At 46.4% G+C, this 143,889-nt stretch overlaps 2 protein-coding genes across 2 annotated transcripts; one reads left to right on the forward strand and one right to left on the reverse strand.

Annotated features, from left to right (window-relative positions):
- Positions 1-44,786: 44,786 nt before the first annotated feature.
- SRD5A1 (steroid 5 alpha-reductase 1) lies at positions 44,787-67,137 on the reverse strand. The gene is made up of 5 exons (XM_046671102.1): positions 66,710-67,137; positions 60,037-60,203; positions 56,661-56,762; positions 54,100-54,250; positions 44,787-46,736 (listed from the first exon to the last, which is right to left on the reverse strand). The coding sequence occupies exons 1-5, from the start codon at positions 66,988-66,990 to the stop codon at positions 46,670-46,672; spliced, it is 768 nt and encodes a 255-aa protein (XP_046527058.1). The 5' UTR covers positions 66,991-67,137; the 3' UTR covers positions 44,787-46,669.
- Positions 67,138-67,333: 196 nt separating this feature from the next.
- NSUN2 (NOP2/Sun RNA methyltransferase 2) lies at positions 67,334-96,621 on the forward strand. The gene is made up of 19 exons (XM_046671101.1): positions 67,334-67,705; positions 67,825-67,982; positions 69,167-69,271; positions 73,375-73,480; positions 76,231-76,302; positions 77,379-77,463; positions 78,736-78,928; positions 80,748-80,822; positions 81,651-81,781; positions 84,331-84,404; positions 84,951-85,081; positions 85,451-85,547; positions 88,259-88,443; positions 88,791-88,883; positions 89,704-89,839; positions 90,663-90,743; positions 91,121-91,259; positions 92,724-92,763; positions 95,661-96,621. The coding sequence occupies exons 1-19, from the start codon at positions 67,610-67,612 to the stop codon at positions 95,941-95,943; spliced, it is 2,280 nt and encodes a 759-aa protein (XP_046527057.1). The 5' UTR covers positions 67,334-67,609; the 3' UTR covers positions 95,944-96,621.
- Positions 96,622-143,889: the final 47,268 nt, after the last annotated feature.

Raw genomic sequence — 143,889 nt, forward strand, 5'->3', positions numbered from 1 at the left:
TTGTGCCATGCAAGTCTAGACTGCGTGACCAGACACCGGGGCCCCCACCCATCCTGGTCCCAGCCCAACAAATGCACTCCCTAGCCAGGCAACTTCAAGGAACCCGAGCCAGGGCCCTGAAGCTGTTTGCCTGGCTTCTGCAGCGCCTGGGCTGGATTCCTGTTAAACACAACAGGGCCTTTTCAACCGGGTATTTTAAAAGCTCTCTTCCTGGTCTGTATCACATTTCAGCACATTACTAAGCACTTGATATCTCTCACATATCTACCCATATAAAGATTCATGTGTTGCATACTAAGGCTTTTTGGCAAATGGTTTTTCTTAATAAAAATGAGTTTTTCTGTTTAGACGTTTTTCAGTACCTGTATACTGTACGTGTGGAAATTATGACCAAAGATTAGAATATGTGCAATAAGTAAAATATGGAAAATCCCTCACAAACAAGTCAAATAGTCGTTATTTTGGATGGAACTCTTTGCTTCTAGTGACTCAGGCCAAAATCCTTGGAGTCATCCCAGCCTCCTCTCGCTATAACCAACGGATCTTCTTGGCTCCACCTGCGAGAAACAACTGCTACCCTTCCCTCCATCCCTCCACCTACTTCCCCCTTCAAGCCAGCACAATTTCTAGCCTATTTTAAAACAGTCCTCCTAGCTGGGTTCCTACATTCCATTCTTGCCCTTTGGCATCTTCTCCACACAGCAGTTTGAGTGATCCTTTAAAAAAAAACCGTTACTCTTTTTAAAAAATCAGATCATGCCACTCTTCTGCTCAAAACCCTCCAGTAGCTTTCTTTCTCACTCAGCCTTACTATGACCTGCAAGGCTCTACACTGGCCCTTCTCTTTCTTCCCCCATCTCATCTCCCACCTCTCCCACTAACCCAGCCTGCTGCAGCCACGAGCACAGTAGACAGTCTCCTGCCTCAGGGCCTTTGCACTTGCTGTTCCAGCTGTCTGGAATGCTCTTCCCCTAAATATCCACATGCCTGCCTCCCTCCCCACTCTCAGGTCTTAGCGGGGACTTCCAAGTGCCTCTATCTAAACTACAGACCTAACCCTCGGCACTCCCTACTTCCATTCCCTGCTTTATTTTTCTCTTAAGCGCTTATCTCCTTTGGTTTCCTAGGACCACGTAACAAAATGCCACAAACTGTGTGGCTTAAAACAACAGAAATTTATTCTCTCACAGTTCTCGAGGCCAAAAGTCCCAGATGAAGGTGTTGGCAGGGCCGTGCTCTTTCCTAGGGCTCTAGCTGAGAACCTGCTCCATGGCTTTCTCTTAGCTTCTAGTGTTGCCGGCAATTCTTGGTATTCCGTGGCTCATAGGTGCATCACTCCAATCTCTGCCTCCATCATTGCAAGGAGGTCCCCCATATCTGTGTCTCTTCTATTGTTGCAAGGATACCATTCGTACTGGACTAGGACTTACACTGATGGCCTCCTCTTAACTTTGTTAAACCTGCAAAGACCCTATTTCCAAATAAGGTTTCATTCTACTGGCACCCAGGGTTAGGACTTGAACATATTTTGGGGGCACACAATTTGACCCACTACACCATCTAATATAAATTTTGTTTATCACCTGTGTCCCCTCACCCCATTAGAATGTAAGTTCCACCAGGAGAGGAGTTTTTATCTGTGCTTCTTCCTGCTGTGTGCCAACTCGAGGTCTGTGTCTGGCACGTTGTGGGTCCTCAGTGAACATTGGTGGAACAACCAGTGGTCAGTTGATAGACCCAACGGGAATGAAAGCAGGCAGGCGCCTTTCCTAGCTTCTGGGATCTGCTGCAAGGCTATCATGTTTACTTCTTTTCAACGTCACGTTATTTTCTTCCCTGTGGCCTCCTGCTCTGTCTTTGCAGCTGGGCTCCAGCTAATCCCCCTCCTTTGGTTCATCAGCTTCCAGTCAACTTCCTATGAGTAGATTGGGGTTTTGTTGTTCACCTATTTGGTCATAAATCTTTTTATGTAAATTAGAAGCAATATATTTCTTTATGTAAATCAAGAAACAATACTAAGAGTAAAATCCAGTCCCTGTGACTCTGAACAGGGAGGTCTTTCTCGTTGCTTATCAGTTTTCACAGATCAGCCCAGCATTTTCCCTCCTTGGCCAAAACCCACTCTTTTCTCTTGCTCTCTCTCCTGTTATTAGAGGAAGGGTAATATTAGAGATTACATTATGGTTTTAGTGATTTGTTCTCGTGAACAAATGGCTTCCAGAGTATGGACTACCATGGATTATCTGTGCCAGGATCAGATGTGCAGGTTAAAATGCAGGCATCTGGGGCTCACCTGATCTACTGAAACTTTCTAGGAGTGAGGCTCAGGAATCCATATTTTAGGTAAATTCTCTGGGAAAGTCTTAAGCACAGTAAAGTTTGAAAATCTCTGCCTAATCCAGGGTTCCCAAGCTCAATTGCTCACAGGAACTGAATAGGTAATGTATGTAACTGAAAAAAAATCAGAATGTGTGTATATTAGTCAGCTACTGCTAGGTAACAAAACATCCCCAAACTCAGTGGCTTAAAATAAGTGTTTAGTATCGCTTACAAGTCTACAGTTCAACTGAGTTATTCTGCTGATCTGGGTCAGACAAGCTGATCTTGGCTTAGAGATCACTTACATGCTGGCAGGTGAGCTGAAGTGTGGCTGCTCTGGAGTGGCTGCACTCAACATGGCTGGCAATTGGGTGGCTGCAGCTGGGGCACCAGGGTTGACTTGCCTACATGTCTCTCATTATCCATCAGGCTAGCCCCAGCTTGTTCTCAGGGTGGCTGAACAGGATTTCAAGAAAATGAGCAGGCACACATGAGGTCAGAACCAGCATGCCTTCACTTCTTCACCAAGCAAGTGGTGAGGCCTTGACAAGATTCAAGGGGTAGGGAAATAGCCTCCAACTTTTGATGGGAGGAGCTGCAGTCATATTGCAAGGGTGTGGCATGCTGGGAGAGGAATAACTGGGGTCACAGTGTGATGTGAAGGAGGAGTGGCAGGGACTGAAGAACACCTGCCTGGCATAAAGGGGTCAAAGCCACTCCTGTCCAGCCGGCAGGAATGCAGGACCCATCCACCATGCCAGAGTCACCCTTTTCCATGAGAAACTAGAAATGCACGTGGGAGCCTGAAATCTCCTGTTCTGAAATGTCAACCCCTAGGCAGATTCTGCTGGTTGCCCACCCAAGTTCTTTGGCCCTGCCGCCCCTCTCTGCTCTAGCTGGCAGAACCCCGATTCTGCCCAGGTGTCTGCATGGTGAGGTACATAGGAAGGAGCCTCCTTCCTTGGACCAGAGGGCGAATCATGATGAGTCTGTGTCGCTCCTGGAGATCTCATTCCCCCTGTGAGTGATGACGTAAGCACAGAATGTAACTCCATCCTGGAGGACAAGACCTTCAGGAAAGGCTGACCGGACACTCCTGGGAAGGCCCACCAGGTGAATAAGAAGAGCCATACAAGACAAAGCTCCCTTCCTCACCACCAGACACAGTTATATCTGCGTAGGCTGCCTGGCACTGCTGCAGCCATCCTGAGGCCACAGAAGAGATGTGACCAAGGCCCCGGGGCCGGATGATGTGAACAAGATACCTTCAATTACCTCACGCAGCAGCAGAATTAGCCACACCATAGCCCCCCTCTCCAGACCCTTGGCATCTGAGGTGATAACCTCCCTTACTAGCTGAGGCACTTTCTGGACGGGTCACACTCTCATTTGCTGAGAAAGCACCTTGATGCAGCAACTAATTCAGAAAATGCTAACATACCGTGAGAACCAGACTAGAACAGTCCAGGGGTTGCATCCAGCTTGTGGGTAATCTCTGGTCATGAGAAAGCAAATAATATGATGGGGGAAAAAGAGAAGGGAGGAGAGAGAGATCCACCTGCGCTGTGCCCTAGAGAGTCTATGGTCGTGAAGAGAGGTTTGCTTCAAAGTGATTATGTTCCTGCGAAGGTGGGTGCCGAACTTTGTGAGTACCAAGCAGTGGAGTCACTCATCAAAGGAAGTCTTGGAAGTGCGTTTTTCTGTAAAATGAATGATCTTCCTTTTATCTTTAATTATGGCCAGTGTCAAACTTGTGTCGGGCAAGAGAACATATATAAAATGAGCCCCTGTATACCCATTACCAGCTTCAATAAGTATCAACTCATGGTCAGAAGTGTTCACCAATATCCTTACCCACTTTCTACTTCTCCAATTATTTTTAAGCAAGTCCCAGATAATATATCACCCATAAATATTTCAGCATGTATTTCTCAGTTATAAGCACTCTGTTTTAAAACATAATTATGGCATTATTTTCACATCAAAGTATTAATAATGATTTCTTGCTTAATATTATCACATATTGGATCCATAATAAATATCTTTGATTATCTTATAAAATTTTTAATTGGTTGTTTTTTTTAAAAAGATCTATATATTGCAATTGGCTGATTTGTATCTTCTAAAGCTTTTATTCTATGGTTTATCCCTCATCTTTTTTCTGTCTTTTTTTGGCAGTCTGTGTCAAAGAACACAGATGTGGTTTGTGTGTCCCTCAGTCTGGATTTTGCCAGTGATGTCTCCCTGTGGTGTCATTTAACATGTTCCCTGTCCCTTCTATTTCCTGTAAGTTTGTCTTTGGACATAGAGTCCTGACAGAATTCATGTTCAGTCTTTTTTTTGGCAAGAAAACTGCAGAGGTGGTGCCGTCTCCCACTGGCGGCACACAGGGTCTGGTGCTCTCTCTTGTGGTGACTCTTGTTAATGCCCTTGATGAGCATTGCCCAAAACCCTAGGTCAGTTGTTCCGTCTGGGCTAATTCCATTTACACCGCACAGCAATGCCAAGACTGCCCCTTCTCCTGTCATTTGAGAAGCAGGAGACGGACTGCAGATCATCGAGTCCACCTGTTACTTCCAGGTGAGGATTCTGAGGCTTGCCTGAAACTAGAACCCCGTCAGGATGACTGGAGAAGGGGGCTCAGGAAAGCAAGTCCTGATAACTAGACCTCATAGAAATCAACTTCGTTATGTCCCATGGAATGGGGCCTGGTGGAATATAGAAGGAATATTCCCATGGAGGGAATGTGTGACAGAATTGGGGAAGTGGTCTGTAGGGAATCTAGAAATGGGGAGCCCCCCAGTTATGCTTTGACTCTGTTTGTCCAAGAATGCCCACCCTGACCCCGGCAGGCAGACATGGTCCTTCACCAGGAGGCGAGCTCTGTGGAAGAGGAAGATTTTCAAAACGCTCCTCAAAAGAAAGGTAACTATGTGAGGAGCTGGGTATGTTAATTAGCTTGACTGTAGTAATCGTGTCACTGCATATGGGTATATCAAATCACCATGTTGTACACCTTAAATATATGCAATTTTTATTAAAATAATAAAATAAAGAAATGAGATTTAATTTTTAAAAATTCATGCATGAGTCAAAGCATGTTGAAGAAAAATTTTGGCTTTGAGAAAGCAGAAAATATATATTTCAAAAGCCCTCAAAATTGATATGAAATAGATATAGTGTAGAAAATATTAGAAGAAAGTTTGTGAACATAAAAAAAATGTAAGCTTCAGTTTTTTGTAATATTTATGTGGAAAGTCTTATTAGGAAATTCCTCACAATGCAACATAAATGAAGTGTTACGCATGTTGTTCTCCATTTTAAATGTCTCTATGATAAATAATAGATAAATTAGTGGCAAATATTTGGAGCCAAATTTAAAAAAAAAAGCAAGAGCTCTACCTAGACTTAGAAGAAATGGGCTTCATTTCCCACCAGAGCAAACTTCCGCTGGCTCCCCTCCTTCCTCATCCTCAGAGGGGCTCCTGGGAATGAGAACCCCCAGTGTGAGTCCTAACATGGCCCTGGGTTTATGAGTGCGTGCATCAGTTAAGAATAGTCTCATCTAAAGTGACTGCGAACCTCACTAACACTGGCTGTATTCGTTTCCCAGGGCTGCCTGTAACAAGTCACCGCAAACTTCATAGCTTAAAACAACAGAAATCTCCTCTCTCACAGTTCTGGAGGCCAGAAGCCCAAGATCAAGTTGTCAGCAGGGCGGCTCTCCCTCCAGAGTGCCTGGAGGATCCTTCCTGCCTCCTCCTGCTCCCGGGGTCCCTTGGCTTAGTGGCCGCATTATTCCCATCTCTACCTCTATCTTCAAGTGGCTTTCTCCCCATGGTCTCTCTGTGTCCTCTCCTCTTCTTATAAGGACAGCACTCATTGGATTTAGGGCCCATCCTAAATGCAGGATGACTTCATCTTAAGATCCTCAACCAATTACATCTGCAAAGACTTGATTTCCAAATAAGGTCATATTCTGAGGTTCTAGGTGGATGTGAATTTTTGCAGGACACTCTTCAACCCACTAGAGGGCCTTAAACAAAAGCAGTGAGTTATTTTTCTCCCATAAGAAGAAATCAGAAGATAGAGGGCCCTTGGCATGGTGGTGCGGTGGTGCGACTCCAGGATGCCTGAGCTGACCGTCTGTGACTCCCCTGGCCTTTGCTCCATGGCTGCCCCAGCCCTAGCTGTCTTGTCTACAGTCAAGGATAGAGGGATGTAGGGGGAGGGGAGTGTCTGCTGTTTGTGACCCTTTTCAGCAGAAAAGTGGAAATTTCTGAGAAACCCTCACACTGGATTTCCCCTTGTATCTTGTTGACTAGAACTGTTATAGGGCCACCCCTAACTGCATGACACGCTGGGATACTGAGGCACAGAATGATGGAGAATGGCCTAACTAATCTCAAGACATTGCTTAGGCTGGGCACATGGCCATGTTGGAAAACACTGGGGGCTGTGGGCAAAGAAGTAGCAGGAGGTGGGTATTGTGTAGGCCTGATGTCTGCCACCCCCAATCTCTTCTGAATTTAGTTCCAATGAGACTCCTTCTGAGAGCCTATTTTGACAAATCCAGTTTCAGGTCAACATTTACTGGGAGGACCCCACCAAGACCACGTGCCCTCTGATTTCTTGTCAGGGTTAGCAGATGGTCCCTTCTCCCACATGACTCTAGAGCAGGGCTCCTCAAGCTGGGCCGATTTTGTCTCCCAGGGGACATTTGGCAATATCTGGAGACATTTTGATTGTTGCAACTGAGGGGAAGCTGTTGAACCCCTGTTGTGTGTCAGGTGCACAAGGATGACCAACACAGTCTCTGTCCTAAGTGCTTGCAACATAGAAAACACAGTGACATGCTGGTGTGCAGGTTACTAAGAAGAATACAGGAGAAGGGGACCTGCAGGAGGTGTTGCCAGACTGGTCCTACAAGATGCAGAGAAGTTAAGCCAATAGAGGGAGGTAGAGGGTAAGCAGATGGAAGGATGTTCCAGGAAGAGGCATGACAAGAGAAATAGCCCGGAGGACAGAAATGCCCAGGGCTCCCTGTGGCCAGGTCCCCTCGATGACAACAGAAATCCAATATGAGGCTGGCCCCATAGACAAAAGCCAGGCCTGAAAAGAACATATGTAACCTTATAGCACTTTGGAGGCACCATTAAAGGATTTACACTGAGGAGTGGTATGGTCTTGCTGGTGTTTTAAGAGGCTTTCCCTTAGCAGAGGAAATTGTGATGGACATGGTTGCAGGTGGAGATAGAGGTGGGGAGGACATGGCCTGTTGAGAGAAGTAGAAAGTCGGTCATGGGCACATGTTGGGTTTGGAAAGGATTATTTAGAAGAAGATAAATTAGTTGGAGTAAGCACTCCACATGGAGGAAGCGAAGAGGGGGGATCCAGAGAGCTCCCAGGCTTCCAGCGAGGAGCTTGGGGCGGGACGCCTTAGACAGTGGACGCAGGACCCACTGCCTCAGCAAGTAAGACAATGGGTCTATTTTAAAAGCACCACAGAACACTTAACGTTTACTACCTGTTTGTGCAAAACAAGAAAATTCTCATTTTTCGGTATTTCATTCTTATCTAGTAAAGCCCACTTCACTTCATTATTTCTCCTTGTTCCCTGGCTTTAAACTTTACAACAAAGAGTGCTTACTGAGTGTTTACCTTACACGCTGGATCCTCTGCTGGCACGGCCATCCCTGACACTTGCTGAGGCTGGAGTCGTCCCCAGGCTGCTGTACCCATCTCTGACTGAGGTCACTGGCAGCCCAGGACAAACCTTGTTGCCATGATCTAAGGCATTAGTAAGTTATGACTCTGCACACGGAAGTAAACCCAGACTGCTCGTCTCATGGAGTGTGCTGAAATTTCCCTCTGTTTTAGGACTTTAATTGGGGCATACAGCCCATCCTCAAACTCAGATCTGCTTCTTTGGTGAAGAATAGGGGCTGTGGAGCCAGTTTACTTTGCAATGGCTCTGCCGTTTCCTGACTGTGAGACCTTGAGCAAGCTGATTAACCTCAATGGCCTCTGCTTCCTCATCTACAGAATGGGGACAAGAGTTGTAAGAGTTATGCATAAGATTGTGTGTGGATTAAAAGAATGAGTACACGTAAGGTGCTTACCAGAGTGACTGGCACGTAGCACCTGACCCACATGTATATTCGTGATGTTATTTCTCTGAGGTTCTTAAAGAAGCTGGAATTTTCTTTGCATCTTTAGTTTACTCCTTATTTCCTGCTCTCACTGAGGGGAAGATGCAGTTGAGGGCACTGCTCCCTGCTTTCTGCTCTTGGTCAGGCTCCATCTTCCCCATTGATAGAAGAGAATAACTTTCTGCTCCCCAGGTCTGAGGAACTAATTAATTTTTCCATTTCTGTAACTGTTCTCCATTACCAGTGTGAATGAAACGGGACCCCGTTCCCTGATCTAACAGGCAAATCTAGCAGCGAGCTGCATAGGCTTAAAGTCGCTACAATAAAAATCCATGCTGTGCTGTGACGCACACGGCACCTCTCTCCTCTCTCGCGTGGGTCCCCTACAGAATTCCTGATCTAAAACTAAGCGAGTGGAAATGGGTAAACTTTTGACATAATTTGCAAATATAATGGCCATTCTGGGGAACCTCTGTTTCAGATAAGTCCACCTTAAGGGTCACCTGTAAAAGAAAAGATTCAAAACTTTTCACAGTGGAATGCAGTCTTTGATTAATATGCAGAAGCTTCCAAAAGACAAAATGACTTCAAAAACAGCTCTAGAAAGGATCCTTACAGCAAGAAAAAAATAATCTTTAGTAAAAAATCTTTGGCCATCTGAGCAAGTCCTTCTGCCAGAAAGACAATTTGGATGCAACTATTCTGTTGAGTTTTGTACCTGAGACCTGGTTGAAATTTTTAAAGATCTCTGTTTGTGTCTATCTGTGTGTCTACGCATGTAAGTCCCTCTATATATCTTTCCACCTCTGGATAATTTAATTTCTAAAAGAGTTCTATTTAATTGGCTTAAAGTAAGCACTTATATAAATTATTTCTAAGTGTAATAGAAACTAACCCGAATGTCTTTCAAGTTAACATGATATAAAATAATCTCCAGTAAATGAAAGCTTATTGAAGTTTGTTGGTTCGATTAAAATAAACATGTTTCCAGAGTTAGCTGCATTGACTACGATACAGACATGTTATCTCTGTCATAAAGTTTGTCAACAAAAAATAACAACTTGGAATAATAGTTGATTTCATCTAGTGTCTCATGAAGTTTTGTAGGTAATCTAAATATAATTATTGGGAAACTAAATAGATGTGATAGGATAAAAGTTTTTGGGTGAACTTTGAAACAACAATTATGAGTTATGGTATATGTACTTAAAATAACTTAGAACCTCTCAATAACTTAAAACCTTAGAGTTTTGCTAAGTTAAGTTAAATGATAAAAATTTATTGAGTATGTAAGTCATTTCCACATAAGATACGTGTTAGACTTAATTACGCAACATAGATTTATCTACCTTTGGCTTCTTATTTCAGAGAAACTGGCAAAACAAGTTTATTAATAAACATGTTTTGTGTCATGCCGAGAAACTTTCTATGAGAAAGCACATATTTCTATACACCCTGTATACAAGGAAAGTAAAATGTATGTTTTCAGTAAAGAAGGTATAAGGAATGGAAATATTTTTGTTGTTTTGTTAAAAAAGATAAATTTATCCTCAAGTATAAGAAAGAAAGAAGAGAAAACACAGGACAAATTCTGAATGTAAAAAGAAAGCGATAGACAGTTTGTGGAAATAAAACCCTGAGGAAAGAGTTTTGTGCATGGTCAAGTTGACTAAGATTAAAATATATTTAATTAAGTGAACACATTTTAACATCAAAAGGAAGCTAGTATAAAAATTAGAATTTGGTTTTCTTTCTCTTAAAAGGATAATTTTCTTGAACTTTTAGTCTACTCCTGATAAATAGATTATAAAAGGTTTTTCTTCACCTTTGATTTCAAGAGAATGTATGAACCAACTTTGCTCAAAGGAGATATCCTGCACGGTTGTCAAGGTCTTGTTAAGACACTAAAAAGAAATGAAAAATTGGTAGCAGATTCTTTTCACAGTGAGCTCCCAGGAAACAAAGACCTTAAAGATCAGGAACTACAACATGGAGGTTTTGCTCATTAAAAGAGACACCAAATTGAAGACTCTTTGCAGCCTTGTTGGAAAGGACCATACCAGGTACTCTTAACCAATCTGTGCGCTGCAAAATTAGAAACATAAATTCATGGATTCACATTGCTCATTTTAAGAAAAAGCTCATTCTCCTGAGTAGACTTCAAATTCTGTTACTCACACCCAGCTTCGACTGACTAAGACTAGTGCTACCAAACCTGGGTAGAAAGAAGCCAACATCTGACGTAGTCAACTCTCCCAAGTCCGGACCAGGCCAGTAATTAAGGGACAATATATCTTACTTTTTTTTTTTACTGGACTCACCTACTCTTGTTGCAGCATTTGTCTTCCCAAGCCACTCCAATTCTAAGACTCTAACTATTGGTCTTAGGGAAGGTTACCACTTTGAGTCCAAGAAACAGTGAGCCCATAAGTCAAATACTCACGTATAACTTTCAAACCTAGCATTGAAGATCTATCTTCCCCGAACCTGTTCTAAATCTTCCTATTAATTCTGACTTCACAGGATGCATCTACTATGCAGGGCATGCCCTGAGAAAAGCCACCAGGGAAATTCTGCCAGAAAACATTTTTGGGAAAGAAATTATAAAAACTGTATTCACAATTATAATTTTGATTGTATAAATTATCATGTTATTCTGATGGCATGCTAGGTGTTGAAAGAGGCAACAACAGGACAAAGCACAGATCATGTTAGCTGGGAAGGAGAAGTGATCCAGATGCATTTTTAATAAATGACTTGTAGGATAAGTGAAAAAATGAGAGAGACCCCACCATGTGGGAAAAAAACAAAGGAATACCTCATTGGTTATAAATACAACCGTGGGTTGATGACGACCAAAAGGTGGGGGGTTGTGAATGAAACTGAGACCCCTCTCCCTGGTCTAACAGGCAAATCCAACAAGTGAGCTGCATAGACATAAGTTCAGTACAACAAAGATCTATGCTGTGCTGTGACACAGCTATGCAGGCCTCATAAGCCTGCGTCTAAATGACCTTGAAACCCCTCAGTTCATGACTGAGCACACCAGCAGGATGAATCAGCAACAGCAAGAGTAACAGAAACCTCACTCTCACATTTCCCGATGACATTTCTGATTGAGGGAAAAAAGGGACAACCCTGGTCCTTGCCTTCCTCCACACATAGATAACACCAACATTACAAGCCCTGTTTCATGAATAACCAAAAAGCTCTTGATATGCTTGAAGTAGATGACTCCTAGATGTGTAAGCCCTTTCCTGCACAGACGCTGCTTTGTTAAAAGGTATGTGAACTATACTCAGACCCATGGACCTCAGAGCAGTTCCTCAGAATACTCTGTCGGACTGTTTTCTGGGATTCAAATACCTCACTTTGGTTACTGAATAAGCTCCTTTAATTAACTTTTACTCAGATTCTTTATTTCAGTGAACACTAGCCAAACCCTCTGGGTGTCTGTTTTGTTCCTTTGTGCAAACTGACACTGGTGGGGGTAGACTGGAGGCATCTCTATTTCTGATCATTGCTAAACCAGCACTTGAGTCATGAGCTTCTGTACCTGATGTTTAACAAGAGACAAGTGTGGCCTCAAGACCCACAGACATGCCTATCCTTCATCACAGGCCAGGGCAAGAGGTGGTGAACTGTAGGATGCTGAGCTGAGCAATCAAGATGGAATTTACATTCTCCAGCAGATCACTCCACGTGCTCTGTGAAAGGTTACTGGGCGGGGGGAGAATTGAGGTGGGGAACCAGTTAGGAGCCATGGCAGTTCCATGGGAAGAGGTATGGGTGCTGGTACCGCGGTGGTCGGGGCTGAGGGGACCAGGAGGCAGATTCAGCCTAGAGTTTGAAGGTAGAGTGATCAGGGTAGACTGGGGAGGAAGGCAAAGGAAAGAACACAGTGTCCATCCTAGGTTGATGGCCTGAGCAATTGACAGAAGTCTTCCTCTCCCCAGATGGAGCACATTGTGGGAGAGCATGGAGCATTCCCTTTTGGAAACATCGGGTTTGAGACGTTCCTTGACATCCCAGGGGAGACGTTGAGGAGGCAGTTGGACACGCAATTCCTGCATTTAGAAGAGGAGTCGGTCTGGAAACGCACGTCTGGGAGCAAACACTTCGGTGCTGGCGTCGCCCGGGGTCGGGGTGGACACAAGGGGAGGAGCAGGGCTGGAACCAGCCTGAGAGCTCAGGGTGCAGAGGCTTGTCATTTGTCTTTGTGAATTAACTGCATGGCATTTTAAACCTGTTTAAATTTCTCGGTAGATTTAAGATGTGTGTTGGCGTTTTCTGAAGCCCTATTCAATAAAATATTTGGGTAATTACGACACTCGGGAAACTGGCCCAAGTCCACCAAGGCCTAAAAATAGCTAGTTTACAGACCTGTGGATTCTTTTCTCATGACAGCGAGGCCTCGCAGGCCCCGCCAGGCAGCCCGGGAGGTGCAGGCCCCCCTTAGAGGCTCAGACGGGGGCTGGACCTGGACACTTGCTGGCAGAGACCTTTCCAGTGAATTCCGTGCCGCCAGGAAGACAGACGTAGACAATGACTGAGCTTGATTAGTCGCCCAATCAGCTGTCTGTTGAGAAAAAGTGCTTGCCATACTATGGCCTACCTTCTGAATTCAAGCAGACAGGACAGTAGCCAGAGCGCCCATCATGAGGGGTGGCCACAGCAGGACGGGGGGAGAAGCACAGGATGACCACATTCTGTAAAACACTGGGCGGCACCCTGAGATGAGTGCGTGATCGAGGAAATCCATTTCTGAGATTTCAGATCAGTAAATGATGCTACAGTGCTTCCCTAATAGACCACTAGTTGCGAAAAAGGCATGTATTTCACCCCCAGCAAAGAAATGATGACAAGCACCGTTGTTTAAGAAAAAAATGCAGGACAGGATCCTATTCACTGCTGTTGTTCATTCGCTGACCGGGGGCACGCCATGCTGTATAATCTGTCCTCGCACAGACACTTCAAGGGAGGGCAACACCATAAGGTGGTGGGGGAAGGAGCCCATCCAGCACCGCAGGAGGTCCCATTAGCCTACCTGGAGGAGGGGAGGGTGGTCATCATGTTGGAAAGAATACACTGGTCCAACACAGGCTTTGTTTGACCTACACTATGTTGTTTAACATTTTAAAATATAAATCCCGTTACTAGCTAGCTTTTGCTCATTTATGCTGTGGTGACAAACACCCCTCAGATGTCACTGGCCTACAGGACTGTCACGGTACACATCAACAGCTCCTCTCCCTGGCATTATTCCACATCATACCTTCTTCATTTGGGGACCCCAGCTGGAGGAGCAGCTGTATCTCAGTCACGTGGCCAGGGAGAAGAGAGGCAGAGACAAGCCACACATGGCTCTCAAGATTCTGCTGGGATCTGGTGATGTCACATCATGTCACATCAAATCACATCTCACTGGCTGAAGCCATGCCAGAAAGACACTTCCAACCCAAGGGGGAGGGCTGGATGGGTCATCCTCTGACAGAGGGGACAGAGAACAGTTGGGATAATGGGAAGCTCCAGTATCATCTCCAACGATACCTCCAGACAAAGGATGCCACCTCACATGCACCATGCCCTGTGACTCTCCACATCTCACCACTGGCCCACCCTTCTCGTAGACAGCACCTCTGTGGTCTGAGTTGGCACTTGAGTGTGCAGCCAAGGCTAATAAATGGAGGGCTATTTGTTGCCTTGGTCTAGCTAACTTTAAAAACAGCCATTAACAAGTCCACTTTTTTTTGTCATAAAAATATTTAAGACTAGTGGATGTTCTGATCTCACAATGTCGAGAAACACTGTCAAAGTTTTGCTTCGTCATGTGGCTGAGTCTTTCTCGGTTCTTCCATGGATGCATTCATGCACTAATGTGTTAACTAGGCGATTATTGAACAAATCTACATGGAGTCCTTCTTCCCAGGTGATGAGTGCAGGATGGGCAGCAGGGAACATGGCAGGGATCCAGCCAGGGTGGTGCCTCCCACCAGAAGATCAGAATGAGGACTTGGGGCACACAGTTGGGAGTCAGACACCTACCTCAGTCCCCAAGGAAGCTCCCTCCCCCTCGAGCAAAAGGCAAATCCTTTGGAGCAGGTGCTAAATGTTCTGGGTATAAAACCTCGGTGTGACCAACCATGTGCACAATGGATGGAATATGAGCCATCACAGACGGACGTGAACTTGGTATTCTCCGCCAATCATCCTGATGTAAAAGAGTTTCAAAGGAATAGAAACAGGAAAAGAGATGCCCCATTGGCACGCATTGGCATTTGCGTTGTGCCAATGTGCTATTTCACATTTTGGATGTTGGGTCCTTGTATATTTACTCACTTATTTTCCTATATAAACTGCCCCCAGCTGGGGACAGGGATAGTGCCAACCCTGTCCACTCTTGTATGGCAGAGCACAGCAAAAAGCCTGGCTGAGAGCCATGTCCCACACACACTTGTTGACTGAGTAAAAGAACTGACCCTCAAGATCCTCCCCAGTCAGACCTCAATCTCCAGACCAGCCTTAATTCCAACCACTCTCTGACTTGCTGCAGTCTTGGAATTCTTTGCTCGCAACCCCTGAGCAAGCCACAGGCTTTCTTGTCTCTGACCTGCAGTTCAGGGTGCACCAATTTTCTGGAAGCTTCTCTCAATGTCTTCTCTACCTCTCCCAATGCAACCTGTGGCTTCCAGACCCAGGTCCAACTGAAACCTTTGTAAGGCTTTCCTGGTCATGTCAACTTAAAGTGATAAGAGTTAGGAGGTAGAAATTAACAGTCATTGTGAAAATGACTGGAGTGATTTTGAAAATGAATGATGGGCTTCTCTCATTGCCTTGAATTAGGTAACAATTGAACTATTTGGTTTTTCACTCTTTTGCTCAGTGTCCCAAGAGGACCATAAGCTTCGACACAGCAGAAGTCTTACTTCCTGAGAATCTGAGCCCTTCGCTGGCCCCAGCCTGGCCTGCAGGCAGGAGGCGCTCAGTATACGTGGGTGTGACTCAGATCTACCTGTGAGCCTCTCTGTTCCTTGTAGCTTGTGGACAGGGCAAGGATTGTCCCAAGAATGCACCAGACAACACCAGCATGGCCTGGGAAGAAACATTCCTAATAGCAATTGGGTAGAGATCTTTTCAAAGAGCAATAGAAGTTCCAAACTAACATGAGACAAACAAGTGCTCCAGAAAACAAAAAGAGGAGTCTGAGGACAGAAACACATTCGGATCTGTAAATATTTAAGGAGTAATCACTCCGTGCAAAGGGCACCAGGCTCTGAGCCAGGCACTGTCCAGAAGACCTCAATTTAGGGGATGAGAGAGACAGAAATGCTTTTCACCCTGGTTTGAAAATGTAAGCACTTATTAAGTAAAAACTAAAAGATTGAAATGGGTTGCTTAACTAGTCAAGTAGTATTCACAAATTCAACCCAGGTACTGACACGTTGGATTACCTGGGTGCTAAAACTTTCAAAGAAAATGTCACTTAGATAAAAGGAGATATTCAACTTATTTTGTCTTTATCTTTGGCTCAATCAAATAATATTTCTAAAATTCACTTCTATGCCTTTTGAAACAGAATGTGTGCTTGTTCATTGGAACACTTACATTTTGTCTTAGAGAAAGTGATCTTGGCTAAGTTGTTTTCTCAGAGAAGCTGACTATTTTCAGGACAATACACTCTTCATATTTTAGAGACACGGATCACAGCACATCTTCCACAAAGCACGCAGATATTGGAGGCAGATAGAAGAAACTTTCTCCTTGTTCTTTCACCACTAATTTCTAAGAACAAGTTTGTGAAATTTGAAACGTCACAGGAAATATCTGCATAAATGCTGTAATTATGTTATTAACCAAGAAAGGCTTGAGGAGTGAGACAGATGAATCCATTTCATGTCTAAACAATAAAATGACAAACCATGAGGGTGTTTCTCAGATTATTTCAGAGGGAGATAAAGAGTTCTGTTCCAAAAACATCTTATTTGTAAAATGCCTAAAGCAAAGAAAGCAAGCTGCCAAGGCAAAGGCATTTCTAGAATTCACCATTTTTAAATAGCTGTGAACAATTATTGCCAAAATGGCACATTATTTGTAGCCTGCTAGTGAAAGTTTTTAAAAGCTGGACAAGTTTAAAATCAAACGGCAATTGCTTAAGACCTAGAATCCTGATGTCTAAAATGTGAAATATAATTTCATGGGAAAAAATATTTATGGTAAATTTAAGCCCAGTGCTGGAAAATATCTTCTATGCTTGTGAACTTTTTATGAGAGAAACACCTATACTGCTTTTAACGGGTGGATCATGAAACACAAAATAACAGTTTGATGGGTTAGTACAGTATTTTTAGAATAATGACCAACCAAAATGAAGGGAAGAACTATTCATAGAATGCTTTTTCTGTCTGTGAGTCATGCTTAGAATTCCTTCACCCAACCAAATACGTATATTTATTTCCACCATCTGCATTCATACTTTACATCTAACACTTGAATGCATTTTGAATTGATTTTCGTATAAAGTATGAGGTAGGAAGTCTAATTAATTTTTCCAAATAATTAGTCATTCAGTCCAATATACTATTTCTCTGGTTATTGAGATTATGACACACTAAATTCTTACAAACCCTCGAGTATGTTTCTAAAGTTTCTTTCTGTTCTGATAATTAGTCTGTCCATTCCTCAACCAGGAAAATCCTGTTTTAATTATTAGATTGTAAGCTGATATGTTTGGTGTCTGGTAAGAAGGGGTTCCTCTCCTCCAAAATTGGATCTTATTTTATAAGAAACGAATTATCTTGTATATTCCAGTAAATATATTGTTCCAGGTAAACCTTAGAATAACTTAGTCAAGTTCAAAAAAAAAAAAAACCATTGGTATTGTATAAATTTAAATGTATTAAATTGTTACCTTTTCAGATTATGTAAAATTATTCTATTAAATTGTATTAAATATATAAAAGAATTAATGTCAGTCTTCCTACCCAGAAGAATGTCTCTTCACTTATTCAAGAATTTTACATCTTGAGGTAAAGTGTTATTAATGACTTGACAGTGACTCTGCACATTCTTTTTAAGCTTCTTGCTAGTATCTTTATTTTTTTTACTGAAAAGTATGTAGATGGTTTTTTCTAACTGTACTGGTTATTGCTGCAACGTCAGAAAGATATTGATTTCTGGGTATTGGATTGCTAACCAACTACTCCATTCAAGTGTGTTATTAATTAAAGTAGTTTTAACAAGTTGATTCCCTTGCGCTTTTCAGGTAGGCAATCAAATTGCCTGCAAAGACAGATAATATTGTCTCCGACTTCGCGGTATGCTGCTTCATGTTTTTCTCATCTTATTTCATTGTCTAAAATTTTCAAATCAATGATGAACCATACGAGTGATTGTAGGCATTTTTCTTGTTCTTTACTTTAATGGGAGTGCCTATATTTTTCATTGCTAAATATACTTTAATTGCTGGCCTCCAATAGGGTATTAGATTATTAAGAAAATGGCATTCTATTCCTAGTTATAGAAGCTTCTTTTTTAAATTCAGCAATGAATATTATTAAACACCTTTTTTATACTTAATCAAAAAATCATGTAGCCTTTCTCCCTTCACCTACTTATTCACTCAAGCATTATAGAACAGATTCGTTTAGGTTAAATCATCCTTACATTCCAGCAAAAAATACACTTAGACATGGCAGATTATTACTAGATCAGACTACTAGACAATATACATCAATATTTTATTAAAGTTTTTGCATCTGTGAGACTCTTACATAGTTTAAATAATGGCATTTTTTCCTCAAAGATTTCATGATAATGATTATTGAAGACATTTTTGATAACTTTTAAAATTTCAAGAGCTCTTTCCTGGTTTTCTATTTCTTATCAAATCCATTTGAGTTATGTGCATCTTTCCAGCAAAACATCAATGCTTTCAAGTTTATAAAGCATGAAGTTGTGTTTCTATCCATTTCTTTTTTGTATTTCTGAATAATTTTTGCCTTTTTTAAAAGCACTGTTGGCTGGTAACTGAAGATTCATTACAGTTATATATTTGTTCTGAACTGTACAATTTAACCACATGAAATGACCTCCTGCGCTCCGTGCGGTCCTCTTTGTCTCGTACGTCAGTCAGCATTCTGTCAGAGAAACAGAGCCGCTGTTAGAGTTGTGAGAATAAGGCATTCATCCTAGGAGTTAGGGCTTCCAGGCGTGGGAGGAGCTCCAGGAGTGAAGCTCTGTAAAGGGAGGTGAAGATCAGAGAAGCAGCCGCTCACCAGCTCACCTGAAGCACCAGAGGTAGTGGACATGTGGGAACCTGCAGGTCCAGCTCCCAAGTGGGACCGCAAAGAGCGAGCCCGTGGCGAGGTCTAGGGAAACCCCCACCTCGGAGGAGAGGCTGTCTCTGAATAACTGCCGCTTGGGCAGGTCCACAACCAAGGGCCTGGTGGTGGCCTGCGGACATGGCTGGTCAGCAGGGTCAGCAGTCAGGAGGATAAGCTGGACCCGGAGCAGAGGAAAGCAAAGACAAGCTGGGGTATATCAGTTGTCTCTGCATTTGTCTGTCGTTATATCCGACCATGATTAGTGACTTCTGTTTCTTTTCTTTTCTTTTCTTTTCTTTTCTTTTTTGAGGAAGATTAGCCTGGAGCTAACATCTACCGCCAATCCTCCTCTTTTTGCTGAGGAAGACTGATCCTGTGCCAACATCCATGCCCATCTTCCTCTCCTTTATATGTGGGACACCTGCCATGGCATGGCTTGAGGAGCGGTGCGTAGGTCTGCAGTGGGGATCTGAACCAGGGAACTCCGGGCTGCTGAAGCGGAATGTGCGCACTTAACCACTGCACCACCAGGGAAGCCCCTATGACTTCTGTTTCTAAGGTTAATGATTTCTGCCTTCCAAATTTTGTGCATTTCTCCTTTGCTCTACTCTAATTAGAACCATACAGAGAAGGGGGTTCTCAGTCTTCACCAAGCTCATAGAACATAAACGAACACACATTGAGTTATATTTTGTCTGGCATTAATTTGTAATTGCTGCTTTGCTCACATCCCCAGGACCCACTGCAGGGCCGACCCCAGCAGGCATTCAATGAATACGAAAGATGGAATAAATCCACTGTGAAAGGAAGGGTAACACAGATGAGGGTTCTGAGGGCAGGAATCTGCCATCGTGTTAGCGCCCCTCCAGTCCAGCCCCAGGCACATGGCAGCAGGCAGAACCCCAGGAAAGCCTGTGTGACTGACAGTGGCTCCCGGGACTGTGGGGCGAAGGCAGCGGCGCAGGTGCAGGCCCTGTGCCTCCGGCTCTTCCCTCTGCTGGAGGAAGCGGGTTGGCCTCCCCGGCCGCCTCCAACAGCCCTTCACTCAGCCTCTGCATAATTCCCGAGGCCTCCACCTGCCCAGGAATGTTTTAGATCCTTCTTATGAATTACTCCCAATTAAAGCTGCGTAAATTTTTTTGCATCCATGGTGATGTTTTCAAGATCTGGATTTCCTGAAGGGAGCAGGACACTTGCTGGTAAAAGTTACTGTGATGGTTAATTTTATGTGTCGACTTGGCTAGACCACGGCCCATGTGTTTGGTCAAACACCTATCTAGGTGGCGGTCTGTGGCCATCGTGGAGAGTGGCTCTACATTTGCTGGAGGGAAGCAAAGAGAGCACAGACGCTCACACTTGCCACAAACACACAAGCACCTCAAGGCCCGCGCAAGTCCAGTCCTGCTGACTGGTCCTCTCCCTTCACCGTTTTGAAACAAATTGCCTGTAATATTTCACCAGGTTAAAAATGTTCCCCTACGTACTCACCACCTTTGTTGGAAATTACAGCTGCCAGATCCAGCACAGTAAATTCAGACAAGGACACAGACATTTAAAGAAATTCAAAAGCAATTTCTCCTGAAAAGCAAAGAATTATTTATTCCTTGAGAACCATCACTGCTTAATTTATTGTGGGTGTCCAAATATTAGGTTATCTTATAATAAAATATATCTTGAGAGTACTTTTAAATCCTTTTAGAAATGAAGAGTAAGTTTAAGATTTCCCTTTGAATGCAGGCGTGAAATAATTCACAGCAAATGGAGGCCTCAGGCAAGTTAGCGAGTCCCGAAGTGGTTTAATATTCTCTGAGAGGTTATAGAGGGTCTTTGCTGTGATACCACACATACATACACACACACACACACCACATCCATACCACACACATACACACACACACATATACACATAACCCCCACCGTTTCCCCACAAGCAGACACACAAACACACACATACATACACATCACACACACCACATTCATACACACCACACACAAGAAAACACACACATATCACACACACATAGACCATACACACCACACACAAGCACATATAATTTTCACATATGTAGACACATATACATGCAGTTGACCTTCATTATTCATGGATCCCATATTTGTGATTTCACCTCCCTGCTAAAATTTATATTTCACCCCAGATCAATACTTGCAGCACTTCTGTGGTCATTCGTGGACATGTGTAGAGCGATGAAAACATTGAGTCACCCAAGTCACACCTTTCCAGCTGAAGGCGAGCAAAGCACACTCTGCCCTCTCACTTCAGCTCTCACCCTACAAACGAGGGTCCTGTTCTCAGTCTATTTCATACTCCATTTTTCTCATTTCTGTGCCTTTTGTTGATTTCACTGTTTAAGGTGCCCCCCAAGCGTAGTGCCAACATGTGTCTAGTGATTCTAAGGGCAGGAAGGCTGGAAATGGGGCCTGTAGAGAAGAGGCAGGTGTTAGAGAAGCTTCGTGCAGGCACGAGTTATAGTACCATTGACGTTACACAGTACAGCCAACGTTAACTGATCAACAGGACGTATTAAACAACGCGTCCTTAATAATCAATTAACAATAAAACGAGATTATGTGAGGACTGGTTGATGAAAATGTTATGACCAGAAGCTCGCAGGAACCTATCCCTGCGTTTCCCAGAGGGGAGCAGCCATCCAGGACCTGCCCATTTGGGGTTTGCAGCAGCTTCTAGAACAAACCAACGTGAATGACAAGACCAACTGTACACAAGGATGTAGAACTCTGACGTGTATCACGTCACAGACACAGTCCGGTGTGGTAGCCCTTCCCTGATGCTAATGAAGGCGATTCCACAGCGTGCCCTGCTCACCTGAATCCCCAGCCTCGGTCTTTGGAGCCCAGAGTGGAGACATTCATACCCTCATCCTTTTCTCTCTTATCTGTTTGTCCTGGTTGTCGGCAGGGTGAGGCACATGTCAGGTCTCTAACAACTGGTTTTGTTCTGTTTAATTTTCTTTTTATAATTTACAAGTGTCCCAAGGCCCAGGTGAAGCCCAAGGACATGTACCATTTGGCCTGTGCAGTGTTTTTGAAATTTTTGAATTAGTTGCTCACATTTAAAAATCCAAAGGTTTTACGTGAAATCCTGAGAGGCTCGAGCACACACCTCTCCCTCACCCTTCCCCTTGTTGCCGCCTTCCAATCCCACACCTTATCATTCTCTGAGCTTCCACACGAGTCAGTAGCTGCCACCCACGAATGAGTGTAGATCTTTCCTTCTGGTCATTCTCAATCTAGACAAAGTGATGAGAAAATGAGCTCCTTGACATTCCGCCCTTTGGAAGCTTTCCCTCCAGCGCAGTCTTCCTGGGACTTCCCTGATTGGATTGGTGTGCTGGAGCAGGCCACTTCCCATCAGGTTCTCCAGGGTGTGTGGAACCAACTATCAAGCAAGCATGAGGGCTTTTGCTTCCCGGTCAACTGTAAGGAAAAGAAGGCAACACAGCAGGGCCAGGTGTCAGAGTCTGGGCCGTGTGCTTATGCAGCTTGCTCGAGCCTTCTGTACCCGGCAGAGCCCAATTACACAGACACGTCATCCATTCGATAATGAAGGGCTGCTGCACTCGCCCAAGCTTGGTAGGTCAGAGAGCACCTGGTGCAAGATGGGAAGTTTGCGTCTCGTGGACACTGATCCCATGATCAGAAGTTCAGTATTTTCCAGGGCCTAGTCCCAAGCCAGGGTCTTTTATTCAAAAAGCAGAATATTGCTCTGCAAAAGAGAAGTCTTGCTCCAAAACTCTATGGCTGTCCTAAGATTCTCTTGTTGGGCTTGTCAGAGACGCCACCTGCTTGGAGCATCATTTGATCTGCTGGGTCAGGAGGCTCAGGTGGCAGTGCCTTTGGATTGCAACCTAGAACTGCTACAGAATCTTCTCTTGCTCCGAAACCCCACCGAAAACTGGCAGTCTTTCAGGTTGTTCAGTAAATGGGCTGGAGTAGCTCACTAAATGTGGTACACGTTGTCTCCAAAACCCAGAGCCCCCTACGTATTGAACATCGTTTTAGTTGTAGGAGGAACAACCTGCAGCAACTTTTCTTTATCCTTGAGAAGAACATCCTGACGTGCTCCAGACCACTAGATGCCCAGGAACTTTATCAAGGTAGTGGGCCCATGAATTTCCCTGGCATTTCTCTCTCACCCTCTGGTAGTCATGGATCTTAGTAAGGCAGCTGTTATGGACCGAATCATTTCCCCTTCAAATTCAGATGTTGAAGCCCAACCCCCAATATGATTGTATTTGGATAGAGGGCCTTTAGAGAGGTAGTTAAGGTTAAATGAGGTCATAAAGTGGGGGCCTAATTCTCTAGGACTGATGTCCCTATCAGAAGAGGAAGATGCATCAGAGCTCACTCTCTCTCCCCAGGTGTGTACAAAGGAAAGGCCACAGGAGAACACAGGGAGAAGGCAGCCACCTGCAAGCCAGGAAGGGAGGTCTCGCCAGAAACCAAACCTTGACCTTACGCTTCCAGCCTCCAGAACTGTGAGAAAACAAATATCTGCTGTTTAAGCCGCTCAGTATGGTATTTCGTTACCGCAGCCTCAGCTGACGAAGACAGAATCTAAAGTACTTGTTACTTCCTGATGATCGGATCCAAACTGCATATTTCCAGCAATGTGTGTGATATTTCATAGGCTATCAAAATAATCGAGTTCCCTACAAACTAGATTACGGCAGAGAAGGAAAGTGGACACAACTCTGAAGCAAGGCTGTGGAGGCATATTGCTGACCCTGCCAGGTAAGAGCAAACTTCTTCTGGTACTTGCAAGTTAGAAATACAGATGTATGAAAGCATTTGTCAGATCAATAGCCATATATCAAATTCCAGGAGCTGTGTTGATATTTTCCAGGAAAGGTGCCACTGTTTGGAACAGCAGCTGCTATTGGAGTTACCATGTAATTAGTTAATGATCATCCAAAGTGCAGTTACTTTCCCAAAAGGCCCAACATATAAATTAAATAGAGATGTAGTAATAGTACTCAAAATGTAATACTCAAAAAGAGTAACCTGGTCAAAGTTTACTGCAGAAATACTACCATTATCCCTACCCCTGTGTCTTTCAAGTCTTTGATGATCATACTAATCTCAGCAATCCACTCAGAGACATGACATATACATGTATATATATTTATATTTTTTTGGTTTACTGTCCTAGAAGGAAGGAAGAGTTCAAGGGACTTCCACCTGTTGCTTCCTACCACACAAGCATCAGGGACCGGAGGTGCATAGCCTTCTAGTTGTTGATTGTATTCCAACTAGTACTGTCAGGCACTCGGAAAATAACAGGAAAGTGAGTCCATGAGCCAACTGGACCCATGGTGAGACTTGGGCCAAACCCCATTTATTATTTTATCAACATAAGCCTTTCCTTTGACTAGGGAAACACAGTAGCATTATTAATCCTACAAATTAGCATCAGTTCAGAGCCAGTGTCCATCGTGCTACAAAAGTTTCTCCCACTTTTCCCATTGTACTTCCATCCTATTAAATGGATGCTGGTCCTTTTGGGGAAGACTTGCAGAGATATTTACAGAATATGCTTGTAGCAATGTCGCAGAGTCCTCGGTTGTGTGATTGTTTAATTACTCTACTCCCGTTGGACTCCAAGGTCCATAAACACAGAAGCCATGTTTGCTGGCTCACCCTCACGTTCCCAGAACCTAGCAGAGTGCCTGACACAGAGGGGGCACATGAATCTTTTCTGGATGAATGAAGCAGGGAAGGGCTGTGGGAAAGGCACACACTCAGGGCTGGACCAACCTCACACAGAGATTTGGAACCAAAAGCCCTAAAGAGTTGTCATAAAGAGTGCCCTGTATCTAAGCTTGTGCATCTGTCTTCCTGAGGCTCCTTGTTGGTGACAGCTCAGCAGGACCAGATCCAGTGTTCAGAGTACTGGATCTTGGCCATCTCTCAACTCTTTTTGGCCATAGACAGATTGTTTTCCCCCTACTTTACCTCACAGGTCTCCACCTCCAGGTTTCCCAAGTCTCAACTCCAAGGATGAATCTTGGTTGAACACAAAAAGGATTGAAGAAGTGACAGCCCAATTTCTGAGGTTGAGTATCAAGTCACCCTTGACATCTATTTGAGTCTGGACTCCTGCCCCATACATGTTCGTGGGCATCTGGTGCCCCAGAGTCTGAGGCCTTGACTTTGTAACCTGTGTGGTCATTTGATGGCTAGGATTCTACTTGCCTCCTCCGTCTACCTCACTCATCTTACCAGCACCCCCCAACCCCTTGCCAGAGGCCCTTCGACAAAATTCCCTGATACCTGCTCAGAGGTTCACTCTGATACCATACCCTCCAACATATTTCTAATTCATTTGCTTTTGTTTTGTAATATGTTTAGTTGATCGCAGAAAAGTTGAACAATAGTAGAGACTTCCCATAAACTCTTCGTGCAACTATCAAATCAGGAAATTGCCACTGGTAGAGCACTCTTGACTAGACTGTAGATCTTGTTGAAATGTCACCAGTTTTTCTATGAATGTCCCTTTACTGCCCCAGGATGCAACCCAGGACCCACATCGTGTTTAGTTGTATTGTCTCCAGTCTATGACAGTTCCTCAATCTTTTCTTGTGTTTCATGACCTTGACATCTTTGAAGAATATCAGTAAGGTATAACAGAACTTCTCTCCATTTACATCCTGTAAAATATTTTAAAAGGTAATATTAGGGGGCTGGCCCCAGTGACCTAGCGGTTAAGTTCAGCGTGTTCCGCTTTGGCAACTGGGGTTCAGTTCCCAGGCGTGGACCTACACCATGCTGCAGCAGTGACCCACATACAAATTAGAGGAAGACTGGCAATGGATGTTAGCTCAGGGCCAATCTTCCTCAGGAAAAAAAAAAAAGGTAATATTACATCATATTATTTCTGGCTTAAAAATCCTGTTTCCATATCACTTACAGAAGAACGTCTTAAGCTTCCCATATGGACATATGGACTCTTTATCATCTGCTCCTGCTGTCATTTCATCACTTTTCCCATAAGGCCCCAGCATCACCCAATTCTGCAGCCATCCTGAACCCCTTCTAACAAACATGTTCCAGCATCTTTGTCCTCACCACACCTGAAAGGCTTTTTTTCCTTCCCTTTATCTACCATGCCAACTCCTAATCATTATTCAAGACAATGTTATTCAGGTAACTAATGCTAGAAGCTACAATGACCCCTAAGTCTTAGTGGCCCACCATAATAACAGTTCACTTCTCATTCACTCAAGGTCTCACGTGGATGCGCCTGGTTGGGTGGCTATCCTGGGAAACTCCCCTCCAAGTGGAGGAAACATCTTGGGACACTGTCATGCCCAAAACATACCTCCTAGGATCACCACTGAAGGTGGGAAAAAGGAGAAGTACATGTGGAAGTTTTTGTTTTGTTTTTTCTATAGTACAAGCTAATATAGGCTCACATCATTTCTGCCCGTATTACATTGATCAAATGGTCCCACCCATGCGCAAGAGAACATGGAAATGTAGTTTCCTGGATCCCAGGAGGAAAATGAAGCAGCTTAATAAAGTTATAGCATGGTCTCTGCTCCTGGCCACCCTTCTGTTTATCAAATTCCTTTATTTTTCTTCCCACATAATACAACTTGCTCACCCTCTTCCCAAGAGAGAGAACTTGAACACCCCTCCAGTTACAGCATCCAACTCAGAGCCCAGGATCTCTGAATGGATCAGGCCTCTCCACGAAGAACAGGGGCAGCTCCTTTTGGTCTGGTCTCCTGTGATCTGAGAAATAAGTTTTCTGCCACACTGCTTCCCAGATTTCCAGTCTATAGTGGTGGATCAGGACAGGAGAACTGCACAAACCCTTCCATCTGAGAAAGCAAGGATGGAAGCCTCGCATCCATCCCTGGCCCATCCTTCAGTCCTGCAGGACAGGTGTGGTGATGTTTCCCTGCTTTGGATGCTGGGGAAATTCTAATTAGACCCTGCGTTCGCTCTCCGAAAACCCATGGTTATGTCCCCAGACTTCACTCACACACTGGGAGCTCCTCGTTGCTCATTGTTATTCACAGCCACATAAGAATAGACTTTGGGTAGGAGGTCCTCCTTGGGGCAGTACAGTTTTGGGAGCTCACTTCCTGTTTTGGAAAGACTGAGGACTCAAAGATTGTTTTAAAATTCCAAAAAACCAAAGGATTTTTTGGTCTAGACTCATGGTATTCTTGGCAGTGCAATTGTCGCAAAAATTTAGTGACTTCTGATTCATTTGCCTCCTGTCGATTCCATGTACCGATAACCACACCGAAGACCTTTCCTGGACATCATTCTGGAATCTCCTTTGTTCCTCTGCCTCCTTACTCCTGTGATATTCTCTCTGAACGTCACGCAGCCTCTTTGAGGTCATTGAGCTTGGGTAGGAAGTCTACATGCTTACTCACACCTTTGCCCTGAGTCACTCTATTTCACTCAGAAAGTTCACCAGAACTTTGTCAGCTGAAATTATTCTTTATTCCCATATTTTACTGTTTGGGGACTAGAAGCAGTTACTTTTTACAACCCTACCAAGGCCCTGAATTTCTGCACTCTCTGTTACCTTTTATTTTTTGCTTATGAACTAGCCAGTTATTTCCTGAGCTCATCTCTTTCTTTTATTGCCTTCCCAAACAGAGCCAATTCCAATTAAAACACATTTCTAACTTTCCATTTTCCAACAACTCTCCCTACCAGCCCAGAGTAATGGGGTCTGCCTTCCAAGTCTCTGCAGGTGACCATTTTGCCAGATACTTCATCACCACATGACATAGATGTCCAGCCACCTAACATGCTATGTTTCTTCCCCACCTCTTGCCCAACTGATAAGAAAACGGCCATATATATGTTGTTAGAGCACAACCCACTGCAAGATACCAATTTCCATGTTATTAAATAAATCATGCTAGTTGTTGTAGACAACTTCCAAATTTCAGTGGCTCAACAAAATAAAAGTTTATTGAGGATTTTCCAGTTAGGGCACCGTCCTGCAGGCAGTGACTCAGCGACCCAGGCTCCTTCCATCCTGGAATGCTGCCATCTCCAACATGTGCCTCCAAATTTGCCACAGGAGAAGGAAAGAAAGGATCAGGTGTGCAAGGTATTTTACGGACTAACCTGGAAGTGTCGTCCATCACATCTCCCCATATTCTCTTGGTTGGAATTAGTTTCATGGCCCCACTCAGGATACAATGGGGCTGGTAAATGTCATCATCTTGGGTACTCAGAAGGGAATTAAATGGTTGACAATAATTAGAATTATTTCTGCCACAAAGATCAATCTGAAATGTCACCTCATGTCTTTGCAGAATCAGGCATTTCTCCCTCCACTTAACATATGTCTTGTACATATCTGTATTATGGTACTTACCACATTGTACTAAAAATTATTTTATTGACGAGTCAGGTAACGAGTGCGTCAAGGTTAAGAGCTGTCCTCTATTCATCTCCATAGCACCGCAGCCTGGCACTCTGCCCGGCACACAGCAAGAGCTGAATGAGCGCTTGCTGAGGGGATGTTGAGATGGAAAAGAGGCGGAGCTAAGAGTGGACATTGAGAGTCTGTCCTCTCTGCAGGGTCGGATGGGGTTTCTCTGTTAGGAAGAGAACAATTGGGGATTATTATGAGAAACGTTTTCTAATAAAAATGAAAGTAACATTATACTCTTTTTCCTTTATTCATATGGGAAAATTGTCCCCGCCCCGCCAACCTCAGCATTCACTTTGTGGTTTTGTATTTCCCAATGGGTTATTCTCAACACAATGCAAGTTCTCAGTAGAGGTTATTATTCATATTTCTTTGAATAACATCTCCTGTCCTGAATTAAACTGTTACTTATAATAGAAAAAAAATGGTTTATGAAATATGGGCATTGGACATTTTGAGGACCCCATTCAGAACTGGGAGGGTGACGTGCAGGGAGTCTGTCCCCTGAAGATTTAGGACTGTGGCCCAAGGCTTCTCTATTCAAGGAGCCCAGGATAGAAAACCTTCCTATTCAGGCTGAATCATGTCCAATTAACTGATGGAAATATATAGAAAAGCGGAACAATAGCCCATTGTTTACTCTCAATCCAAGAAACAAAGGGCTCCTGATGAGGAGAAGGGATTCTGAACATCATCTGAGATGCCATCTGGCTCCTAGGCTGGGCATGTGAGTGCGGAGAAGGAAGCTGCTCAGAGTCCTGGGGACAGAGGGAGTCTGCCACCAGGAAGGATGTGCCAGGACCAGATAGGTGGTGGTGGGGGGGGGGCGCACTACATCTAGGGGACGGCATCAGAGGCGTGGACAGCATAGGTTTATATTTATCTAGATGGTTTTCTAGCAGGTGGAGGTGTTTTGTTGTAAAATAATTAGAACATTGTGAGAATTTTCTGACAGGTAGACATGAAGTGTCTTGAAGAAGGGTACCTTTTTATAGCTTGCCCCAAAGCACCACCTGAGCTAGTTGCAGCCACAAGGAGGCAACCCCCTGCCCCTAACCAGTCCAGGGCCAGGCTTGGAGAGGGGTCAGCTGTGTGAACGGTGACACATGTGTCCTGGAATCCGACTCCTGGGAAGGTGACCCTTGGCTGGAGTTGATGCACCTGCCTTTGAGAAATCCATTCACCACAATGATCTGCTCTGTGAAGCAGATGGTGAAGTTAAATGCCCATTTTCCCAGGCCATCTTTGACAGGAGGGCAGTGGAACACAGCCCCCTAAAATCAGAACCTCAGAAACATCCTGCGGGAAACCCTCATGGGGCGGGGGAGGGGCGGGGACGCTCTCAACTGAAGCAAATGTATGTCCCAGGCTGACTCCCATCACAGGGATGAACAAACACTGTCAGAGAGCAAAACGTCCTCTCGTTCCACTCAGCTGTTTTTTTCTTTAATTAATAGATTTTACTTTTCAGAGTTTTTTTTTCTTAAGATTTTATTTTTCCTTTTTCTCCCCAAAGCCCCCCGGTACATAGTTGTGTATTTTTAGTTGCAGGTCCTTCCAGTTGTGGCATGTGGGATGCTGCCTCAGCATGGCCTGATGAGCACAGCCATGTCCGCGCCCAGGATCCAAACCGGTGAAACCCTGGGCCGCCAAAGTGGAGTGCGAGAACTTAACCACTCGGCCACGGGGCCGGTCCCTAGAGCAGTTTTATGTTCACAGAAAAGCTAAGTGGAGAGTACAAAGATCCCACATAGCTTCTCTCCCCACACAGTTTCCCCTATTGTTAACATCTTCCATTAGTGTGGTGCATTTGCTACAGCTGATGTTATAATTAATAATAGAATAATAATAGTTAAAGTAAAATCTAAGTAGCGTTTAAACTTAATAATTAAAATAAAATAATACAAAATTTATAAAATAAAATAGTACAAAAATTTAATAATAAAATTTAAATAATGAATAAATTAAATACATTATTATGAATTAATAATATAATACTAACACATTATTATTAACTAAAGTCCGAAGTTTACATTAGGGTTTGCATTCCTTGGGTTTGGACAAACATACAATGACATGTATCCATCATTATGTATCATACAGAATAGTTTCACTGCCCTAAAAATCCTCTGTGCTCCACCTGTTCATCCATCCTCCTCAACCCTTGGCAACCACTGATTTTTTACTGTCTCCATAGTTTTGCCTTTTCCAGAATGTCACATAGTTGGAATTGTACAGTATGTAGCTTCTTCAGATGGGCTTCTTTCACTTAGCAATACGCATTACAGGTTCTTCATTGTCTTTTTCTGGTTTGATAACTTTTTTTTTTTGCTGAAGAGGATTTGTCCAGAGCTAACATCTGTACCAATCCTCCTCTATTTCATACGTGAGACACCTCCACAGCATGGCTGCCAACAAGTGGCGTAGGTCTGCGCCCAGGAACCCCCGCTGCTGAAGCAGAACACACCGAACCTAAAAACTAGGCCATGGGGCCAGTCCCTGATAGCTCATTTTTTAAAATCTCTGAGTAATAGTCCATTGTCTGGATGTACCACAATTCCTTCATCTGTTCATCTATTGAAAGGCATGGTGGTTGCTTCTAAGTCTTGGCAATTACAAGTGAAGCTGCTATAAACCTTTGTGTGTAGGTTTTTGCACGGGCATAAATTTTCAACTCATTTTAACTAGGTAGGTAAACATCTAGGGGCATGATTGATGGATGGAAGGGCAGGTATGTTTAGTTCTGTAAGAAACCACTAAACTGTCTTCTCAAGTGGCTGCACCCTTCTGCATTCCCACCAGCAATGAATGAGCGTTCTTGTTGCTCCACATCCTTGTCAGCAATTGGAGTTGTCAGTGTTTTGGATTTTGGCCATTCTAATAGACATGTAGTGGTATCTCACTGTTGTTTTAATTGGCAATTTCCTGATGACATATGAGATTGAGCATTTTTTCATATGCCTGTCACTCAGTTTTTCTAATAGGCTTAATTTCTTAGTCAAAGCAGAAAGAATTGGCTTGTCGTTATGGGAGAAATATGTTTCTAGACTGATTGGGTTAAACATTCCCTTAACACATCTTTCAAAAGTGATGGGCAATGATACTAAGGCCAAGTAACATTTCTTTTCTAGACACTTGCTAATTAGATAGCTAGATCACTGCTAACACAACGGGGAATAACTGATATCTGCCCCAAGGAGCCTGTTGGGAGTGGAGTTGTCTCAGCCATGTGAGCCTTTGAGAACAGATTTTGCTACTTTGCCATGAGGAGAAGCAACCAATCCAGACTGTTGAATACTTTGCAAAGAGCTAGACACTAATTTGAGATATTTCTATAATCCTGCCTCCCACGTGTATATTTTAGACCAGACCAGCCAGATAAGAGAGAAAGGAAATTGTTGCCTCACTGAGAGAACCAGCTTGTTTTTAATTCTATCAAACGGAAGAGGTTAAATTTAGTGCTTGCTCCAGCAAATTCTCCACATGCTAATATTTATTAAGGCATTGACACGTATCTATTAAGGACTAGCGTGTCAGCCACGGCGAGAGATGCAAACAGCAGTGGCTCACTCCTCCCCGTGATGGGAAGACAGGATTAATGTGCAGCCCACGGCAGGGATAGCAAACATCCACAAATAAGAATGGAACGGCCAGGAGTTTCAGTGTCTGCTTGACAGTGACGCTTGAGCTGTTTCAGTCTCTAGTTTGACTTTGACAATTAGAACTGTCTGCTCTGAGCTGCACCACCCAAAGAAGGAACTGCTAATATGGGACTGTGTGACAGACTGGTGACTGTTGGTGTGAGATCCTCAACAGGAGCCTGCAGTGCTCAGGGTGCGCAGATGGTTCCTGGAGGTCCCCTGACTCACAGCTTCAGTTATTTTCCTCCTTAAGCATTAGAGAATAATGAAACTCCAGTGCTCTGAAATGTCTCTTTAAGTCAATATTTTCAGGAATCCGGGCCAGACTCTTCCGAAGTTCACCCAGACCTGTAAAGCTTTGTTGCTCTTCATCCTCATGCTGGCCAAGCTCTGCTGAGCATCACTCCACGAGGTGAGATGGGAAGGGAATTGTCTTTGCGTTGTCTGAGGCTTGTCTCTGGCTCAAGGATCCTTTATTTACTATGGTTTTCACTCACCTCTGAGTATTACATAAAGCTTTTCCAAATATTTTCTCTAAAACATAGAGTTTTAACAATCACAGTCATTCTTTCTTAACCAGCTTATTTGTAGATATTGAAGAGCTGTTTCTTCCAGTGTAAGCCATAAAGCACCCTGGTTTCCAGCATCTTCCTAGAGGAAATGTAAAGTTAGGGAGGTAGTCTGCAAAAGGACGCTGGTGGGCAGGTTTCTTCTTTGACCAGGAGGGCTGCATACACAAACCTTTAAGAGATCTAGAATGTCACCTCCCCTTTTCCATCTGGGGCAGAAACAATGCTTCAGTGTGGGACGAGCTGCATGAATGATACAACCCCTTAGCCCTCAGCTTAATGCTAAGACCCTCCTTCAACTCTCCATGCCCCAGTCCCACTGCACCCATCTTGCCTCATCTCTGGTGGCGTAGAGGCCCACTATCCTTCTGGAAAGCAGGTGCTTGGTGTTTAAGACTTCATGTTCTGTTCTGCAGACACACACCAGTCCATTTGCCAACAGGTGTTCTGACGGACCACAAAAGGCTGAGGAATTTTTACATTGCTCCATTAGATATATATGCACTTTATGTAAAACTGATTGCTTCAAGAGAACCAGGAATTGAAGAAGTAACAACATAGTTCATTTGTATTGTATTTGACAGAGATGAGGTTTTCATAAATGAAAGGTGAACATTGTGAAATATTACCTTTGAATTCCGTTAGTCAGCGGTAACATATATATATGACTTTCCAGCCCCATTTTCTTCAGGGAAAAGTGGAGAATGTCATTAAAAAATAAAACCTGGGCAAGTGGTCTGCTTTCAACAGTTTCTAAACTGGGTCACAGTTGATTGATAGTGTTAATTAGATCCCGTCACTTGAAGTCCTTGCAGTTCAGGAAAACTATTTTGCTGACTTAGCAGTGCCGTTTATTTTCTTCTGACAAATTGGGTTTTGAAATGACCTAAGGTAGCTAGGACAATGGGACCAGAGCATCCCACTGCCGCTGGGGTTAGAACACGAAACAGACAAAAGGCGGTCTTGTAATAAAAATGGTCTGGTTCTTTGCTAGCCAAAACTGATGTCCTGGATATTTGTCTTTACTGTTTTGAAAACTTTCCCGCCCCTGGTTAATCGTGGTTTTCAAAGAGAGCAAGCTGTCATACTCTTTATAATTGTGTTAATTATCTATTGCTGCATAACGACAGCACCATGAATTTAGAGGGGTAGAACAACACAGGTTTATGACTGCAGAGTTCTGAGGGTGGGGAGTCTGAGCGCAGTTTGGTGGGGTCCTCTCTGCAGGGTCTCCCCAGGCTGCGGTCAAGATGTCAGCTGAACCGGGGTCTCATCAGAGACCTACTGGGGAGGGATCTGCTTCCAAGCTCCTGTGGTCATTGGCGGCTTTCAGTTCCTGCGTGTGGGGCTGAGGGCATCGGCTTCTTCCTGGGAGTCTGCTGGGGGCCACTCTCAGCTCCTTGCCACGTGGCCCTCTCCACAGGGCAGCTTCCAACATGGCAGCTGGCTCCTTCAAAGCCAGCTAGGGAGTATCTCTCCACAGATGAGTGTTAACAATCTTACGTGTCGTAATCACATACACGTATTCACACTCCTCCTGCCACCTTTGCCCTGAGGAGGGGAAATGGTTCTTTTCATGTGTTAACTTGACTGGGACGTGGGGTTCCCAGATATTTGTCTAAACATTATTCTGGGTGTGTCTGTGAGAGTGTCTGGATGAGACAGTATTTGATTCCGCAGATTGAGTAAAGCAGATGGCCCTCCCGAGTGTGGCTGAGCCTTGTACAATTAGTTGGAGGCCTGAACAGAACAAAAGGCTGAGTAAGAAAGGATTCTCTCTCACTGCCTGACTGTCTTCCGGCTGAGATGTAGGTCTCCTGCCCACAGACTGGAATTTTGCTGTTGGCTCTCCTGGTGTGCAGGTCTTCGGACTCAGACTGGAACTACATCGCCCACTTTCCCTGAGTCTCAGCTTACCAAGGGCAGACAGCGGGGCTTCTCAGCCTCTATGATTATGTGAGCTGATTCCCTATGGTAAGTTATATATATGACTCTAATGTATATCTCCTATTGGATTGGTTCTGTTTCTCTGGAGAACCCTGACTAATACAGGGGAGGATCACACAAGAGTGTGAACGCTGGGAGGTGAGGATCATGGGGGCCAATGTAAATTCAGTCTGCTACAATAACACATCTTGTGAAGTTATTAAATCTTCTACTTATGTGCAGAAAAATGTCACTTTAAGAGCACAAGACAAGGAAGTGAAGGTGCTCATGGACTTAAAAAGGAATCAGTGAGCTAAGACCATGGGGCAGCGGAGTATCTTTCTCGTAAGTGGAGGATTTCAATAGTATTTGTGTGCAGAGTTGAATGCACCATATTGATACCCCTCAATAACACAAATAGAATCTTTTAACATCTGTTAAGCACATCCATGTGCCAGACAGCATCTGAGAACTTTCCAAATCTTATTTCATTTACTGCTCACAACTGCGCCAGGTGGCCAATTCTATTATTAACCTTGTTTGGCAGATGAGGAAACTGAGGCAAGGAATTTAGGCGACTTGTTCAAGGTCATGTGAGTAAGGAAACAGTGGAGCCAGGATTCAGCCCAGTGCTGCTAACTGCTCTGCGTGTCCCAACAGCCCACTAAATCAGGGCTGGTTAATTTTAATGAATGGTCAATTCACGTCCCCTGAAACTCAGAATTTCTGGGCAGGTCGGGACACAATGGAAGATCAAGGCAGTGATGGGCAGGAGGAGAGGCATCACATCGGGCTGGGACAGAGGCAGAGGAGCCCCAGCGAGGAAAAGCACAGGGAGGTGCAACCAGGACTAGAAGCCAAGATGGCAGCACACCAGGTGCCCCAGGACATCTGGAGATGGAGCGACCCAGTTAGAATGAGAGGTCTGTGCTGCCCATGTGACAAAAGGGCCCCCATCAGAGTGAGGGTCCGTGGCAGCAGCAGCGGAGACTCACAGAATGAAAGCTCCAGGGTGGCCAGGGGCAGACCGCAGGGCGTCATTCCCGGTGATGCATGTGGCTAAAGGCACCTAGAGGTGTAGCCTCAGAGGGCCAGCACACCTGAATCCTCAAAACAGCCCCCAAATATCTCCAGAAAAAAGCAAGATGTGAGTTCCTCTCTTATGAATTCTGCCTTTCATCTACATCAAATCTGATGGCTTCTGTTTTCCCTCGGTTGTTCTAAAATATAATTGGATTTCTAAACTATGGATTCAAATCTAAAGTTTGTAAAAAGTTGATTCAAATGAGTTTTTTAGAACTAAAAGTCTTTTCTCAGGCTGCCAACAGTAACTGCAAATCTCAGAGCGCCAGTTGCAAGTGTGCACTGGAGGTGGGGTTGGTCCACAGGAGCCCCCACCGGCTCCTGGCTGGCCAGGGGAGGGTGAGGCTGCCCGTGGGGGATGGCTTCGTCTCATGAGCTGACCCGTCGGGTATCCAGTCACTCTGGCATTTCTCTTCTCTGAGTTGTAATGTCAAGAGGGTACTACCCAACAGGACAGGGGGTCCTTGAGATGGCATCAGTGGGACAGAGTAGTCCAACCTGCAGTGCCTTGGAACCCAGAAGAGAAATCCCCCCTGGACCCAGCAGAGAGGGAAGTCTCCGGAGGAGATTGAGAAGAACTGCACCAACATGACGCCTGTGCTTCTCCAAATGGACAAGAGGGCAGAGGAGTGGAGGCAACTCCTTCAGTGCGTCCCCAGAAGGCTGATGGTGGGCGAGGACCTGGAGCAGACTGATCAGCATCTGGACAAAGGTGGACCGGGATTGGTCACCGCAGTGGCCTGGGTGGAGGTTGAGACACCGCAGAGGGTTGTCATCCCCTCACTCGGCCTTGTGTTTATTTTTGTCACGTTTTCCTACCGGCGGCTATTTTAGGTACTTATTTATTTCTTGCCCGTCACCACGCCTGGGCAAGAACTGCTTTACTCGCCCGTCTGCCCCAGTGCCTCTGACTGCAGTGCTCAGTGAGGAGTATGGAATGCACTCCTGGCCTGGAGAAGCATCTTTTGAGGATGGCATGGGTACAACAAGTTCTCTGCGTTGCTGGATTTCAGTTTGGCCAGGACAGCCAGTGGGCGTGGTTTTTCCACAGGTAGCAGCCGATTGAGTGGACAGCAGAGAGCGGGGGACGGAGGCCGCACCCGGTGGCCCCTCTGAGGGAGGATCCTGGACGCAGGTGGTCTGGGTGAGAAGCAGGTGTGAGGTAGGGAGAGAAGTCTCTGCCAGATAGCGTGCCGGATGCTACCAAGCCGGGAGCCGGGGGCCTGCTGAAGGGGATTCTGAGTCAATGAAGGAAAGGGACGGACGAGCTGATGGGAAATCACTTGAGGTTAAAGCAAATAAGGTAGTGGGCAATTGTAAGAAGATTGCAATTTTGGGAACGCGGCCTGACTTCAGCCCTGCATGCTAAGTCAGTCCCTCCCTCTGTCCCGCACCCTGGGGAACACCAAGGCGTAACCACAAGGTTGAGGTTGGAAGGAAGGCCCAGTGAGGCAAGAGTGGACAAGCTCGAGAAGCCCGCCCCTCGAACCTGGGGGCAGTGAGAGGAGGAAGGAGACGGTCTTCAGACCCTGGGCCAAGGAGGGGAGAGGGTCAGACAGGCCAGGAAAGCACTGTGGGAAAGGTTTTTGTCTCTGCCCCAGCCCCAGGGTAGCCACAGCAGAGTAATTTGGGCAGAGGGAGGCAAGGTGTGGGCAAGTGGGAGGCTCCCAGGAGCCTGCAGATGCCAAGAGGCGGCTCCAAAGGAAGCAGAGCTGTGGGTGGGGTGGCCAGCGCCTCACCAGGCCATGGGAAGAGCTGTGGGCTGGGTGCCTGGACGCACCTGGTTCCCTGAGGATCCCAAACCATGAGGGACGGTTGTGGATGGGCAGAGCGAGCCAGGGGGCACTGGCCCTCACCAGCGAGAGAGGGTCTGGCACACAGGTTCCCTGAGGAGAGGCTGAAGCCCCCAGCGGGCGGTTTCCCTGAAGAGCAGCCTCTGTCTTGGACTGGCGGACAGCGCCAGGGGCCAAATCGAATCCCAGCTATGAGCTCGTCACGGTGGGGGTGGGACACATGTTCAGATGGAAAAACAAAGACAGTGGGCCCTCCCCAGGGGGGCAGAAGAAGTTGAAGGGACCAGGAAACACTGAATCACTCTTAAGCTGCAGGTTCTAAAGTCACAATTTGTATGGCAATCCTGAACCTCCTCACGGCCCAAAGATGCCCCCAAATCTCAACCTTGGTGAAGCCGGTCAGGGCTGGGGCAGCACTTTGAGAACAAGTAACAGAGTGGAGGGGCGGATGTGGGGGTTCCAAACTGGCTCACGGAGGGGCTTTAGCTTCTGGGAGTTACTTCTGCCCAAGAGGGCCCCCCGAGGGGACACCCAAACAGGTTGCCTTGTGCACCTACTAATTTGCTTCCAAGGAGACAGAGTTCCAAGACTTTTATGGGATGAAAATACACAGGCCAGTAGTGTTTGGCAATATGGACTTGAACGACCTTTAGCCAGTGGTAGCAACAGGCACAATGTTATCCAGACTGTCCTCTTGACTTTTTTTTTTTCCTTTTTGAGGAAGATTAGCCCTGAGCTAACATCTGCCAATCCTCCTCTTTTTGCTGAGGAGGACTGGCCCTGAGCTAACATCCGTGCCCATCTTCCTCTACTTTATACGTGGGACGCCTGCCATAGCATGGCTTGAGAAGCGGTGCCATGTCCGCATCTGGGATCCAAACCGGAGAACCCTGGGCCGCCGAGAAGCGCAACGTGGGAACTTAACCGCTGCACCACTGGGTGGGCCCTGGAAGATGTCTGACTAATGGCCGTAAGATTTCTATCTATAGGAAGACTTACCTGCAGAAAGTGGGAAGGATAGTTAACCCTCTGAATGCTGAATGAGGTCATCTCCCGGCTGCTGTTATTAATTGTTTACGTCAGTCAATCAATGTTCTATGTAAATAATTAGCATATGACCGTCTGAACACTTTAACACGTTAACTGTCAGCCTTCCAGTTTTTCTTTTTTTTAAAGATTGGCCCTGAGCTAACATCTGTTGCCAATCTTCCTCTTCTTTTTTTTCTTCTTCTTTTCTCCTCAAAGCCCCTCAGTACATACTTGTATATACTAGTTGTGGGTCCTTCTAGTTGTGGCATGTGGGATGCCGCCTCAGCATGGCCTGATGAGCGGTGCCATGTCTGCGCCCGGGATTCGAGGCGGCGAAACCCTGGGCTGCAGATGCGGAGCACGTGAACTTGATCACTCGGCCATGGAGCTGGCCCCTAGTATCTTAATCATTTCTTGACCAGCTGCGAGTCTCTAGGAAGAGCAAAGTAGGACAACTGTACAGTAATGATTTTTGTTTGTGCATCCCATTCTTTGTAGTGCTAAGCCTTTGAAAATGAAATTATTTTTATTTATCCAAATTAAACATTTATTTTCTTTTTAAATACAGCACTTTAAGTCTAAATTACATTTTGCCTGCCGACTTGAACTGGCCTCTCTTATAAGTATTATGGTCTATACTTAGTGTGTGATAAACTGTTTCCAAACCCTCTAATATCACATTTCTTGTTCAGTTTGCCATGGGATAAGTACTGCTTTTTTTTTTTCTGCTTTGTCTAGATCCCCCCCCCCCCCCGTACATAGTTGTATATCTTAGTTGCAGGTCCTTCCAGTTGTGGCATGTGGGACGCCGCCTCAACGTGGCCTGACAAGCGGTGCCATGTCCGTGCCCAGGAGGTCTCCTTGCTCTTTTGCTCCTCTGGCCTCTACTAGCACGACTTCTTCCCTGACTGTTTCTCTCCAAATCGTAAAAATACTATATCCTCTCTGATCAGACTTGAGGGCCCCCTGTTCTTTTAATTTTCTGTAATGCAAGCATCATATTGTATTTCCTTGTTTGTACATCTGTCTCCATACTAGACCTCAGGTCTACTGAGGGCAAAATTATATTTTGCCTTTTATCCATTTGTGTGTGATCCATGCAGTGCCTGATCACAGTGGATGTTCCAGAAATGTACTGAGAAACCAGCCCTGCAGATCTCCCTTGGGATATGGGGACTTAGGGAATATAGTATTTACCCTCTGTTAAACTCTCCACTCAGTGTGCAGGCACTGTCATCAAATCTCAACAGGGTCCATGAACTGCTGTGCTGCCTCCTATCCATCCCCCAACAACAGGAATGACCATAAAGAAACGTGGAAGACCCTCTGTCCTGGGAACGCGAGGGCTGCCCCAGGCGCCTGCGTGGAGCTCTCCAAGGTCCTGCGAGTTTCCCGTATGCAGACGCTCTGATTCGAGAGACACGTGTTCCTTATTGTCCATTTTCTCCCTCCCTGTTTATATCTTGGCTTCACTTTCCTCACAATCTAGACTCCGTATTCTTTCCTTTTTTTTTTTTTAAGATTTTATTTTTTCCTTTTTCTCCCCAAAGCTCCCCGGCACATAGTTGTGTACTCTTCGTTGTGGGTTCTTCTAGTTGTGGCATGTGGGACGCCGCCTCAGCGTGGTCCGATGAGCAGTGCCACGTCCGCGCCCAGGACTCGAACCAACGAAACACTGGGCAGCCTGCAGCGGAGCGCGAGAACCCAACCACTCGGCCACGGAGCCAGCCCCATATTCTTTCCTTTTTTTAATCAAAAAGTAAACAATATATGAAACTACAAAGTGTAATGTAACCATCCAGCATAAATACAAACATTTGAAAAGATAATTTGACATATTTGTTTCAGATCCTTCAAACAAACAAGACAGAAAATATACCCATCACAGAATGCTGCAGATGCCTAGATTCCTCTCCTCAGTTCCAGTCTTCTCTCATCTCAAACACAACCAGAGTCATGGACTTGTGTGTTTTCAGCCCATATTTTTCTATTTTTACTACACATATGTCTCCAGAGATACTATAGTTTTATGTTTCCCTTTCAAGTTGCAAACACTGTGAATTCTGCCACTTGCTCCCTTCCCTCACCAGAAAGACAAACAGGTCTTCCTGTTCTAGTCTGAGGCCACCTTTGTCAAGGGTCGCCTTGAAGCAAACCTCCGATCAGCTTTTGCGAAGTGTCTGAAGTCATCCAGGTTAGAGAAGGATTGGAGAGCGTGCTTTTCTGTAATGCCCATGAGTCAAATGTTGGAGCTCCTAGATGATCCTGTGTTTCTTGGTCTTTTGTTATATTTTCTAGTTAGTCTTGATTTTACCTTCTACTTCTACCATATTTTGGTTTCTAACTTTCTAGATTCACTGTTCTCAGATAATTTTGTTTTTGTAGCATCCCGTTTTGTGAGTGTAATAATAGCTTTATTGAAGTATAATGGAAAGTAAATGGACTGCATATATTTCCAGTGTATAATTTGATGCATACAGCCATGAAACCTTCATACTTCAACCTCATAATGAACATCAACCCCAAACATTTCCTCATACCCTTTTATAAACCCCTTTTTGTCCTCATCCCCAGGTAAACACTTATCTGTACACAATATAGCATGCACTCTTTTTTGCCTGACTTCTCCCAGGTACCATAATGATTTTGAGATGCGTTCATGTTGCTCCTGGTATTCATAGTCTATTCCTTTTTACTGCAGAGTAATGTTCCATTGTGTGGATACACCACAATAGGTTTAGTCATTCATCTGTTGATGGATAATAGGACTGTTTCCAGTTTTTGGCTATTATAAATAAAGCTGCTATAAACACTCATGTAAAAGCCTTTGTATAGACATATGCTTTTATTTCTGTTGGGTAATTACACACAAGTGAAATGTTTGGATCATATAGTAAGTGTATGTTTAACTTTTCAAGAAACTGTCAGTCTTTTCCAAAGTGGTTGTACCGTTTCACATTCCCACTAGCAATATGTGAGTTTCAGAGCCTCCAGATCCTCGCCAAGCCTTGGTTGGTCATTCTTTTTAATTTTAGTTATTCTAAGAGATGGGTAGTGGCATCTCATTGTGTTTTGTGTTTTTTTGTTTTTACGATTGGCTCTGAGCTAACATCTGTTATCAATCTTCCTTTTTTTTCTTCTTCTCCCCAAAGCCCCAGTACACAGTTGTATATCCTAGCTGTAGGTCATTCTAGTTCCTCTGTGTGAGATGCTTTCACACAGGGACTGATGAGTGGTGTGTAGGTCCGTGCCCAGGATCCGAACCCTCGAACGCAAGGTGCCGAAGTGGAGTGTGTGAACTTAACCATTCGGCCCCGGGGCTGGCCCTTCGTTGTGGTTCGATTGGTGTTTCTCTAATGACTAAAGATGGTAAGCATCTTTGTCTGTGCTTATTTGCCGTTTGTAAATATTCTTTGGTAAAGTGTCTGTTCAAATCTTTTGTTCATTAAAAAAATTGTTTTAAAATATTTTATTATTGAAAGTTGAGAGTTCTTTACGTATTTGGATATAAAACCTTAACCAGATGTGTGACCTGTAAATTTACATCAGTAGTTCATTCCTCTATGTTGCTGAGTCGTACTCCAGTAGACAATGTCCCACAGTTTGTCTACTCACCTGTTGATGATGAATCTCCCTGATGTTACAATTTTTTAAAAAACATTTCCCTTTTGGTCCTGGAATAGTATTTTCTCTAGAGGCATTCATTTTTCTTTCACGATGAAGACTTTTCTAAGTATCCAGTGATTCCTGTTCATCAGTTCACATTTTTTAAAAAGCATAGGGAAGCTGAGTGGGAGCCTGTGATGTGGGGGACCATGCCTCCCCACGCTCCTGTGCAGCACGAGGCAGAAGGTGACCAACGATTATGCTGGAGGATCCCTGAAAACTGAAATGTGGAGAATCCTTTCTTTCTCGGATGCTGACTTCTGGTTGCTCTGTTCTCCCCAGGGAGCTAATTTCTATTTATGAAAGGCCCTTGTTTCTTACCCGCACCCCTGCTCCCACCTTGCTTTTCCCTGGGAATGGGTCTATGGCTCATTTCTGGGCTTTATGGGCTGCTTGTGGGGAGCAGGAAGAGAGGAAACACTGTTGTCTGCTCTGTACACAGACTTCCAGTTGGCCCTCATTTTAAGGACAACATTTTGCTTCCTCCCTCCTGTCAGCCCTGGCATCTAGGACCTACCATCTCAGTAGGGCACACTGTGGGCCCCCCATCACCACAGCTCCTCCGTCCTGCTCGACCTGTCCCCGTTCCCTCGTGTGCTGCGGTTGTTCTGCAGTGACGACTCAATCTCGTTCTCTTCATGGGGCCATTCCTCCCTCGCCCTTAATTTCCTTCCCAGTGATCGTAACGGGGTCAGGACAGGGAAGGGAGAAGTAAACGCATATGTTCAGTTCATCATATTTAACTGAGTGCTTCTAAGTGTACTCCTAAAACCCATAAAACCATTCCGAATGTTACTTTTTTTTCTTTGAAAAGGAAATCTCCTTTCCAAATCACTATAGAAAGTAAACAAAGGAAGTTGCAAACAAACAATAAAACAGAAAATGTGATAGAAGACAGAACATTTTGGTCTAGCAATTAGTAAGAGAATTAGAGCTAACTGGTTAAATGGCAAAGTCAATTTATTAGGTTGTTAAAGAGAACTAAAAGAAATTACATTTAAAAAGTGGGAATGACAGGATATGTGAAGAAATGCCAGATGAATTTACCAATAACAAAAGCAGTGTGGCAGTATTCTTATCACAGCAGAATTCAAGGCACAATGTTATCTGATGCTGATAACAGATGGAGACTGTTAAGATGGAAAGTTTTGCAAAACAACAGCATCAAAACAGAAAGCAAAACCTATTAGAAATATAAGGAAAATCTGACATGGAAGAAAAGCAAGGGTGCAGAGAATTTTAACAATATAATTAATATGTTTGAATTAATAAACTATAGAACAAACAGGATAAACTTTTTAAAATGGTCTTGTTATTGTTATAAAAGACTTGAGACTACAAAGGAAACTCAAAATCCACAGAGGAGAAATTTCACAGAAAATCTCTGCTACATCTACACTTGTGAAAAAGAGCAAAAAACCTTTAAATAAAATTCCCCAATGGCTGGAAAGCAAAATCACCATTCCAAACAAAAATTAGTTTCCTAAAAATATTTAGATCAAAGCAAACCTAAGAAGTGCAACTGGAGACGACTCAGGATCATAATTATAGGAATGTTATTAAACTTCAGGAAATGCTATCAAGGTTACTTAGCAGAAACGCGCGGCCTTAAAAGCTAAAAATACGCTTGCTAAGGAATGAAGCACTCCCCCTAAGCGGTTACGAGCACAACAAAAATCTCTCCCCCAAATTAGACTAGTGAAAATAAGACAAAAGCAGATATTAAGAAGTTAGGAAATACAGAGGAAATTACCATAATAAAAGTTAGAGTAAAACAAAAAAAGATAAACTTCGAGAATATCTAAGGAAGACAATAACCCACAAGGTTGGACTGTCCAAGTGGTCATGTTCTCCTCTATACCTGTTGGCAGACCTTCTTTCTCATTGCTGATCCATATGGAGCACATTTGAAAATCTCAAAAGAAATAGATGATTTTTTTAAAAAGCAAAGAAATGATCCCAATGGCTAAGGTAGAAAACAGACCAATAACCATGTAAGAAAATTAAAAAATGCTCAAAATAGTAATCTCAAAAAAAGGGCATTCCTGTTAAAAATCACGCAAGAATCCTGACAATCACCTCTATGATTCAATATTGTTCTTGAATTTCTTGCTGTCATAAGAATCAAACAACTAAAGCACCAGCTTTGAATATTTCAAAAAAGAACTTATTTGCAAATGATATGATGGCAAAGCTGGAGAGCCTAAGAATAACAAAAGAAAAAAGCTGGAATTCAGAAATAATTTCAGTAGCATGGCTGGATATGCCAAATATACAAACATCAATAGGTTTGATTTATCCTAGTTATGAAACGTACTTGGGGATGCATTCTTATTCACAATAAACAAAATATCAATTATGTAAAAATAACCTTAACAGAAACACACTAGATTTACATGAAGAATGAAGAATGTTACACAGCTCTACCAAGATAGAAAAGAACATTTGATGCTATGAAATTGTTTTTTGAAAGACTGGCATCTGAGCTAACATCTGTTGCCAATCTTCTTCCTCCTCCTCCTCCTCCCCCCCAAAGCCCTCCAGTACATAGTTGCATATTCTAGTTGTGAGTGCCTCCGGTTGTGCTGTGTGGGACACTGCCTCAGCGTGGCCTGATGAGCGGTGCCATGTCCACGCCCAGGATCGGAACTGGTGAGACCCTCGGTCTCTGAAGCCAAGCATGCGAACTTAACCAGTCGGCCATGGAGCTGGCCAGACGAAACGTTAACATAAGTGGGAAGCAGATGTCAGGGCTGAAAACAATGTTACTGTCTGAACTTCTAGAGTGAAGAACTATTGACAGAGAAGAGCAAAACGGACGACTGACAAAATGACTGGACTTTTAACAGTAATTTTATTAATCTCCTTAATTACAATTAATACAATGACATAATTTACTAAATTACAGTCTTTAGGAAATGGAGGGCAGTGAGACCAGACAGATCAAGATTTATTCCTATGTTAATCATTCATCCAGTGCGTGCCAGGAAAGTAGAAACTATGCAGCAGATCTTGAGTTAAGGTAAACGTCTGTACATACGGGTCATTAAAATAAAAAGGAAGCAGTAACAGAGGGAAAATTCACAGTGAGCTCCTCTAGCTCTCAGATGGACATCCTTCTGGCCAGGGACACCTTCCAGAACATGTGGACCCAACTCAATCAGGACAGACTCAGAAGTTTGAGCTTTTTTGAGGAGATCCGAAATATTTATTGCTTTACGTTTTCAAGTAATTAGTTGGCCAGAAAAGGAGAAAATTTCCTGCAAAAACATTGTTTTTAGTTAAATTGAAGCATAGCCACATCAGGAAAAATTTTCTGAGTAATCTAAACCTAAGAGATTCTAAAAACTACGAACCTCCACAATACAGTTTCTCGTGAGGAAGGGAGCCCCTGCTTGGGAAGGCGAGCCAGGAGAAGAGTGGAGGGAGTCAATGGAGTATGGGGTGCCCAGGGGCCTAGGGAGCTGGGGTGCAGGAGGGCCTGCTCCCTCCCCAAAGTCAGCAGGCAGCAAAACGACAGGACGTGACCTCAGGCCCCCTAGCACCATTAGTGGATCATGAGTGAACGCAAATTCTCTTATCTCCAGTTCTCTTTCGTTTCCACCTCTGGAAAGGTGACAGCAACAAGGCAGTGCTGTCCTAGTAGAGGAGGGCATCTTTACCATGTGCTCATTAGATTTTCCCAGAGGGGCCAAGAGATTCCACAGCCTTCTCATTAGAGATTTCTTTTAAATATCTGGCAATAAGTAGTAAACTGTATCACTATCATTTATCTGCATGGACCTTTTGAGTGCATCTAAGTAAGAAATTCTTGGTCAAGATATCGTTTTGCAATATTGAGGGGTACTTTAAAAAAAGCCTTAAAAAATTCTAGTTCTACCTGGAAGGAACAAGAAAAATCATCTTATAGAAGAGACTAGTGATGGCTCATGGCAAAGGACCAGAGATGGGGGGGGCTGCCCTGCTGCACTATCGTGCTCCGACCTGCGGGTCTCCAAGAAGTCCCTTTCATGGGAGACAAAGAAGGCTGCTCCTTATGAACACTCCCAGCGCTGGGCCCTGCCAGTGAAGTTACCTGGTGAGCCAGGCTGGAGCAAGTTCCGGATGCCCCTGTCTAGGCCTCACCGGGGCCTCGTACATCTCCCTTCTCTATCCCCAAGTTTTCCATTTGCACAGCGCCCAACAGTGAGAGCTCATGAGTTTCCCTGAGGCCATGACCACCCTGTGGGTACCACAGCCTTTCTGACTCAGCAGGACGAGAGGGAAGAGAGAACCTCTGAAGACAGAGGAGGGGAGGGGTAACATCGCCTTTGACCTTGAGCCAAGTGTTGCACGGAGTTGTAGGAGGAGAGAAATGTTTGGTCCATACAGGCCATCAAAGATGGCTTGTAAATTCTGGACTTGTGCACATTTAACTGTGCATAGCCCCAAGAGGTAAATCCAAAATCAGAGAAACAGTCAGCAGTCATTACCCAGAGTCCCTGCTTCCTGACCTGATGTGCAGTGTCTTACTTCAACCTGCATTTCTGCTTCAGTAGTTTCTTATCAGGTAGCTTACAAATTTTCTAGAAAAAAATTCCTAGAGCAAATCTTAGAAATCTTCATCTTAGAAAAGACGAAGTAGAAAGAAAATGAGAGAGAAACAATTCATTTATATGATCCCCAAGGAAACATTGTCAAAAAGCTTCAAGTTGAAGATAACTCCATTGACAATGGACTCAGACCAAAAATGGAATTATACTTTTCCTGAACTTCGGATAATCTTCAAATTTCTCAAGGTACCACCTAAAATAAGAAAAAATAACATTAAACAAAAGAAATAATTCTGTCGCAAACATTTAACAGATGCTAACAAAAGCGACATTATTTTTCATTATACAGGAATACTGAGCTTCTTCAAAGTAGGAATAAGAGCTTTGGCATTTCAGATACATAGTTTGATTTTGTCCATATCATGAATAATTAAATATATCTGATTATAAAGTGTGACTCACAAGAAGGAACCTATATAGTTCACCTTTCTATTGGCAAGGAAAATGACTGACATGTGATATAGATGCTGATAGCATGTGCCAGCCCTGGGAAGCAGGCAGACGGCGTGGAGGAGAGGAGCTGACCAGGCATATCTTGAATATCTTCTGGTGACTCGGACAGCTTTCTCAGGCCTAGGAGAGAACCACGGCTCCAGACCTCTGGTCTATTGCAAAGGCACCCAACTATGTGCTGGGTGACCCTCAACAGACCTGGGAAAATGCAACATGGGGTTGCTCATAATGTGGCCCAGCACTCAGAACAAACAGGCATTTTAAGTTTCTATATAAATTGCATCAACAAAGGCACATGCATTCGTTTGGGGGTAACAGCTCCTTGAAAAGAGTGGCAACTAGGTGGATGGAGTAAAAATTAAAAGTAATTTCATAAGATGGAGAAATAGGTAGAAAAAAAGGACTTTCCATAAGCACCGAAGAATGCGAAACAGACTAAAAATCCTGATGGAAAACGATTAGCTATTTGTAGAAAAGGCAGAAATGTATGACAACAACAAATGCAAGGTGAGCCAGCTGAATCCTGTCGACTTTACACAAGTTAACACTGTAATCCACAAATGCAGAAGGATAACATGTTAGACCGCCATGGGTAATTTCAGATGCTGTTCTGTGTCCTCAAAAAGGCACGTGATGAGAAAAATCCTGAGAAGCTGCTCAGTGGACCTCTGGACCAAGCACCCCTCCCCTGACAAGAGGGTAGAGTAACAAGAGCTTTTTCCAGGTCAGTGATGCGGCTGGAGACCAGAGTGCCCATCTCAGAATGTGGCTACAAATAATGGCAGCGCAAAGCTTGTGCAGGTGCATAACACACGTGTTTACTCATTAGTGATTGAAAGTTTTCAGCACACCTGTGCTAGGCTGAAGGTGTACCCCCTAAATTAATATGTTAAAAACCTAACGCCCGAGGTGGTGGTATTAGGAGGTGAGGCCTTTGGAAGGTGCTTAGGTCATGAGGAAGGAGCCCTCAGGAATGGGGTTAGTGCCCTGATAAAACAGGCCCCAAAGAACTCCTCGCTCTTTCTGTCACGTGAGGGCACTGAGAAGTGTCGTCTGCAACCTGGAAGAGGACCTTCACGAGACCCGACCATGCTGGCACCCTGATCTTGAATGTCCAGACTCTAGAACTGTAAGCAATAGACGTTTGTCACTTAAGAGCCACCTAGTTGATGGTATTTTTTGTAATTAGAACCTGAATGGACAAAGACAGCCTGCTAGGGATCTAGGTCATGGACCACGAACAAGTTTCTAAGAGCTTCCACGTGGGTCAGCAGCACTGAGCACTGTGCACTGAGAGGCAGGGAGGCCAACTCCTTGAAACTGCCCACTGAAGAGGGACATACTGGTCCCAAAAGGGCGAGAGCAGAAGCTGATGACAGCTTAAAATCCACAGAGACAGGACAGCCATGTCCACACACACCTGCATGATGGTCCGAAGTGCTGTGCGCTGGCTGACTCCTCACCAAGTTGGAAAGAACGTTTGTCAGATCAAGAATTTCTCTCCCAATAAAGGGATGTTCTTCAAATATGTCAAATTTATTTCACAGAAATCATTATATGGGAACAAAATATACTCTGTTAAATGATTAAGTAGATTGAAATTTTCTCATTCATTTAATCACTGAGGTCACAAATCCACCTCAAGAAATTATATTTTAAGATTTATAGACATATGCGTATGTATAAATATTTTTTAAAGGGAAAGCAGCATGATTTCTACTATTTTTCTCACTCACCCTGGAATCAAACCTGACATTTGACACTGACCAGGGCTGGACACCAATTTTTTGTCTTGATTTTACTGTTGTCGAACCTGAACTAACAGTCCACTGCCTTTTTGTTGCAAGTGAAGTAATCCCCTGCTGGGGGATGCCCATTTCATCACATTGAGATTCTGCTCAATCTGAGATAATTCTTCAAAGCAGTTACTGTTTTTCTGGCTCACAAACAGCTCAGTGTTGCCAATTTTCTGGTGGAGACAGGTCACTGACAATTGAGTAAACACTTTCTGAGCAGCCACAAATCCTGCTTTTTGGATTCAAGTCTGATGAATGGGGCTGTGAGATGAAGGATTTCATAAACATATTCTGGTTAGGCCTTATTTTTAAAAAATCATTACACTATCAATCATAGTGTCTTGAAGACACACTGAATTCTTTTTTTTTTTGAAGAAAATTGGCCTTGAGCTAACATCCATTGGCAATCCTCCTCTTTTTGCTGAGGAACACTGGTCCTGAGCTAAAATCTGTGCCCATCTTCCTCTACTTTATATGTAGGATGCCTGCCACAGCATGGCTTGATAAGCGGTGTATAGATTCATGCCCGGGATCTGAACCAGTGAACCCCAGGCCGCCAAAGCAGAACACACGAACTTAACTGCTACGCCACCGGGCCAGCCCCTGAATTCATTTTTTTAAGTGACATTAAACTTAACAAATAGGTAAATGTGCAGTGATTTTTTTATTTTAATAGAGTCCCTCCTCAAAGGTTGTCCTCAATGGCCGGCCCCCAGCTTCCAGGATTTAGGCGTGAACAAGTACCTGTCTGGGGGCGGCTCCGTGTCTAAGTGGTTAAGTTCGTGTGCTCCGCTGCAGCGGCCCAGGGTTCGGATCCTGGGCAAGAACATGGCACCGCTTGTCAGGCCAGGTTGAGGCAGCGTCCCACATCCCACAACTAGAAGGACCTGCAACTAAGATATACAACTACGTAGGGGGCGGGGATTGGGGAGATAAAGCAGAAAAAGAAAAAAAGAAGATTGGCAACAGTTGTTAGCTCCGGTGTAATCTTTAAAAATAAAAAATAAATAAATAAATAAAAAATTAAAAAAAATTAAAAAAAAAGTGCATGTCTGTCCTCGGCTGTCATTTCACGGAGAGCTGCAAAAGCGTGTGCAGCCAGCGCATTGCCCCATTGAATAAGCGTGGCTGCTAGAGGCTGGCGGGGAAGAAAACGGTGTGAAAACATGCCTCCCTATAATTCCTAGACCCTTTGCCCTCCAACCAGAATATCTGTTAGCAACTCAGCACAGTGGAACCAATATTTCCGATGTAGAGTCTAATGATCAACATAATCATTTATGAATTTAAATACTTCACTTCTAGCTGTTATAGAAAGAAATTCACTGTAATAAAATATTGCTTTGAGAACATTCTGAGAAATCAAATACAGTGCAAGGAATAGCCCCACGGATTGTCTTCTTTTAGAATCAATTTATCTGATGGTTTAATTAGTCGGGTTCGTTGGATTATTAACAAAAAAGGACAGCTTTTCTTTTGTCCTTGGTTTATAAATCCAACATTTCTGAACATACTTTCACCAAAGTGAACTGATTCATTGTTGATCCATTAGAATTGGCTTTGCACTGACGTCAATTTAAACAGCAAATGAATGACAAAGAGCCCTTTCAACTCATGAATCTTTCTGCAAAGAATACCTTTGGGCTTTCATTAACAGAGACTTCAATTTGCAAAGTGGAGTTATTTATTTTCTATTTCTCTAAGTTTCATACTCAAATGCTGACAGGGATCTGCCCCTTCCCTTTTCATTTGAGAAAACATCTTTGCAACTGACTTGGCATGCTCTTGCTTAATCTTCCTCTGATCCAATTTCTTAAAATATCAGTATTCTCTGGTTTGTTTTTATTATTAGAAACCAGCCAATATTCATTTTTTAATTATCTAATATAACCGACGTACAGAACTACATTTTCTCCCACAGGCGACGGCAGCGATGAGGTGGTGGTCTCGGGCCTCTGCTCTGTTGCTGGGAGGAGAAGGGATCCCCACATGCACAGGACATCAGGCTGGGCAGAGATTCACTGGTGGTTGTCATTGTTGTTGCATGAAATCTACCTTGGTGTTATGCATTTTGAGGATTTTGTTACACATATTTCGCCTAAAGTGGTAACATTATTTCAGTGAAGACTGTTTAGAATATGACTCTTTCTGGTTCTGAAAAAAGCACTCCATAGAAAAACAGCAGAAGATTTAGGGAAAACTCCAGTGTGACGTCCTGTAACAGAGGAGAAAACTGAGGGCTTCGAAACTAATACTGGTTGCCCTTACTATGGCCCAATCGATTTTAAATGGCCGAAAAGCTTGTGGGTTATTTCCTAGGGTGGCTATAACGAAGTGCCACCAACTGGGGGCTTAAAGAAGAGAAATCTATTGTCCCACTGCTCAGGAGGCCAGGAGTCCGAAATCCAGGTGTGGGCAGGGCTGCCCCCTCCAAAGCTGTAGGGCAGGCTTGGTTCTCTTGGTTCTCTGTCTCTGCCGTCGCATGGCCATCCTTCCTGTGTCTGTGTCTTCACACGACCTTCTCTTCTTGGTGTGCGGGTCTGTGTCCAACTTTTCCTTTTCGTAAGGACACCAGCCATGGCGGATGTGGGGCCCACCCTACTGCAGTGTGACCTCATCTTACTGATTACACCTGTGATGATCCTTTCCCAAATAAGGCCACCTTCACAGGTTAGCCAGGGTTACGACTTGAGCGTGCTTCTGGGAGGACGCAATTCATTAGCCACAGCAGCAAAGCATTCCTGAACTGCAGCGTTTTCTGTTACTTGTGACACTGCACCCTTTTCCAGAGCCCTTTTTGGTATGAATGTCCTTCACACCTCTGTCGTCTCAGCAGGTCGGCGAGGCAGACAGGTCCTGGCTCTTGGAGCTTGCTCGCCCCTCATTGTCTGTCTGTAAAGATGCCACACTCACCAGCACAGCCGAGCACCTCAAAACATGTGGGTTCTCCTCTTAGGATCTCAGTAACTCTCACGCTTTCAAGATAATGTCTTCGAATATTAGCTACCTAGGTGCTACGGCTCTGACTGCTCTCTGTCATTATCTTGAATAATCCTGAGCATCTTTCAATACGTGGTGAGCCTGGGCAACAAACTTAGGAATTTTCACTCTGAAAAGTCTGCATATTTTCCACTACGCCATGATATCTCTCTCTTCTTCTGTTGGCTTTTTACCTGTGTCCTCTTCCCAAAAGAGAGGACACATTCCGTGAAGTAGGACAACATTACAGATTTTTGTATGCCTCACAGCATTGGCGGCATCCGAGATTTTGACGTAATGTTCTGGAGTGAACGAAGCCAGTGAAGCGGTGCAATGCTCTCCCTAGCTCAGAGGACATGCAGGATCAAGGTGGGCACCAGGGCAACCCGCCCAGGCCAAATTTCCATCCTCGCTGCAGCATCAGTGGACCACTGCAATGCTGAGACGGGGCTGAGGTCTCTCCCTTCTCAACGAGACCTGCCTTCCAACCTGTCTGAGACTTTGTTCCCTGAGCCTCAGTGTCTTCATCTGTTGGACTGGAAAGATGCTCTCTAAGTTCACTTCAGCTTCAACATCCTCTATTTTTTATTTTATTGGTCAAATGGATCACAGGCCCTTTGGGGCTCTGATAAAGGCTGAGGCCCCACGCTTTGGAAAATGATGTGATTGGGGGGTGTGCAGAGCCTTGGAGCCCATCAGGGACCCAGGTCCGCACAGTGGAGAGCCTCTGTGTGAATGAACACTGTGAGGGCCTGAGGCTGGGACGTCCCTCCAGCTTCGGGGTTTCCTCCAACTGCTGCTTTCTGTGGTCTGTCACTGCGCAGCCAGCATTCCCTGCTGTAGACAGCGCGTTCCAGGACAGATCCCAAATGCCCCACTTGACAGTTAACTTCACCATTGAGTCCAGCAGCGTAAATTCAAAGAGGCTCAGAACGGGGTGGAGCCAACGATGTGCTGGCGTGTATCTGACGATTCCTTACAGGGCGGTCATTCTTCAGGTATTTGCACGGCTTTGTAACTTGTTTAGCTAAGAATGGTATAAACAGACCGGCAACTCAAATTAATATTAACATTTCAAAAATGTAACCTGAGGGGAAGAGAGACGGATTTGTAAACCCTGGAGCGAGGTCCTGCCTACCCAAGGGTGCTGCAGTGAGGGGACCTCGGGAGAAACCTCTGTCCCCATGTCTGACCAGGAGGCAAAACCTTCAGCTAACGATTTGGGGGATAAGAAGGAAGGAGAATCCATGAAACTAAAAGTCACTGGACAGGAGAGCAGTGAGATTCACTTCAAAGTGACAATGACGACACATCTCAAGAAACTCAAAGAATCCTACTGTCAAAGACAGGGAGTTCCAATGAATTCCCTCAGGTTTCTCTTTGAAGGCTGGAGAATTGTTGATAATCACACTCCAAAAGAACTGGGGATGGAAGAAGAAGTGATTGAAGTTTATTAGAACAAACAGCGGGTCATTCAACGGTTTAGATATTCTTTTCATTTCTTTTCTTTTCCTTTAATCCTTTTTTAAAAAAATAGTTCTTTTGTAATGTGGTGTTCAAAATGGAACTGAAAACTGGCACCCCGCCTCTTTAAAACATCTGGTGATTTGAATTCTAGTGCCCATTATTCATTATCGTTTGTTTTCAGTGTGCTGATTTTTGGTGATGAAACCTCAGCCCCCTTCATACTGCCCTCTTCTTTCTAAAAATTACACGTGTGCACAGAGAGGGCACCTCTCCCAGGACTGTGCATTTTCAGGCTCGTGATAAATAAGAGCGACCAATGAGAGTGTCGATAATGACTTTCCAGTTGGCCCTGAAGTTCTAGCGTGTGACTGCTTCACTCCTGGGCTGTGCCTTTCCACGGGAGATGGAAGTTTTTCAGAGAACTGAACTGTGGAAAAACAACCTTTCCTTAACTTGAAGCTACTTTTAAAAGCTGAGAGTCTGGACCAAAAGACCAGCTTAGAGTCAAGATGATAGAGATGGTGAGAGTAATGACTGACTCCAAAGATGGCTTCACTGAAGAGAAAGCATTTTAAGATTAAAGAAAAATCTTGTCAGAAGATCCCAGAAAGGTTCTAATTTCATCAGCAGATAAAAAAGTTATTCATGCAGACGTGTATACAACAGAACACTGCTTTTTGTGATTTTATTCATACTTTTTGGCCTGGGACATGGGTTTTAAATGGACATTGTCCGTACCAGCTTCATTAACAGAAACAAGAGGTTTGTAAAAACTGAAAAAAAATATAACTGGAAAATTGCTACAATAAGGTAGAAAACACATTAAAAATGCTAAACGTTATTAAGTGTTTTAAAACTTACTGGTGATGATGCTGTGCTCTGGTGAATAAAAAGCAGAATGAGAACAGAGCAAAGGCCCCACCCTGGATAGACCAGCTGGCCAGGGCGTAGCCACACCATTCCACCACTTCTCCAAAGTAGTTGGCTGCACTTATGTACTCAAATAAGCCTCCTGGAAGAAAGCAGACCAGGCAGTGCGTTCACCAAATGATGCCTCAGGAAATTCCGCCTTAAGAGATCCTTATTCAGAGAACATAAATTCCACTCTGGGAAAATAGAAGCTTTACAGAATTTTAACCGATGAAATATACTCAACCATACTAGCTTTACTAATTCTCATCACAATTTCTGGTAGTAACTAAATACCTATAACAACACCTACGATTTATCTGAACGTAAAATGCCACTGTTTTGGTATACTTATATATCACTTCGCTAGTTCATGGCTCAAGGACAGAGAATACAGAATAACAATGAACAAACTGCCTTCACAAAAGGGACCTATATAGAACCTTAGACCAAAAATTGAAGACAATAGAAATTTTCAAGGATAGATTCATTCATTCATTCCTTCACTCATCAAATCTTCACAGATTCATCAGGTCGACATTATCGGCCAGACCCTGCTGTAGGCACTTGGGGTACTGCGTGGACAAGACCCCCCCATCTGGAACAGTAAATCCAGTGTACAAACCAGGGAAGTACAGAGCACGGCAGAGGCCTCAGGTGCTGCGAGGAACAGAGCAGGGGAGAGGCCTGGGAGTGGGGCTGGCGGCGGAGGGAGGTCGTGGTCACAGACGGTGGTTGGGACCCACCTGGCTGTGCAGGGGAGGCTCCATCCAAGACTTTCAGGGACAGCTGGGCTGCAGCTGTTGGGGTGGGAGCGCCCCAGGCAGGAGAAGCAAAGGCCCCGAGGCCAGACAGCAGAGCACGCTCCCTGGACCACCTCAGGGCACAGGTGAAGGGATGTGGGGTTTGCAGGAGTTTGCGGTCATTTGAGTGTTGTGTTGTCCTCCCTGTATGGCTTCCAGGAAGATAAGTGGAGGAATTTCAAGCTAAGCACTGCCATGCGCTTTCTAGCTCCGCTGCAGTTTGACTTTACCTACAGAGGGCTTTTTTTTTTTTGAAAGACTGGCACTTGGGCTAACATCTGTTGCCAATCTTTTCTTTTTTTTCCTTCTTCTTCTCCCCAAAGTGCCCCCAGTACATAGTTGTACATTCCAGTTGCAGGTCCTTCTAGTTGTGCCATGTGGGACACCTCCTCAGCATGGCCTGATGAGTGGCACCATGTCCGTGCCCAGGATCCGAACCGGTGAAACCCTGGGTCGCCGAAGTGGAGTGCACGAACTTATCCACTTGGTCATGGGTACAGCCCTACTGAGGGTTTTGTTTCTTCATTTTTAGAAGCTCTATTGCTTCCTATCTTATGTCTGGTTGGTCTTTTTTTTATAGCGTATTACTTCTTTATTCATAATTTCAATCCTGTCTTATTTTTATTTATTTTATTTTTTATTTTCTTGAGGAAGACTAGCCCTGAGCTAACATCTGCCAATCCTCCTCTTTTTTCTGAGGAAGACTGGCCCTGAGCTAACATCCCTGCCCATCGTCCTCTACTTTATATGTGGGATGTCTGCCACAGCGTGGCTTGCCAAGTGGCTTGCCAAGTGGTGCCATGTCTGCACCCGGGATCCGAACCAGTGAACCCCGGGCTGCTGAGGCAGAATGTGCACACTTAACTGCTGAGCCACCGGGCCGGCCCCAACCCTTTGTTATTTTTTAAATATCTAGTATTCATTTTGTAATCTGCTTCTGTGAATTCTAAGACCTGAAGTCTTTCAAGTTCATCGACACTCATTCATCATCCTTTGTGCTGACATCTTTCCTCGTGGGCTCTGCAACCTTCCAGGTTGGCTCTTATTCCGTGGTCCATGGTCCGTCAGGCTCTCTATGGCCCGAGTTAAAGGCAGATGCTCCCAGGGATCTGGGCTCGTGCTGGCCGACGCGTGAGGCCACCACCCGCTAGGACCACACAGATCCTCGTGCACGGCTGGAGGTTTTTTGTACCATCCAAGCGGGGTGAATTTGGGCTACAAGCCAGCGGGAGGGCAGCCGTGGTTACGGACTCTCACCAGGCGCACTCTGGACTCCGGCACTTGCTTAGATGTTGCCCTCTGAGGATTACTTCCTTTCTTGATACTGACACATTTAAACAGATTTTTTAAAAGTTTCATCCAACATTTTTAATTGTTTTCAGAAGGAGGATCAGTCACATATCACTTCTATTACCAGAAACAAAGTATCGGACGCTCTTGTAAACCAGGAATTCTTCCTCATACTCTCTTTCCAAACACAGACATAACTGGAGTGTCCTTTTTGCTAACAACCATTTGGTTACCCAGAGTTGGTTCTTTTATCATTCTAATGAAACAACAATCATAATTACTGCTATTAATAATGGCAACTCACATTGAAAACTTGCAACTAACAAATACTGGACCTTACTTGTTAGATCTGGCAAAATTGACACAGCAAGGCACCAGGCAATGCCACTTGACAATGACTTCTCCACTCTCAGTACCTACCCCTGGGTATTTTGTACTCGGTCTCCCCTGGTTTCCTGAGATTTCTTAGGATATGATCTGAATGGATGTTTATCAGCATGCCTATTAACCACAGGACAAAACCTAAAGAAAAAAATACACAAGACTATTATGAGTAACGAACTACAAAATTTGAGAGTCCAAGCCTGAATGAATAGTATCATTGTAATCTTTCATATGATCGTTATTAGTACAACATCTTAGCCATAATTGATAGGAAAAAATCATTATAATAAACATTGCCTTTTATTTAAAAGATAATTTATAAGCACTGCTCTCAAGTATGCTAAATAGAGCTTAGTTTTTCTAATAACTCTAATAAATTATCTAATCCATTCAAAATACTTTGACCTGTTGGCCACAATCCATGGTTTTAGGATGACTGGTATGATTAGAAACAGGACTTCTGACTTTGGCACAAGGCTTCTTCCTAGAAAAAGGGGTTACTGTCATCAGGGAGCCAGCCCACGGGATTACTCATCCTCACGACAACTGTGGGAGGCAGGACCACCCTCTCCATGTGCAGAGGAGAGGGAGTCCCAGCACGCGGTCTCATAACTAGATGTGTTCAGGCCCCTGGAGAGGTGGTGGTTCCTAAGAGACAATCCCTGGTTCTCTTCTTCCTTGGTCACCTCTTTGAGCAATTTAATGCACACGCACCACTTCCCCCACTACTAATTTCCTGCTCGCTCAGCGATCAGCATTCCTGGATCTGTTCATCCACTGCTGCTCCCGACAAAACTGTCAACTGCCAGCTGTCCGGCTCATCCGAGACATCCCAGAGCATCCCCGATGTCTTATCTCCCATTCCTAAACGTCTGCAGAGGTTTTCTATCACTTAAAGGAGTACCTTTAAGTTACTAGCATCTTAATAACTTACTAAGTCACATTCTTACTAGTATCACATCAATTAATTCCAATAAGAAAAGATAAAATGCAAAAATAATGTTTCATAAAAAGAACCACTTCATTTGATAAAAATTTAATTCGATTGTTCTCAAATATTAAAAGAATGTCAATGGCAAATTGTGCTTAACGGTAGCATTCAATTCAATATCAAAGAAACGTACACTTGGAGTAACATTATTATTAATTATCATCACTTTTCCCAGTGACCTAAAATAATTTTTCAGTTACAATGGGGACATGTAGGACCTTGCGGTCTACAGTAAGGGTCTCAAGATTTCTTCCTTCTGATTTCACCACTGTAGGCAGAATTTCTTTAGACAGAAATTATAAACAGTTTGCACCAAATTTTGTAAAATGTTTAATAAGTCACTTATTGGATCCATAAATTTATGGTTGATTTGCTACCTTTTCGCATTTCAGTCTGTCACCTCTGGGTAATTTGACCCCCAATTTGAGGTTCCAGAAAGAAGCACTCTCCCCAAATTCCATGCTTACTTTATTTCTCTTCTAAGAGACAAGCTCCCTTAATTGCCTAGATTGGTAAAAAAAAACTAGTATTTGTGCTCATCTAAGCCAAATATTTAATTCCATTTTTAGGGGTCTTAAAACCTTCTAGATCAACCACTTTTATTTGCTCTGAAAGACTTTTTGTTAGGATATTATTATTATTACTTACTTAGCTCTCATAGTAACTATGTAAGTGTAATTAATTATTCACATAATTTCATGTAGTCTCCTTACAAAAACTATAAACTCTACAAAATAAATATAATACACAAAAGGTAACCTAGTTTGTTTCCCAATTGGCATATTTTTTCATTTTCAAATCTTTCTGTTTAATTGTAGAAAATTCTAGAGGTTTGTATACAATTTATTGGTGTCTTGACTTTTAGACCAGCTTCAAGGCATCTGCAGGTGATGTGGTCTGTCTGCCAAGCTCCTTTAAATGACATTTAAATTCACAGACCAAAAGGATTCTTTGCTTTGTTGTTGTTTATCAAAAGTATCCAAACAATTCATCACAGTCCTGTTAGAATCTCAAATAAATATTTAAAACCTTTATCTTTTTAGTTAAAAAACAAAATCCCCTTCCTCCTTGACCTCGTAGCCTTCCTTGGGGAGAACCAGCGAGGTCCGCTGGTTTCAACTCAGGCTCTGCTCCTGCCTTGATTTAGACCTTGGACCGACGGCTCACGCCTCTGACCTTTCCCTTCTCACCTGAGAAGGGCCTAATTTCTGCCCTTTTCAGGACCGTGGGAAGCAGAATGTGTGTGTGGGCAGAAGCCAAGCCTTCTTCAAGGAGCTCCAAAGCCTGTTCTTCCTGCTTCTTCGGGGTCGGGGCAGAAGAAAATTGGGTCGTCAAAGGGCAGGTCAATGAGAAGACAGATGTGGCAGTGCACAAACAAAATTAGCCTAGCATTTCATGGAGACACAGATGTGGAGCCAGAAAAGGATCTTAAAAACATTCCCCTCCATCCTTCCCGTGAGAGATGAGGAAACAGAGCTCTCAGTGCAAAATTTCCCAGGTCTGACGAGGGCATAGCCCTTGGAAGATTTTAATCCACAGAAAAAAATACGGCTGAGAAACGTGAAATGCTCTGTCAACAACAAAGGACTATGCAAATATTAGTTTTCTCTATTATTACAAATTCATACACATAGAGAAAAAGCCAAGTGGAATATAAGGTTGCTTCATGTAGCTTAAGGTAAAGTCCTGTGGGGAAGTTTGAAAATTTGATGGACTAATTTCAGACACAGTTTGCTACCAGGGGGCAAGCTACACCTGAATGCACTAGAATTTCTAAACTCTAGGACAAACTACATAAATATACAGGAGAACCTTCCTTATAAACAAGAGCCCCAAGATCACATATTTTTAATGCTCTTGCAAATATTTTTGATTGCTAATGCTTTATTTTCATTTTTGCTCAGAATTTTAAGGTTATCATTAGAACTCGGAAATATACATTAATTTACATTAATTGATAAAAAGAAAAACCAAACGTTTATTCAAGTTAGTGTAATCATAAAAGTCTAATTGCCTTCTTGGGAGATAATCCAGTCTTTTTCTCATGTTCCGGAAGAAACCGCAGGAGGTTTAATGCCTGTCTTAGATTACATGGTCAACTGGTGGCCATGTCTCCTCAAACCTGGCACGCCTCCCACTCTGCTGGAGCTTGTTGCTATTTTTAGGCTTGCCTTTCAAACAGGTATTGGCACATTCAGCGCCTGAGTGGGCAGACACCAGGCACCTGCGTCATCGTCCACTGCTGATGGTGTGCTGGGACAGCCTGACTACCTCCGGTGCTCTGGCCCCCTGCTGCTAGGTCAGGGACCATCACGGACTCTTTGTTCTCTCGAGAAGAGCAGACTTTGTAACTGAAAACTACTGGAATATGAAAATTAAAGTTATGACTCGAATGACAGAGTGCCTCACTAAGACACCCACCTGTCAGGAATCGGGGGTCAGTGACCCAGTCATCAGTGTACACCGCATACTGGCTCAAGTATCTGCTTTGCAAGTAGCCGTTATAGGTACAGAACATGAATGCCAACACACACAAGTGCAACGGCATCGGCTTTCCTCCTCGGATCAGAAATGGGAAAATCAAGCACCTTCGGAAACAGGAAACAGAAGCAAATTTTAAAAAGAACAAACAACCAACAATAAGGAATATGATTGTTGCAATTCTATTTTAAATGTCTTGGACTTTTAATCTCGCTTCCTTGTACAAAAGTCATTCCCACTAATACTTGTATTGGTTTACTATATCTGTCGAAAGCAGAATTTCCCACATTTCAATAATCTACGCCATAGTGCACAAACTCAGGATTCTAATTATACAGAATGGGAAACAGACACATGGAGTTAGAGAAAACAGGCTTCAAGAGTCTCCCAAAATTTCCACTACCCTAAAACCAGTCACTCATTCTAGTCTGAGCAATACAATTTGGAGGACACCATCTCATCCATCACCATCACAGAGGCTGTCAGTCACTGAGCGCCACCTGCAAGGCCTCCTAGCTTCCGGGCAGGAGCCACTGCTCCCCACATTTGACAGAGGACAAGATTAAAACTCAGAGTAGATAAGTAATCTGCTCAAGGTCACAGGGCCAGTGAGTGGCTGAGTTTAAGCATAAACCTTGGTAATTCAAAGATCATGTCTTCTTTTATACCACACTACTTAGGTGCACACTACCAAAAGCTTAAAGACAAAATATAAGGACAAGAAATTAGGAACTTATGGAAAGGATGCAAGATTTTATTTTGTGTTTGATTTTCTCTTTAAAATAAATGTGCAATACATTGAAAGAGGGGACATCACTACATATTCTATAGACCTTTAGTGGACAATAAGGAGCTATTACGAATGACTTTATGCCAGTAAATTTGACAACCTGGACGAAAATAGGCAAAATTCCTAAAAGACACAGATGACCAAAACTGACCCAAGAAGAAATCAACAACTTAAATAGTTCTCTAACAATGAAAGAAATTGAATTTAGACCTATGAAATTAGAGAAAAGGCAAAACTAGAGTCAGGAGAGGTGATGAAGCACAAAGAGATATTTAAGGGGAACACAACTGTTCTATATTTTGATCATGGCGATGATTACACAACTGTACACAATCATCGAAATTGATCAAACTATAGACTTAAAATGAGTGAATTTCATTGTATGTAAATTATACCTTAAAACAAGGAAAAAATGTAAAAGCTTACTATTTGTTTCCATTCTGGTCATCTACCCCAGGGTGGAAACATACTTAATTATTAACAGTAATAGTAGTAGCATGATAATCATAATATAATGTTGGCTGTGCATCTCCAAGGCGTTCTCTCCCCCACAGTCTCACTCAACCCCTTGAGAGAACATTCACAAGAATCAAAAGCAGTCTTCAAGGTTCTCGCCTTGTTCAGACCAACTCCCCAAAGAAGACTTCATACAGGGTTAGGGCAAAGCAGTAGTTGGGTATGAAGCATCCATTTGGCTATGATGTCATGAGTGAGGCAGTTATTTATCTGGAAGCTAGAGTGTTGGCAAGCACCTAAAAAGAACAGGGAATCCCAGCCTCTTCCCTCTGCTTTGTGGAAACATGATCCTTACCTGGGCAGATAGTTGGTACAGTGGGCTGGCATTTGGGATGCAGGCTCACTGTGAACGCTTGCACTGTGAGAGGCCAACATTGCCTGTGGATGGAGAGGATTGGGTCTTGAGTGGGAAAATGTGTGTGTCTTGGACCAGCGTGGGCTCCCTTAAAAACAGGCAGAGATTTTGCCTTGGGATCAGGCATTGTTGTAATGGTGCTTTTCCGGGCCCTGTTCCTCAGCCAGGGCAGAGGGCCTCGTCAGACCCAGCAGAGACACTCAATGGTGGAAGACAAAGCGGTTCTCACTCTATGACTGAGTGCACAGACCTGAGAAGCGCCCAGGGTGAACAGCCTCATTTCCAAAGTGAGAGGAGGGCATTCTTGAACCATGGGGAATGGACAAAGGAGAAGAGGATGAGACAGTGGAGAGAAAACTCTCCTGGGAGCTAAGTTCTCAAGGAATTACCCAGGAGGCAAACTGCAGTATAGAACTGAGTGTGAGAACTCCCAGTTTGAAGAAATATGGAAGAAAGAGTAGGAAATAAGCATCATGGGAGAGGCAAGTGCTGGCCTTGGTTTTGAAAGATCCCTGTTAAAAATCCAGAGTACTCAGTTCATAAGAGACTGGGACTGTTGACCTGAACAAAATCCACGCTAAACTCAACACAGGATAATAGGAATGCAGGGCCAAAAGGGGAAAGGAAAAACTTTCTGATGCTGGAATATACAGAATAGATACTAAAAGAAAATGATCTAGGGAAGAGCTCTGGGCTAGTTCTCACAAATTTCTAAATTATAAGTGAATGAGGTGTTAAAGAAGCAACTTGGGGAAGACATTCTGCAACTGTGGTAGTCATTCCCCTCCAGGAAATGAAAACACGGGAGATGTTCCCTCTGGGAGATGAGAATCATGTACAGCAAACTTTTGATAGATTTCTCCCAATTTGGTTTCAAGTTCAAGACTGACTTCTGAAGAACTGGCAAACACTGGCTGGCACCTTGTAGAGGTGAAGCCCAAACCTCTGTCGTTTGATCTTCACATCCCCTCCCTCATCTGCCACTCGTGATCTTTGCCTGTGATGGCAACATGAGTCTAGATTAGGTGTCAGCAAGCTGCGGCCCCAGGGCCCAATCCAGTCGACCACCTGTTTTAGTACCACCTGTGAGCCAAAAACATTTTTTACATTTTTAAATGGGGGGGGGGGTGAATCAAAAGAATATTTCATGATACGTGCAAATTACATGAAATTCAAGTTTCAGTGTCCATACATAAAGAAGTATGCACTCGGGGGGCCAATCAACACCTCTCAGTGTGGCCCCCAACCAGTCAAGGTCTGCAGTCACCTGGCCGGGAAAACAGGCTCCACATGCCCAAGCGGGATGCCTAACCTCTGTTAAGTGGAGGTGCAGTGGATGAAGAAGTAAGCCAGGGACTCTTTGCCACGTGAGCAAAGGCAGGCGTCCCACATATAAAGTAGAGGAAGATGGGCAGGGATGTTAGCTCAGGGCCAGTCCTCCTCAGCAAAAAAGAGGAGGATTGGCACCAGGTAGCTCAGGGCTAATCTTTCTTAAAAAAAAAAAAAAAAACAAATAAATAAAAAAAAGAAAAAGGCAGCCTGGCTTCAGGTAATACCGAAAAAACTTGCTTGGCTGGATAGAATGCAGCAGAATCTGAGGTGAGGCAGCAGCTTCCAGGGCAATAGCCAGGGACTCTGACAAAGGCAGAGCAGCTCTGAGCTGATGTTGGTGACAAGGGGAAACCACTGTCCACTTCTAGCATGCATGTGTCCCAGGTGAGCAGGTAAGGGCTCAGATGCCGCTCCACACACAGCAAAACCAAGGGCGGCATGAGAAGACGCTGCCTGTGCCCTCAAGAACTCAGAAGCCTATGATCAGCAGGAGGCGACCTGGGGGCAGACAGGACGCAGGTGAACACTACAACTACTGAGGGCCTCTGGACAACCAAGTTGTTGCGTTGTGGATTAAAAACATTCCTACAAAGGTCCTTCGCCATCCTTGGGGGATTGGACAGGACCTCGTGCAGTTTTTCCTACAGCTGTCCCCTGTCCCCTTCCTGGCTGGCCTTCCCTTCCCTCCATGGCTCTTCTGCCAAAAAGATCCAGAAGCTGTTCCACAATCTGTCTGGCGCTCCTTGACTCCCTATGGGAATATCTTGTCTCTATGCCCCCAATAACGAGTACAGTTCCAGGTACACAAACCTCTCCTCAGTAAATGTGTGCCGAATAAACACAGGAAAACGCCCAGGCCTCCGTCTCCTATAAGCAAACAAACCTTTCCGCCTGACCCTGGGAGGCCCCTCTAGCTGGCTTTGGTCCTCACCTCTCCCTCATGAGGCTCAAACTCCTCTAGGGCAGAGCCTTGCCTCACTCCTCAAAGCTTAGCACGGGGCCTCTGAAGACATCTGCCAAATTCCCGAAGTCAATACCTGCTTCGGGCTTGTTGGAGCTTGTCCCTAGTTGGTTTCTCTTCCACCAGCCCGATTCAGGCTGGCATTCATACAGTCTCCTTTCTCACTCAGCCTGGTGTCATCTGTGGCACGCTGTACAAACGGGGGGCTCTGTACATGTTGACTGGCTCAGTGGATGGGTTGAAATAAGTGCTCAGTGTTGTATGCGTTTCGGTCCTCCCCTAGCGCTCACTGACTTAGGTCAAATGACCGTTTAATAAATTAGTTGCTTGGGTAGAATGGAAAATGTTTATCTTCCTATTTGGAAAACTTAAATGTCCCCAAAACACACAGGCTATGAGTACAGTAACATGTACAACTTGAAAAAAGTAGCCCAGCTGTTTAAAAAACTACACCTGACACAGCAAATCCTCGGGAGCAGAGTATCTAAAGCCACTCATCTTGGAACTAGGGGTTTTAGTCCCAGCGATCTCGCGTCGAACAGCCTTGGGGAAAAGTGAATTCTCTGTCTCAGTGGCCACATCTGGATGAAATGAGCAATTCAAGTTTTATCACTCTAGAAGTGACTCTGGTCTTTCGGGAGGCTGCATTGAGTCTCCCACCAGAGCGAGCCTAGATACAATTAAACACAGTGTCTTAAATTAAAAAGTTTCGACTCCAGGCTTTCAGACAAGGCCCTGTAAAGTGCTGCCTTTACCCCTTTCCGATGCCATGTCTTTACAAGTTCTTTATTGGAACTCAAAGCTGGCAGCAATGTGCATGAGTGACATGAAGAGAATGTACGTGGATGTGCCCATTTGCATGGCAATATAAAACGGTATTATTTACCAATATTGACCATTCAGATTTGCCAGCACCATGCAAGCATTTTATGGAGTTGCCTTTATTTTCATACGCATGCCAATCCCACAGGATGGTCGCATCACTGTGCACATTTCACAGATGGGGAAGCCCTGCTGCAGGGCAGCTCAGTTACTTATCTTAGTCCTGAGTGTTGGGGGTGGGATAACACCTGGCAGGCTGACTCCAGAGCTGGTTTCTGGCCATTAGAGAAATGGACAGGGACAGACACAGGTTCTGGCACATTTGCAGCGAAGCATATACAGACATGCACATATTATTAATATCCAAATTGCAGTAATGCTCAATCACATTACAAAAAAATCTGGCAGGGTGACAATAACCTTGCTTAATGGAATACTCTTGGAATGTCAGGGACACAGGACTCAGAAAGCCTTTTTGAACACTGACACTGCCCATTCAACGTGCCTGCATAAGAACAGATGGGGACACACGCTGAGCCAGGAATGCTAGTCCTGAGAAGCAGATGAAGAGAGGTTTACACAGACACACACACTTCTTCCTATGTCTCTACGAAGTGGCTGTTATAAGGGGGGGACCCAAAACAAGAGAGGTCAAGTAACTGGCCCACAGTCACAGAGGAAGTGAGCCCCACTCTCTTGGATGCAGAGAACATTCTTTTCACCTGTGCAGCCTTGTCAAGTCTGAATGAAAAATCTTAAAATTTTATTTTAAACTTTTCTTCAGCCATTTGGTTTAGGCGTATAAAAGTTAAAGCCTAAGGCTGGAGAGAGCCCCCAACTTATTAGAAGACCTGAAAACCAAAGATTTGGAAGTCACCTTTAGGACTTTATCTGTGTGTAAGGTCACTTCTCCGAAAACCACTGCCAGGGTCCTGGGGCCCCTGCACAAAGTCCAGGTGAGAGTCCCTGAGAGCGGCGGGTTCAAGCTGAGACAGCCCCTACTGTAAGGGGGAAAGAAGTCCTTTTGGGAAGCCAGGTTTCTAAGCTGCAGGTTATCACTTGGCTGGGAGAAAACACCTCTACCCACACCAAACAAAAGGGGAAACGCAGAAAAGGAGCAGAAAAAAGTTGCTTAGGGTGACTTGAGATCACCTGCATTTACCTAAGACACCACCCGATAAAAGGGATCCAAGTTCAGGATTATGAGGTAGTTACCTTCTAGATTAAGGTTTACAGAAAACTCTTTTCTATTACTGCCTTTTAATTCCTCACTAACCGTCTCCCTGTCTCCCCCACTTTTCAGACATGTTTGTTTCCCAGCTAACTCCCCGGCCAGCAGACACAGGGAGACAGCGCTGGGGTGTTGGGAGGACTCCAGGAAGTCGGGGTGAAGAGAGAGGACCCAGGGAGGGGTCGACAAGACGAGGGTGCCTGGGGGGCGCAGGGTGGTGGCACCGGGGATGGCCGGGGGGAGAAGGCTACAAGAAGGCGCTGGGGGAGGGGGGGGAATAAGGAGAAGACCCTGGGAGCGGAAGCCAAGAGCGTAGGCAGAGGGAGCTGGGCCGGTGGGCACAGGAGAGGCGCCGGGCAGAGGGTGCAGGCAGAGGGGGCCAGGCCTGGGGTGCAGAAAGAAGGAACCAGGCCGGAGATTGTAGGCAGAGGGAGCCGGGACAGGGGTGCAGGGAGAGGGCGCCGGGCCGGGTGCAGGAAGAGGCGCGGGGCCGGGGTGTAGGGGGAGGGCGCCGGGCCGGGTGCAGGGAGAGGCGCGGGCCCGGGGTGCAGGCAGAAGGAGCCGGGCCAGGGGCACAGGGAGAGACGCGGGGCAGCCGGCCGTTACCGTTGCACGTAGTGGACGAGGAACATGGCCAGGAGAATGCTGTTGGGCCAGCGTTGGAGGCGATCGGCTGCCGCCCCGGCGCACACGAAGAGCGGCACGGCCAGCGAGGGCAGCTCTTGCACAGCCCAGGCGGCCCGCGCCGGCAGACGAAAGCCGGAGCGCGGGGACAAGTGGCGCCCATAAGGAGAGCTCACCAGCTTCAACACCACGAAGCACAGGCAGGCCGCGGCGCACAACAGGTAGGCGAGCGCGTCCAGCAGGAAGCGCTCAGCCAGCTTCATCGTGGGGCACGGCGCGCGCGGTCCATGGCCCGGCGACTGCGGCAGGCAACATATAGGGCGGCGGCGAGGGGGCGGGAGGCGCGGTTACTCGAGACCCACGCGGGCTGCGAGCTCCCCGGGTCCGGATCCGCACGCTGGAGGGAGCGGTCAGGAGGTACGCGGGGCGCAGCGGAGGGCGGGCCGCGGGCGGGCTGCAGAGCGGCCCGCCTCGCCCACTCGGCAGGAGCCCCGCCCCACCTCAGGCCCAGCACCGCCCACACGCCGGAGTCCCCGCCCCCTCCCTGGCCCGCCCCACCCCCGCCGTTCTGCGCACGCGCGACCCCGGGCTGTCCGCGGAGCTGCCTGAGGCCGCGCGGGAAACCTGGACGCTGGCGCGCAGGCACCTGTGGACTCCTCTTTGGCTCAGCTGTCCCACGCGGGGCTGGCGGCGGTTCTTCCCGCTCGTTGTTTTCCGGGGCGCGGGTCGCGGAGCTTTTGGCGCACTTGAAGGTCCCTACGGACCCCAAGAGGAGCAGGCGCGGCGCGGCGCGCGGGGGCCTCAGCTCGGCCCGGAAGTCCGGCGGCGGCAGCGGCGGTGGCTGGCCAGTGGACACGGGTGGCGTGCGCGGCTGCGGGGGCCATGGGGCGGCGGGCGCGGGGGCGGCGACTGCAGCAGAGGCAGCGGCCGGACGGCGCGGAGGACGGTGCCCAGGGCGGCGGGAAGCGCAGTGAGGCGGTAGGAGCCAGGCGAAGGCGGGCCGGGGCCCCGCGTAGGCCTGTCCGACCCCGAGGCCTGCGGGGCGCGGGGGGGAGGCGGCTGCACGGGCCTGGGTGGACGTCCTTCTTGTTCCGCAGGGCTGGGAAGGCGGGTATCCCGAGATCGTCAAGGAGAACAAGCTCTTCGAGCACTACTACCAGGAGCTCAAGATTGTGCCCGAGGGCGAGTGGGACCAGTTTATGGGAGCGCTCCGGGAGCCCCTCCCCGCCACGTTGAGAATTACTGGTTACAAAAGGTAGGGGGACCTTGCTTGTTTCCTCATGAATTGGTACGAGGGGGCCCAAAGTTAAAAACGAGGATGTTTTCACCCGAAAGCGTTAACAGTATTGGAGAGCCGCTGCATGTCAGCGGTGTGGATTCTGGAGTCTGGAAGCATTGAGGAGGGAGCGCAGGGGTCCAACGGCATGGTGACAAATAAAAATGGCAAGTAGTAGGATATATTGGAGTATATGAGGAAGCCACTTTGTGTAAACCTAATTCGGCCTGACCTTGTCTTGCGCCGTTGAGCATGCATTGTATATCTGCTTTAGAGATTCGTTATGGCAAGAGCAAAGGCCCTTGAGATAAAGGTGCAACTTCTCTCCCCCCTCCCAACGTTGGCATCTCCTTAAACATTAAGCATCTTTCTTTAGGCTGGGAACCCATTGCAGTGCTCATCTCTGGCAACACACCTGCCACCCCGCGGTGTTCACTGAGACAGCAGACCTGTCTGCCGTTGCCATCAATCGCTGTGCCGACAGAGCAGCCTGGTGACTGTTGTAAAAGGGACATTTCAATCATATGTGAAACATACTCTTTGAGGGTATATAACCACCCTGTATACGCCCACTTCTTTGGAGTGCTCTGTTCCTTTGTGGAAAGACTCTCCTGGGTTATAATCCTCAGATTTAAGCTCAGAATAAACTCACCCAAATTTTCATTTATAGATTGGTTGTGGATTATTTTCGTCGACAATGGGTTAAGGAGGTATTGCAAGTTGGGAAGCTAGAATAAGAAACAAAAATGAAGTCGGGGAAAGGGTTGACTCCTGGGGATTCGTGAGCTGAGGATGCCTGCCCCTTGAAACGCAGGAGAATTTGTGACATTACAGAGTTGCGTACAACTTCTGGCACTCTCTTCTTAAATCTTTGTCGTGATGTCTTTCCAAGATCAGCTGCAAGTAAAAATGGAACTGTAGGCACATTTAGGAGGGAAGGAATATGGTGGTATTGTATATAGTTTATCGCCCTTTAGTGATTAAACAACGAAGACTGATTAAATTGTAAAGGAATAGAATAAAAAGGCAGTGATTAGGGAATGTCTTCTCTCATGTAAAGATAATTTTAGTTTTAAAACCTTTGTAATCTTAAATTTACAAAAAGATAAAACGTATTAAATTAGCCTGTCAGATCAGTTTGAAATGTGCTTATTTTTTAATAGCCATGCAAAAGAGATTCTCCATTGCTTAAAGAACAAGTATTTCAAGGAATTGGAGGACCTGGAGGTGGATGGTCAGAAAGTTGAAGTTCCACAGCCCCTCAGTTGGTAGGTACAACAAAGCTTCATGCTGTTGGATGTTTCCCTGGGATTTTAATCTTTGTCACTTGAATGTATTTCTTGGTAATGCATTTGCTGTCAGCGCGAAAGAACGTGAATATACTTCCCAGACATTCTCTTGTTCTTTTACCTGGTGCTTTTTATTGATATTAATTTTTTTTTTTACTTTTTTTTTTTTAAAGATTGGCCCTGAGCTAACAACTGTTGCCGGTCTTCTTTTTTATTTTTCCCCTGCTTTATCTCCCCAAACCATCCCCCCTCCCGCCCCCACATAGTTGTATATCTTTGTTGCGGGATGTGGGACACTACCTCAACGTGGCCTGACAAGTGGTGCCATGTCCGCGCCCAGGAACCGAACTGGTGAAACCCTGGGCCACTGCAGCAGAGCATGCGAACTTAACCACTCAGCCACGGGGCCAGCCCCTTTTGATATTACTTTACGCTGGTGTGCAAGTTTTCATGTATGAATTGTGGCTCTCTATATTTGAATCATGGAGTTCAGTCAATTTTTCCAGGTCTGTCCAGCCTCTTTCCTTCTGTGATGTTGCCACTTCTATCATTTCCATTTAAACCCCTTGTTTTCTCATGTCAAAACTGTTGCAGAGTGGCTTCTCTACCTTCATAAAAAGGACAGACTTAAGCTCACAAGGTTCGCCAAGGCTGCCCAGCTGATTGTCTTCCCACTGCCTCCAGCGCCCAAGCGTACTCTGCACCCCCGTGCTAATTCTTTCTTTACCTGGGCTGGAGGTGCTTTGTTCCCATGGCCCAGTTCAAGTCTCAGGTGTCTGAAGACAATCCCTTGTGTTGACAGTGTAAGGCTGTCCTGTAAAATACCTGAAATATTCAAGCACAAACTGTTGGGACGACAAGCCCTGGGTTAATTTGTAGATATGAAAGTCATTAGGGGCCAGCATGGTAGCACAGTGGTTAAGTTCCCGTGCTCCACTTCCGCTTCAGCGGCTTGGGGTTTGCTAGTTCGCATCCCGGGTGTGGACTTACCCACCACTTACCAAACCATGCTGTGGCATGCGTCCCACATATAAAGTAGAGGAAGATGGGCACCTGTGTTAGCTCAGGGCTGGTCTTCCTCAGCAAAAAGAGGAGGATTGGCGCTAGATGTTAGCTCAGGGCTAATCTTCGTCAAAAAAAAAAGAATCGTTAAAGTAAATTGTTATAGTTCCACATTTCAGATTATCAGCTTTGAGACACTGAGAGTTCTCACAAAACAGAAAAACTTATTTTAAATGATTGCTGTAAAAAGGTGAATTTTACCAGCATTGTCTGGCAGCTTGTAGAGGTTTTGACTATTCAAGTGGGTGATGTTATCTTTCCTCTCTAGATACCCTTTTAGTGATCACAAACCAGGGTCAGGTTTTCATTAATCATGGGCTTTAGATTTGCTTACTTTTCTTTTTCGTTGGCCGTTTGGGTTTCCAGTGTCCATATCATAGGTGTGTACAGCATACACATTTTGCGTGAATACTGAAGGGCCAGATGCTAAAATTGTATCCAGCCAAGGTTGTCTGTGGTCGAAGAATGAAAGTGAATCACTGTCTGATAACAACCAGTCATTCTGTTTGTGTGATTGTTTGCTTTACTTTTCTGTACACCGAGCTGAAGGGTGTGAACAACATATTGTATGATTTGGCTTCCTGATACTTAGCTGTTTTCATTATCAGTGACAGTTGCATGACAGTTTTACTGTATAAACATTTATTCAATCAAATTCACTTGGCAGATGTGGGATACCCCTAAATCTCTCAGCAAGCAAGTAAAGCAGAAACTTACCAAGATGTCTGGTGGTTTTCTATGTTGTTCAAAAAAAAAAGATCATATAATGTGTTTCTTAACTTTTTGGTACATTTTAGAATAAGATTTAGAGAAGTGTTTTTGGGGACCATGTTTTCCAGAAGGAGTTTTAAGTATGGGACTAGACCTTAGGCAGATTTCATTTTTCCCCTTACTCTTCACAGACGCAGAACTGTAAGGAATTGTCCTAAAATGTTCTTCTAAAAGCCTTGTTTTGACAATATGTTGTTAACACACCTTATCATTCTTTTTTATGTTTTTTTTAATGTCTGGATTGGAGCTGGTTTATCATAGATGTTGTGTGTATTTACAGAGATTTTATTTTTCCTTAAGAATTTTCGAGTTGTAAAGGTGGCAGTGGTGCTTTTAAGTTATCCTTTAGAGACTTGATAAGTTTCCAAATAGGGCTTTACAGACTCGAGCTAAATTTGAATTACATCGCTAAGCATTAAGTACATTTCTTTGTGATTATTTTGTTTGATGTTAAAATCTGCAAAGATTTTAATAAACATTTGTTGGCTCAAAAAAGTTGTTCCTAAAGTTATATGTGAAACATTCTTTTTATTCATTTTAACTGTCAGTGTGTTTTTGTATTTAAGTCTTTGAAAGTTGTTAAGTAGTTTTTTCATAAGATTAACAGCTGTCACAATCGTAATTACTTGGAGTAGAATTTTAATCTTGTTACAGTAAATTTACATTTGAACTCTTAGAAACTATAAGGCACATAAGGAAACATTCACTCAGCTCATATCTAGACTGCTTATCTGTGTTTGAAAATGAAAACTCAGGTATTTACAATAACTGATGGCATGCAGCATTCAGACTAATGATGTTTTGGTGAATTGGTAAGATGGTAACTTGGCATGATTATACTGTCATTGATCACAGCCGGTTCAGGGTTGCCAGAAATTAAATAAAAGTAGGCATTTCTCTGTTCAGCCTTGCAAAGGTTGCAATGGGATGGCAGACTTTGCAGAATACTACAGCTAAAGCCAAAGGTGAGTGTATCTGTACCATTTCACCTCTAATGAGGAATATTTAAAACTAAACTCTTAGTTTTTTGATTGCCTGATAAGTATGATTGTATTTTCCTTTTATATTTTTGAAACAGGTTAAATATTGAAGAGGGTACCTGGCATAGGAAATAGAATGAAAGCACTGGGGACATTTGGAGGGTGCCCGTGAACAGATCAGCCAGTTTAAGCCTCATTTTTTGGTAGAAAGAATTTTTCAAATGTATCTCATAATATCATGACATTTGAGTAGTGTCTCACAGTCTAAGGCCTGGGTTTGTTTCTGTCAAATGGGCTCTCAGTTTCAGAGTAGTCAAATGTGTTGTTTTCCAGATATTCTGGTTTCATTTTCATGGCTGTCACCTTAGCTGTAGTTTGACAGTGGAAATGTTGTAACCTTGCATTGTTAAATTAAGCTCATTATTACACCTAGGACTTAATAATAAGGGCTGAAATTGCAGTAACATTTATCACCGAGGGACAGGTTGTGTTTACCTTGGCAGTGGGTGAGTTGTGGGCGTGTGTTGCGTCAGTGTACTGACTTGTGCAAGTGGACATCAATGGACGGGCGCGAGCCAGGTTTAAGAACACATTTGCTAATCAGTGACCTTATCATTAACAGAAAGGTCAGACACATTTACAGAAATGGCAGGGGGTGCTTCATTCTTAGGCCTGTGTAAACAACAGCCTAGGAGATCAAGTTGACGCACTGGTGCTTTCCAAGGTTTTTTAATATTTAAAATATTTTAGTGCATTATAGGACTGGTTTGTTTTAGAAATAGTGAAAAATACAGTAAAAAGGATTGTAATGACATTTTTGTCAAATGTTCTGATAACCTGCCTTACCCCATTATGTTATTCTGTATGATCTGTACTTCTTTAAATTTAAGTAATTTATCTTATGTCTCTTTTTCTGGTGACCTCTATACCGTTGTTAACTTACCATATGTAGCGAAAAGCAGAGGAGTCTCCACTTTATCTGTTCTTGAACATTCATCATTAAACTTTTATAATGATACCACATGCGAGTGTTTCTTGTAAGCCCCGGCTCTCCTGTTTTTGCTGGGCCCTGGTGCAGGTAGAACTGTGCTCCTTATGTCCCGGGGACATCATGCAGTGTCGGCTGACTGTACTTGAGAGGATGGTGCATGTGAGCAAGTAGAACAAAATGGGTGTCTCATTTGGTATGTGACCTGTATAGGTAAGAAGTTGTCAGGAGAGCACTTTAATATATCTAATCCCTAAATGTTTTACTTTCTTTTTGGTCAGGTATCCTGAAGAACTTGCCTGGCACACAAATTTAAGTCGAAAAATCTTGAGAAAGTCTCCCCAACTGGAAAAGTTTCACCAGTTTCTGGTTAGCGAAACTGAATCTGTGAGTAGATTTGTTTTGATTTCTTGGTTTCCTTAAAGCTTTACTGCTCACTAGTATTATAGCTATCCTTTAACCATGCTTGTACTGGGAGCAATTAGGCAGGTAAGGCATGCAGAAAAGACACCTGTAAGTGTCTCTGCCAGCTGTAATTTCTGACTATATAGCTGTTACCTTGTTTGGCTCATCTAATCCTGAAATTTAGTGAGGACGTTGTGACAGTTGTCGCCTTGGTTTCTCGTTTCTCGCCCTCTTGGGTTTGGGTGGCTGCAGGGCTGGGGTGAGCACAGCACTCGCCCCCTGGGTGGGGCGTCCTTCAGGAGACCACTGCCCATCCACTCTCACTTCCTGAGGTGCACCTGCAGGGGCCTGTTGGACAGGAAAAGTAATATGTTCTCATGGCCATGTTATTTATTTTATTAAAAGTGAGATTTTTAAACTCACTTTTTATCGCTTTTGTTTTTTCTTGCTTCTATCTATACTCCACCTTTGCTAAAACAAACATACAGAAAACACCTAAATATGACAACTTTGGTTCTTGTAAAATGACCTCTCTGTTTCTTTGCCGTCTCAAATTCCTCGATTACAGTTCCGTCACTAGGCTGCTTACCTTTAACATCAAACTGTCCCCAACGGAATAATTGTTCCCTCAGGCGATATGTGATTAAATGAATACCCACAAAGCCTGGAGATTTTAAGCTTTTCTGTTTCCTTTTCATTCTTTTGGAATTCTTAATCATCTCATGATTTAAATTCAGAAATTGCCTCTTCCTAGTTTCTGGTCTCCTTTTTCTAGCCAAGGATACCTCTGTGTGTCCCAGATGATGCTTATTTCGTTTTCGTTCTGAGCTTCTCTGTCCACTTCACAGAATTATTGTGTTTCTCTTGTTTCTTCCCTGAAGCCATAACCAATCTAGAAACCCTTCACCTTGCCCAGTTCTGACCTCTGCTCAACCCACAGCTGTTTCCTACTGTGCTGGCTTTCTGTCCATTTAGGTACCCTGGTAAACTGAGCTCTTGTGTGTTGTGTCCGTCCCACCTCCCCCTTCCCCCCCGCCCCCCCATTAGTGAGGAAGAAACAGAACTAAGTACTGCCACATACCTGATTTCTGTGCTTGGGTGACTACAAGAAAGGATTTTCTGGCTTAGCTTTTAATCTGGAGGGAAGGTCAGGTGAGGATGAAGAGATTGCTGGAGAATGGTTTAGGTTTGAGCTTCGGCAGAGCAGAGGCTTCATGGGGATGGAGTGATGCATGGTTGGGTAGGTTGTGAAGAGCCAGATTTTGGTGACTCCACAAGGTGCAGGAGGTGGGAGTTCAGTGTTGGTCGCATACATCGTAAGGAGCCAGTCTAGGTTTTCATCAGGAGTCAGCAGGGCCGGATGCTCTCTGGGTTCTTCAGACTGGCTGTGCATCAGGTGACTCACTGCTGGCGTGTCTGTAGTAGAGGGCCTGACATCTCCATCCTACTTTAATGCTTTGGGTGAAAACAGGGCAGGCTTATCAGAATTGCAGGTATAACTCAGAGCTTGGAATCAGTGTGCGTAGTGAGCTGATCAGGATTTAGTCTTCACAGACTCCTTGCTGGCCAGAAGCCCACGAGGTGAAAATGAGCAGGTATGAATGTACGAATTAGTCAGATCCTGAAGTATCAGATGATGTCCGTTGACGTACGAAAGACCTGTGTTGTAAAGGGGCAGAACCTTCCTGGTAGCTGTATGTTACGGCTTTTTTTTTTTAAGGCATTCGTTCTTATGGCTGCTAAAATAGAGTTGTGGTTGAGGCATGTGCTGAACTTCATCAAGAAAATTTTGTCTGCATCTGAACAGTTACACATTTTAACAGTTGCCCTGGCCCACTAGTGAAGACCTTAAGGAGGGATGATTTAGTGAAGAATTTTCGATATTTATCGTTGAGAAGGGAAGAGAGGAGCAGTGGTTGATGTCTTCATCTTTTTTGTTTTTTGGGTTTTTTTTTGCTGAGGAAGATTGTCCGTGAGCCAACGTCTGTTGCCAATCTTGCTTTTTTTGCTTGAGGAAGATTTGCCCTGAGCTGTGGCACATCTATGCCAGTTTTCCTCTCCTTTGCACGTGGGTTGCCCCACAGCATGGCTGCTGCCAAGTGGTGTAGGACCATGCCCAGGAACTGAACGCGGGCCACCAAAGCTGAGCCTGCCAAATTTAATCACTAGGCCATGGGACTAGGCCCCGTGTCTTCGTCTTTTTGAGAGGCAGTTCTCAGGAATAGAAAGCAGATGTGGCCTGTTCCTGAGAACAGGAGGACTAAGTGATAGAATCTAAGGGGGAAAAGCTTCCCAACAGTGGCTTTCTGTCTTGTGCGTGCTTCGGTTGTTGCTGTTACTGAAAGTCTTTCAGAGGCATTGTCTACCTTTGAGAGATGCTCGTCTAACTTCCTACTTTCCTAAGATGGCAAATTGGGACTGTGTGAGCTTCAAGTCCCCTTTTTAAATAAAATTCAGTATTATACCTGCATTTCTGGTACTTTAACAGTAACTTTTAGTATTAATGGTCATCCCTACCTAGGCTTTACCTGGCATTTTTTATCTCCTAGTATAAAACCATTTATCTCTTAGTATAAAAATCTGTCCTACTTATTTAATGTGCGTGTGATATGACTTTTTTTCGTGTATGAATGTATGGTCTTTTTCTGTTGCATTTGAAATAATGCCCAATATTGGGATCTTTTCCCTTTTCTAATGTCATTGCTGATTTCTTTAAAATTTTGTTTTCTAAGGGAAATATCAGCCGTCAAGAAGCCGTTAGCATGATTCCACCACTGTTGCTGAACGCCCACCCTCACCATAAGGTGTGTGTCACGTGGGAAATTGCGGTGGGTGGGCTGCCTCTGTTTTGTTGAGACCTTTCTTCTTTTTTTTTTGAGGAAGATTAGCCCTGAGCTAACTATTGCCAGTCCTCCTCTTTTTTGCTGAGAAAGCCTGGCCCTGAGCTAACATCTGTGTGCATCTTCCTCTACTTTATATGTGGGACGCCTACCACAGTATGGCATGCCAAGTGGTGCCATGTCCACACCTGGGATCCGAACCGGCGAACCCCGGGCCGCCGAGAAGCAGAATGTGCGAACTTAACCACTGCACCACCGGGCCGATCCACGAGACCTTTTTTCTTAATATAATTAATCCTTGGTTTTGTTTTTGTTTTTTCACTTTGGATAAAGTAGGGAATGATATATATTTTGTTTTAGGTTCTTTTTTGCATTTTTGTCCTGTTTAATTTTTACAACTTGGATAACTGTTTTCTTCCCTTTTCAAGTTTGTTTATTAATTTATTTACTACACAGACTGTCGTCAATGGTCTTGACTAAGTCAGATTGAAATCCTAGTGAGTGTGTGTCTAGAGCTTGTTCTATGCCGAGCATTGTTCTGCATTCTTTTCATGAATTAATTCATTTGTTATCCACACATCCCTGTGAGAGTAGATGCTATCACTATCCCCATTTTTCTGGATGAGGAAAAGGAGGCAAAGAAAAGTTGAAGTCACTGACCCGAGGTCACCGGGCTGGTCAGTGGCTGAGCCGAGATTTGAACCTGGGCAGCTCTGCCCTGTAGCAGTATGTTACACTGCGTCTTATACTTAGTATCTTTGCTCGTTCTTCCCTAAATTTATTGCTTTCACTGGGTTCTGATGCCATTCTGTTCCCATCCCCTGTGGAGCGAGTATCTGTATCCTTCTGTGATGTGCGGGCAGTGTATATTGAGATCTATGTAAGTTAAATACATCCTGCTATAGGTTCATTCTATAGAGAAATGTATTTAGGTCTTGGAATAGAAATCAAAATACTAGAATGACTCATAAAACTGTCTTAAATGTAGAATGTTTGATAATTCTTAAGATAAAAACATCATTTTCTTGCTTTGTTAATAGATCTTAGATATGTGTGCGGCACCTGGATCAAAGACTGCACAGTTGATTGAGATGCTGCATGCCGACATGAATGTCCCTTTCCCAGGTATGTGTGGGGCTGGCTCTTCGGAGGGTAGGAATGCTGCCTTGGTGGGTTGTAGATGAGGAAAAGATCACAACATTGCCTGAAGCCGCCTGTGACAAGCAGGTGGGTTTTCTGTCTCTGAAAGTGGAACTGGACATTTGGCACACAGCCTTCCCTAGTTCTCAAACCACATTCACACATTGTGGGAAGGGAGCCTTTAGTTTAGAATTATGTGTGTTTTCTATAAAAGCAAATGGTGTTTATTTATTAAGCCATACTAGAGAGATTTCAGTTTGAATTTTCAATAGTAACAGTTTCATGTTGGTTTTCTTTTCTTTTTTGGTTATTTACTGCCTATGTGAGAGGCAGTAGAGTATAGTTGTTAAGAGATGCTGTCAGACTTCCCAGGTTCAAATCCCACCACCATTTAATAGGCAAGTTATGTGACGTTACTCGACAACACTTATGAAATGGATGTCAGTTCTGAACTTGGGAGATGTTATATAAAATTGCAAATTGCTTAGAAAATGGCAGTTATTACAATATCAATGCTGCTCCTTTATGGAGATTCCATTAAGAAGTGAAAAATACTGTTCATAGTGTTTGTTAGTCTTGTAATAATTTTGTCTGCCTTTGTCTCATTCTACTTGCTTTTATTTAAGCCAGCTGCTCTAATTCTGTTTCAAGGGTTGTGCTTGTTAGCACTGTTTTTTAAAAACCCTCTTTTCTGTGGTAAACGTCTTTATCACAGAAGTCAAACTGAAGGAAGTCAAACTGAGAAGAGGCAGCACCCAGAAACCTTCAGAAGCGGCTCTTAGCTGGGAGTGTAGCTTAGAACCTCCTGGGGAACAGCACAGACGTTCAGGAGACTGGACCCCGCCCCAGGAGTCTGATCCTCAGAGTCTAGCAGGGGGCCCAGCACACGTGCAGGCTTTTAAACACTCGTCCAGTGATTCTTTTGTTTTCTACACCTTTTTTAATCCCCTCACGTCCTCCTTTTTAACAAATAGTTATTAATAATAGAAAAGGCATCTTTGGCACAATAGTTTGTACGAAGTGAATAATTGTTAAACAAATGAATCTTGAAGTTTGGAAATTTTGAAGTGACCAGAAAATCTGTGCCAAGCCACCTGGTTCCTTTTTGGACCACCTACGTAGTTCCTGCAGATCTTAAGCTGTGGTCTTAAGTTCAGTGGATTGCCATTTCTCATCTGCCAGCCTGGAGTTTATGTATTTCAGGAAATGATTCTCCTTATGCCATGTTTCACCTGACCCTACGTTTTATGTTCCCAGAGGGATTTGTCATCGCTAATGATGTGGACAACAAGCGCTGCTACCTGCTCGTTCATCAGGCCAAAAGGTTGAGCAGCCCCTGCATCATGGTGGTCAACCACGACGCATCCAGCATACCGAGACTCACGATAGACGTGAACGGAAGGAAAGAGGTTCTCTTCTATGATCGCATTTTGTGTGACGTCCCTTGCAGGTATTTATATTGTTAAGAGCCCAGAAAGCCCAAAATCCACTAAGGAAATCAAATCAAATATAGACTGAAATGAAGCTGCACATGAACACGTGCACAAGTTTACATGTGATTCTTGTGGCAGCTGGTGTGAGAGAGACACTGAGCCTTAGGCAGAAGACAGACACTCACAATCTTAGTGACGAATAGCACGGCAGACGTAGGATACAGAACGACAAGCTACAGAAAGGGATGGTTTTCATAAGTAATTTTAGTAAGAGATAAAGAAAATATCTGAGAGGAAAATAGCACCGTAGCCGCTCGCTGTGGTGCATTTCAGGCTAGTGCTGGGAATGATGTGCTCATCCCAGGTATTTCCCTCCGTCTTTCCCACACGCGCGTAAGACGCTCCATCGTAGAGTGATACCTCATCACACGGGGGCTTTATGGTAAGGATGTTACTTAGCATCGTGAAAGTTAGGAGTTCAAACCTTTGAGAAACTCGTTTTACCTGTATTTATACACATCTCTTTCTTCAAATTTTACATACAAGTTTTAGAGTTTTAGAATTTACCCTAAAAGAATTTCATGGCGTAACTGAGTTTTTCCACCAAAAACGAGAATAAAACCAAAGATGTCTGTTAAGTTCTCAGGGGCGGTGACATAGGTGGTGATCACAGTTTAATGCCTTCTGAACACATGAGTTTATCAAGTGCAAAATGGCCACAAAACTCTATTAGCACTAAACACGGTGTTTACTACGAAACATCACTGTTAAATGTCACCTTGTTTAAACAAGGGGCGTATTGCTAGTGGTAGAACTCAGTTTGAAAATTGCAGCTGGTAGCACGGAATATAGCTGCGTTTTAAAATACGTGAAAGAGTTCCCCTTTAAAATTTAAAATAGGTCATGGACTGCATTCCTTTGTCTCTAGGTTGCAGTTTTCTAGTTTTCCTTTGAGTCAGTTACTTTCTCACTCCTGTGTTCCTTTGATCAGAAATATAACTCACTTGTATGTTTTGTGAGAATGAAGCGACCTTGTGAGCACTAAGCGGTAAGCTGAGGAAATTCCTAAGATTGTGGTAGAATTTTAAACCACCAGCATACAAGTGAAGGGAGTCATTTGAAAGCCGTTATATCTCATAGGAAATTTCCATCCTGTAGACCCTTTACCTCAAGGACATGTGACTAGACTGCCAAGGAAAATAGACTTTACAGAGAAAGCCAACAGATGTAGGAATTCCCCCAGAAAAACTGGGCAGATAAAATTAGATGTGGACAGAAAGATTAAGGAATCAAGTCTGGGTTATAAAATTTACGTGGAAATAATTTCCAGTAATAAAAGTACAAAGTCAAAAATGTTTAACTGTGATATATAGAAAATTCTTGGTAAAGAACTTAAATTGGCTTAATTGAGTTTGCTGTGGAAGGTCCTCTGTGAGTCTGAGTTTATCATTCATGTAATTCTGATTAAAATGCCTCTGTTGACTAACCAGGTTTCTAAGTAGCAGGATATTTGTGGTCTATGCCCGAAAATTAATTTTGCTAGTATTTCTCTCAAATGGAAGCAAGTTACTCTCTCTTTAAGTGTTGAATGAGGTTTCTTTTTCAAATCTATTATTTCCCTATTGAATTTAAAAGTATAATTAAAAGTTTAATGTATCAGAGTGTCCCCAAGACAGAAATAGAAAGTCACTTGTAGTTTGTGAGAATTTGGATTGTCTTCTAATGGGTATTAATAATAATACCTGTTTTGTAACTTAGCTTGAACGTAATAAGTTTGTTAAACTCTAATCATCTACCTGTACAGAGTGTTAAGTTCTTCACTATCTTTCTTTCCAGTGGAGATGGCACTATGAGAAAAAACATTGATGTTTGGAAAAAATGGACAACCTTGAATAGCTTGCAGCTGCATGGGTAAATACAGCTCTGTGACTGGGAGTGTTTGACAAATCGGCGAGTAAAGGCTTGTTATGGAATTACCTAATCGAGCATGCAGATCTCTCAGGGACCGACTGTAAGCATCGGTGTTAGTGGCCGCCTGCGTGAGAGTCTGCTTGTCTGTCAGAAGTAGTTGTTTTTAAAACCTTCGAAGAGTCGTAAACAGAAGAGTATACTTTTCAGGTACAAGTGTAGATAGTACCTTTGACTGTACTATCCACAGAGCTTTGTATTTATTTTTCATTTAACATTAAAAGTTATACATTCTTAAAGGTGGGACTGTGGGTGATCTAAAGCGTGCTAATGAGTATTCACTGTAAGTAACTCCAGCAGCTGATTTTGTTGCTGTATAAATATTTAGCACTGTTTTTGTGAAACAGGCATTAGGATTAGAATGCACAAAGAGGTACAAATTGTTCATAGAAAGAAAAATCAAGTATTTGTACAAGTTTAGAGGCTTTTTAATAGTGAAGTTCATCTAATATACTGAATTGGCATTAATCAGCTTTATGCTTTGCTCGTTGACATGTTGAGAAAGGTACACAGAACAGCAAAACCATTGTTTATTTAAATAGATGCTTTTTTTATTAATACGAACCATCTCGTATAGGTTTACTCTAATTCCATTTAGAACCTTAAAAAGTTTTTTTCTTTATGGGAATTGTTCATTTTACCTAGAGTATTTTGTGCTTTATTATGTCTGTCGTAAAAGCTTGTAATGAATGTATGATATAATAGGGGCCTATGATGTGTGTGCTGTGTGGCTATGTTTGGTCTTAGGGTAACCTAGTATTTAACCCTTAGCTTACAGCTGCGGATTGCAACGCGAGGTGCAGAACAGCTGGTGGAAGGTGGTAGAATGGTGTATTCTACGTGTTCTCTAAACCCCATTGAAGACGAGGCAGTCATAGCATCTTTACTGGAAAAGAGTGAAGGTAAGCATGCTTGACGAATTTTTAATAAAAGTAAATACTTTTCAAAAAATTTTGTTTATTGTTATATAGTCCTGTAGATCTTATTCTGAGCATTTGCTTATGTGGTTAGTCTGTAACTATAAATCTAAAATGAGATTCCCCAACTGAAAACATGCTTATATAATGGATTTGTTGTATTTCATGAATTAAGAAGTTTGCCCATTTTGTTTTAATAAGTTTGAAAGATTACGTATGATGCTTATCACACTGGGTTTTAAAAACAATTTTAATTGTGGTAGAACGCAAATAATGTAAAATTTACCACCTTAACTATTTTTAAATATACCAGTTAGTAACATTAAGTGCATTCACATTGTTGTGCAGCCATCTCCAGAGCTCTTCACCTTGCAAAACTGAAATTCTGGACCCAGTAAACCGCTCCCCATTTTTGTTTTTCCACCATTGTATTTTCTGTCTCTCTGTTTGACCACTCTAGATATCTCTTATGAGTGGACTCTTACAGTATTTGTCTTCTTGTGACTGGCTTATCCCTTGGCATGATGTTTTCAAAGTTTACGCAGGTTGTAGCATGTATTACAATTTCCTTCTTTTTTAAGACTGACTAATATCCCATTGTGTGTGCGGACCACATTTTCCTGATCCATTCGTCCGTTGATGGATGTTTGAGTTGCTTCCTTGTTTTTGGCTGTTGTGAATAATGCTCCTATGAGCATGGCTGCATGAAACAACTCTTTGACGTCCTGCTTTCGGTTCTTTGGGTGTATCCCCAGAAGTGGAATCGCAGGATAATGTGATAATTGTGTGACCGAGGAGCCGCCATGCTGTTCTCCCAGCAGCTGCACCATCTTACATTCCTACCAACATGCATGGGCTTCCAGTTTCTCCACGTCCTCACTTAACAACCAGCGCTTGTTATTTTCTGGTTTTTTGATAGTAGCCATCCTAATGGGTATGAGGTCTTAGAACACTGTTGATGCTGAGGGACTGGACAGAACGTATGAAATGTTCTGAAACAGTAACTTCCATAATATTTTGGTATGAAATATTATTTCTCCTTTTAGGTTTTCACTGAAATGTTAACCTTTCCTCTCATTCTCCTTGAAGTAAATAATGAAAAGTTTCAAACTATCTATGTTTCCAGAATAGAGTGCTACCAGATTTCTGTACATGTGCGTAAGGAGTGAGTTGAAACATAAATACTGGAACAAGTGTGTATGTCCTGGGGTCTGTCCACAGCCGGCCAGGCTTCAGGTCTGCTCTGCTCAGTGCTTGTAGTCAGCCCTCTAACTGTTCGCACCTTTGGAGTCCTTTAGACCCGAATTTAGTATATTGAGTTTATTTTGTTTTGCTATACTAATGTAGGCATATATAAAGACATGATTTCTGAATGGTGTTTTTTGCATGATCATCATCTCCACATTTTCGGGGCTACGTCTTTTCAAAAGGCATGTGAAGGGAAGGACTGTGGGTGATGTAACTTAATAGTAAGTTTAACAATGGGTGTGGTACTCTAATTATTATCTTACCGGGCAGGCAGGTTTCCAGTTGCTGCTGCAGCCATCTTTCTGCACGTGGTTGTTTCAGACCGCACTGTAGACTCCTCATTTCCACCGGGCTGGGCATCATGTGTACTCATGGCTTCCTGGGAGGGTTAGACCTTTGCTGAGCCTTGCACTTCATACTTGCTGGGATGTTGACTGGAGGCGGGGTGGTCCCCACCCGAAAGTCCCTGGGGACTTAGCTGGAGGAAGGGCGGCCGATGAACATTCAGTTTACAATGCAGGGGCAGCCCTGGCAGCTTCTGACCAGATGGCGGCAGGAAGTCTCTACTGAGCCCTGGGCGGTGTTTGATCAAGAAAGCTGGTTTCTGTGTGCCCACACTGCTGTTGAGTGTTCGCTGTTAGGGGAGGAATATTCAGATGTGATAGCGGGAGTCAGGGTGACACTTTTGTCAGAGGTTTCTTACCATCATGTGTCCCTGTGGGGGTTCTTTTGATTTGTTTTTATAACTGTCTGTGTTTTTCATGGCTTCTCTCTGGAGCTTTGTTGGATTTTCCTCTCCTGTGAGGCTGTCACGTCTTTGTCCGTGATCTGTGGGTGGTAGTTCATTTAAAGTTTGCTATAATGGCCCCACCTTACAGCTGGTCATAGGATTGCTATTGTAGACACAGTGTTTTAAAACTGGACTGATTGTCCTGATGGGCAATTTTAGAAAACTAACTGGGGCCTAAATCTGAATGTTTAAAAATTCACAGGTCACTTTAAATTTTGCTTTTTGGTTCTCAAATGTTTGTTAGACATAAAGGCGTGAAGACCCCTGTCATCTAACTGGTGCACATCTGGAAACCACGAGTTGACTGTGCACTCAAGTCCTAGCCCCGTGTTGCACATGAGGTTGCCTTTGCATTGGCTCTTAGTCTAGGATGCAGTGGGGGACTCTGCGACTCCTTAATTCACCAGCTTTATTGAGCTGTAATGTACATGCCGTAACGTTCACTTGTTCTAATTGTGTGAGTGAGTGATCTTTAGGAAGTCTTTTGGGTCCGTAGGTGCTTTGGAGCTTGCTGATGTGTCTTCGGAGTTGCCAGGACTGAAGTGGATGCCTGGACTCACACAGTGGAAGGTAATGTCTGAGGATTCCGGCTTAACAGGCTTGTTAGCGTCTTGACAATTTTGAAGCATCCGCATTTGGATAACTTGAATAAATGCTACGTTTGATTATACATTTTAGAATCAATTTCTAAATGGTATTTAATGACAAGTGGTATGATTTTCTCTGGCCATAGAGGAATTTTTCTGCCTTTGTTCTGTAGTTAGAAATCAGCTTTGTTTGTTCTCATCCCCACAAGTATAGCTTTGCTTTATTTTTTATTGTCTGAGGATTCAAGCTTCCTTTCCAGTATGAAACAGTTCACTTTTCAGTTTTAAGCCTGAAAGAATCTGAGGCTTGTTTAAAAAAAAAAACTACCTAGAAAATGCCTTTTGTACAATGATTGCTCTGTTTTATGGAATAAAAGATGATCTCATTTTTATCTTTGCAAATAGTCCTGGTTTTGGAGAGAAATGAGAATCACCATTCACCACGTTTGAGAGCATTTACACTACCCCTGTGACTTTCTTTCTATTATATGGTGCTGGTGATTGAGAATCCTACCCTTTCGTTTTTCAGGTGATGACGAAAGATGGACAGTGGTTTGCAGAGTGGGACGATGTTCCTCACAACAGACATACCCAGATTCGTCCTACCATGTTCCCGCCAAAGGATCCGGAAAAGCTGCAGGCGATGCATCTAGAGCGGTGGTGAGTTGGTGGGGTGCTCAGCGTTGAGGGAAGGTGGAGAGGTCGGGCCCTGTGGCGTTCCTGTGAGGCCTGGGCTGCTCCCGCGGCCGACCTCAGGTGTGTGAACTTTCCAGCAAGTAAGAACTTTCCAGTGCCTGCTAGCTGCTGGCATCGGGCATTTGTGAATAATGAAGGTGGTTAGGACTGAATTGATAAGACTGGATCCTTCATTAACTTTAGACACAATACACAGTGGCCATTCTGTGAGCGACGGTTGTGTGTATATTATAGTAAGATGTGACTTTCCTATCACAAATCATCGTTGTGGTAAGATACTAAACGAATGTATTTTGGATCAGTTAAAAAGTATGAATTGTGTTTTTTTTTTAGCCTTAGAATATTACCACATCATCAAAATACTGGAGGGTTCTTTGTGGCAGTATTAGTGAAAAAATGTTCAATGCCATGGAATAAACGTCCACCAAAGGTAAATGACTTCAAAATAACGTAGCATACCATGTGATCTTTTTGTACATTTCAGGCAGAAACTGACAGAGGCCAGTGGAAAGAGTTTTGGAGGATAGACGGGGGCTGACCCTGAATGTGTGGTGGGGGAAAATGCATTTAAATTTTAAGTTTTCCAAAAAGAGGCAATTTCTTATAATGGAGAGAGAAGTGGGAAAGGCGGTGTTTGTGGAATATGTTCCTTCTAAATCTTAAGTCTAATTCTTTAGTAAAAATTGAAAAGATGTAAAGACTGCTCTGTGGCTCTGAATCAGAGCCCCCCGGGCTGGCGTCTGTGCTCGTGGACCCTGAGGGTTGGTTCACTTGAACCTGCTGCAGGTCAGCAGCTCTGCTAACCTCAGGCCCGCCGTCCTCACCGTCTGTGAGGGACAGTGACAGGCTTTGGCCACCCTGGTTGAAAAGGAGTAGAGAGAGCCTGACTATTGCCGTGAATCTCAGCTGCCTCCTGGGTGGATGTAAGGGAGGCGGTGAAGGCAAGTGATTGAGAAAGAGGGCAGCCTTCCCAGCCTTGAAACGAAGTGGCCGTTTACCATGTGCTGTCTTTATCAGTATGTGCGTCCTCTTTATCAACGCCACTGGTGGTGTTAGTTCATATGTCAGCCTTCCATAGTCATAGAACATGGCCCGGCATCAGTCTGGAGGTCTGTTTCTTCCATGTCTGTGCTTTAAAATTAGGACAAATGGTGCTTCGCCTTTAGAGAGACAGAAAGGAAACACTTCTCTGGGATATGGCTAATCCAGATTCACATGGAAGGTACAGCCTCAGGCTGGCGCAGGAGTGAAATGGGCACTTCTTGGGCAGCCCCCCTGCTATTCGTGTTGGGCTAGAGAGCATTTCCCTTGGAGACTGACGTCTACTTGCGTGGTATTCTTGGCTCTGCTGAGTCCTGGACTTCCTGGTCAGGAGTAGCACTGGGGAGCTGAGAGCAGTGCTCTCTGATAAAAGTGGAACCCAGCCACAGATGCAGTTCACATTTTCTTGCAGTCACATTTAAAAAAGTAAACAGGAAAAAAAGTGAAATTACTTGTAATAATGTTTTACTTATCTGAGTACATTTAAAATGTTATTTCCATGTGATCAAACTAAGAAGTTATTAATGAGGCATTTTACATGCTTTCATGCTAAGTTTTTAACAAGGTGTGGGTTTTACATGCTAAGATGCATCTGACTTAGCACCCTCACCTTTGAAGTGGTTAGGGTGCGCATGTGTCTGGCGGCCTCTGTCCTGCACAGCACCGGTGTAGAGCTTGTTATACATACGTGTACTTTAGATTTACTTGCATGTGGGGCTGCATAGACTTTTTTGTCAGGTAACCTCCTATGTAAGTGGGCTTTGAACTTTTCCTTCAGTCTGTCTCCTCTGATGTGGTGTCGTACTTTTTAAAACAACTTGGTGTTATTTGCTCGTTTAAATATTATTACTTCTCCCCTTTTCTGTTATTATGTCAGTTTTTTATTCATTTTGCTGAGTAAATATATTTTGGTGGCCTGCTCTGTGAGCTAGCACAGCTTGGCGCTGCTGGGGCCACACGGGTAACTCAGATGGACTCTTCGTCTTCAGGACGCCCTGGTCTAGTTGAAGTGATGAGGCATGTAGACAGAGCTAGAGTTCAAGCCAGGGAAAGCCATACTGATGAAGTGCTGTTGGTGTATTGACAGAGGCAAGGTTAGATCCCTGACGTGGAGCAGGAAAAGCTTCCTGGAGAATCGGGCATTGAGATGGGCCCTGAAAAAGAAGGCAGCATTTCCAGAAGCAGAGATGGGGCTAGAAAGGGAATGTACTGTCACTCGCCTTGTCAAGAGGTTTGGAGTGGTGGTTTTGTTTTTTGCTTTTTTTTTTAACATTTAAATAAAAGAGTTTTCTGGGAGGCAGTGTTGCATAGCATTAGTCGCTTTACAGTCTCCCCAGCTCGTCTGCCTTGTGGCTTTGTGACCTTGGGGAACATGTTTAACTTTTCTGTGCGTGAGTATCCTAATTTGTAAGCTTCCTTCATTAGAATTGGGAATTATTACTTTTACCAATCTTGTGACTTGTAGAAAGGACATAGTTTTAAATAATTTTTATATGAGATTTTATATAAAATACATACAAAAATTTTAAGTAGAACATTTTGCTGTTCTCAAAGCCACTTTGTACTGTTGCACAGTTCAGAAGACCATTCGTTATTCAACAGGTGTTTCCTTGGTCCCTGGAGGTACACTGTGTCCTCCTCATTTCCACAGCAGTTTATCCTGGTGCCTTGGATGGCTTTCACCGTCCTTCTCACATCAGTCATTCACGTACTTGTCTTTTCGGCCTTGCCTGCTGTTTAGGGGCGGTGTTCGGCTCCTTTGTGTCCCTCAGCGAGCCTTACACAGAGCAGATGGACAGGAGCTCTGTAAGCGAAGACAAGCTGGCTGCGTTGTCGGCCTCTGCTAGGAAACGGGCCAGCTCTGCTCCTCATGGGGTGAAGGTAGAATCGAATTTAACTTCGAAGAAGCAGTGCCCATGAATTCTGTTTATGATCGAAAATAGGTTTAAAATACTTTTTAAAAGGTTGTTGTCTTTTGTATATAAAATACTATAGAAAAATAGTTAAGATTGATATCGTGAGCTTGGTGTTCTTAATTTTCTTGTGGCAGTGTAAAGTGGGTTGCTCTCTGAGTGTGGACAAACTTGTTGCCTGTTACAGCTGCAGGGCAACTCTGTGCAGTCAAGGCAGCCTATGCAGGCAAACCCTGCAGACCCCACAGCAGGAGGAGCTGCAGACCCCTCCGAGCTGGAAAGCAAACCTGTAGCAGGAATTGGCGACACAGAAATAATTGAAAGAACTGAGAATGTAGAGAATAATGGAAATAGGAAAGATGGCGTGTGTGGGTAAGAAAAAGGGTTATGTCTTGATCCTGACGTTCCAGTGTCTTCCCAGCCCTTGTAGATTAAATGGGATCCCAGAGCTGTTCTGTGGTGGTTTTGCAGAGGGTGGGTGTGGGGCGTCCTCACTGGCGTGGGTCGGGGCTCGGTGCTGATGAACTTGTGGCGTGAGTGCTGCGGTCTGCCATCTGGAGGCACGGAGGAACACCTGCCTCCGCAGAGCCTGCGGGTGTGAGACACCCCCCTCGTGGAGCCGGCAAGGGGGCTTGGGAGGAAAGGAAGGGTGTGCTTCTGGCATTTGACGTTATTACTCAGGTTACAGATGGATTCTCTCATCCCCATTCCCTTCTTAGTCCTCCTCCATCTAAGAAGATGAAGTTATTTGGATTTAAAGAAGATCCGTTTGTATTTATCCCTGAAGATGACCCATTGTTTCCACCTATCCAGTAAGGGTTAATTCAACCTTTTTAATTCTTCATTTAAAGAAGTTTACTGTAGAGTTTTAAAATCACAACTGGTCACGTTTAACTGTAGTCTTTTATTTAGCTGTGTATAGCATTTGTTTTTCCTTTAACTGCATGTTAGAGCTGGGTGAAACTTGAGAGGTTGACTGAACCTTTCAATTTGAAGTGAGCAGTAATCAGAGAAAGTAAACTGCCCAGAGGGGAGCTGATACAGAGATGGAGAGCCCTGGACTGTCATCGCGGATGTAATCAGCTGGTTGAGTTTAGAGCTCAGGGGCCAAGGCTGCCCGCCTTGTCTCCTGCCTGGGAAATGAAGACTAGAGGGTCCAGGTGGAAGGTGGGGGACCCTGATTAGGAATTTCCCAGGCAGAACAGAGACGTAAGGTGCGAGGATAAACACTCTTGGGTTCATCTGTTCTTTATTCATTAACTTTTAGTATATATTTACCAGAGTGATCACTTGATCACTTATGTTGTCCTCTGAGTAATGATTCTTTGCATATGTTTGTAAAAATCCCTCAAAAGTCGTATAGGTGTTCTTAGCTCATTGTCCTTGGGCTAGCAGTTGAGGGAGAGAGGTTAACGTAGGTCCTTGATGTAGTTGTGCCTCAAATAAAAATTGCTTGGAGGTTCCAGGCGAAATAGATTAAGTTTAGAGGATGGGAGTCCATGGCACAGCTCGAGCACCCTTGAATCACATTGAGTTTTAGAGGTGGGCTTCTGTCGGGGAGAGGAAGATTCCTAGAGACAGTCTGTTAAGTTTTGAACTAAACTCTTGTAAACAGCACGATCTTGTTTATAGGAAATTTTATGCTTTGGATCCTTCATTCCCAAAGATGAACTTGTTAACTCGGACTACAGAAGGGAAGAAAAGGCAGCTCTACATGGTTTCTAAGGAGCTGAGAAACGTGCTGCTGAATAACAGTGAGAGGATGAAGGTACGCCTCTCACGGACAGGTGACGGTGCACCGCCAGGGACGTGGGTGTTGCTCCCCATCTGCTTGGCTTTCTCTCGGGGGGAGCGAGTCCTGGTGTCTGCTCTCCGTTGTGGGCTGCGGGCACCCGAGCCTGCTGCCTGGTTTCAGAGCCCTTAGCAAGCACGGGAGGCACAGCCATGTGCTTCCTGCCCCACTGTGTTCACCAGGGCCGAGTGTCAGTGGTGTTCCCACCATGTGTTTCACAGGGCAGGGACAGAGGGTTGGGAGGGTCAGACTACTGCTGCCCCGTGGGCCTCTGGGAGTGTTTGTTCTTCTCATTTTCTTAGACATTTTCATTTTTAGGCCCCCATTTTCATTGCCTTTACTGTTTTCCCGACTCCTTTTTCCCTTTGCCTGTGTCATGCAACACCTCTCCAAGTGTGGTCTGGAGCCCGTGGGTTCAGGAGTGTTTGCATAATAGCGCTCGGGTATTAGGTGCCTTTTTGTATCTCCTTTCGTGGGGTCCTCTGTGGCTTTCAGGGTGACAGCATCCTTGCTCCCGATGGCCTATGGAATGTGTGCTTACATATTCTTGTCTTTTCAGAGTTTCCCGGTTTCCTCTGTCGTGGTAACTCTCAGTCCCTATAAGCCACATAAGCCCTTGCCGTCTGAGAGTGTGAGGCGGGCCCTGAGAACGCTTAGTCAGACGCCTCTCAGGGTTTCTTCTCGCTTCTCCACGTCAGCAGCTGCTTACTGCTCTGCCTCCTCGTGTTTGAAGGGATTATTTTAATTGATTATCCTGTGACTTTGATTTGTGTGTTTCATCTCATTTTCTCACGTACAGGTTATTAACACAGGGATAAAAGTCTGGTGTCGAAATAACAGCGGTGAAGAGTTTGACTGTGCTTTCCGGTTAGCCCAGGAGGTAATTTGGGAAATAGGCCTGGATAGCAGTAGCTCCTCGTAAATGTGAAGCTGTCGGGCGTAGGAAGGTGTTTCCAAGCCCAGCCCGATGGGCCCGGATGCCTACAGCTTGGCTGGCGCGTGGCGGCTCTTCACCGCCCTGCGGGCACTGAGCTCTGCAAGGGCAGATTTCCTGCTCCTGCTCCTGCCCCAGGGGCATGCTGCTCACATAGGACAGATTCTAGGCAGGGGGCCACACCTGCCTGGAGCTGTTGGTGGCGTGAAGGCTGGACAGGGACCCCAGAAAACCCCTGAAGACGCCTGACGCTCACTTTACACTGGACGGCAAGTGGTTGTACCATTTGTAATGGTGATCCCTCTTTCTCTTTGTTCCCACAGGGAATATATACATTGTATCCATTTATTAATTCAAGAATCATCACGGTGTCGATGGAAGATGTTAAAATTCTTTTAACCCAGGAAAATCCATTTTTTAGGAAACTTAGCAGTGAGACATACAGCCAAGCTAAGGACCTGGGTAAGCTATTTGACTTGCACTGAGGCATACCTTGTCCTTATAAAGGCTGCAAAGATGCAGCTGTTCCCACTCGTTGGGTCTTTCCCAGAGGCTTTCTTTTTATTGACTGTGTCAAATTCCAGAGTGCTTTCTGGAAACATAATTGACATCTTGGTGTCTTGAAGGTCAAGGGTCACCCTGGGGTTGATCTACTTCCTCAGGCCCTAGTGGAGCCGTGGGCTGCCAGCCACCAGCGGGGCATCTGTGCAGGTACTGGGGCCTGGCCGGCGCACCAGCCAGAACTCCGAGTTACACCGTTGAGCAGGCCCCAGGGAGGAGCCCCGTGTGGAAGCCCAGGGCGTGTCTGGTGCGTGGGTGTGTCAGCATCACGAGGTGCATGAGGCCAAGTCACATAGGCCATCGAGCCCATTTGGCATTTGGCCAACCCCGTCCTAACGGAGCATGCAGTCCTGTCAGCATTCCCACTGCTTTGCTGGCAGCCAAAGTAGATTATCGTCACATTGTTGCTCTTAGAATTCATTAACTTCCACTTCGAATCACTCTTAATTCCACTGAGGATTCTGAGTTTGTTTTTCTTTTTATTCTTGTTTATTTTTTATGACTTACTGTTCAGTGTTTCTGGCTCAATTTGATGAGAACTGCACAAATCAATTATTGCAGTTACGTGAGGGTCTTTCTTACTCATGTTTAAACTGATGGCCTGAAGAGGATGAAACGTTTCATGTCAGATGAGAACCACCGTTACAGTGGAGATTCTTGTACAGGATAAAGGAACTGTTTGTTTTCCTTTTGATCCTACATTTACATGATTGCCATATAATTTTTGACAATTTTATTTCCTTTTTTGGGGGGGAAGATTATCAGCGAACATCTGCTGCCAATCCTCCTTGTTTTGCTGAGGAAGACTGTCCCTGAGCTAACATCTGTGCCCATCTTCCTCCATTTTTCTATATATGGGACGCCTGCCACAGCATGGATTGACAGGCGGTGCACAGGTCCACACCCGGGATCTGAAGTGGTGAACCCTGGGCCGCCCAAGCGGAACGTGCGAACTTAAGTGCTGTGCCACTGGGCTGGCCCCAAATTTTTGGCAGTTTTTGAGTGTTGTTTCTTGCTGTTTCCGGGCTTTGGAGCAATTATTTATTTAATCTTGAATTTTGAGAATTAACCAGTGTTGAGTCCCCACCTCGCTGCTTCTGAGAGGCTTGCTGTGGAGCCCCACTCCGTCCCCAAAGGCCTTTGCCTGGTCCTCTGCCACATGGTCTTTACTGCCCCACTTGGCACGTGGCTTGCTGATGGCTTCGTGTTTTTAGAAAGAAAGGCCTCCCTCCTCCACTGAGAGCCTTGAGACCAAGAGTAGAGATGGTTTGTTGCTCTTTCTACAATGCTGGGCACGTGACTATGCTCAACAGAGGTGTCCACGTACTGGAGTGCCTGGCCAATGCACGTGTGTTTCTCTTCCAGCCAAGGGGAGCGTCGTCCTGAAGTACGAGCCGGACCCCACGTAAGTGAGGATGCTCTGCACTCGGGCCTTGGCCGTCTCATCAGTGGGGGCGCGGGTGGTCTGAGATGCCTTTTATGAATGTTCCCCTAAAGGTAGGATTTGGGGAGTGTAGAACAGAAGTGCTGTTCTTGTGCATCGTAACGAGGGTGATGTTTCGTAGAACATTAGCTCAGGCCAAATGTATTTTTGTTTAGAGAATAAAATACATAGTATTTGTTCTCTATGCCTTAGAAATCTAATTCTCATTTCTGTCTTAAACAGAAGTAACGTAAAGCTGGAACAGCCAAGAGAGGCTGGGTTGCTCCGTCTCTCCTGGTTCGGGCAGTGTTTGTGCACTCCCTGTTAGCTTCAGGCAGGGTTGCTCTAGGGCAGGGTGTGGGGATTCGCTGGAGAAGACGCACAGGTCCAGCCCCCTGTAGCTCACACTGGCGGCCACCACGTGACCCCTGCCCTGTGGTGCTTAGCCGTGTGTCTCCAGCCCCTCAGGAACCTCAGAGGAGTGGTCCTGGATGGTCAGCACTTGCCAGAAATGGGACAGAGAGCTCAGTGGTGGGCCCAGGGTGCCTCAGCTAGTGAAACATAAAATACCGTTCCCCACAGGAGGACATGAAGCAGCGTGCAGGGCTCGAGCGGGGCCTGGGGCAGAGCTTAGGTAGAGCTGTGGCAGTTTCTCTGGGAAGGTCGAATTTGCCCGAATTTGAGGGGTGAGAAGGAAGCTGAGAAGCTCATGCCCTGGGGTGGGAACAAGCCGCGGGCACCGCCGAGGAGGGCAGGCCCGAGCACCCTGAAGGTCTGCGGGGCGGTGGGAGAGCAGCCTGTGTGCAGTGCTCCCCTGGGGGCACGCGGGGTAAGACAGCAGGGGGTTGGGAGGCAGGTGCAGGTGCCCGAGGCCCCGATGGGAGTGGTGCCCGTGGGCCACTTTGGGATGTGTTTTGGAGGCAGAGCTGACGAGATGGATGGTGGGCATTGAAGGGACAGGGGCACTCAGTGATAGCTTCTGGGCTTTTGTGTTATGCAACTCTCCCCTAAAATGGGAAACAAGAGGGAAGAACTAACATATAAATGTGAACTGCTGGGAGAGACCTCCAGTGGACCTGGGTAGACAGCTAGATAGAAGTTTTGGGAATTGAGGGAAGAGGAAGGTCCAGATAGAGACCCTGGGGATTCATGAGCACATCAATCCTGTTTAAAACCGTGGGGCTGGATGAGAAAACTGAGGAAGATGCTGCCAATGGTGAAGAGAAGGGTTTTGCTCTGGGATGTGCCAGCTTTAGAGGAGGAGAAGTCAGGGAAACGGGAGCAATGGGACTGGGGAGACAGAGCGGAAGGGAGAGTGCTGCAGAAGCTGGGGACCCAGTTGAGAGAAGAGATGACGTCCCCTGCAGAGTTGGGGAGGACCTGGGCAGTAGCCTGGCGGCCGAGGTCGCAGTGGGCGTGGTGGACGTGTAACTGGACACAGCATTTGGGTGGGGCAGAGCGGTGGAGAGCTGGCACAGATGCCGCTTTCCAGACGTTTGCCGTGGAAAACAGCGAACAGGCCTTTCTAGGATGGGTGGTCAGGTGGAGAGAAGGTCTGAGCTGGGAGGTGTTGCCGATGCTTCTCCACTTTCGGGAGAACCTGGAAAACGAGGGCCTGCCGTGTGTTGGGCGTGTGGGTGGTGGCGCAGAATGTTTGGACGAAGACCTCGAAACAGCTTTCTAAAATGACTGCTCTGTGGCTCAGGTAGCAAAGTTCAGGATGATTTAAGACGTGGATCTGCTTTCCCCCATACAAACACTAGTTTCTGCTGGTTGAAGTACACAGGTGGAAAGACCGTTTCAGGAATTACTAGATTGAGAAAAAGAAACGAGAAAGATAGTGGGAATCTGGGGCTTTCTTGTGTTTTCCTCTCATCATTTCTTATCAACTTGTTGTCCATGCTTTACCCCAGGAAAAATGGAAAGGTACTGATGTGTTTCCCTCTCTGTTTTTAGTGGTTTGTTTCTCTCTTCTTGGTTCGGGCCCTTCTCTTCTCTTTTACTGTTTGATTTTTAAAAATATAATTGAACCCTTCTGCATTTGTTCCTTTCTCAGCCTGTGTCACTGATCCCTACAAAAGTAGGTTTGTGACATTTAATTAAATGGGGCCTTTAAGGACCCAAAACTCGGCCAAAGTCCCATTTGAAAGACATTAGTGGTGTGTATAGTAAACAACGATGTGCAGAAGCACCTGATAAGGGGAAAGGCACATGAGTAACACAGACAGTACCCATCCTCCCCGTTGAGGAAAGGGGAGTTGATGCGCCTGGCCAGCAGGTAGGCGCATCTATAAGGTGGAGTCGTACAGACTGGGGGAGGCAGGGGTGTTCTGGACCCAGATAGCGCTGCATGCTGGAAACCAGTGGGCAGTGTGCCCGGGGGGGTTCATGTTGTTATGGGAGTGGGTGATGAAGAGGTTGGGGTCACTCAGACCAAATTATTGAAGCATTGAGTGTCAGATGAGTGGGCAGTCCTGGGTCCCATCCTGGTGCTCCAGCCTGGTGGCCTTGTTACCCTGGGCCACGTTATCCAGCCTCAGGAGCCTCAGTTTGTTCATCTGTGAAAACGGGCAGTGAGCTGTGAGGAGCAGTGAAGCCATGGGGCAGAACTGCCTGCCGGCTGGCATAGTAGAGCAGATTTGGGGTTATTGCACTGTGAGCTCTTAGAAGGAAACACTTGCCAAGCTGAGGATGTTGGTAATACTCAGGACGTGGAGGAGGAAGCTGATCTTCCTTTGAGCAAACCCGCCATGGGATCACAGACTAAAATGCCTTCCCAGTGGTTTTGGGGTATTTTTTTGGAGAGGTTGTGTATTAATCCCTCTTCAGATGCAGTTATGAGGACTTATAATACTTATACAAAGCCATTTTGTTAATAGGAAACCAGATACCCTCCAGTGTCCCATTGTGTTATGTGGATGGCGGGGAAAGGCCTCAATTCGAACTTTCGTGCCCAAGAATGAACGGCTTCATTATCTCAGAATGATGGGGCTGGAGGTGTTGACAGAAAAGAAGAAAGAAGGGGCCGTCCTGACAGAAGAGAGTACAGCCAGCTCTGGGCCGCCAGAGGATGAGATGAGTGCGGAACAGCGAGCAGAGCCGGCTGCCAGCCCTGATGCCGCCCCCGGCAGTGACCCCGCAGGGGCTGCCCTGCCCCGGTGAGGAGACCCAGGGAGACCCCTGAATCAGCAGCACTGCAGGGGCCTACATCTTGGTGTCTAAAACCAAATCCAGAACTTCTGCTCAACTGCAAAGTACAGATTTTTAAAGACTGGACGCTTGCGGGATGATGGGGCGCCGGATGAATGGACTCCGTGCTGCGTTCACGAGGAGGCCTACGAGAAGGCGTTCTTGTTGCTTGTTAGAAGTTGCTCCTGTCGTGGTTTCCTCGGCAAAGCTGGGTCCGGGGTGCCTGCTGTAGGCAGTAAACTGTTGCTGTTTAAGTCTCCTATCAGGAAGTGCGGCTGCCCTTGTGGAAGATTCCAGGTCCTTTTTGTATGCCTATATTGGTCTAAAGGTCCAGTGTTTCTTTTAATTATTATTTATAGAAAGAATCTATAACTCCTTATGAAGTGTTGGAGAACTGTGCTCTAAGCTTAAATAATTAAGTTGCACATTAGCAGTGCGACATTAATATGCAGTGGGGTCAACATCTGAGGTCTCAGATGACTTCTGTGCCTTTGTAATAAAGGGTAAAATAGACTTTCTCAGAGCAAGAGTCATATTGTGAATTGTGAGGGTTTTATGTGCTTTTTTATTGAATGGAGTGCTTTGCAATTTTCGTTTTTAAACAGGTTTTGGGCTCCTTGAAACATTTAAATAAAGAGTTATTAATGATAATGTGTATGTGTGTGACTCTTGGTTTACTCTTCATGAGGCAGAGGGAACAAACTTACTTTTGGGGAAATGGAAGTGTTAGAATTGAAATGTCGTGCCTTCGCTGGTGCAGGCTGCTCAGGGTAAAGTGGGGGTGTGCCGTGCTGGCATCGGAGGACTTCCTGTGGGTTTACCCTTACCCTCTAGAGGGTGATGTTAATGCTGCAGCTACAAGGAGACGGCTTTGGGTGGATGAGGGTTCTCGGAGCAGTTTGAGAACAGACTCCAGTGCTGAACGGGGCCCTGGGGCACTGCTGTTAAGGGACCTGGGGGTGATGCTGATCAGGCAGGAGCTGCGTGACTGTTTCAGCTAGTCACTTAGTAGGTTCCTGCTGTGTGCCAGGCAGGGTTCTTCAGGCTGGTGACACAATTTATCAAGACAATTTCCAATTTTCAAAAAAGTATATTATGGTGAAGCTCCGTGTCCTTGTCACCTAGCCTTCACAATCATTAACAGTCTCATTTTATCAATACCCCACCTCTTTGTATTATTTTGAAGCAAATCTCATCCCAACAACATTTCAAAACATGGACCCTTTTTCTTTTTAAAAATAATCTCATAACTTCCTACCAAAACCAGTTACAGTTCCTTAATATCAAATAGCTTATGTGAACAATTGATCTATACTCTGAAAACTCTTAAGACATCGATGAAAGAAATCGAAGACACACAGATGGAGAGAGACCCTGTGTTCATGGATTGGAAGAATTAATATTGTTAACTGTCCCTACTACCCAAAGCAGTGTATAGATTCAGTGCAATTCCTGTAAGAATTCCAATAGCATTTTTCATAGAAAGAGAAAAAAATATCCTAAAGTTTGTATGGAACCATAAGAGACCCTGAATAGCCAAAGCAATCTTGAGAAAAGAAGAAAGCTGGAGGCATCAAATTTCCTGATTTCAAACTATGTTAGAAAGCTGTAGTAATCCAAACAGTAAGGTATTGGCACGAAAACACAGATCAATGGAATAGATTAGCCCAGAAATAAACCCATGCATATGTGGTCAATTAATTTATAACGAAAGAGTCAAGAATATATAATGAGGAAAGGATAGCCTCTTCAATAAATAGTGTTGGGAAAACTGGACCCCTATCTTAGACCATACACAAAAATCAACTGAATATGAATTAAAGACGATGGTAAGACCTGAAACCGGTTATAAAACTAGAAGAAGACAGGCAGTAAGCTTCTTGACATCAGTCTTGGCAATGATGTTTTGCATTTGACGTATAAACAAAAACGACAAAAGCAAAAATAAACAAGTGGGATGACATCAAACTAAAAAGCATCTGCTCAGGAAAGGAAACCGTCAACAAAATGAAAAGGCAGCCTATGGGATAGGAGAAAATATTTGCAAACCATATATCTGATATCCAAAATATACCAGGAACTCATACAACTGAATAGCAAAAATGTGGGTCTACTCTTACCCAATTAAAATTGGGCAGGGACCTGAATAGACATTTTTCCAAAGACGACGTACAGATGGCCAACAGATACATGGAAAGGTGCTCAACATCACTAGTCACTGGGGAAATGCAAATCAAAACCACAATGAGATAGCACCTCATGCCTGTTAATACAGCTATTATCACAAAGACGAGAGAGAAGTGGAGGATGTGGAGAAAAGGGAACCCTTGTGCACTGTTGGTGGGAATGTAAATTGATGCAACCACTGTGGAAAACAGTATGGGGTTTCCTCAAGAAAGTAAAAATGGAACTTCTGGGTATATATACAAAGGAAACGGAACCATTATCCCCAAGAGGCGTCTGCACTGTCGTGTTTACCGAGCATTATTCACAGTAGCCAAGGTCTGGAACCAACCTTTAGTGTCCATCAGCAGATGAGTGGATGAAGAAAATGTGGTGTATATATACACAATGGAATATTACTCAACCATAAAAAAGAAGAAAGTCCTGTTTGTGACAACATGGATGGACCTCGAGAGCATCATGCTAAGTGAAATAAGCCAGACGGAGAAAGACAAGTACTGCCTGGTATCGTTTATATGTGGAATCTAAAAAAAAGTCAAACTCACAGAAACAGAGGAGAAAAGTTGTTGCCAGGGGCTGCAGGGTGGGGAAAATAGGGAAAAAATAAAGAACAAAAAAGCCCCGCACAGATAGCTTAGTTAATGTTCACTTGTTTATCTCACTTATTTTAATTGGTTTGGACAAACACCACACATTGCGTTTGGTTGGTTTATCTCAGTCTCTTTATTTGAAATACGTTCAAACTCTCATGTAAAGAGCTCCTATTTACCCTTCACCTGAATTCCTGTGTGTGTCTGTGTGTAACTATTTTCTGAACCATTTGAGTTAAGTTGCAAACGTATTCCAGTACCCCTTAATACTTCAGCATCTCTTTCCTAAAAACAAAGGCCCCTCTTGTGTAATGGCAGCACAGGCAGTAACATGGGTGCCAGACAACCACCGCCCCCTCACACCTGCTTCTGTCTGTGGCCCCGTAGTGCTCTTCACAGGTCAGCAACATGTGTTCAGTTGTCGTGTCTTTTGAGTTCACTCCGGCCTGGAATGGTTCTCAGTCTTTTTTGGCTGTGACATTTTGGAGGAGGATAGGTAAATTACTCTGCAGAATGTTCTTCAGTTTCGGTTTGTCGAACCCGTCCTTGTGATTGACGCCTTTTTGACGAGTCCTACAGAGGCGGTGCTCCGTTTCTTTCACCGGAACGAATCAGCAGGCTCGTGATGTGGATGCGTCTCCTTCCTAGTGATGTTAAAGTTTTACTGGATTAAGATGGCGTCTGCCTGCCACGTTTCTCCATGGAAAAGTTAGGAAGTATTTTGTAGGGAGAGCTTCAAGACCGTGTGGATAGCTGTTCCTGATCAAACCAACTACCAGCTTCAGCATCTCTTGGTCATTTTTGCCTCAACCAAGTTTTGCGATGATAACTGCAAAATGATAATTTCCAGTTTTATCATTCTTCTACATTATTAGTTTGCATTCTATATTAGGTGCTCTTCCCTCTCTTCTGCTTACTTCTTTATTCATTTATTTATATCATATGGATTCAAGGATTCCTATTTTACTCAATAAGTTATATGTTACCGTCATTATTTTGTTGCCCACATTGTCCCAGAATTGGCCAGTGGGAGCTGCTTCTAGTTCTAATGTCCTGCCACATGTCCCCATCATTCTACTTTCTGCTGCAACCAGATGCTCTGGCCCTGGAGCCACCCCAGGTGCCCCAGCTCCTTTTGGTACAGCATCGTTGTTAGAAACCAAGAACTGGTATTAGGTGTGCTCCCTGCACTGGGGTGTCATTTCTTGGAGACCCTCTCAGCAGACAGAATGAGGAAGTAAGTGTGTCTGTGCGTGTGCACACGTGCATCCATACATACGTATGTATGTGTGTTACCATAGTTGTTTAAGACCATGTCACACCAATACGTCTGATTCGGCCCCACGCTCTGGGTTCTGTGTACCCTCTCCCTTCCATATTTGTCGCTCCCTTCCCTGACAGTAGCAGCATGGCCCTGATTTCCTCACTGTATTTACTTGTTGTTGAACCTTGGCACATTCTAACCTCCCCATTTTGCTGGCTGTGAAACCTCAGGCCCTGGCCCTCCGGAACCCCACTGGCTGTGCCGGGGCCAAACTTCCCCATCCTTCCTTCCACTCCTTCCCTGAACATGCTTGCCGACCAGCCAGCACAAACTTCAGCACCAACCGAAAGGAAGAAGCAGCTCTTAGTTCTCCCAAGGTTCCCCCACAGGGCGCCGTTAACACGGGGATCTCTGGCCCTGCTTCCTGGGGACGCGATTTCGTATGGCTGGTTGGGAGTCTAAACCGCGTGTGGTGCTGATGTGCAGCCAGGCTGGGGGACCACGGGTTTAAATAACCTTAGCCCATCCAGCATTGTCATACTGTAACGACAAATTATAACCCTGGCTGTTTGTTTTTTTGCAGTAAAGACAGCTAATGCTTGTTTTGTTGAGGTGCTTTACAAGCATTATCTTGTGTAGTAAGGATCTAACTGTAGGCATGGTCAGATTGTCGAGACCAAACATTGTGTGGCAGAGCCAGGATCCGAGTGCAGGGATGTCCCCACTGCATCCTAGTTACCATGGGCTCATTTGGACCTCAAAACACCCCTAGGTATTTAAGTAGATCTCTTCCCAATTTGACATGGAAGGAAACCAAGGCCTGGATAATCACAGACGTTGAACAGGACAATGCCTGGCCACGGCAGATGATGTTTAAGTGATTTACTTGACTTGTATCAGTCAGGGTCTGATCAGGAGAAACCACACAGTGATTTAACAGGAAATTTGATAGGATGACTAACTCTAATGGGGTTGGGGTAATGAGGGATTGGCTTGTAAAAAGTAGGAATGCTGAAAATATAGGCAGGCAGAGGGGCAGCTGTTACCCCTAGGGCTGAGATAGAGCACCTCGGGGGAACCTCCACCCCGACTCCACACCCAGAGATTTGTTGGGAAGGGTGTGACCACGACTCACTGAATGGCGGGGAAGTTGCTGTGGTTCTGCCTTGGCGGAACTTGCTGGAAACCTGCCCCCTAGGATGCTGGCGACATCTTTTTATGGAGGGGTATCTCAGCAGAGGTGCTCTGCTGCAGAAGCATGAAGGCAGTGCTGGGGAAGGCTGCTGGCCCCAGGGTGCCGCTGGCCAGTGCCCTGCAGGAGCTGGCACCAGGAAGCTGCGTGCCGTGGAGTAGCCTGGGGGTTGAGGGCGCCAGAACCAAGAAGCAAAACCCCCTCTTCCTTCCATGTGTCTCTAGTGCCCACTAGTGACAAAGCATGGCATTGTGCCAAAAATAATTCAAGGGCCCAGATCTGTTTTGACAGAGAGCAATGAGGGGTGAGTTTGGAGCCATGAGAGAGTCCGTTGGTAACTGACATGTGACTCGTTTAATCTGACACCCTAATGGAGGGAAGGTTACCAGTGTCCCTACTTACAGATAAGAAGATTGAAGTAAAAATTAAATAACTAACCAGACATCACATCGAATAAGTGACAAAGCCAGAATTCGAAATAAAAAAATGTCTTGACCAACAGGAGCAGAGCCAGGAGTTTGGCTGTGAGTGGGGGTCTCTGTCCTGGCGTTCCTCCCTTTTAATGGACCATTGCATTGCAACAGCTGCTCTTTAGTGATCACATTTTCATGATTTTAGCAGCCCTTCGAAACTGCCAGAAATCAGTGGACCTCCAGAGGCGCAAGTGTGATGTTTGAGTGTGTGTTTCCTTCTTTTGAAATCAAGGCTATCCGAAACCTCAGAGCTTTTTTCTCAGATGTGAGCTTGGGAAGTTTTCTCAGAGCCAGCGATGATGAGGAGGGTCTGTCTGGGTTGAGATATGGATTGAACCCATGCAGCTAATTTCACTGCCTCCCAGACCCAGACCCTACAGCAAACAAAGCAGAGAGAAGGGGATTACTGGAGCAGCACCATTTTGCAAGCTGGCAAGCAGTGGCCGGATGGTAATAACGGAACCAAGAGGAAACCCAGAGCGAGTGGCGAGAGCAGTGGGGAAGCCGGCCGGCCGTCGTGCTCCCCGGATTCACAGAAGGCTCAGTTCTGGCTAACTCGGGGCTGGCGGTTGGAGGAGCAGCTGGATTCTAGCTGTCCCTCGTCTGTGCTGCCAGGCTGGGGGCCAGGTCTGGCGGAGGGCTGGGGGCCTGCGGGGGTTGACTTGTCTAAGGGGGCTTAGCAACCCTTCGCTGCTGCCCTTCCCTCAGCTCCCAGAGAGTTTGGGGCGGCCAGACCTCGGGCTCCCGGCTGGAGATTATTGGAAGAAACCTGTCCAGCTCCAGAGAAGAGACCTGAAGACAGTGGCCTTGGGCTTCCAAGAAATGGCCCATGCGCACGCCGCGGTGATGACGAGCCGCTCCAGCAGGGCTGCCAGTGTGCCTTGTGGTGCTCGCTTCATCAGGAGCCGACCACCGAGGATTGCGCGACATCGGAAGGCAGCCTCTGGCCCTGAAAACAGGACCAGAGCAAACAGGCAGCAGCACAGGTGACACTGGGAGAAAATGACTTTACAAAATCCCTTTTACTGAAAAATAAGCTGGGTGACGACGCTGTATGGCTAAGCCTGAGGAGACTGTTTAAAAACAAAGGGCGCCCCGGGCACCAATGGTTACACTGAAGCTTTTTTCTCCCATCTTAGTTAACATTTTGGCGATTAGCTTCTGCTCCAGAAAGAGGGCATTGCAGAGTGCAGGAGAAGAGACAGGTCTGGCCGAAGAAGGGCTTCTCGCCCGTTCGCAGACGTGCCTGTGTGTGCCTGGGGCGGCTCGGATGGGAGCCAACAGTTGCCTTGTTGCAGGTTGGGTATAAGGGAGACAAATTTTCACTCAAAGCCCTCTGTTCCCTTTGAACTTTGAAATACCTGTTGAGAAGATGAATGATATATTTTCTAAGAAAGAATGACAAATAGACATAACTTTGACCCAGGCTGTGTGACCCAGGGCATGTTTCTTAATATCTCTGGGCCTCCGTTTCCTCATCTGTGAAATGGGCATAGTGATAGCACCCACCTGCTAGGATGTGTGAAGACTGAATTAGTGGGACACACTGAGAATGGCATCTGGCAGCAATGGTTTCCACATGAAGGCTGATCTTTTCAGGCTGCTAAGACAAGACAGTCACTGGTAAGCTCTTGTTTCTTTTTGCTATTGGATAAAACCTTTTGATTAGGGGAGACAGTCATCAGGTGGGCGAAGTGTATGCCCACGCATCCTGCCGCTGTGGCAGTCCTTGGTCTCTGGGGTGACTAGCGCAGTCATCACAGAAGCACAGCCCTTAGGGCCAGGTGGCACTGCATGTGCTCCTGTTCAAATTTCTTTTCTTCCGTTCCAGGAGGGTCATTTCCTGAGGCTTCTCCTAAGCTGTAGGGGATGGACAGCCCGGGAGCTGTCGCAGCAGGTAATACGGAATTGCATAACGGACCCCACTCTTTGATTTCAAATGCCAGGTTCTACCACCTGCACCCCCGTCCTCAAAGTCGACTTTAGTGTTCACGATTATTTTAAACTAGTGAATGATGGAAAACTAACAAAAACTGGAAAACATTGGCCTCACATCAAAAGTATCAAGCACCTGGGAAATGATGCAAATTCGTGTTCCAATCAGATTATTTGTGAAATGGCTGTTGGAGTCAGAAGGACAGCTGCACTTTTAAAAATAAAAATAAATATCTGTGGTTTGTTTTTCCAGGTGGTTTTGTTTGCAACAAATAGCATTTCCCAGTAACAAAATTTCTAAATATTGAAACCAGTTTTAAACAATGACAACTACAAACGACCTAAAGGAATGGTGCAGAGCATGCACTAACACGGTCTAACCAGCGTCAGCGTACAGCTACGACTGCGAATAACAGATCGTCTTTCGCTGTTAGCATTGGACCTATCTGCATGTTAGAGTGTGTTAGAACTTGTTAGACAAACCAATCTTTGGACAAGAAAAGACAAAGTAAATATAAATCTATAGCATGCAGGGCTCTACTCCTCAGTGATTTCAATCGACTCTGCGTAGGAGAGGGAAGGTTGACTGTCCTGCTTGGGAGGGAGGCGATAGTGGTGTTTTTCTTTTTTTTTTTTTTTGAGGAAGATTAGCCCTGAGCTAATGTCTGCCACTAGTCCTCCTCTTTTTGCTGAGGAAGGCTGGCCCTGAGCTAACATCTGTGCCCATCTTTCTTTACTTTATATGTGGGACGCATGCCACAGCATGGCTTGACAAGCAGTGTGTAGATCTGCGCCCAGGATCCAAACCAGGGAACCCGGGGCACTGAAGCAGAGCGTGTGAACTTAACTACTGCACCACCAGGCCGGCCTCTAGGCAATAGTTGTGATTAACTCTAAGGCTGATGAAACAATGTTTTAGTCAGCTTCCCTGGAAAACAGACCCAGGCTGGAGATTTGCATGCAGGAAGTTCGGATCAGAACCCTGAGGCTGCAGGAAGGAAGCAGGCTGGGCTGTATCCACCAAGACGAGGAGTTCAGTGGCCGGCTCTCGGCTGCTGGGAGAGGAAGGCTTCCTGCCTGAGCGCCGCTCGTCCACCACGCCGCTGAAACACAGTTGTCGACGTGGTAGAAAAACAGAAACAGGAACTATGACTTCCTCCCCACTAGAGGAAAAAGGTAACAAAATTGTATCAGTCTAAGGAAAGAGAAGAAAGGGAAAAAAGGATAGAAATAAGGAAACACAGTAAACAGAAAATGCAAAACAGCTCAAAAAAGTGGAAATCAGACTGACACAGGCAAATGCTAATGAAAGAGGCAGGCGTGGGTTTGAATTTTAATTATATTTTGCAGAGTTCAACATTTGAGAGGTTTCAGATCAGAGGGCTGCCTCCCTCCTGCCTGCCCGCAGGCTCTTCCATGGAGGCCGCCAGCCTTAACAGTTCCCGTCCTCCTTCCGGAGAGCTTCCGTGCAGACACAGAAACGGGTGGGTATCCTCCCCTGTCACGCCAATGTTGACATCTACACAGACTGTTCTGCTCCCAGCATTTGTTTTTGTTACAGCCTGGAGATCATTTCATTTGGCACCTCAGTAGCCTTCCACTTGGTTAAGGCGCCGAGGACCTCCCATTCAGCCAGACCCTGGGAACAGGCACTGGGGTTGTTTGACCCAAAAAGCCTGCAATGAGTAACGGAGGACCTTTCATTTCAAATATTGCATATGCACATGGATTAGAATAAATTCCTCGAAGTAATACTTCTGGGTCAAGGAGTATGGGCATTTGAAATTAGGGTACATATTAGATGTGTTAATATTAATAGCAGATGAAGTGGCATTCATGGCCAGACATATTAAATGGGAAAAACAGGGCACTTTACATATTTTATATTATAAAAGAAATAATCTACCAAGTACATGTAACAGCCTTTAACCTTAACAACAAAATATTGAAAAAAGTGAAAAATATTACCAATAGAAGAAATGGACAAATCGAAAGTTATATTGAGAAATTTTAATGACAGCATCTACCAGAAATTGACGAGTGAAGTAGAATATAGGGATTTGAGTATCAATTAACAAGCCTGAGTAAACACAGAGTAACAAAATAGAACACATACTGAGGAGGGGGTATCAATAACTAAAAAGCTTTTGAAAAGACCAATAAAATAGACATATCTTTGGTAACTCTCAAGGAAGAAAAAGACAAAGAGAAAAGACTGTTACCCTACTGGGGAGACTCCTAAGCTTGCAAGAGCACATTCACCTCCTTCCACACCAGTGGACCGAAGACACAGATGAAATAGGAATATCCAGGAAAGTGTGAGTTACTAGCACTGTTCCAAGAAGAGGAGAAAAGCCTCAGTAGGAATAATAACCACAGAAAAAAGGAAAAGGCCTTGGGGATCCACCCACTTCCATACCCCCCCAGAACAGCCACTAGGCCCAGGGGGGTTTTCAGACACATTTTGTCAAATTTTCAGGAAATGCCTATTTCCTGTGTTAAATTCATTTTATAGAAAAAGTTATTGGAATGTTTCCCCAATCTTTCTATGAGACTGGTGTACCCAGAAGGCCAGAAATGGGCAAGGACACAAAAAAGGACACACTACTCTGACACCAGCATTCCCGCTGATGTAAAAAGACCCAAGTAAAACATTAGTGAAACAAGCAGGAATTTAACAAAGAAACACAGCATGTGTTCATCGAACACAAGGAATTATATTCTTATATAATTACATATTTATATATGTTATATATTTATTAGATTTATATTATTAAAAATATGAATATATTTAATATAACTACATAAAGAATTATAAGAATATTAAGAGGTTAAAGGTGAAAAATTAAAATATTGATTTAATAAAATTCAAGACTCATTCCTTACTTTAAAAAAACAATAAGCTAAGAATGGAAGGAAACATTTAACTTGATGGATATTTATCAGAAATCCTATATCAAACATCATACTTAATGGTAAAATATTAGAAAGAGGAACCAGGTAAAAAGATATTGCTCACTTTCATCTCAATTAGTCCACAATGGAAATCCTCGTCAGTGCAGTAAGACCAAGAGGAGAAATGAGGTGTAGCAATGGGAAAGATGAGACCAATGCTGCCATTGTTTGCACGTCAGATAAGTATCTATGTATGAAAATCTAAAAGAATAAACTGGAAAGATATAAAAACTCATAATAGTTTAGTAATTTGATAAAGATGAAAGACATCATAAATATAGATTTTTAAAATGACACTTTAGGAGAAAATATTTGCTATATATATATATATATTAGACGACACATCACATTGATAATAGGTCAATAGCTTCTATAAATCAATAAGAAAAAGATGAACAATTTGAGAGAAAAGTAGACAAAGGCTATAAATAGGTAACTTGCAGAAAAAGACACACAGGTGACCAGTAGCCCTACCTAGACTAAAAAATGAAAAGTGATAGTATCAACGGATTTCAATTTTTCACTCATCCAAAGTGACAAAGGTCTCAGGAGTAATAATATCCAGTGACAACGATGGTGTGGGGCAGGGGGTACTTTCAGGCTAGCGCCGTCTTTCTGGAACCTGGGCTTTCCCCGAGCTTCTGTTGGCTCCAGGAGCGGTGCTGCTGCTGGCACCAGGGACGTGAGCTCAGGTTAAGTGAAGGTCTGAGTTCAGCCCAGGGGGCTCCCTGCATCCAGGTTGCTCTCGGACTTGGCTCCCAGTAGCTCCAAAAAGCCAGGAGTCGGGTGGATGAGGAACTTCCCCCTCAGCAGCCTTGTCCTCTCACGGGGATGAACGGAGGCCAAGCGTCTTTGGGGGGGGGGGGGGGGTGTTTAGTCTCTGCCCTGCCGGCTGTGACACCTCCACAGGTGACAATCCAGGTCACCTACTGTGAGATGCACAAAGAATCAAAAGCCACTATGGTGTCCTCAAGTGTCACCGAAAGGTCTGAGAGCTAAGACGTTTCCCCGGCTCTTCCACCACCTGAGGTTCTGGGGGCTCCGCCTGCTCATGTCTGCTCATTGTAACTGGTGAGGGCAACATTCATACCTTTTCTTCAGCATCTTCTGTATCAACAAGTTTGTTTTGCTGACTGACTGTGCCCCTCCCTTTAGAAGGCAAACTCCATGTGGACAGGCAGGTTTGTCTTTGTCCCCAGCGCCTGTGCCAGTACCTGGTGCCCAGTGGGCACTCAGCGAGTGTTGGTTGAATGAATGTTGGTGAAGGAATTGCCAGCACCAGGCATCTCGTGTGATGACAGCCTCTCGAGGGGGACACTGAGTTCTCTGTCCCCGCCTTGTGCAGTTGGATCTGACTCAGGCATTGCTTGTTAAACAGCTACCTGGCCGGCCACTCCCCGACTCCTCTTAGCAGACATCTGTTGCTGCCCATCACCCTGCTTCAGCATGGAGACCTGCCACAGGTGGGCATCCTGGCGGGCAGGTTTTAGGATGAGGAAGCAGGAGGAGCTCTCAGAGGGCTGTTCAGGGACAGAGCTGAGGTTTCCCCCCTGCCTCGCAAGGACAGCACGAGGAGGGAGAGCGCCTCCTTTTGGAGTTTTGTGGGGACATAGTTTAAAAGGTCTACTTATTCAGCATTATGACGATGAATTTTACATTTGGAAGGTGACACTAAAAACGTTAAAAAAAACCCCCAGTAATTGCAGAACATTAAGTTCATTATAATTCTCTTGGCGGGTGGAGCTGTATAAAAGAACCCCCTCCCAGGCCTAACGCACCCCACCCCCCACCAGCCCCGTGGAGAGTGGACCAAATCTCAGGAGGGGAGCGTGGGGGACAGATGCTCAGTTTCATCGAGAGGGTTTTAAAAGGTCCAGAAACACCCAGAGCCATAGAACCAGAAGGGTGGGCTGGGTTTTGCAAGCACGCAGGCTAGGTGGGTCTCAGCCCGCTCCGAGCCCGAGGACAGATGACCGCCTCTCTTGCTTTGTGGAGGGGCAGGGGATGGAGGGTAAACGCCTCCCAGTTTCTGCGAAATGGGGACTCCGCCTGCTGGGGTTTTTACCTGTGATCGACATGCAAAGTCCCGCTGTCTTTTCCTCGCCAGGCAGCGCGCATGTGCGGTTGTAACTGGTGCGTCTTCCAAACCTGAATCTCTGGGAACAAACGGCGCACCAACCGCAGGAGCTGCAGAAGGATGCGCAGAGCACTCAGGTGGACCAGCCCAGCCCGCGGACGCCCCGCCCGCCGGATCTGTCCCCGCAGGTCCCACAACGGCGGGCTTGGCTTTCCGCGGGTCGGCTCGCGCTGCTCTCAGGCTCATCAGCCAGGGGACAGCAGGGGGCAGCAGGCGGCAGCTCGGAGTCGCGGCCAGGTGGGCGGGACTGGACGAAGGACCGGTGCGCCCAGGTCCCTCGGCTGCCCCTCGGAGAGAGAGGGGTGAGCCGGGAGCGGTTGGTTCCCTTTGCATGGGGCAGGGGCACGGGGGCGCGGATGCATTCCGCGGCTTCTTCGGTGATGACCAGGGTGAGCCATCAGCGCCTGGAGGGTGGGATCCGCAGGGGTGGTGGGCAGAGGCTCAGCCTTAATCTAGGGGGCCGCGCAGGTTCGCGGACGTGTTCTTGCAGCGGGCTAACTCCTGCGGGGACCAGCCACAGACCACATGATACCCTAATATACAGGGAATAATATGATCAGAACAACAGGGGATAGACTGTGCCCTGTGAACATACCCTCCACTTCCCCAGTACCCTGCTCTGTCCTCCCCCCGGGGTTCCAGCCTGCCAACCCATTTTTATCTTTGCCCCGTGGGAGCAGAGCCAGGGAGAATCCCTGAAGATGCTTCCTTCCCGGGCCAGAACTCCCCTGACCACGGCTCCTCATGTGGGAGGTGGCTTTGCCGTCCCTTTACTGGAGTTGGGGCGTGAGCCCCCCTCTGAGTCCCGGCAGCAGGAGTTAGGGTGTGGAGCAGAAGGTCACATGGATCTATTTGAGACTGTGTACCAGACAGAGGGTTAGAGAGCACTGCTCTTTGATTTAGAGGATTAGGAACGCTCATATAGGGTGGGTAATGGATGACTCCATTTTACAGACGAGCAAAGAAAAGCATGCCAGCAGATCAGCCACCTTCCAACCCCAGTCAGCGGGCTTCTCTTAGACTAAAGCTAGGTGACTGGTGGGCTGGGCTCCACTGAGCTGCAGAGAGCAATAATTAATTTAACAGCTCTGTCCCTCCCTTCTGCCCCGCTCACTCCCCACCCGTGGCTGGTCAGGTGCCCAGGCATCTTCCGCTGGGTTCTCCCCAAGGGCCACGTGTGAGTGGGCACGGAGTGGGGGGGGGGGGGGAGCAGCGAAGGGGAGGGGGCCCCTCCTTTCTGAGCTCTTAATCCTGGGTTGTTATATGTCTTTCTCCCAGGGAACACACAGCCAGGATGAGCTTTCTCAAGAATATGTTTTTCTATTCCCCTGAAAAAGGATTGGCAGGAAAAGCATTTCTCCTCTTTGCTCCCTGGAATTTTATCTGTATCTCAAAATTCCTGCCAAAACCGATAATCTAAGGCATTGCGTCATTTTGGAATCAATTGGATTTCAACCAGAAACTGAATGTGAAGATTATAAAGTGGAAGCCACTCTTCCACTCTTCTCAGGGCATCCCCCCAGAGGCCAGGTGTGGAGGTGATGTGGGGCTGGGCAGAATTTGGGAGAGACTGAGGATGGGTTCCCTGAGGCCTGTGCTCACACACCCACAAGGCTAGCTAGCTATGTGGCTTCAGGGGATGAGAGTCACCCCAAGGGGTCTCAGTTCTCTCGCTGCTCCAACAAGGGGGCAGGACCTGCTGATCTTTGATCTCGCTTCCGGCCTAGAGATCCGGGTTCTGTGGGTGGGTGTGAAGCAGTATAACTCTGGGGAGCTCCATTTCCTGCAGTGTGTGCCTGTGTGGAGGGAGGATGTAAAGGCGGCTGATTTTCACAATCGTGAAGTGGGGAAGGATTTCTCAAATATGACCCCAAACCCAGAAACACGAAAGACAAGATTCATAAGTGCAACTACATAAAAATCTCCTGTATGGAAAAGCAAACCCTCTAAAATAGCCAAGACAAGTTGAAAGGCCTGCCAAACCAAAGGGGTAATTTCTCTAATAAATAGATTGCCTCCAAATCGAAAAGAAAAAGACAAGAAACAAACAGAGAAAGAGGCAAAAGATTTAGGTGCTAATAGCCAATAAACGTGAAATTTGCTCAATCTCATAAGAAAATGCAAATTTAAGCTAAGAGATACAATTTGTCTCTTCCCTGTCACCCTGCATCGGCAAGGCCCCCTCGCGCATTGCTGGTGGGGATGCACATTGATTAAAGCTTTCTGGATTCGGTTGGACAGCCCTGGTCCACTGTAAAGTCTCATACCCTTTCACTTGGGAATTATACCCCCAGGAACTTGTCCAGCAAATATTTTGGTGAGTGCGAAGGATGTGTATCCAAGGATAATCATCTCAGCATGGTACGAGCAAGGGGCTGGACACCACTGGCTAACAGGGAATGGATGAAGTCAATTGTCCTGTGTCCATAGTGGACCAACACTACACAGTTGCTAAAGGAACAGGCAGCTCTGTGTTGATGGCCGTGTATCTCCAGTAGATACAGGGAAGGGCAAAACGGCAGGGTGCAGAATGGCCACACAGCCTGCCAGCATCGACACTTTCCACAGGGACGTCTCTGGATGTCTCCAGAGCAGAGGCTGAGTGTTGGGGGGACCGGTATTGGAGGGGAATGAGCTGTATACTTTTAAATTTTGTTCTGTGCTAAAAATAAATAGAACACTTAAAAATGTTAATGTTGCTTTGGACTGAATGTTTGTGACCTCCCAGAATTCGTAGGTTGAAGCTCTAATACCCAAGGTGTTGGCATTAGGAGGTAGGGCTTTGGGGAGGTGAGGAGGTCATGAGCGTGGAGCCCCTGTGATGGGATTGGTGCCCTTATGTAAAGAGACACGGGAGAGCTTGCTTCCTCTCGGCTCCCCGTCCCGTGAGAATACTGCAAGAAGGTGGTCGCCTGCAAGTCAGAAGGGGGTTCTCACCAGAGCCTGACCTCTCTGGCACCTGCTCCAGCCTCCAGAACTGTGAGGAGTGAATGTCTGCTGTTTAGGTCGCCCAGTCTGGGGTATCCTGTGACCGCAGCCCTAGCAGACTAAGACGAAAGTGAGCTCCTATGACGAACCTCGTCACGCGATCAAGATGACGCATGAGAGGGAAGGTGCCAGCGAGGAGAGGGACAGAACCCTCCCCACCCCCCGTGTGGGAACAGATTGCTCCTTCCAGTGTTGAGCCTCAGATGAAGGAGAGGCTTGGGGTTAGGAAGACACCTCTCAGGCTCTAGAATAACCTCCCAGGTGGTTTGATGCCCACGTGGGACCTGAGGCCCATTCTGGCTTCCAGTGCCATGTGCATGCTGGGCGCCGGCTCGCGAGTCCCAGCACCGGCGTTGCTGTGTGCCCTGCTGATCTTTGCCTGTGGAGGGACGTTGAACGTACATGGCCAGTTTGTGCAGGTGTGTGTTTCATGCTGTCCTGTGCCTCACCAACATCCTGGCTGCCCGGGCCTGGCCTGGGGCGGGCTGCCTGGATAACCACAGGCATCAGGCCCCTCTGTGGCCCCTGCCCACCGAGACTGCAGACTGAGACTGCCCGAAGTGATGCAAAAAAAAAGTACGGATGGAAGCCATTGAAGAGCCATCAGAACTGCAGGGTCCCTGAGCCGCGGTCCCACCCTCACTGCCTGACCCACCACATCATCTCTGTTTCAGCCTAAATCCGTGATGCCCTTTAACCCCACTTTGCCAGTGGACACCAGCTCTTGTGCAAGGACAGTACCTTGTGCCAGGACTGGCGGGCACTGTGGCTTGGGGAGATCCTCCTCTGTTGTGTGGAAGGATCTTGTCGTCTTCTAAGGATGAATACATGCGGACATTCCAGTAGCTTCCCAGACCCACGTGATCACCCCACGAGGGTTGATCTCAATGGCGGCAAGTGTGGTGGTTTTGAGAAGGACTGCAGACTTTCAGAACACTTTAAACAGAGCAAGTCCCCGCAGTGCCCTTACCTCCCCGTCACGGCGTCTGAGGCAGCATGGAGACTCAGAAGGCCCTGTAGCCCGGGCCACTCTCCTCCCAGTCCCTCCATTCCTCTGTGCCTTGGGAACCCCTGCAACCACCGCTGTGGGGAGTCACAGAAGGCCGAGAACTCTCAGACCGGCCTTCCTGGCCATGGCAAAGCTCTTTCCCAGGGGACCAGGAGAGACGACGTGCAAACACTGCAGGCGTTTTGCTGTAGTGCGTTTCTAGAAACTGCTTTGGAAGGCAGGCAGCGTTTTCCCAAAGCAGCAATGGGAATAATAGATGGTATAAAATGATTAGAAGTCATCTGTCGTACCAAGGACCTGGCATCAAATAAATCACAGCTAAAACCAAAAAGAAGCATAAAAACAAAAATATGACAACTATAAACTTCTGTAATCACAGACGAGATTGTCATTATCCACCATGGCACAGATCTCAGAGCCCACTTAGCGCTCCCTCCCATTTGCAGATGAGGAAGTGACATTCTGGACAGAGAAGGCATTTGTCCAAAGTCACAGAGCTGGGGACGGCAGGGCGGCCCCGAGACACACAGGTCTCCTGCAGATGCAGAGCAGTTCCACGTGGCACCAGCTTCTGAGCAAAGGCGTGCAGAGATCAAGTGCGGGGGTCTCGTGTGCCACAAAGCTGTGCATCCCACACGTGGAAACGTCCGTCCTGAGGATGGCACATCCCTGCATGTCTAAAATCTGTATCCTGGCTATAGAAAAGGGCAAATGCTTCATCAGTCCTTTTTCTTACATTTCTTACATCTGGGTGTAGAAGGGTTTTGAGGTGGGGGAAATGGGGAGCCACTGGGAGAAGCCTCGTCCCTTCTGACTCATCCGGAATGAAGAGGAACTGACGGCACGTTGCGTGTAAAGTCACGCACTCCTGACTCATTCTGTAGTCCTGATGTCTGGTCCCGGGTCTGCACTCCTCCGGATGGTCACTCGGCTCCCTCGGGACCTCGGCTTCTCAGCTGTAACAGTGGGGGCCGCACAGGGAACTAGAGGAGCCGAAACCTCTCTGGGTGCCCCCCCGTGGTCTCTCGCCCTGGGTGGGAGGTTGGGAGGACTGGGGTCTCCTGGTTTTGTACTCTTGACCATGCACATTCAGAGGGTGGCCGAGGGCCTTTGTGTGTGTCCTATAGTCTGGGAGCAACTCACACACCAGCACTCCTGAGGCCAGGCAGCTCACGAAGGCGAGAATGACATGCACTCCACTGGAAAGGTGAATTCTACCATGTTTGTGATGGTCAGTTTTGTCGGTCAACTTGGCTAAGCTGTCATAGCCAAGCCTAGGTATTGTTGGCAGGTTAAGTCAAGGAGGTTGACTTAAGTCAAGGAGATTAAGTCAAGGAGGTTGATGATGTGGGTGGGCCTCGTCCAATCAGTTGAAGACCTTTAGTGCAAAACTTGTTTCCCTGAAGAAGAAGAGATTCTACCCCAGATGGCAGCATTTGCTCTTGCCTGACAGTTTCCAGCTTGCTGTTTCTGCTGGCCTGCCCTAAGGATTTCAGACTTGTCAGCCCCCACAACTGCAGAGGCCGATTCCTTTAAATCTCTCGCCCTCCTCTCCCTCTCACCTCTGGATATAGTCTACTGGTTCTGTTCTCTGGTTTCACTGCTGGGACCCTGGGTGAGAGAGCCCCCCAAAACTGGTGAGCAGTCAGTCTTCATTTGTAATTCAGGGTACATCCTGTTTATTTCTTGTGTATTTCCACGCCGGACTGCTTTTGGTATCACTTAGGAGGAGAGAAGTAAGGAGGCGAAATGTTTTCTTCTTTTCATGTTACTGTGAATCAAACAATTCAACAGAGGAGGAAGTAACTGGAGAGAAAGAGAAATAGACCCAGGAACCTTGTGGGAGGCCAAGGCGCCGAAAGAGATGAAGTGGCTCGGGCGCTGCTTTGAGGAGAGGCTTTACTTTCTAGTGTCTGATGGCTGAGGTCCGTGACAAGCCCATGCTTTTGGGGGATGCTGCTCGCTCTTTATTTTGACTCCTAGTCTGGGGGAGAGCACAACTCTGCTTCCAGGGCGAGTCTGAAATCGCCTCTCCCCACAGCTGGGTCTTAGGGCTCCCCTGACCCCTGCTTGTTGTTCAGAGAGGGACCAGACTATACAGTGTCCGGCTGGGCCTGACTCGGGGTCCCCTGAGTCCGGGCCCACTGCCCACTCCGTGGTCCCTGTCGCTTCAGATAAGTGCCTCGCTTTCCCCTCTGGATGGGGTCTCGCTGGATACACACCTGTGGGCTGCTTGCTTGTCCCATCAAATCAGGTCACCTGCGTGGCCTTCATAATTCCTGCTCCAGGATAGGGGTGGCTCCTCTGGGCTTTATGGACAAGGAGACACACCACTGTCACCGGACGTCGAGATGTGAGGGTCACGCTCCCAGTCAGCCTGGCGGTGACGTTCCACGGTGGAATCCAAAGTCGGTGGACGACCTTCCAACTAGAGGGCAAGTTCAGGGCTCTGTCTGCGGCCATTTGCCCCATGCCCCAGCAAGCTGTTTCTTTGTTTAAGAAATAATACTGGTGGAGCCAGCTCCGTGGCCGAATGGTTAAGTTCGCATGCTCCACTTCGGCAGACCAGGCTCTCGCTGGTTTGGATCCTGGGCGCGGACATGGCACTGCATATCAGGCAGTGTCCCACATAGCACAACCAGAAGGACCTACAACTAGAATCTACAACTATGTACTGGGGGGATTTGGGGAGAAAAAGTAGAAAAAATAAAAGATTGGCAACAGTTGTTACCTCAAGTACCAATCTTAAAAAAAAAAAGAAAGAATACTGGTATTTGAGGACAAGACAAATATTAGCCTATAGACTAATCATAATGTTGGACCTTTACTGAATATATATATATTTTAAGCATAGCTTGATTTGCAGCATATATAATACTTGGTAAACACAAGTGTGCCATCACGAGGTCCAAGTATAATTTCAGAAATTTCAAAACATGGTTCTGAGACAAGTATATAGTGAGCACGGATCACAATTCATTGACGATCCATTTAACTTGCCCGCGAGGGAGCAGCAGGACGGCCACACTGGATTAATGAGCGTTTGAGGAGCAAAGACTGGTGCAGTCGATTGGGAGAGAGATGCTGGAAGAAGCTTGACAAGGAGAAGCAAAACCGGGTGACACCCACCAGGGCCAGAATGGTGTCACCGTTGGGGTCATCTTTTCTACCTGACAAATGTCATTTGCAGTGTATCAGGTTAAGAGCTGGCATCTGGAGTGTGTCTGTAATGAAGGCACAAGTGTGCACGTCCCTGAGTGCAGAAGGTGACCTTTGGCAGATGAGTTAAACTAAATCCTCCAGATTTCCAGGCTTGGAGGAATTCTTCTGAGCAGGGTCCTCCTGCCTCCCCGTCTTCTCAGCTCAAGGCCTCCATGCATCGAGAAGTGGTGGGGAGGGAGCTGTGGCCGGAGTGGGGATCGAGCCCCGCTGTGACCTCAGTTTCCTCATCTGAATGGTGGGGAAACACAACCACACAATATTGGTTTGAAGATCAGGTTCACGAGACGTGTGTGACCGTGTGACTCTCAGGCAGCAGGCAGGGCCCCTGTCCCAGCTTTGGGAGAGCGCAGACGTGGAGCGATTCCAGCAGCTTCTTGGTGGGGGCTCTCCTCCCACACTCCCCGTGTGCCGCGTGGTGTGGGCTCTGCTGCGCTGGGCACTTCCACATCCTGCCTCCCTGCTTCCTCCTTTGAAATCTTGCGGGTAGTGGCCCTGTTGCCAGAGGCTGTTTTTTCTTGTCCAGGTCCCCTAGGCTGGGGGTAAGTGATGGCTCTTGGCGTGCTGAGAAGAACTGTGAGGAGCACAGGGGAAGCGGCTGAGTGATGTGTCAAGAAGGCAGATGGCCAGGCCAGAGTGGTCGCACGTCCATGATGTCTGGATGTGGCACTGGCAAGCGGGCCCGCTGGGGAAACCCAGGGTAGGGTCGCCAGATTGAGCAAAGAAAAATACAGGACACTAGCTAAGTTTGACTGTCAGTTAAACACAGGTATATTTTTTAAGCATAAGTATGTCCCACTCAATATTTAAGACATACTAAACAATTATTTATCCGATAACCCTGGCCCAGAGACAGCGAGGGCAGAAAGAAGAACAGGGCTGTGGGGGCAGAGAGAGGGAGGGAGGGAGGGAGTATGGGTGCTTCCAGAGGATGCCCCAGGGAGGGGGGTGTGGGGCAAATCATCAAAGCACAGTGTGACCTGCAGAGAAGCAACAAAGGAGGAGCCTGAGGGAGCAAGGCCAGCCAGGGGCAGCCCCCTACCCCCACCCCCATGTGCAGAGGTGGGGGAAATGGTCCGGGGTGAGTGTTGTAGAAATAAATGACCAACCAGATGAGAAAAGCACAGGCTGTTCACTCAGAGCCTGGGAGTCTGCCACTCACTGGGTCTCCAGACACTCAGGCAGGCAGGGGAAGCTCATGGGGAGAGCAGGGTGGCTCAGGGGGCCCTGATGGTGGCTGTGAGCTGGGGGATCTGGAGGAGGGCTGGCCAGAAGTAGGGCACGTCCTTGGTTAGGATGCACATTTGGCTTTCTCTGCTTGGTCCTAAGAAGGAAATGGCAAAAAGAAATTAGGAGAGCCATCAGTTATTCATCAAGTGCCGGCCCTGTGGGCCGACTGTTACGTGGGTTATGGTTTGCCTTCCTGGATCATCACTAGAGACGTCAGGCGAGCTTCCTGCAAGTCTGACGGCAGCAGGCTGGCCTCCTGGGGTGGATGTTGTAGACACGGGCTGGGCTCCTGGGCTGGGTGCTGTAGACAGGGGCTGGGCTCCTGGGCTGGGTGCTGTAGACAGTGGCTGGACTCCTGGGCTGGGTGCTGTAGACGGGCTGGGCTCCTGGGCTGGGTGCTGTAGATGGGCTGGGCTCCTGGGCTGGCTGATGCAGGCCGTGGGTCAGAGTGCTAGCCCCACATGTCCTGTGTGTTTCTTCAATCCCCCTTCAAGATTCAGGCTCCTGGGCTGGTTTGCATCCTGCATCTTCAATACGGCAATTTAGCATTCCAAATCCCAAATGGTTTTCGTAATCTTTAAAAGGTCTCCAGTGAAGAATATGCCATGACTTCCCAGAATGACCCTCCCTCCCTCCCTCCCCGCTCCGTCCCTCCTTCCTTCCACAACATAGCCTTATGTGCCCAGCATGGCGGGCGGCGTGTGCTCGGGATGGCAGGTGAGAGCAGGCGTGATCTCTGCCCCGTGGCGATGAGCCCTCAGCAGCGACCTCTAGCACGCCTCTAACGTGGCTCATCCCCGTTCCCAGAACAGAACCCGTCTGTCTTCTGCTGGGCTCTCTGTGGAGAAGCAGCTGTCCCCATCCTGGTCAGACCTGCACAGACCCACTCACTTTGCTGCATGCCTCTGCGCCCTCGGCTGAGGCGTCTGTTTCTCGACATCTCAACCCCTCCAACATGTTTACATCTCTCAGCTGGAAGCAAACTAGATGTGTTTTCCACAAGGGCCTGATCGGAACTAGTAGAAGAAGAAATCGAGTGCTCGTGTTGGTTCATTTCAGTTTTAATTATCCAGAGTTCTCAGGCACTTCTCGGTGCCACACACTGTCCCAAGTGCTGGGGGTGTGAGGACACACAGAGCCTGACCCTGCCATCCACCAGCACTGCTCCGAGGGGAGGCCCATGCCAGAACGGCCATCTCTGTGTCATGAGCCAAGGGCCCCCAGCCCAATCTGGGATCTCACAGTTGTGTCAAGTGACGATGCACGTCGGGTAACAGTTAGTACTGCTAAGGGACCTCGCACAGCCGTACTCTGCCCCACTTTGAACACTCAGCTTTTCTTTTTAATTTACCTTTAAAGTTGTAATAGATGTGTTATTCTTTTGTCTCTTGATTCATCCATTTAATTTAACTTAATTTTGTTTACTTTTTATTACGGAAAATTTCAAACATGCAGAAGCGAGGAGAATGGCACACTGAATCCTCCCTATGCAGCTGTTGCCCAGCTCGGACAAGGGACATGAGGGCTGATCTTGTTATTTCTACACAGTCCTTCCCTGACACACACACCCCCGCCCCCGATGATGTTAAAGCAAACCCAAGACATTCTATTATTTCATTCATAAATTCTCAGAAGAAAAAAGAGACGTGTTTTAACATACCACAATGTGATTTTCTCACCTAAAAAGTGCAAGTTGGCAGAGTTGAATCCTGCTGCGCTCCAGTGAGAAAAAAACCCAAAACCCAGCCAGGGTCCTACCAGCTCTCAGGACACGTTGGGTTGCTACTGTACGTTCCCAGGAGCCCGTCAGCCTCGCGTGGGGCCTGTGTCGATCTTGTGCACTGTTGGCTGTATCTCCAGCACCCGGCCCAGGGGAGCGCCCCTAAATCCTCATCAAACGACTGTCAGCATCCTCAGACACGCCATTTCCTCCCCCATTTGCACAAAACCATTTCTTCCCAGACTGCATCGCCCACCCCTGAAGGGCTCTCCTCCTCGCTCTACTAAGCTTAACGCCAGTTCAACGAAATCAGCTCAAGTTCTAATTCTTATCTTACTGGGGACTTTTTTCCCAAATGGTTGTCCAACCTAGTGGTTCTCCATTGTGGCCGCCCCACCGCTTAGGATGGTCTGGGTGGGTGGAGCCCAGACACCAGGGTTCTTAAGGGTTCCCAGGGGGGACCTCTGTCCACCCATCTCCAAGCACTGACGGTGCCAGAGCACAGACATGATGATCAGCAGGAAGAACTGCTCCCAGTACCCGAAATCATTTGTTTGACCCAGTTTTTTACTTTCAAGTCCAGGCAACAGCTGGAGCCAGACTATGAGCCAGCAAGCGCAGCTAATTGAAACCCACAAGGGGTTCCCTTTCCTAGAGAGATGGAGCCGCTCCAAGTGGCCCTTCCCACTGCTTGCATCTTGCAAATGATGCTCCTGAGGTCTGCAAAGCAGGCTGAGCCCTTCAGAAGAGTAAAGACTCGTTTTTATTCCTTCTACATCCCACAGTAACACTTTCTTTCCCAGGGGGCTCCATGAGCCAAGCCGAGAACTCAATAGGCACCCATCATCATGTGGTTTTTCCAGGTTAAGTCGGATTTAGTGGGACCTCTAATACGCACAGGAAGGTGCGGTAGGCAGAACTCCAGGATGACCCCCAGGATTCCTTTCTCCTGGTGGGCACGCCCTTTATAATCCCCTTACCTGGACTGCAGGCAGAACCTGTGACCATGGTTGGATATCGTCCCCGTGAGTAGGTTATTAATCACTTGACTCGATGTTAAGCAAATGCTGGGCCTGGCCTAATCAGGGGGGACCTTACAAAGGACTGGGTCCTTCCTGGGAGGAGAGGTTGGAAGTTGGGGGGTCCTCTGGAGGGCCCACATAGCAAGGGTCTGGGAGTGACCTCTAGCGGACGAGAGTGGTCCCCGGCTGACAACTGGCAAGGCCACGGGGACCTCAGTGTTATGACCTCAAAGCAATAAATTCTGCCTGCTGTCTGAGGGATGTCGGAAGCACATCTTTCTGCGGTCAAGCATCCAGGTGAGGACACAGCTGGCCGGCACCTTGATTTCAGCCTGGGGAGATCCTGAGCTCCGTGTGCCCAGACTCCACGGAAACTGGGAGACAGTAAATCTGTGGGGTTTGTTTGCTTGTTTAGGTTTTTTTTAATTGTAGTAAAATATATATAATATAAAATTTTCCATTTTAATCGCTTTTAAGCATATGATTCAGTGGCGTTGAGTACATTTTCGATCATGTGCAACTCTCACCACTATTTCCGGAAACTTTTCATCTTCCCAAACTGAAACTCTGTCTCCATTAAACACTGACTCCCCGTCTCCCCTCCCCCAGCCCTGGTAGCCTCCATTCTACTTTCTGTCTCAGGGAATTTGACCACTCTATGTACCTCATATAACTGGAATCATACAGTAGTTGTCTTTTGTGACTGTTTTTTTTTTTCAGTTGGCATAATATCTTCAAGGTTCATCCATGTGTGGCATTTGTCAGAATTTCCTTCCTTTTTATGGCTGAACAATATTCCATTGCATGAATAGACATTTTTCTTTTTCTTTTTTGGTAAGGAAGATTGGCCCTGAACTAGTATCTGTTGCCAATCTTCCTCTTTTTGCTTGAGGAAGATTGCCCCTGAGCTAACATCTATGCCAATCTCCCTCTATTTTGTATGTGGAACGCTGCCACAGCACGGCTTGATGAGTGGTGTGTAGGTGCCCCCCGGGATCTGAACCCGTGAACCCAAGGCTGCTGAAGTGGAGCATGTGAACTTAACCACTATGCCACTTGGCCGATGCCTGGATAGATCACATTTTGTTTATTCATTCATCCCTAGATGGACATTTGAGTTGCTTTCCACCTTTTGGCTTTTGTGAAGAATGCTGCCATGAACATGGGGGTACAAGAATCTGTTTGAGTCCTGAAGTTGCTAAGTCTTTTTGTAATTTGTTGTGCAGTGATAGAAAACTAACAGGAAGAGAATCCAGATTCTAAAAGGAAATCTTCATTGAGTATGTGGTGTCTGCAGGCCATAGACAGTGTGAATGCTTAAGTGCTTTCCTGTGTTGGTCTTGGTTTCCCTTCACAGTAGCCAACGGTGAGGAAGACGGAGCTGTCGTGACCCAGGGCCGGTTCTAGCCCACACTGGACGGCACAGTGTAAACCTCGTGCAAATGGCTCCTCTGTCTCCGACTCCCCTTCCTCCAGCCTCCTCCAGACTGATGTCCCTGTGACCCAGTGCCTGTGCTGGGGACAGCTGATGCAATGTCTTCTTTCCATGCTCAGTCTGTCAGGGCTCACAGCCCAAGGGGTCCCCGGTGTGAGCCGGGACCTGCAGGAAAAGAAGGGGCAGCTCGAGGGTTCCACCGGGTGGAGCACAGGAAGCCTGCAGGGGATGGTGACTCCCTCTCTTTGGGTGGACACAGAAGTACCTGCCCTTCGTTTCCCAGGGGGATTATGATTATAGGTTTTCGAAAACAGTTCTTTTGAATCACTTGGAAGCAGCCAAGGGATATGCATAGCATGCATTTTAAAATCAAATGGAGAGCTTGCTCCTAGAAAATATTTCTACGATGCCTGCCACCCTTGCAGGCTGATGGCTCTGACAGCCGGTGACATTCCTTGAATGAATTCTGAGGGTGTCTGTGCATTTTAACGCAGACTAAAGGTCAGTCTATGGAGTTTACATCTGTGAGGATGGAAATGTTTTTAGTGCAACAGTTTTGTTTAGGGAATTGCTGCCCCGCCAAAAAGAGAACAAGGCAGAAAACATGAACGTCGGTGTGGCATTAGGGAAAGCCTCTGTCCGGTTCTGTTGCTTCAGAGTAGCTTAGAAGCTATTGGTGTCTGCCCTGGCCATGTGCTGGGGGTACGTGGGTCACTAGGGCTGGAGAAAGCTGGATTTAGGGAGCTCTTTTTTTATTATTATGTTTATTGTATTCGTTTTTTAATTGAGGTAACGTTGGTTTATAACATCATATAAATTTCAGGTGAACGTCATTATGTTTCAATTTGTGTAGACTACGTCATGTTCACCACCCAAAGTCTAATTACCACCCATCACCATACACCTGTGCCCTACCACCCATTTTTGTCCTCCTCCCTCCCTGCTTCCCCTCTGGTAACCACCAATCCAATCTCTGCCTCTGTGTGCTTGCTTCTTGTTGTTGTTATCTTCTCCTCACGGTGAAATCATACGGTATTTGACTTTCTTAGTGAGCTCCTGAGGGTTGCTTGGAGAGATTGTATGAATGTGGAACAGGACGAAGGTGAGGTGGAGAGGTGGGCCGGGCCAGTTCAGAGATAGCATCTAAGCCATGTGACATGGGCACATGAGGGTCACCACCAAAGAGTGGGAAGCAATTGGGTTCAACAAACTAAGCTTGTTCCTGGACTCTGCTCAGGGCCTTGAGTGTGCTCGTGTGTCCATGGACCCCAGGAGGGGCAGGCAGGGTGTCTCCTTCTCCAGATGTGTTGGACCCAGAGTCCTTTCTCAGAGAGCATCTCCTGGGAATAACATTCCACGACCTGCCTTGGGACACATGGCTGCAGGTAATGGGGAGCCAGGGAGGGGCTCAGAGATGGGAGCCGGCACTGTCACCTGGGGAGTTTAGGAAGGTCTCTGTGGCAATTTGGATGACACGGGCCAGGGTGGGGTGGGAACTTGAGGCAGGCCTGGCATCTCAGAGGTCAGTGCAGTCATTCAGAAGAGACCTGGAAAGGTCCTGGCCCCAGGCAGTGGCTGTGGGAAGGGAGAAAGTGGACTCAAAGGTGTGCAGGAATGGAGTGGGGAGCCCGAGGAGCTGAGGATGGCCTGGCCTCGGGGACAGTGACACCTCCTTGTGGAATCCCGGAGGAGCACATGCTGAAGGGGAGGGGCTCCAGGATGCACTAGGGCTATGTTGAATATGAATGTGGAGGTGGATATGTGCCCCCAAGCCCCTCAACCATGCCCCTCATCTGTAAGTGGGGACAACCGTGGCCTCAGTGGGTCAGAGAACTCAATGGGTTAGCGAGTACAAAGGCCCTTACTGTCCTGGTTCAGAGCCAATGCTCATGAAAATATTGGAGTTCCATTCTGAGGAGAGCTGGAGAAACAGGCTCGCTCTGTCTCTCCACTGAGGATACCCATCTTTGATTATGTCCACACATCCAGCCTCTGTCTCCCTGGGTCCTGCTGGCTGGGACAGTAAAACCCAGCTCGTGGTGACGCTCAGTGAAGGCAAAGGTGCAGGGCGGCCACTGCCCTCCCCAGCCTCATGCTTGTTGGCTGCACAGACTCACTGAATAAATGAACCAGTTTATTCGATCGTGTATTATCCAGTGTCTGTGTTATTTATGCTGTGATCAGCACCATTGTTACCACATAGAAATGTGCCAGCAGTTGGCAAATACTCACTGGTTGATAAAGTAACGGACTGGCCATAAATAAGATGAAGATCTGTGAGACCACATCATGGGAAGGAAAATTCAGATTCTTAGGTGCTGGTATTTCTAATCCTAGCTGCAGATTAGACTCACTCAAGGAGGCTTTTTGTAAATACAATGGCTGGGCCCAACCTGGGAGATTCTAATTTAATTGGTGTGTGTGCGCCTGTCATAGGCATTTAAAAGAAAACACTCTCCAGTTGATTCAGATTTGCAGCCAGGGTTAAGAAATACTGAAATAGGCTGTCTTTATAAAACAGGTGCTGTTCATATCTTGTAAAAGGCTCCACTTGCCTCTTTGTGAACTCTGCCCCATCCTGCTTGCTGAGACAGCCAGGTTAACTTGAGGACGTCACCCAGCAGGGATAGAAAATTGATTTATTTGAGATAACTGTCCTTTGCTCATTTTAGGTACGACCTTGAAACCAAAACTAAACAAGGATAGCCCAAGAAAGCCAAATTGCAGGCACATATCACTTATGAAGATGAATCTCTAACACAATATTAGCAAACTGATTTCCAGAGTGTATAAAACTGATAATAACTAATACTTAGGAATTGGCTAAGAAGGCAAGAAATATTTACTGTTAGGAAATCTCAAAATTGTCATTATTTCGCAAAAGAAAATCATCTCAGTAGATGTAGGAAGACCATATGATAAAATTAACCATTCATGATGAAAAATAAAAAAAACCTTCCTTATTATACTAGGACTAACAGTAAATGTTCTTAATCTGATAAAGGGTACCTAAAAATATACAAAATGAGTCATTCGAATAATGAAACATTGGAAGCATCCACTTTAAAATCAGCAACAAGGATGTCCCATTTCTCTATCCTTCTTAACATTGTATAGAAAAATGAATTAATAGCATATGATAGAAAAAGGGGGAAATTTGTTGTTATTTGCAGATGGTATGATTATTTACAGAGATAACACAAAAGTCTATAAGTTATTAGAAAAAACAGTTGTTTAGCAAGGTGGCTGGATATAAAATGGATACACAAAAGTCAATAGCAAAAACAATATAATAGAAAAAATCTGTAGGTTTCTTTGGAACAAATCTAAGAAATCATTTCTAAAAGCTGTACACAGAAAACCTGTACCCACAAAGACATTGAAGAAGGACCAAATACAGTGAGGGAGGTCCTGTATTCATGAATAGGGAAACTTAAAGTCACAAAGATATAAATCCTCCCCAATAGACCTTTAGATTTAATGCAGCTCCAATCAGAATCACAACAGGGTTTTCATGAACTTGATGCTGGAACTCTAACAGGTGTAGGGGAGATCAAAGGACTGAGACTAGCCCTGAATATTCTAAAGAAGAACAACAAAGGGAAGAGGATTTGCCTAGCAGACATCCAGCCTTGTCAGGAAGGTGTGTGGCATTAGGCTAAGGGTAACAAATCAACCAGTGGAACAGAATAGGGAACCCAGAAACAGAACCACAGGTTCATGACAGAGACGGAATGTCATTGGCTGATTGGGAGACTGTTCAGTGAATGGAGTGGAAAGGCTGGTTTTCCATTGGTCACATGGAAGAGAATAAAACGGGATCCCTACCTCACACCATACACAAAAGTCAACTCTACTTTGATCGAAAATAGAAATGTCAAAACAAAACTTCAAAATTTTTAGGAGAAAATACAGATGACTATTTTTCTGACCTTGGGATGGGAGAAGCTTTCTTAAGCAATCCACAGAAAGCCTGCCCTATAAACATGGATGAATTTGGAAAGCTAGAAAAAGGAAGGCATTAGCAGCACATGTAACCAACACAGACTGTATAAAACAAACTTCTACAAATTAATAAGACAAATAATTTTCAAAAAATAGGTAAAAGACATAAACAAGCATTTCAAAGAAGAGGAAATACACGGGGCCAATAAAGTATGAGGAGATGGCAAACCTTAGAAATCAGAGGCATGCCAGTCACACAGTGATATACAATTGCACGCCCCAGTTTGATTGGCAAAGCTACGAAGTCTGACAGTGCCAAGTGTTGGAGGGAAGTGGATCAAGAGTATACTTTATACACTGCTGGTGGGAGTGTAAATTGTTACAACCACTTTGGAAATCGATCTTGCAAATATGAACATTAGCATACCCTATAATCTGGCGATTCCATTCCTACTTATATAGCTAAGAGAAACACTCACAAACACATATAAGAAGCCACAAGCAAGACTAAAGCACTGCTGTATCTAATAGCAAAAAAACTGGAAACATCCCAAATGTCTATATAGATTGGGGTCTATTCACACAATAGGTTACTATACAGGGATGAAAAGGAATGAACTACAGCCACATCAAATACATGGATGCTTTGTGGTAACATAAAGTTACTTGAGAAAGCCAGCCCAAAAGACTTCCTATAGTGTGAGATCCTTTTTATATAGTTTAAAAAATGCACAGCTAAACAAAATATGTTTAGGCCTACATATGTATGTCACAATATATATTTTTTAAAGCAAAGAAATGATGAACCCCAAATTCAAGACAGGAGTTGCCTCTGGGGAAAGAGGTAAAGTGAGAATGGAAAAAGAGTGCGTATGAAGGTATTCATTATCTGCAATGCTCTCATCTTTGGGTTGCGTGGTGAGTTCAGGGTGTTCATTACATAATACAGATATACATACGTATGTCACAAAGACAGCCGTGCATGCCCAATGATGATATTGTAACATGAATCTTGGATTATGCACAGACCCCAATTCTGTGCATCTGAGGTCCAATTTTTTAAAAAAGAGAGAAAAAGAGAATAGATACCTTGCTTTAATTGAGCTACCACATGTCAAGATGCCCAGGAACAAATGCACTCTTTATGTATCTTTTGCGTTCGCCTCAGTTTCCAAATCTATCTTCTAGGATTGACAGGCACTCTTGATTCAAGGGGCGTATTGTGAAAAATTGAAAGTTCTTGAAATGTAATGCTATAAAAATCTTTCAGACAATCTTGGTTATTCCCACCCCCAAGCAAGTACACCTTTTGTTCTGAGCTGTTCTAGAATCTATGTGTAGAGACTGCATGGAGCCGTCATGCAGCTGTCAACAACTTCCTTGAAGCTGCTTTGGTTTTGTCTTCCTGGCAACAGGAAGTAGCACTGTGTTCCCAGGCTCGCTATAGAAGGGGCTGAGTCGGAGCTCTGAACACTCGCTGTTTGAAGGAGTCCCTGCTGCTGTGCAAAGGGCTTCCTTCCCAGACGCAGCCTGCCCCTGCCTGTCCCGGGCTCTCGGCTGACACTCCCTGACCTTCTTTAGCGAGTGTGAGTGACTGGCTTTTCTTGTCAAGCAAACCTTGCCCTGCTTGGCACGAGGAGGCTATTAGCCTCCTTCATTCTTCTTCCTGTGTTGCCTCGTGTTTCGCTTGACCTCTATCCTATATTGAAGTTCTTTAATTATCAATTATTAAAGCAACCTGTTCATGCTCAAATATTGGGTCCTTGAGCAAACAGTTTTATGTTGCTCAGAGAAAGAACCTGGCAGAAACCACTGCGTTAATGAACACACAGACTAGACTCGCCGAGGTGTTTGTTATGAGGAGCCTTTAGGGCATGCTCTGCAAATGGACATTTTAAAATTTAAGGACCCCTTAAATGATCTAGCTTCTTCGCTCTGGCACACAATGTTAGTGATGCCCAGTGGCATCTCTCAAAAGAGATTCAGAGTGATGAGAAAGCGTTCTGTGGATTTGCCGAGAAGAGGAGCACCTTCTTTCTAGGGAGGTGGAGCAGCTGGGAGGCTTCTACGGTGGATGGTGACGAGCTGTGACCGTCGTTCCAACGCTTGTCAGTGGACTGTATGTTATAGCTGGATAGCGAACCGTCGTAAAACTTAGTGGCTTGAACAACGCTTTCATTAAGATTTGCATTCATGTTATTGCCTCTCCTCCTTCAGGACTGGCTGGGCTCAGCTGGGTGGTTCCCGGGTCCCTTCCCTGATCACACTCAGCTGGAGATGGGGCAGGGGTCGTCTCCGAGCTGTCCTCACTCACACGGCTGGTGGTCAGTGCTGGTCGTTAGCTAGGACATCCATGAGTCCTCTGCCTGTGGCCTGGGCTTCCTCCCCATATGGCCGTGGGGTGAGACCAAGTCCCAGGACACAGGAAGTAGATGCTCCCTCTTTCTCAAGGCCTGGGCTTGGAAACTGGCATGGGGGTCCTGCTGTGGCTCCGTCCAGAGGATGTGAACACAGAAGGGAGGGAAACGGGTGCCTCCAGGGACGGAGGCATTTCCACAGGGCCTGAGATGGGGGAGGGCTTCAAAGTCGGCAGTTAAAGGAGGAGCCCCCCCACCAAAGGAGGTGGAGGAGCATGAACAGTGCAGCCAATGGCTCTGGCTTGATATCTTCAGAGAGTTCAGGGCTTCATTCATTCATCCATTCGTTCACTCACTCTCCCAGTCACTCAGTGAGTGCTTGGTGAATATGTATACCTGGCCCTGGGCCAGGTGCTGAAAAGACAACAGTGACGGGACACAGAGCCGGTCTGGGTGGTCCTCAGCTGCTTAATGTCTAGTGTGTGAGGAGACAGTCGTGCTTGTGCTGGCAGGTGAGTTTAAGTGCCTGTGAGAAGGGCCCAGTGGTGAGGCCTCTGGAGCTGGCAGCAGGGGGTGGCCTTTCTGGGGGGATCCTGGGAGCCTTTACCCCAGCTCAGCCTGGAGGGCATCTGCTGCGGCCCCATGCTGCCTTCTGAGGCTGGAGCACAGTCAGCTTCTCTCCTGGCATCTTCACCCCATTTTAGGAGGTCAGAGGCCCTCAGATTGACACTAAAAACTAATCAGGTGTCAAGGTGGTCAGTTAGACCAAGGAGCTAAACAGAAGCAGCTGTCAAGCCCTCGTTGACTCTGTGGGACAGTTTGGGAGGTGGGGGGAGGCATCGGCTGCCCAGGGTCCCACGTGCTCCCCAGACGCACCAGGTGGGGGCAGGTGGATCAGTGCAGGTAGGGAAAGTCATCCCAGGCTGAGGAGCCCCAAACCAAGGGCTCCTGCCTCTTCAAGGACCTGAGGGGCTGGGGCAGGGAGATGGGGGCCAGGAGTGGGAAAGTGTTGAGCCCGGTGGAGAAAAGCACTGAGTGGAGGCGCCTGGGCTGGGGGTTCAGACACTCGGACATGAGCATGTCTGGCTTAGGGGCTTCAGTCCTGACTGCAATTCCCTCCAGAAAACTCGATGCGCTTGCTGCTCACCAAGTCTGGTGTGTGAGGGAGCTCCGCCAGAGGGCCACCGGGCAAAGCCTTGCAACCGCCTAGGGTCAGGCCTGAGAGATCACACGTAGGGTTTTGTATGGACTCAGAGACCAAAGCAAGTGCCACAGAGCAAAGTGTAGCAGGTGGAGCAGGGAGGGAGCCCAGCTCCGGGGCTAATGGCAGCACTCACCCCTACTTCAGGCAGGGAGTGGGGCGGGCGGGCAAGACCCCGGGTCCTGTTCAGTAGACCTGCCCCCATGAGATACATCTGCCTCCACTCAGTTCCTGCCTCCTGCCCTCCTCTAGGGCGGTGGTTCCACGGCCCCTCCATCCTTGGGATGTTATTCATCAATTTACCACCTCATCCCTCCCCCAAACAATCTCCTCCAGCACCCTCCCCCCACGGAACCTGGGAACATCACTGGCACCCACTGCTGCCCTAGCCCTTCCTGGCCCCATTCAGTCTTCAGCTTAGCGAGCCTGGCATCTCTGTCCCCTGCACTGCCACAGTGTCACTGGGTCACCCACTTCCTGCTGAAGGACCTTCTCCGTGTTTGGGGTGGACCATGCTGCCTGCCTGTCCAGTGTTCACTAGCCCCTTCTTTACTGATGGAAACCCAATTTCACATGAGGCAACTCCGTCCCTTTAAAAAATCAATGTATCCAGTGCCCCTTGCAGCTAAGTTGGGAGGGATGCTGACCAGCCCATGCACAGCCTCGGGGAGAGGCAGCACGTTCTGCTGGGTTCCTCCACTCAGGCCACTAGATGCAGGGCCAGAGCCCTCAGCTGGCAGGGGCTGCAGCCCAAGGGCCCCCCAAACACCCCATCCACCACATGTGGCACCAATCATGGAGGGAGGGGCCACCTGGTCCCTGCAGGAGTTTGGCAACCAGTTAAGTTTCACCTCTTCAATTTGTGCCCTCACGGACTGTCTGAGCCAGGGCAAGATTCCCAGGGAGACCGTGCTTCTGAAGGCTTTGCTGGAGGGAAACCCTTGCAAGTGAACTGCAGCATCAGTGGCTCTTCAGAGCCTTACTTGGCCATGTTGCAGGCAGCCATTGTCTTTCATCTCTGCCAAGAATGCCATAAGCTCTTTTAGAAAGCAACTCACCTTGGCCAGAGCCTGGCGGCCAGACAGCCAGCTCGCCAAGCCCCAGGACCTGCATCAAAGGAAACAAAGGAGGTGGCCGACGGGTTTGGATGGGAAGCAGCACCTGGTGCTGACTTACCTGAAACCCTCCAGGCTGCGAAAGGTGTCCCAGTGGGCCACCTCCTCTCCCAGGGAACGGGAACCCTCCGTGCACATCTGTGGGACACCAGTTTGGACTGGAGAGAGGTCAGACTTGAAATGTTAGCAGGAAGCCTCTGGACCCTGTGGCTTGCTCTGTGTTCAGCCAGAGAGTGTTCCCAGGAGCCCCCAGGGCCAGGAAACTGCTCCCCAATGAAGGGATGCCAGTGGGAAATGGTCATTCTGGAGGCGGCTTCCCTGTGGCCTGCAGGGAGGTAGGGTTGGGGGGGGGGGGTTGCCCAGAAGATGTCCTCACTGTCATTCACTCTGAGGAGGAGCAGCCACCATGGTCCTTGACCACCAGCCTGACCTGGGAGGGGCCTCAGGAGCTGTTGGATTGTTCTAGAAGCAAGGAGAGTCAGTCTTGATTGTCCTTTCCTATTTCCCTCTTGGCACAGAGCGCAGGATCAGACAGGGACAACCAGGAAATGTGAAAAGCTCACTTGGAAATTAATTTTCTTGGACCATATGCAAGCATCTCAGATGTAAAGCATTAAATATTTAATTAAATAATAAAATGTCAGTATTAAACATGTAATGCTAACTTAGAGTTTTCAAGATTGTCTAAAAGTAATGACCTAGCTTCTCTTGGGAATTTAGTCAGTTTTTCCTAAGAATCATTCATTTTTCCTGAGAACTTTGAGGCTCTCGTATGCCCCAGAGGGCTTGCTAGATGCACTGTCCGCCAGGTGCCAAGTGAGCAAGGCCTGGCCCCTGCCCACTGAGTCCAGGTTCTTCTGGGGAGGGGCAGGGAGGAGACACATGGAGTGGTGATCAGGACCCAGTGTGTAAGGTGTGGACAGAGGCATTTACACTCTCCTCTTGAGGGGATGGTTTTGGTAGGAGGAGAACGGGAGTCCAGGTACTGCCTGAGGGCAGATACAAGCCTGCTTAGGGCTCTGAGTGTCAGGGTGAGGGGCCCACAGGACGTGGGGATGAGGAGGGTGTGGCTGGGGGGTGCCCGGGCTCTGCTGGGGAGGGCGAGGCAGGGTGATGTGGACGGGCACGCACTGGGTGGAGAGGAAGTTAGGTGTGGAAAAGGCGGACCCAGGAAACAAGAAGGCCTTGGTGGTGTCCATGGTTGTTAGCCATGAGGGAGTTGGGATAAAGGGACAAGAGGCTGTGCAGAGCGGCGAGGATGTCCCATGTCCTCAGAGGTGGAGCACAGCAGAGGAGAGGTGCAGGTGGAGATGGCCTCACCTCCGAGGTGGCCCAGGGAGGGCAGGGGTCCTGGAGAAGAGGAAGGTCTCCAAATGGGTGCCAACATCCTTGGTGACGAGGAGGAGCGCCCTGGAGACGCTGCTGTTCCCTGAGCCTGTCCTCCCTGAGTCTTCCCATCGCCTCACATCAGCAGGGACCAGATCTTCCCTTGTCTGCTTCCAGGGCAGCTCCTGCCTCTCCTGATGGAAATCCTGCCTGAGGCCAACATCATCCCTTTCCTCCCTCTGCTGCCCTGCCAGTGACCCACCCATCCTCCACAGATCGTGTGGCATCCTGCCTCGGCCCGCCTCCTCCCCACATCCGAGCAGCTCTCTCGCAGTACCCCTTACCTGTCCACATGGGCCTCATCCCCAGACCTCCCTCCAGTTCAGGTTCCCCTCATGCCTGGCCTGGTGCTGTGGACTGAATGTCTGTCCCCCCCAATCCCTGTGCTGAAGCCCTAACCCCAAGTGTGATGGTATTTGGAGGTGGGGCCTTTGGGAGGTGATTAGATTTAGAGGAGGTCATGAGGGTGAGACCGCCATGACGGGATTAGTGCCTTTGTAAGGAGAAGAAGGGAGTTTTTCTCTCTCTGCCATATGAGGACACAGCGAGAAGTCAGCCATCTCCAAGCCAGGAAGAGAGCCCTCACCAGGACCTGACCATACGGCGCCATGGTCCTGGACTTCCAGCCTCCAGGACTGTGAGCTACAAATGTCTGTTGTTCAAGCCGCCCAGCTGGTGCTGTGATGTGGCAGCCTGAGCTGACTAATGTACCTGGACTCTTAGTCCCTTAGGCCCCAGCCCCGTCCTGCCCACTGCCAGAGTCATACACGTGGGACCCTTCCCAGCCCTGCTCCAGCCCTCCCATCTGGATGGGGAGGTGCGTTTGTCAGCTGGGGCTGCTGTAACAAAGGACCGTAGCCGGGGCGGCTTAAACAACAGACATTTATTGTCTGACTGTCGGAGGCTGGAGTCCGAGATCAAGGAGTTGCCAGGGTTGGTTTCTCCTGAGGCCTCTCTCCGTGGCGTGTAGACAGCTGCCTTCTTACTGTGTCCTCACATGGTCTTCTCTCTGTGCACGTGGTCTGTGTCCTCATCTCCTCTTCCAATAGGGACACTAGTCCTATAGGATTGAGGCCCATCCTTTTGACCTCATTTAGCCTTAGTTATCTCCCTAAAGGCCCATCTCCAAGGACAGTCACGTTGGGAGTTAGGGCTTCCACATAGGAATTTTGGGGGGATGCATTCACTCCATAACAGAAGGGGATACTGGGCCTCCTGTGACCCAGAGGAGGTGCCTGCAAGGACACCTAAAGCAAGGACACGGACTCTTCCTTCCGAAGCCAGAAGTACTGAAGTGGATGAGTGCAGATGTTCTAAGAACACCCTTCCTGGGCTATAAGCAGCCCTGGAACGTCTCCAGACACAGGGAAGGATTTTAGAGCATTGAAAGCAGGGTGTACAACCAGCTGGGGGGGGCAGCTATGACCTTGGTCCCGGCTTCCAGAAGCTTCTATGTGTCTGCACACATGCGCTTGTGCCCTGCTCCAGCCCTGTCTGGCCTCTTCCACCCTCCACACCCTCTGCTTTGAAAGGGGAACCCATCGCCCCACCCAGCCACTTCTGTGGGCATGGGGTTCTTGCAATCACAAGGGCGTTGTTGCAATCACAAAACACCCTCACCTGCGCTGAGCTAATTTCATCATATGTTCCATTTACCTGGAACAAAACCGCCAGAAGCACAAACATCAAAATAATCCCCAAAACACATGAGGGAGAGAATATAACAAATCCAGGGACTTCTAAATTTCAGCCTATGAACTCTACCAGTATAAATATTCATCTCCAAATAACAAGATGCCAAATGTCCCGGTAGTTTGAATATGTAAAGCAGATGGACAATGTCCCCCTTGGAGGCAATGACCAAAGAAGACAGGTCCGGATGGGGGCGGAATTTCTGGGGGAGGGCAGATGGACTGCCGGCACGAAGCTGACAGATGGTGGTGGTGCTCATGCAGATGTGGAAGGACGGATGAGGGCTGGAGTGCCCTGTGGGGGGAAGAAGCGGTGCCCCCTGGGGACAGGAGGACACCCTGCCTGGTCGCCGACTGTCAGCATGAGAGAGTGGTGTGTGTGGCTCCATGAAAGGAGTGTGTGCAGCACAGAAGAAACTTCTCCCTCGTCTGGTCCCTCACACCCGAACCCCAGCTCCAGCACCCACCTGCCCTGCCTCCACTCCTGCATCCTCTTGCCCCAGACCCTGCTGAGCTGCTGGCTCTGCCTCCTGCACAACCCATCAAAATGGGCCCTCCGATTCTGCGCACTAAGCAACCAGCGGGCTAATTAGAGAGAAAAAAGGTAACTAAGGAGTTAATGACTGGTGGTTATTTCATGTGCTTCCCCCTCTGGTATGGGTTAAATCTGGGTCCCCAAAAGATATTGAAATCCTAACCCGTCATACCTGCGAAGGTGACCTTATGTGGAAAGAGGGTCTTTGCAGATATACTCAAGTTAAGGTGTCATACCGGATTATCAGGGTGGGCCCTAATCCAATGACTGGTGTCTTTATAAGGAGAGAGATATCTGGAGACAGACACCCAGGAGAGAAGGCCACAAGAAGACGGAGGCAGAGACTGGAGTGATGCTGCCACAAGCCAAGGACCGCCAAGGATGGCCAGCAACACCAGAGCTGGAAGAGGCAGGAAGGACCCTCCTCTAGAGCCTCAGAGGGCACACAGCCCCCTTGATTTTCAGTCTTCTGGCCTCCAGGGCTGTGAGACAATATATTTTTGTTGTTTCCATCCATGCAATTTGTGGTAATTTGTTACTGCTGCCCCAGGAAAGGAATACACACTCTGAGATGTCATGGGCAATTTAATAACATCTTTAGTAACCTTCATCAAAAGAACAAGGAACGTGTGAGTGGGCAAACATTTTAGGGACATGGAGCCTTCGGTGCCCCCATGGCACTGGGCATGAGGCAGGCTGCCTGGGATGGTTGTACCAGGGGACAGGGTCCCCAGCCAGTACAAGGCTTGATGCTCCTCTCAAGTCCTGTCCGACCTGGCTCTCGCCCCACAGTGCCAGCACGACCATCCAACTCCCTGACCTCGAGGCACCTGCTCTCCTTGCTCCTGCTGGTGCTCGTGTGGATGGCAGTGTACTCGGGGCCCTGCAATGGCTGTCCCTGAACCAGTGCTGGCCAGGGTTTTGCAAACAAGCAGCTGAGTCCAGAGAGGCCGGGTTACCTGCCCAAAGCCTGCAGGCTCCTCATTCCCCGGGCTCTTCAAAGCCCTGTGCCTGAGCCCAGGGACTCACGGGCCGTCAGCAAGACCTTCTATCTGCTCGACCTCAGCTAAAACCTGACAGTTCCTGGAAGGAATCGTTCTGCCTGGGCTCCTGTTCTCTGCCCTCCCAGCTCGTCTGGTGCTGGGGCGGGGGCTGTGTCCTCCTTGCTCGTCAATGCCTCATTGGCCCCTGCAGACCACACTCTCCCCCTCCGCCCCCACCCAGTTCCTCGGAAGTTTGTGTCATTGCTTCTGACCACAAACTCTGCACTGCAGTCCTCCACCCTTGCTGTTGGAAGTGGGGTCCCGGCACCAGCAGTGTTAGAAACGCCCTTAGATCTGTTAGAAACGCCCAATGTCAAGCTCACCCCAGAATTAGTGCCTGTGTTTTGCAAGGTCCTGGGTGATCTGCACACGACTCCCCCCAGACCCCGGGTCACACACACCCACTGCCCCTCCCTCCGCCAGTGTGAGTGTCAATTCTCCACCGTCTCAATACCTGGTGAAATCCTGCTCTCCCCAACTTGGCACCTGAATCTGGGCAGCTGACTGTGGCTGGAAAAATCATTCCCACCAGGCAGGCCAGCCAGTGGCCTCATGACCCCATGACTTCGTGGCCAGGAGCCTCCAGTTAGCATCCAAACTCCCAAACTCATTCCCTCCTTGATGCCAGCTCCCCGGCTCCATGGCCACGTTCCTGCCCTCCTGCCCACAGCTGACCACCTTGCACCTTACCTCCTGGAGGAAATGAAACCTGCCCCCATCGTGCCACTCACTTCATGCCCTGTTTGTCCATGCTACCTGCGCTACCCCGTGCCCCTTCCTTGCCCAAGGCCCTCCTTGTCTCCTCCACATAAGGACTCCCCATGGCTCTGTCATTGTTCCCTCTGTCTGCATCATGCCCAACGGCACGCACACGTGCTGGGAGCTCCCTCAGCTGGAAACCAACCAACCAACCCCTTCTTCCACCCGGACTGTCTCGTTCTTGCACGTTTCTCTGCTCCCATTTGCAGACACATTATCTATTCTTGCTGCTTCCACTTTCCCTCCTCTCATTTCTCTGGAAACCACACTAACGTGGCTCTTCTTCCCATACTAAAGGTGTGCTTGCTAAGTCCGATGGCAGATTCAGGCCTCGTCTTGTCCACACCATCAAGCAGCATTGGCTAATGACCGCTTTCACCTCCCACCCCTTCCACACCACCACAGGGGCCGGCTTCCCGGGCATGTGACACTGGAGGTCATGCAGGACCTGCATTTAGAAGGCCCACTCTTGGTTTAGGGCACTGCTGTCACCATCTTGAAATTCCTAATCATTTTTGCCCTGGGATCCCACATTTTCACTTGCACTGGGTACACAATTTACGTAGCCAGTCCTGCCACCATCCTCCTTGATGTGAAAGTGGACACCTGTCTCTTCATTTCCACCCTGGTCTTCTCCCACGAGGCCTGCTCTCCAGGACTCACTGACAATAGAATCAACGTCTTTACCACGAGCCCGCCTGGTCAGGTCCCTCCCACCTCCTGACCCCGCTCCACCGCATTCCCCTCATCATGTCATTCCTTTCAGCCTCCCCATCCCAGGCCTGGACCGTGCCCAGCACACTCCATCCCCAGGGCCTCTGCTTGTGCTTCACCCTTTGTAGAATGCATCTGGGTCTCCACAGGCACCCGCCTCCCTTTCTTCCCAATCCCTGCTTCGGAGTGCCATGTCAGACCTGCTTTCCCAGCACACTGTCTAAATGCGCCTCCTATCTTCTCCCTGCCTTTGTTTTTCTTCCGAGCCCTGACCTTGCCTAAAGCAGGGCTGCTGTGCTGGGATGGAAATGCTCTAGATTTGCTCTGTCCAACATGGCGGCCCCAGGAACTTGAAATGTGCCATGAGACCCAGGGGCGGGGGCGCCAGGCTCACCTGCCTCGCTTCGAGTGCTCACGTGCTGGGATGAGCGAGTCTCAGACTTGCTCCTTCCCTCCGCTTTTCGCTTCCACACATTCTTCACTTTACTAAGCTTTGTTCATAGCTGCAGTAAAAAAGGAAAATTTGCAGTCTGGAAAATGTTGAGGAAAAATTCCCTGCCTGCTCCTTCAAGTGTCCTGTTTTTAATAAAAGTTTCTCCACTTTCTTCTGCTGCTGTTCTGTAAAAGGTATCATCAGAGACGAACGGCCATGACCTTGACACAGCTATTTTATTAGCACTCAGCATTTTTAAAGACTTGACAGATATAAACGCTGTACGATAACTTTTTTTATTGTGTTCTTAGCGCAGACAAGTTTCTGAAAATGTGTTTCTGTGGCGTCCAGTGCACAGCCTGGGGTGGAAGATGGAACCTCTTGTTCCAAGCCAGAAAGCAGTAGTGACGTGGTGGCTGTCCTTGGGCTCCATTCCTACCAGGCTCTTAAATCTACGTGCCACTTTCAAAGTGCTTTCCTGCCCAAATCTGGGAAACATCTCAGACGAGTGGGGAGGCCTTGAGATACACACACTGAATACTAATGGGTGACTATGGATTTCTTCTCTCCCTCTAGCTTTCAAGATGCTTAAATCCTGCTTTCAAAGCCTTACTCTCACCATTACCTTTCAGCAGGTTCATGACTGTGTGTATTCCTGCTACAAGCTGATGTAACTTAACATCTCCTGCTCTGGCTGCACCTAGGCTGTTCCTGGCTCTCTCTCCTCCCATCCTAAGCATCATTATTCACTTTGGAGCCCAGAAGGCCAACAAGGCCCAGTGGAAATGGAGGAGAATGAGACAAGAACAGACTCCTCTGACCAAGATACTGTACCTATATCCTAGTTGGATTTCTCTTCCCTTTTTTCATCACCCATATCCAGTCTTTCAAAAGATTCTGCCTATGCTTCCACTGAAATGGCTTTTTTTAAACAGCTTTGTTGAGATATAATTGACATACAATACAATTCATCATTTAAAGTATAAATTTCAGTAGTTTTTGTGTATTCAGATATATGCAACCTCAATCAATTTTAGAACATTCCATCACCTCACAAAGAAGCCCCATGCCTGTCAGCTATCGACTTCCTGCCCAGCCCCTCCCCATTGCCTCCTGCTCTGAGCCCATAATCTACTTTTGTCCCTATAGAATTCCCTCTTCTGGACATTTCACATGAACAAAATCTACCATATTTGTCCTTTTGTAATTGCTTATTTCACCCAGCATAATGTTTTCAAGGTTCATCCATGTCCTAGCATGTGTCAGCACTTCACTCCTTTTTATGGTCAGATAATATTCCATTGTACAGATATGCCACATTTTGTTTATACATTCAACAGTTGATAGACATTTGGGGTGTTTCTACCTTTTGGCCATTGTGAGCAGTGCTGCTATGAACATTCAGGCGCAAATGTTTGCGTGGACGTCTGTGTTCATTTCTCTTGAACATATACTGAGGAGCAGAAATTCTAGGTCATGTGGTAACTCTGTGTTTAACCAGTTAAGGAACTTCCAGATGGTTTTCCTAAGTGACTTCACCATTTTCCATCCCTACCAGCAGTGCATGAGCATCCCAATTTCTCCATCAAGTGACTTTAAATCTCATCAAACAGTCACTCCCAATGCCAACATCTGAGTTGTGTCCTTCAACCTCATATTCAGATGATTGCTATAGTGACTTTGCCATCCTGGACTCAGCATCCTCTCCTGCAGTCCATGCTCCCAGCAGCTCCCTGCTGCTATAGAGCGGCCTTCCAACAGCAGAGCTGCCACCCTGTTGGGTAAAATGGCCACCTGCCACTTATGAGACTCCATAATCTAGGCCAAGGCTTGGCCAAGGTCACCCAAAACCTTCCCTTCCCAACTTACTTCTTCCTCGACATGAACCTTCACCTCTAGCCCACCCTCAAGGTCACCGTATCATGCCTCTTGGAAGACCCCACCCCCCAAGACAAGAAATTCCTAGCATCCCAGAAGCCCCTTTGTTTCTTCTATCTCAACACCCCTCCCCAAGAGTAACCCCTCTCCTTACTTCTGTCTCTGGAGCTGAGTGTTCGCTACCCTAGGTGTGCAATGCTCACATGGTTTCTTCTGCTCCCCTCTGACCTTGGCTCCTGACCTGTGCTGATGGAAGTGTCTACCCTCTTCTCTGCCTGTCCCAGCTCACGCCGTCCATGAGACTTCACAAATCTACCCCATCAACGATCCCTCTCTCCCTCCAATTTCCTACTGCACTTATTTCTACCTCACTATCTGCTTTTAATCCTATGCCCTCTAACATTAGTGCACAAAATTTTATGGTGCTCAAATCGTTTGTGGTCCCCCATATGCCACGGTAACCCGCTGGAGGATGAAGACTGCCTCTCATGGGAACTCTTCTCCTGTCACGGTGATCAAAGTGAATACAGTACGTCTGCAGTGGATTGAGTTGGTTTGCCCCAAATTACATCAAAATGAGCTGAATGCTGTATGGAAGAGTTCTAGAGAGAGGACCTCAGAAGCTAAAACACGGCCTGGCTCCCAGCTCACCCTGAGCCCCGCTGGCCTCCTCCGCTGCAGCCAACTCGTCTTCTGTGAGTCTCCAAATGCACCAAATTGTCCCCTCTCCCGGCCTTTGCCCGGGCTGTGCCTTCTGCCTGGCCTGCTGTTCTGCCTGGCCTCGCAGAGCTGACCTCGCCCTGCCTGAGCCTCGCTTTCTCCATCTGCACCATGTCCGGTGTTCACACCACACGTTCGAGCCCCCTGGGTGCCTTTAAAACATACCCGCCCCAGAGAACCCAACTTCGTGGGCTGCTTGAGGCCTGGGCATCAGCATTTCAAAACCGCCTGTGCAACCAGGGTTGAGAACCACAGGCTGGAGGAGCTCAGGCTTCCTCTAACTCGACAATTAGGCATTGTTCTAAATTTTCTATCCAGAAAAGCAAACGGGTTCCTCGAATAGCTGATCTCATCTGCCAAGGGAACAACACCAATAAACTTATTTATTGAACAAATATTTATTAGTCATCTCTTACGTGCAAACCCTGTGCTGGGTGCTGGTGGTGGGAAGGCGAAGGTGACAGCTGATGTTGACCCAGGGCCTTCTGAGCGCCGAGTGTCCTGCCCAGCACGACAGGGCCATCAGCTCGTCTCCTCTCCCAGGCCTGGCGGAGGAGCACTGGCCCCCGTCACCACTTCCCCAAGGAAATGCATCCCTGCCAGAGAGTAGGCAATCTCACGGGTATGGGGCCAGTCTTGAGGGGGCCCAGGGGTGTAACCAGTGTGTCAGCAGCCCTGGAAACCTGAGCAGCGAGCTGCTGCTCCCCAGCCAGACATTTATAGTTTAGTGTAAGGGAAAAAGTTATTCCAGAAGAGTTACCAAAAATCTACAAGGAGAGGGGTGTTCACCTTTCTGAAACTGGAACCCTCTGATTCCTCTGGGCTGAGTGACTCTCATCCTGCAGGAAGGATGATGGGCGGGATGGAGGGAAGGAGGGAAGGAGGGAAGGAAGGAGAAGAGGAAAGAGGGAGGCAGGAAGCGAGGGAGGGAAGGGCACCCAGGGTCACTGTGGGGACAGCTGGCCCCGCAAACCAGCAGGAGCAGCAGGGATGGGTGTGCCCGGAGCAGCCGTCCTGGCTGGAAGCTCAGGGTATGAACGAATCAGAGACTTTCCAGCCAGATGGTCTTGACTGGAGCGCTCTTCTGCTTGAGCCTTGGGGGCCCAATAGTTCTGCTTTACTTACAGACGTCCAAAAGGTACACGATGCTCTTCCCATCAAAATCCCAAACGGTTCTTCCAGGGCCAGGCCAGGGCCCCTCAGCTGGCTAACCCTGAGACACCTGCAGAGAGCCTGGCCCCGCTTCTGAATCAGGGGGTTGGGGCTAGAGCCCAGGAATGCCCAGCAGACACTGAGGGAAGACAGGCCACACTGTCCCCCACAGGATATCAGACCTTAAAATATGCCCCTTCCCCCAGCGTGGGGGGCTGTGTGGTGACCTCCTGCAGTGGAGGATTCGCTGTGCCACTGTGGCCACAACCAGCTCTGTGCCTGGCAGGCGAGGCTATGAGCATGTGCCTGCTGGGCTTATGTGCATGGAGTGATGGGAAAGCCTGTTTTGGATTTCACTGTCCTCTGGAAAACAACGGACAAACCAAAGCAGCCAGCAACACACAATGTTCTGAGTATCACTCATAACAGCCAAAAGGTGGAAGCAACCCAAATGTCCACCAAGCACCAATGGACAAATGGACAAATGAAAGTGGTCTATCCAGACAAGGGAATATTATTTGGCCTTAAAGAGGGAGGATGTCTTGATATAACATGGATGAACCTTGAAAACATTATGCTGAGTGAAAGAAGGCAGGCACAAAGGTTGCATACCGAATCATCCCATCTCTGTAATATATCCAGAACAGGGAAATCTATAGAGACGGAGAGAAGATTAGCGCTTGCCCAGGGCTGGAGGGGCTGGGGGTGAGAGGTAAAGGGCACAGGGTTTCCTTTTGAGGTGATGAAAAAGTTCTAAAATTGACTGCATTGATGGTTGCGCACGAGCGTGAATATACTAAAACCATCGAATTGTACACTGTCAATGGGTGACTTGTATAGTAAGAGAATTCTATTTCAATAAATGTCAAAAAAATGCAGAGCAATGTCTCTCTTGGGCATGCAGAGCCATCTCTACAGCTCTGTCACATTTCTCAGGTTTCTGTCTACTCTCCCGGCACCACTGACCCTCAGCCTCTCACAGGACACGAGAAGATGAGGAAACCATCCGGGAGGTTGGGCTGAGCCTGGCGTGGCCCCTCTGCCCCTGCTAAGGCCGGGCTGAGACTTGCTGAGCTCCTGGCAGCGTCTGCTCACGTAGGAGAGAAAGTCTCCACTCCTTCACTCACTCAGTGAACCACCCACTGGTTCAAATGTTGCTCAGCGTCCACCCTGGGCCAGGAACCGTGAACCCATCTTATGCCTGCATTTTGTGGCAAACCTTAGTTCCTGGAAGTTGGTTGTACAACTCAACCTGCCAGGCCCCAGGTATCCACCGAGAGCCCAGACTGCGGCACGAGGCCTCGGTGGGCATCACACGGGATTAGACACTGATGACCATCCACGTTCCTAAAATTAAACTGGGGAGCTTGGTCTCAGGAGCACTCTCTCTGAACAACTAGATTACAGAACAATTCGATGCAGCCAAGAAAAGGAAATACAAATAAAACCAAGTCAATGAGAAATGAGCACCACATAGAGTACCTACAGTGTATAATAACAGCAGATAACTCGGTAACTAATTTAACGTGACTAAGTAAAAAATCCCCAGGAAAAGGGATATGAGTGTGGGAGTGTGGAGGAAGGCAGGGCTGCTGAGGGCAGGGGTCATGCCCAAGGCTGGCAGCTGTGACATGGCCATCCCCACCCCTACTCCCTGTCTCTGGAGAGAAGAGCTGGGCCGGGCAGAGAGAGGTCACCCAAGCCTGGAATAGAGCCCCTGAGGCTCCAGACCACAGCAGAGGCAGCACGTGGAGGCCACAAATGGAAACCTGATCAGCTTCAAACAATGGGAACCACCGCCTGTGAAGAGCATGGTAGCAGCTGATTTCCAGGATGGGAGGTGCAGACTGAGGTGGGGCGTTGGGGTGGTGAAGGCAAGAGGCGGGCAAGGCTTCCTGGAGCATGTGGGCAGACCTGGATGGGTGAGGGAGGAAGCAGAGAACTTCTAGAGAAAGAAACAGCAAGACAGACATGGTGGCAGGAAATGTGCCAAAGATGACACAGGCCTGGAGTAGGAAGGTCCACAGCTCAGCAATAGGGTGGGGCCTCAGAGGTGGACGAAGAGCATGCCCAAGGTCACGGGAAGCCACACAAAACAACTGGTTCTGTTAGAGGAAGATTGATCTCACTCTGCCCTGCAAGGCAGGTTGGCAGGGGCACAACCAGGGATGCCTCACCCTCAGCTAGTTAAGAATGTTGTTGGTACTACTGCTGCTGCTGCTGCTGCTGCTATTGGTGTTGGTGATGCTGCTGCTGATGTTGATGCTGCTGCTGATGTTGATGTTGATGCTAATGATGACACTGATGTTGATGACAACGCTGCTGCTGCTGATCCATCTGCTCATGCTCATTTATGTGTATGTGTATTTTTAACAAAGAAAAGTCTCTTCAGCTCTTACTAGGAATCTGTTTATGACTCCGAATTTTGGTAAATTTCCAATAAATGTTGCAAGCTGATTTTCCAGGTTGCCACAGGCCGGGTACCAGAAATCAGAACGGCGCAGAGGAGGAAGATTCAGACTGAAAGCTGCAATAAGAGATGAGAGCCCCGAATCATCCAAAGCAGACCGAGAACTTGAAAAGTCACAGCCGCCCGTGCACTGGGAAACTCCCCGGCATACCACCACATTGCCGGAGACTGGGATTTGGGTGATGTCAGGACAACTGGCATTCTAGAGGCTCACACTGGATCAGCACAATGTTTAACGAGGGTCAGAATTCTTGATCCAAGAGTAAGGTCATGAGCATCCATGTTTGAGTGCTTTCATCAAAGATGGCTAAAACACTTAAAGTTTATCTAAACATTATTTAAGATTTTTTTGATGTGGAAAACCACCTCTGTGGATTAGCTTAACTTGCAATGATGCTGGAAGATAAAGGGTCATTGAAAGTGAGCTCATAGGCTGGTGTACCAGGATAAGTCTAAGGCTGGCCTGACCAATGGTTACTGAAGGAGTCCAAGACTGGAGTCCTTCAGGACCTGGTGAGGGACAGGCATGGCAGGGCAGTCCCAGGAAAACTTGGCTGCTGAGAAGCCCTCTTCCCAGCCAGACTGACTCAGAAGGTCTACACCAATGAGTCCTCCATTTCTGCGTTCACTTGGTTACGATTGTGTCTACAACAGATCATGGCCCGTGTCCAGTCTCCGTCCACTGCTTCCCCATCCTCACTCTGTGTTATAGCTCTGTGCACCTGCACAGGGGCACAGCAGCACACATACCTGCCAGTCACTGCTTTTGTTGGCAAGTACTGACGAAATCTACTGGAGATCCCAACACTAATTTGAAACGCCAGAGTGTGAGTACGAAGAAAAGAAAGAGGGTACAGAGTAACAAGATTCATTGAGTCCCCTACACATCCATCAATATTGTCAGGGTTTTACAGAGAAACATCTGGAAATATACGTTTGAAAAAAATGTACTCATACTCTGGTGTTTCAGATCAGTGCTAGAATCTCCAGTATATACATATCTCCATATATACACGTACAATTTATTATAAATGTTGGCTGACATGATTACGGAGGTGGAGAATTTCCATGATCTGCCATGTGCGAGCTGGAGACCCAGGAAAGCCAGAGGTGTAGTTCAAAATCCTGAAACCCAGAGAGCTGATGGTGTAGATTCCAGTCTGCATC

This window comes from Equus quagga, chromosome 9 (genome assembly GCF_021613505.1).
Source record: "Equus quagga isolate Etosha38 chromosome 9, UCLA_HA_Equagga_1.0, whole genome shotgun sequence".
Taxonomy (NCBI): domain Eukaryota; kingdom Metazoa; phylum Chordata; class Mammalia; order Perissodactyla; family Equidae; genus Equus; species Equus quagga.

Bases quoted from the DNA above. Each gene is read 5' to 3' on its own strand.
- SRD5A1 (XM_046671102.1), bottom strand. From the start codon at position 66,990: ATGAAGCTGGCTGAGCGCTTCCTGCTGGACGCGCTCGCCTACCTGTTG. The intron at 54,251-56,660 runs GTAGGTACTGAG...GCTTTCTTCCAG, and splicing joins CGAGTACAAAATACCCAGGG to GAGGCTTATTTGAGTACATA. The intron at 46,737-54,099 runs GTAAGTTTTAAA...TTCTTATTTTAG, and splicing joins AGAGCACAGCATCATCACCA to GTGGTACCTTGAGAAATTTG.
- NSUN2 (XM_046671101.1), top strand. From the start codon at position 67,610: ATGGGGCGGCGGGCGCGGGGGCGGCGACTGCAGCAGAGGCAGCGGCCG. The intron at 69,272-73,374 runs GTAGGTACAACA...CTTTTTGGTCAG, and splicing joins GTTCCACAGCCCCTCAGTTG to GTATCCTGAAGAACTTGCCT. The intron at 85,548-88,258 runs GTAAATGACTTC...TGCCTGTTACAG, and splicing joins GGAATAAACGTCCACCAAAG to CTGCAGGGCAACTCTGTGCA.